This window comes from Onychomys torridus, chromosome 2 (genome assembly GCF_903995425.1).
Source record: "Onychomys torridus chromosome 2, mOncTor1.1, whole genome shotgun sequence".
Classification (NCBI taxonomy): Eukaryota; Metazoa; Chordata; class Mammalia; order Rodentia; family Cricetidae; genus Onychomys; species Onychomys torridus.
Genome location: NC_050444.1, coordinates 1197625 through 1341803, shown reverse-complemented (window position 1 = coordinate 1341803; position 144179 = coordinate 1197625). Strand labels below are relative to the sequence as shown.

The 144179-nt window shown below is 38.7% G+C and overlaps 1 protein-coding gene across 7 annotated transcripts; it reads left to right on the top strand.

The window, feature by feature from the left end:
* The first annotated feature begins 28413 nt into the window (after window positions 1-28413).
* Window positions 28414-123486, top strand: Pcmtd1 (protein-L-isoaspartate (D-aspartate) O-methyltransferase domain containing 1). 7 transcript variants are annotated; one of them, XM_036177500.1, is made up of 5 exons: window positions 28470-28692; window positions 80037-80139; window positions 93378-93549; window positions 96044-96167; window positions 103158-106314. In XM_036177500.1, the coding sequence occupies exons 3-5, from the start codon at window positions 93496-93498 to the stop codon at window positions 103523-103525; spliced, it is 546 nt and encodes a 181-aa protein (XP_036033393.1). In that variant the 5' UTR covers window positions 28470-28692; window positions 80037-80139; window positions 93378-93495; the 3' UTR covers window positions 103526-106314. The 7 variants fall into 7 exon arrangements, 5 of the variants coding, with proteins under 5 accessions (XP_036033390.1, XP_036033393.1, XP_036033391.1 ...); XM_036177498.1 differs by lacking the exons at window positions 28470-28692; window positions 103158-106314 and adding exons at window positions 59330-59759; window positions 123446-123486; XM_036177496.1 differs by lacking the exon at window positions 28470-28692 and adding an exon at window positions 59330-59759.
* Window positions 123487-144179: the final 20693 nt, after the last annotated feature.

Here is a 144179-nt window from a genome sequence, read left to right as displayed (position 1 = left end):
GCAGAGCCAGCAGCCACAGTGGCATTTCAGTCTTACAAAGATAAATATTACACAGAGAATCTGGTTTGTGTTGTCTTTGGAGTTTTTAACTGAAGAGAGATATTTGATTGTAAAGGCAACAGAGTTAAGCCAATAAGTATATTTTAAAAACACCTTGACTTCAAAATTTGGAGCTAAGGATATGTTGCTTTGGAAAGGAGGCTCTGCTTTTGTTTCCACAGAAAGCAAGAGGCTATGGATTTGTTCCAGATTAAGATACATCAGGTTTGATCAGCCAAGACCACCTGAAAGGTCTCTGATGACACCATGGCCCAGATGGTCCAACATCCAAAATGGTTTCAAGGCAACTGGCTCAGAGGTTTACCCTCACAGACTACTCCATAATCCTAAAATTTTCTTTGTGTCCCCATAAGATACAGCGCCCCCTCCAGCAGGAAATAGTAAGAGAAGCTATGCCCAAATTTCCAAATATACCAAGCTGGCTTTCGAGATGGAATTGGCTCATTCTTTCTCTAAACGCAGACATATTGCTAAAAGAAAAGGTTAAGAGATTTTTATGTCCCAAATCAAAAGCCCCTCTGGTGTGGGACAGAGAAAAAATAATATTTTTATTTAAATTGGGTTGATTATAAATGCGATATCTTTCTAAAGAAGAAAAGGAGATATGATACAGATATAATAGGATAAAGGGGTAGATTAATGAACTTACTTTTAAAGAACAACTTGTTTAAAATGTTTTACATTGGTATAGATTTTAGTCTATTGATACAAACTTAAAATTAATTTTGTTATACTGTATATATGTTTCTACTATCATTTGAGGTATTATGTTTATGCAACTCATTTAGATTGTAATAGATAATTAAGAAATACAGATCAATTAGTCATCTAAGATAATCATACTTGTAGCCATGTTAGTTAAGTCTTCTAGGTATATACAGAGATATTTCAGATAGATAGGTAATCTTCAAATACTTCAAAGACCTATAGAATATGGCATTTAAAATAATTTTAAAATTTAGACTTTCTGGACAGTGAGACATGTCTGCTCCTGGCAGCACCGATTTACTTCAGAGAGGAGGATGGCACTGAAAACACTTCAAATGGATTTTATCTTCACCTTGGCAAAAATAGCCATTTAGACAAGAAACTGTTCCTGTCTGGACTGCTTGACTGACTGGACAAGCAGGACCCATAGAAAGGTGACTACCAAACTTTGCTTGACAAAATGGTCCTTTGGTTTCCTGCTTCACAGAGGAAACTGCCATACATTCTACAGGACACTGAAAAAAGTGACCAAAAGACTCTAGCCCTGTGGGCTGAAGACAAATGCCCCAATTTTACAAAGGAACATTAGGTGACTGTCCAGGCTGCCAGCTGTCTCTTTCTACCCTGCAAGACTCCCGAAAGTTGCTTGCATCCTTCTTCTGGTTCTCATGTAATATTATATCCTTCTGAGGTCTTTGATATGGTTGAAGACTAGATAGTTATAATTTCCTCAATTATGATAAAAGATAAGTTAGACATAAAACCTTAGACTCACAAATATAAGGTAGATAGGATATCTTCTTTAATATTGTAACTGTTATTCTTGCTTGATAATTGTTTTGTTATCTGAAATTTTACTATATAAAAGTTAAAACCTTGATTTTTGAAAAAAAAAAAAGAAAAGGGGAAGTGCTGTGGGATGTTCTGTATGTCAAATGTGTTGCTCTGATTGGTTAAAATAAATAAAGTGCTGAGTGGCCAGTAGCTAGGCAGGAAGGATAGGGTAGGTGGGACAAGGAGGAGGAGAATTGTGGGAAGTGGAAGGCTGGGTGGAGAGATACTGCCATGACAAGGAAGATGTAAGGTACTGGTAAGCCACAAGCCATGTGGCAAAGTATAGATTAATAGAAATGGGTTAATTTGAGATAAAAGAAGTAGATAACAAGAAGCCTGCTTCGGCCATACAATTTGTAAACAATGCAAGTCTCTGTGTGCTTACTTGCATGGGTCTGAGTGACTGTGGGACTGGTGAGTAAGAGAGATTTGTCTTGACTGTGGGCCAGGCAGGAAAACTCTACCTACATTCCTCTGCTTCAACTTCCCAGTAAGTGAGAATGCAGGCATGAAACATCAAGGTTGCTTGTGGTCTCTTAATACAATCTGTACTTGATCTTAACCAAAAAGCCACAACCTGCACAGTTGTTGCTCACCTTCCATAGCATGTTGCTCTGTAGTAAGTTCTTTCTATAAGTATATTCTAAGTTGATAATAAACTGGGGCTTATATTTATAATCCCATGACTGGTGAGGCTGAAGCAGGAGAATAGCTGCAAGTTCCAGGCCAGCCTTTGTTGCAGAGAAAAACCCTGCTAAAAAATTAATGGTAAACAGCATAATATAATGAAAGAGGAATAAACCTATCCCAGACTGAAAATGAAGAAATGGGGCTGCATGGTACTTAGTCTAAGCAGAAGAAAGACCTTTATGAGAGAAAGTGTTCAGATGTAGCAAACTAGTCACTGAATAATTCTAAGTATTTGCCGGGGTTGGGCACGAGCTTGCTTAGCATATAGGAGGCCCTAGGATCTCTGCCCATTTACATACATGTACATACACTCATACTCACACTTCACTTCCCATCTGTGATAATATAACACATAACTTTGCTTTGAAATGGCTCAGGTGTCTGGGGTTTGTTTTGCTTCTGCAGAGGGGGTATGAGGCCCAGATCCAATGTATGCCAGACAAGCACTCTGCCAATTAACTATAACTCCACTCCATTGCTACCATAGTATAGAAGGTGGAGAATAACGGTTCTTTGAGAAATAAGCAGTCTTCTATTTCTTGCAGAATATTTTTTCATATTGTGTGAAGATGTGTCTCTATGATTGGTTTAATAAAGAACTGAATGATCAGTACATAGACATCATGAGGAAAGGCAGGACTTCTGAGAACAGAGAGGTCTCAGGAAAGAAAAAAGGAAGAGTCCCCAGCCAGATACAGAGGGACCAAGATTGCAGGAGGACAGGTAAAAGCCATGAGCCACATGACTGCACATAGATGAATAGAATGGATTAATTTAAATTATAAGAGATAGTTAAAAACAAGCCTATGCTATAGGCAGGGCTTTCATAACTAATAAGTCTCCATGTCATTTTTGTGAGCTGGTGGCCCAAAGTAAAATCTGACTACAAATGGCTCTGAGGTCCAGCCACATATATCCACATAAGGTTTGAGAAAGCTTTAAAGAAAAAGTTCAGAACACAGAATTAAATGTGGCTTTCTGGTGACTGTGGTCTCATGTAGGCTTGGTGGCATACAGAGACACAACTAATGGCCATTGCCTATGGGCTAGAGCCAGCCACCAGTGCTGTGTGCTAAGCTAAGCTCCATAGAAGTTTAAGATTTGTCTCATGTGATCAGAGAATGCTGCAGATGCTCAATAGAGACAAATCTAGATAAGAAATAACAAACAAACAAAATCCTCTAACAGGTTACAGTGTGTAGGCTAAAAAATAAAAAAAAAAATGGGTGTAGACAGTCATGGAAAAAATAAGTTGTTTGTAAATAATAAGATAAAATCTTTAAGTAGAAAATAAAATAATATAAAAGGATAAGCTGTGTATAAATACAAAATACACAGAGTCTGGATCCTAGATGGTATCTTGCTAATTTTAAATTGTTTGATTGCTAGTGAGTGAACAATAAATGCTGAGAGATATTGGATTGTGGAAACTGCTAAATTAAACCAACCTGTATATTTGTAAAATGTCTTACTTCAAAATAAAATTTAAAAAAAAAATATTTCCTTGGGGAAGAGGTTATACTGTTGGTTCCAGAGAAAACAAACAGCTGTGGATTCATCCAAGTTGAGATAGATCAGATCTAATCAGGGGAAAAACCTCTGGAAGTCCTAGCTATAGATATAAAGAAATATAAACCTAAAAATAACTACAAGACAGGGGATGTATATTTTACCTACTCAAACATAAAATAAATAAAAAAAAACCTTTTGGCTGGTTTGTGTATAAAGTACAGTTTATACTTGCATTAATACTTATGTTACCTTTGAAAGTTTGTGTGTTTTTAGAGCAAGGGGATCAGATACCAATGAAAACACGTGACCCAGATGGTCCAGCCTCTCAGAGGGTCTCTGTTGCTGTTTCCTCAGAGTTCTGCATCCAGAACAGCTTCAAGGCTGTTGGCTGAGATGGTTCAGCCTCACAGACTATTCTAGCCAGGACGACAGATAAGCCTTGCATTTTCCCATGGCACAAAGACACAAATATTACAACTAACTCTCCCAGGACTTGACTATCATCCTAATTTTCTCAGGGACCCCAAAGATGCCATTGCCCCCAGACAGCAGGAAGCAGCCTAGAGAACATGATGCCCATTCACAAAAGGTCATTCAGTGGATTATGGATGTTTGTCATCATTTGGGGGGTTGGTTACAAACTGTTATTGGTCATGGTCAAGGAGAAAGCTAAACAAATGAGATGATACTGTAGAAATAATGGGATGAAAAGGTGGATTATTGAGTCTACTTTTGAACAACCACTGGTCTCTAATACTTGACATTGGTATGGAGTTTTATATTTTGATACATATTATTTAAGGTTCTTTTTGTTTTATTATATACATGTTTCTACTCTTATTTAAGGAATTGTACCTATGCAGCCCATTTAAAAATGTAAAGTTTTAGTCCTCAAAAGCTCTTTATGATAGTAAAGACATACAGGTCAATAGTTAGTCATCTATAACAATCAAGCTTATAGTCAGGTATGTTTTCAAGGTCATACAGAGATATATTTTAAATAGATTGGTCATCTTCAAATACTTCAAAGACATACAGAATATAACATTTAAAATTTTATAATAACCTAAGGCTTTTCATAACATTGAAACATATCTGCTTCTGACAGCATCAATTTACTTCAAAAAAGGATGATAGTCCTCAAAGAACCTCCATATGGAGTTTGCTTTCTTTGTGGCAAAAGCTAAACATTCAGTCAAGAAAATGTACTTGTCTTGACTGCTGACAGCATGCTGTCCAAACTGGACAAACAGGACAAAAAGAAAGTGACTGTTGAAATTTGCCAAGACAGGATAGGATAGTCCTTCAAAAATTCTTGCTTCACAGAAAAGTCTCTCAGATATTGTAGACCTGTAGGCCAAAGATAGATGCCCTAATGTTACAGAGGGACTTTAGGTGACTCTCCGGGCAGCCAGATGTCTCTATCATTTCTTAGTTTTGGAAGATGTTTGCTCTGCACCTCCTCTTTACTCAGGCAATATTATATCCTTCTCAGGTCTCTGATGGTTTTGAATATTAGATAGTTATAGTTACAGCTTCTCTTAGTCATGATAGAAAGTAAGGTACAAAATTATGGACTCATCAAGAGAGGATAGATAATGGAGTATTTTCTCTGAATTTGCCAAATACAAATTAACTAGACATTGTGAATGTACTTCTTACCTGATAATTGTTCTTATTGTTTATAGTTTTATTATGTTAGAGTTAAAACCTTTCCTTTTTGTCTAAACAAAAAGGCAGAAATGTTGTGGAATATTCCTTTTCACTGTGTGAAGATGTATCACTATGATGGATTTAATAAAGAGTAGAATGGTCAATAGCTAGGCAGGAAGAGGTTAGGCAGGACTTATGAGGACAGATAGGTCACAGGGAAGAGAAAAGCATAGAGTGCAAGACATGAAGGAGGAGAGATAAAAGTATGAGCCACATAGCAGCACATAGATGAATATAAATGGGTTAATTTAAATTATAAGGGCTTGTTACAAAAAAAACCCTAAGATATAGACAGAGCTTTCATAATTAATAATAAGTCTCTGTGTCATTTTTGTATGCTGGAAGCCCAAAGAAAAATCCAGCTACATCTATTCAAGTAATTATAGCTATCAATGATATTCCTTCTTCATCATTAGAAAACTGATATTATATAAGAGCCCATTTTCATTCTTTACAAGTCTCTGACTCTGTGTAATTGGAGCATTCAAAGAAAATTTTACTAGGTATATGAAAATTTGTGTACTTATATTTCTTATTTCAAAATATACTTATCAAATGTACCATCTCAACCATTTATAAATTCTATATTATACATATATTAAACATAGCCACATTGCTATGCAAGCCACTCTACCATCCATTTCCAGAATAGTTGTGTCACAAATTAAAATTCTGCACCCAGCTAGCCATGGTGCTCTTGCTTTTAATCTCAGAACTCAGGAGGAAAGGGCAGGAGGATTTCTGTGAGTTCAAGGCCAGCCTAGTATACATAGTAAATTTCAGGACAGCCATAGCTATATGGTGAGACTTTGTCTCAAAAAACAAAAACAAAAACAAAAACAAAAATCTGCACCCATTACACAACAAACCCTTAATCCTTTGTTTCCCAGCTCCTGAAAATAGTCACTTTGACATGGGAATAGTCCTAATGGCCAACTGTGAGCCATGGCTGTCTCTTTTGTTATGAGAGTGGTGCCCAATTAGAAGAAATCCTAGTGAATAAATTGTAACAAAAATGTATTTTCAGCAGACCTAATCTCGAATTATGAAAGAGGTGCAGATTTTTCCTTCTTATAGCTTCTATCAAATCTAGTTAGTATACATTACATACACATCCTTGAGATCTTTTAGCTAAATTCTGCTTTGTGTAGCTTAGTATTTCCTAAGCAAAAATATTGATCCATTGTAATATCAATTTAGTACTCCCAGTTTCACTACGTTACCAATTCCTCAACAATATCGCTGCTTAAGTGACAACCTGGACAATGATATCAATAGATAAGCTAACATGGAAGATGGTGCAGTGGCGAATGCGCCAATGCTTGGAGGATGGAGGTAGGAGAAACAGGAGTTCAAGGTCAATCTTGGCTTTTCCTAGCTCGTCACTTGGCAGGTATCCAAGTGTCAAGGCTCTCTTTCTTGTTTGAAGAAATGAGAAGACCAAGGGAAGATGTTGGGATCAAGGACTTGCTATGTTTATGTATTCTCCACACTGGAATTTGTTACCTACAACAGGAATTGTTGGAGTGCTAAGATCACAGACCTGTGCTACCATGTCTGGTTTTACATGGGCTCTGGAGATTCTAACTCTGATACTTGTGAAGCAAAAATGTCACCTATTGAACCAAATCCCCAGCCATGTATGGTTAAGTTAGTTGAAAAAAAAACTTTATTAGTTTTAAATGCAATGAATATAAATGATTTAGCAACTGTTACATTGGATTTTTGTCTATAAATATATGTATTTTAAATGGGAACAGGTTCCTTTATTCAATATTTCTGACCTAATCTTTAGTATTATATTGGAGTAATTCTTTATTTCACTCTTGAACATAAATTTTTACCACTCAAACTTTATTTTAAAAGTAGCTTATAATTACATAAAAGGGTCAGAATATCTACTGAAAGTATAAATTAATTCTCTTAATCTTTCAAACAATTCTTTGGTTTGTTCCTTTTCATGTAATATTTTATTAATTCTTTGAGAGTTTCATACAATTTATTTTGGTCATATTCACCCCCAACTTCTCTCTCAACTCCTCCCACATCTACCCTACTTATCCTTTAAAAAATATCCCATAAACTTCAATTTGTTTGAGGCACAGTACCACTGTGAAACCTAGACTGTCCTGATTAACTTTAACCTTAAGACATCTACCTGCTTCTACTTCATGAGTGTTGGGATTAAAGCTTAGAGTTTCTATTAACAGATGCCATCTGATACTTGAGGATGTTTTCCTTCCCCAGAAGCAAGATGGATAATAGAGTGAAGTGTGACTGGTCATAATGGTAAGTTCTTTTAATCCCAGAGCTCACAAGGCAGAAGCAGGTAAATCTCTATTGATTTGAGGTTAGTCTGATCTGTAGTAGAAATTATCAAAAGTTGACAGAACTATCACAGAAGGAAAGTCTACAAGGGATAAACCCAGCTGCCTAAAGTTTTCACCAGGTCTAAATGAAGGAGTAATAGCTAATTTTAAAAGATGATTTAAATACACTAATACATGTTATGCATAATTTGCTGCAAAATTTATGCATGCTTGTAATATAAACTACAGGATTCACATTTTACAATAAAACTTCTCATTAAATCTTTATTGTCAATATAGTCTCAGATTGAAAAACAATTCTAACTTAATTATAATTTTATCATAAATGATAAAGTAACATTGGCATTGAGAACTGCAGAGAGTCTAAGGTGGGAAGAGAGACCAGGAGAAGGTGGGAAAATGAATGCTGTCAACTTACAGAGTGGGAAGCAAGAGAGGTGATGCTTGGTAGAGCCAGAAAGGTTGCTTGTGTAGATTTTTATAAAGATAATACTGGTTTGTCAGGCAACGTGCACAAGCCTATAATCCCAACACTTGGGAGGTTAAGGCAGGGTTGCCATGAGCTCAAGGTCAGTCTGAGATACTTAGTTCTAGGCCAGCCATAGCTGCAGAATGAGAACAACTGAACAAATAAAGAAGAATATGATAGAAGCAGGAAATTCAAAGGAATAAAATTAGAGAGCAACAATATGAACTAAATGAACATTATCTACATCAGTTGTGGATGAGAATGCTAAATTTTGAAGATGATAATCAATATATGGCCTTTGTTCGTTTTCTGTTGCTATATCAGAACACTTTCCATTGGGTAACTTATACGTGAAAGAGGATTATTTAGCATTGAGAGTAAGCTATGTCAGAAAACAGACAGACACATTTGTGACTTTCTATAATGCCAGAATTTATTCAGTAACAACAAATTCCCAAACTATTTCTATTTTGATTTTGATTTTATTTTATTTGAAACAGTGTCTCACTGAGTAGCTTCATCTGTCCCAGAAGTCAGAGATCTGCCTGCTTTTGCTTCTCAAGTGCTAGGATTAAAGTATGTGCAATCATAACTGGCTATTTTGTTTTCTTTTAATTCACCACATGTTTCCAATTTCACTTTATGTCCATAGCTACTGGTAAGCACAAATGTTTTTATTCTAGTTTTAAATACTAATATTAACTCTCCAACATACTATAATTCCAACACCCTATAACACAATGATAACTATGTTACAGTATGAGTAAAAAAGAATTAAAGTGGCCTTGGGATTCCAAGGGGTCTTACTGGAGTTAGGAGGTAAGAACATGTTGTGGGATATTTGTACATTGTATAAAAAAGTATTTCTATGATTGGTGTAATAAAAAGCTGAACAGCCAATAGCTAGGCAGGAACTTAAAGGTGGGACTTAAAGGTACAGAGAGAGGAAATAGCAGGAAATAATATAGATGTTGAAAGACACCAATGAGACCTGGAGGGAGTTGGACATACAAAATGAAAGAAAGGTAAAAAGCCACAAGGCAAAATGTGGATTAAAATAAATGGGTTAATTTAAGTTGTAAGAACTAGTGGGATAAGCCTAAGCTAGGGCCAAGATTTCATAATAAGAAGTCTCTATGTCATTATTTAGGAGCTGGCAGCCCAAAGAAAAATCAGACTACAAGGACTGGTATAAATGTGAAGATAGTCTGGTCTACATGGTGATTTTTGAGGGGGTTTATGATATAACTCTGGCTGACCTGAAACTCACTATGTAGACCAGCCTGACCTTAAACTCATAAAGGCCTGCCTCTGCCCCCTGAGTGTTGGGATTGAACGCATGCACCACCACACCTGGCCTATATTTAAGTCTTGCATGATATATTTGTTAGTATGATTATAAAAGATGGGTACTCACAATTCCTTTGTATAGTTCTATATCTATTTTTAATTGCTGCAAACAAAATGTGTCCATGTTTGATGGCCATTAAAGGAACGAGCACTGTAACACACTGTTCAGAGATGAATGTACAAGCAGCTTGATGCAGGTTGGGATTCTAGGTTGCTAACATGTTGCTAGATTCACTATTTAAAGAGGTGTATGTGTCATACAACGTGTAGGTAAGACTCTCAGGATAGTAAGTACACTATTAGAAAGGAATATGTATAGTTGGAACTATCTCCAGTCCCACCCTGGCCGGCAGCCACTCAGACTCAAATGAACACACAGATGTTTATATTATTTAAACTGTTTGTCCTATTGGCTCAGGTTTCTTGCTATCTGGTTCTTATATCTTAAATTAACCCATTTCTATTAATCTATACATTGGCTTACCAGCACTTTACATCTCGCTTCTCATGGTGGTGGCTGGCAGTGTCTACTCACTCAGCCTTCCAATTCCCACATTCTCCTCTCTCCTTATCCTGCTTACACTATACCAAGCTGGCTTTGGATATGTAATTGACTCACTCCTCTTCTAAACCCAAGCATATTGCTAAAAAAAAAATGTTGAGAGATTTTTCTGTCCCATATCAGAAGAACCCTCTGGTGTAGGACAGAGCAAAACCAATATTTTTACTTAAAGCAAGTTGATTATAAATGTGATCTCTTTCAAAAGAAGAAAAGGGGCTAGTTTAGATATAGAAAGAATGAAAGGGTAGATTATTGAATCTACTTTTAAAGAGTAACAACTTGTTTAAAAATGTTTTACATTGCTATGGATTTTAGTTTATTGATACAAATTTAAACTTAATTTTGTTATATTGTATGCATATTTCCACTCTTGTTTGAGGTATTATGTTTATGTAACTCATTTAAAATTGTATTTAAAAATAATTAAGAAATAAAGATTAATAATTAGTCTTATATGATAATCAAACTTGTAGCCATGTTAGTTAAGTTTTCTAGGTATACATAGATATATTTCAGATAGATAGATAATCTTCAAACACTTCTAAGACCTACAGAATATGGCATTTAAAGTGTTTTAAAAACTTAGATTTTTCTGGACAGTGAGACACATCTGCTCCTGGCAGCACTGATTAACTTCAGAGAGGAGGATGGGCATTGAAATTACTCTATATGGAGTTTATCTTCTAGACAAAAATAAACATTTGGGCAAGAAACCGTTCTTGCCTGGACTGCTTGATCAACTATAGAAAGGTGACCACTGAACTTTGATTGGCAAAATGGTCCTTTGGGTTCCTGCTTTGCAAAAGAAACTACCAGACATTCTACAGGATAAAGAAAAGTGACTGAGAGACTCTAGGCCTGTGGGCTGAAGTCAGGTGCCCCAACTTTACAGAGGAACTTTGGATGACTGTCCAGGCTGCCAGGTGTCTCTGTCTACTTTAACAAGACTCCCAAAAGTTGCTTGTGTCCTTCTCCCATTTCTCAGGTAATATTATATCCTTCTGAGGTCTTTGATGTAGTTGAAGACTAGATAGTTATAGTTTCCTTAGTCATGATAAAAGATAAGTTAGATATGAAACCTTAGACTCACAAACATAGGATAGATAGGATATCTTCTTTAATTTAAATACAAATAGACTAGATATTATAAATTGACTAGATATTATAACTGTAATTATTGCTTGAGAACTGTTTTGTTATATGGAATTTTACTATGTGAAAGTTAAAACCTTCCTTTTCAGGGAAAAAAAAAAGAAAAGTAAAAGGGAAGTACTGTGGGATGTTCTTTATGCTGTGAATGTGTTGCTCTGATTGGTTAATAAATAAAGTGCTGATTGGCCAGTAGCCAGGCAGGAACTGTAGGCAGAACAAAGAGAGAGGAGAATGCTGGGAAGTGGAAGGCTGAGTGAAGAGACACTGCCAGCTGTTGCCATGAGAAGCAACATGTAAGATACCGGTAAGCCACAAGCCACATGGCAAGGTATAGATTTATAGAAATGAGTTCATTTAAGATGTATAATCTAGCTAGCAAGAAACCTGAGCCATAAGGCCAAACAGTTTAAGTAATATAAGTCTCTATGTGTTTACTTGGCTGTGGGACTGGAGGGTGAGAGAGATTTGTCCTGACTGTGGGCCAAGCAGGACCAGTAAAACTTCAGCTACAAGTATGTGTATAAGTCCAAACCAAGTGAAGTCTCAGGTTGTAAACTACTCTCCATACTTGGCTGCCTCAAATATACAAGCATATCTGAAGAGGCTTTAGTCATTCCAATGGGACTTAATGTTACATGCATTACTCTCATCAGTCAGCAAGTAGAGGTAAGAGGATCAAACAACCAAATGAAAGTATATAATTTTATAGCTGGGCATGTAGAATATGCCTGTAATCTCAGAATGTGGGAAATAAAGGCAAGACGATCAGGAGTTCAAGGAAATATTCAGCCACATAGCAAGTCCAAAGTCAGTTTGAGCCATGAGTTCACATCTCAACAAACAAACAACCCTTCTTCTCAGCACCCCATGGCACCTCCTCTAAAATCAACCACATACTTGGCCACAAAGCAAATCTCAACAGATACAAAACAATTGGAATAACCTCCTGCATTCTATCAGATCACCATGGTTTAAAGTTAGATTTCAACAACAGAAAAAACTACAGAAATCCTACAATCTCATGGAAACTGAATAATGCTCAATTTAACCAACAATGGGTTAAGAAAGAAATAAAGAAAAAAATTAAACACTTCCTAGAGATCAATGAAAATGAATATACCACATACCCAAACATATGGGACACTATGAAAGCAGTGCTAAGAGGGAAGTTCATAGCACTAAATGCCCACATAAAGAAGTTGGAGAAATCTCACACTAGTGACTTAACAGCACACCTGAAAGCTCTAGAACAAGAAGAAGCAAAGTCTCCCAGGAAGAATAGACACCAGGAAATAATCAAATTGAGAGCTGAAATCAATAAAATAGAAATAAAGAGAACAATACAAAAAATAATGAAACAAAGAGATCAAGACTGGAACTAAAGCAGGGGAGCTTATATAGCTTGTAGGCAATGGGTGATGTGTGACACAAGCTGGGGTTATGCCCATGTACAGTCAAAAGCAGAATGCTTTAGGCGGGGACTTGGGCTGCTGGCAACTTCTGGGACATTCAGACTTCAACTTAAGACAGCCAAGAATGTGGAACTGGCTTCCTTATTGTCTTCCCTTTGTTAGGAGATTCTCTGAGTGGGAGGGTTTGGAGAGACAGGACTGGGGCTTCCCAGACCGCGCAGGAGCTGCAGGTCTCAACCAAACAACTAGAATATCTTATTTATTTCTAGTTAATTATGACTCTAGTCTTAACATTCTATTGAGAATTTAACTTGTTTTATAGTGTCATATGATGTCTTATCAATGTTCTATTACAGTGAAGAGACACCATGACCATGGCAACTCTATAAAAGAAAGCATTTAATTGGGGCTTGTTTATAATTCAGAGGTTGAGTTCATTGTCAGATTGGCTACAAGCATGGTGGCATTCAGGAAGACATGGTATGGTGGTATTATGTTTCCCAAAATGTTGTGTACCCTAATAAACTTATCTGTGGTCAGAGAACAGAAAAGCCTCTAGATACTTAGGCTAGAAAATGGTGGTACCCACGCCTTTAATCCTAGCATTCCAAGAGGCAGAAATCCATCTGGGATCTCTGTAAATTCAAGGCCACATTGGAAACAGCCAGGCATGGTGACATATGCCTTTAATCCCAGGGAGTGATGGTAGATGGCAGAAAGATATATAAGGCATGAGGACCAGGAACTAGCAGCATTTGGCTGATTAAGCATTTGGCTGGTTAAGCTTTCAGGCTTTGAGCAGCACAGTTCAGCTGAGATTCATTCCAGATGAGGACACAGAGGTTTCCAGTCTGAGGAAACAAGACCAGCTGAGGAACTGGCAAGGTAAGGTAGCTGTGGCTTGTTCTGTCTCTCTGATCTTCCAGCATTCACCCCAGTAACTGGCCTCAGGTTTAATTTTATTAATAAGACAGTTTAAGATTCATGCTACAACATGGTGCTAGAGGGGCTGAGAGTTCTGCATCTGGATCTTGCAGGCAGCAGAAAAAGAGAGACATTGGGCCTGGCTTGAACATTTGAAACCCCAAAGCCTACTTTCTCCAACAAGGCCACACATCCTAATGGTGCCACTCCCTAATATCAAGCCACTCCCTAATGTCAAGCATTCAAATATATGAGCCTATTCTGATTCAAACCACCACAGATGATCCATTTCCAGTATGATTAAAATGTTCTGGACTTTTATATATGGCCAATGTACTAAAGGCTGTGAGATGCCCAATGTCCTGGGTGAATGGGCCTTCACTTCTAGACCTTCTGTGATTCATTCTAAACTTGGGACATGAGCAAATGTGTTAAGCTAGAAACCCAAACCTAAAACTCCTGTCTCACTGCACTCACCATGCTTTCAAACTCCCATCTTCCTAGACCAGTCATGCCCTCAAACTCCTGCCTATCCAACTCCACCATTTCCTAGAGGCCTGATCACCTGCTTGGGAGCAGTGCTTGGTGACAGGTGACTGCTTGTGTTGGAATCCTTCCTTCTATTCTTTTAATGTGTTAGGGGGTGGAAGGGTTACTATACAAAGTTTCCTTTCTTCCTTGATGAAAGTTTCATCACTTCACTAAGGCAAGAAAACAGAGAGCTAAAATAGATTAAGGAAACAGTATGGTGTGGGGGTATTGTGTTCCCCACAATATTGTGCACCCTAATACATTTATCTGGAGTCAGAGAACAGACAGCCAATAGAACAGAGCCAGAAATGGTGGCTAGAAAATGGATCAAAGCAAGCCATAGCAGAAGTTGGGTGGTGGTGGTACACAGCTTTAATCCCAGCACTTGGGAGGCAGAGCTAGCTGGATCTCTGAGTTCAGGCCATATTAGAAACAGCCTCAGCATGGTGACACACGCCTTTAACCCCAGAAATCCAGCCTTTAATCCCAGGGAGTGATAGCAAAAAGCAGAAAGGTATATAAGGTGTAAGGACCAGGAACTAAGTTAGTTAAGCATTTGGCTGGTTTAGCATTCAGGCTTCGGAGCAGCACAGTTCAGTTGAGATTCATGTGGATGAGGGCTCAGAAGCTTCCAGCCTGAGGAAACAGGATCACCTGAGGAACTAGCAAGGTGAGATAGCTGTGGCTTGTTCTGCTTCTCTGATCTTCCAGCATTCACTCAAATAACTGTCCTTGGGTTTTATTTTATTAATAAGACTTTTAAGATTCCTGTTATAGTATGGAATGAAAATATAGGCTAATGTTTCAGAGATATACCTTGTTATTCAGCCTTTAACTAGATATCAAAAGGAAGCCAAGGGGAAAAAAAAAAACCAAAAAACTCCTGCCTAGGTGTCTTAGTTGGGATTTCTATTGCTGTGACAAAACACCATGACAAAAAGCCAGTTGGAGAGGAAAGGGTTTATTCAGCTTATACTTCCACATCACTGTTCATTACTGAACAAAGTCAGGACAGGAATTCAAACAGGGCAGGATCCTGGAGGCAGGAGATGATGCAGAGACCATGGAGGGATGCTGCTTACTGGCTTGCTTCCCCTTCTTGCTTAGTATGCTTTCTTGTAGAATCAGGGACCACTAGCTCAGGGATGGCATCACTCACAATGGGCTGGGCCCTCCTCCATCAATCATTAATTAAGAAAATAGTCTACAGGTTGGCCCACAGCATGATCTTATGGAGGCAATTTCTTAGTTGAGGTTCTCTACTTTCAGATAACTCTAGTTTGTATGTCAAGCCGACAAAGCAGTCTTAACTAGCCAGCCCACAAGGACAATCATGATATTTTAAAGCCCCATCAGTAATATTGCCTCTCAGCATCATTATTGAAGAATTTTAGATTTGTGGTATAGAAAATTATAGATTGTAAAAACTAAAAAAAAAAAAAAAAAAAAAATCCAAGTGTGTGTGTGTGTGTGTGTGTGTGTGTGTGTGTGTGTGTGTGTTCATAGCCACATGTGTGTAGGTACATGTATGTGAGGGTTATTGTCATTTATTAAACAGTTGTGGTGATACATTTTTTTGAAAGTATCTTTTGACTCCAAAGAGTCAGGACTATTACTAGACCTTGTAGCCAAGTTGATAATAGGCCTTGTGATAATCCCAATGTCGAGAATAAGACTGAGAGAGCAAGACAGACTCCATTTTAAGAAAGAATTTCATTTTAAATAGGACTTGAACAGGGGCTGAATCTGGTTCCAGTAGAAACCACAAACAGTTCCAAGAAAAATCACAAACTGCCAGGCCCCGGTCAAGGCGACCCCACCAGGATGGGCTGTCGGTGAGGAACTTTGGTGAACAGCACCTGTGGGCTCCAAATGACCTGTGGCCTTCTGATAACCATTGTTGAAAATTCCTCCAGACCCCAACCAGTGAATTCAAAGGTTACACACCCTCACCCAATTATGAGACGCCAAGGCTTGTACCTCCCTGATTGCTGTTTTTCCCTTTAAAAACCCCTTACCCTGAGGGCTTGGGGCTGTTCTCCTTTACCCGCTGTGTTGGAGTGCTGGATTACCAACCCAAGCTCGAGCTTATAATCAATAAACCCCTGTGTATTTGCATCAGCTATTGGCTCTGTGGTGGTCTTGCTTGGGGGTCTCAGAACCCAGGCACAACAAGACCACTACCACAATTTGAGCCAAATTTGAAGCAAGCTTGATTTTTATTTTATTAGAATCTACTTTGGATTTCCTATGTAACTGACTTTTACAAACAAAACTAAATTTGTAGCTTTGATCTTAAATTATGTACTCTTCCATCCCCTCAACCTAGAATAATATATGTGTGTATGCATGTGTTGTGATAATCATTTGGTAAAAATCACTCAGCCAATGGACTGAAGAAATCTTAGTAACAAATATCCCATAAATGGTGCAAACAACATGCGGATGTAGGAAGATAGCATGTTTTCAGTTTTGAATATTGTCCTGGGACAGTGAAATAACTTCTTTCCTTGTAAAACTCTGTTGGAGAGTTCTGCAAAGAATCCCTCATTTCTTTCTCATATCAGGTTTTCTATGCTTCTCAGTAAATACAGAGCAGAGCCCTTTGTTAGGGACAGGCACAGATTCAGACATAAATAGCACAATAGTCAGGCAAAAGGAACAAACAAATCAGACACACACACACCAGATATGTTACAGACAGACCAATAACTACAGACTACAGACATTCAGAAGACATGGGGAAAGAAGTGGAGAATTCAAATTTAGGCTTGCTCTTGGTCAAATTAATACAAGAGAAAGTCAGTATTTTCATTTGTTAATGTGACATCTATTAATTTTGGTGCCTTTTCTAGGGTTTCTTTAATATGTTAAAGAATACATTAAACAGGGCAGGGATTTCTGAATTAGTCATAGAATAGGATCAATTGTATTTTTAAATTTACATGCAAGTCATTTAGATTTCACTCAATATAAAAAGTTAAAAAACAAAACAAAAAACAAGGGGTATGGGGTGCATGCCTTTAATCCCATCCCCTAGGAGGCACAGGCAGGCAAATCTCTTTAAATGTGAAGTCAGCCTGGTCTACACAGCAAGTTCCAGGACACAAATACCCTGTCTCAAACCTAACCAAATTAAACCAAACCTTTACAAGTTCAATTTGTTGTGAGTACTTTTGGTAACACAAAGTGGTAAGTCTCATACATACATTCATATATATATGTATACATATATATGTTTATGTTTATATTATTATTTATATTTTATTATATTGTTTAAATTTATATTGTTGTGTGGTGTCTTTGTTTTCCTTTTTTTTTTTAAATAAAGATAGTGCCTCATGCATACTTGAAATCTCAGCATTTGGGAGGTGTAGACAAGAGGATCAGAAGTTATGGTTATATTCAAAGCCAGTCTGGGTTATGTGAGACCCTGTTTCTAAAACAACAACAAAAAAAAAAAAAAAAAAACAAGTACACACACACATAAACAGATCTGGGGGATTGAAACACTGGCTACTTATTTCCCAGGTCTACTTCTGTCACCACCTGTTCCCCTAAGACAGAGTTTCTTTATGTATCCCTGGCAGACTGGTCTGGAACTCAGAGATCTGCCTGCCTCTGCTTTCTGAGTGCTAGGATTAAAGGCACGTGCTACCACCACCTGGCTCCCAGGTCTACTTCTACTGTAGAAAATATTAGTGTTCTGGGTTGAAAGTGTGAGCTCCTCAGAAATCACATGAACCTTAAATACCAGTGTTAGGGTATGTAAAGTGGATCCATAAGGAGCTCCATCAAGAAAGATGCTATGCCTCATGTGAGAAGGCACAGTAAGTAACTGCCATGGATGAACCAGAAGATGAGCCCTCACTAGACTCTGAATCTAATCATGTTACAATCTTGGACTCCCAACTTTAGCATGATGAAAAGTAAATTCCATATTTATAGGGTATAGTTTATGGTACTTTACTGTAGTAGCCCTACAGGACTAAGACAATTATTATTTTTTTAAGGATTTATTTGTTTATTATGTATACAGTGTTCTGCCTGCATGCCAGAAGAGCACCAGATCTCACTATAGAAGGTTGTGAGCCACCATATGGTTGCTGGGAATTGAACTCAGAACCTCTGGAAGAACAGCCAGTGCTCTTAACCTCTCAGCCATCTCTCCAGTCCCAGGACTAAGACAATTATTATCTTTCTAACAAACTAAACTTATACTTTTTAAAGTCAGTAAGAAAATTATTTGTTTTTTTATCAAACATTGAAAAATAAAACAGAGCAAAGGTAGTTAGGGAAGTGTCTGTTTCTCATTGGTTTGGAGTCAGGGTTAGGAGGGAAGGGCTAAAATATTGCAAGGAAATAAAATTACAAAACAAAGTCATTTCATATTTAGTAGGATTCTAGTTTGGGGCTTTCCCCAGACATCAACTGTGAAATCTAGTATGTATAAGAGAAAAATCTTCATGCCTCAGACTAGATTTGGCTCCATAGACCATTATCTAGGGCTATTGTGTGTGGTGGGTATTGTGTTCCCTGAAATATTGTGTGTTCCCTGAAATAAACATATCTGGGGTCAGAGAACAGACAGCCACTAGAACAAAGCCAAAAATGGTGGCTAGAAAATGGGAAGAGTAAGCCATAACAGAAGTTGGGTGGTGGTGGCACACGCCTTTAATCCCAACACTTGGGAGGCAGAGCCAGGTGGATCTCTGTGTGTTCAAGGCCACTTTAGAAACAGCTAAGCATGGTGACCCATGCCTTTAATCCCAGAAACCCAACCTTTAACCCCAGGGAGTGGGGACAGAAAGAGAAAGGTATATAAGGCATGAGGGCCAGGAACTAAGGGTTAAGCATTTAGTTAGTTAAGCATTTGGCTGAAGAAGTATTAGGGCTTTGGAGCAGCACAGTCTAGCTGAGAGCCATTGGAAGGAGGACTCAGAAGCTTCCAGTCTGACGAAACAAAACCAGCTGAGGGACTGGCGAGGTGAGGAAACTGTGGCTTGTTCTGTGTCTCTGATCTTCCAGCATTCACCCCAATAACTGGCCTCATGTTTGAGTTTTATTAATAAGACTCTTTAAGATTCCTATTACATCTGGCGCCCAACGTTAGTGGTATGAATTCATGAAATAGCCTCTTGCCTGTGGCCTTGTGGGCTCAGCTCAGGCCCGAGGTACACTCGGCCGGCTGTGGTGGCACATGCCGGTAAGATTTACTGAAGAAGGCAGAGGCAGGAGGATCCCAAGTTGAGGCCAGCCTAGGAGAAGCTACGGAGAAGCTTCAGCCGGGGCAGAGACAGAAACAGCGTCGGTAGGACCATGGAGGCAGTGGCTGCTGCTTTGAGTTACTGGCTGTTTCTCATCGTGTTGGTGACTTTGGTGATACTGCTACCTGGAACAAAGAATTTACTGCTGCTTGTTCAGAGAAGAATTGCCAGGACCAGCATATTAGAAGAAAGTATCGGCAAAGGTCAGTTTGGAAAAGGTTGGCAAGAGAAATGCTGGGGAGAAATTGCTGTGAAGATTTTCTCTTTTAGGGAAGAACGTTCATGGTTCCGAAAGACAGACAGACATGAGATTGTAATTGCTCCAAACCACAGAGGAAGCACCAAAAAAAAAAAAAGAAGAAGAAGAAATCTAAAGGGAACCATGATTCTAAAGGGAACCATGATCATGCCTAACAGTGACTTTGAAATCTTCAAAAGGATGATGGGACTCCACAATGGACTATGATGCCACATGGACTATGGTAAAGCCATTAACACCATGGAAAGATCGACTCTGGACTACAAACTGCTCAGGACAATTTCGAGATGATCCAGCCTAACAGACTACTTGAACAAGGACTTGAAACAAGCCCTGAACTTTCTCATTATGCAGCGGTGGGACAAATGATACGGGACTTGACAATTAACCCAAAAATTTTCTTTTCAGGATCCTCTAAAGATGGAAGTAATTTTAAGAAGATGACGCCCACATCCCCAAAAAGTGGGATGGGAGGTTTTCGGTTGTTTAATGAGTTTTGGATATTGTCATTGTTTATGATGCTTGGTTACAAGTTGTTAATTGTTAATGGTCAGGAAAAGAGCTGAACATGGAGATTAGATTCAGAGGTTTTGTTTAAAAAGAAAAAAGAAAAAAGAATATAGATATGAGGTAGATCACTGAATCTACCCTGAGAAAAAGATAAAGAAATAATAGGATAAATGGGTAGATCACTGAATCTACTCTAAAAAGGAAAAAGGAGAAGATATAAAAAATGACAAAAGGTAGACTACTGAATCTACTATGAAAAGAAAAAAGATAGGATAAGTAATGAAAAATTTTTGTCTGAGTTTATCAAATGTTACTGGACTGGACATTGTTATATATAATGGAGTTTTTCCCCTGAATCTGTCAAATGTTAATGGACTAGACATCATTAATGTAATCTTGACTATGTATATTATATATACTTATTGGATATGATTTTTCTTGTATTAGTTATAACCTTTTTTTAATTTTAGACAAAAACAGGGGAAATGTGGTGGGTATTGTGTTCCCTGAAATATTGTGTGTTCCCTGAAATAAACATATCTGGGGTCAGAGAACAGACAACCACTAGAACAAAGCCAAAAATGGTGGCTAGAAAATGGGAAGAGTAAGCCATAACAGAAGTTGGGTGGTGGTGGCACACGCCTTTAATCCCAACACTTGGGAGGCAGAGCCAGGTGGATCTCTGTGTGTTCAAGGCCACTTTAGAAACAGCTAAGCATGGTGACCCATGCCTTTAATCCCAGAAACCCAACCTTTAACCCCAGGGAGTGGGGACAGAAAGAGAAAGGTATATAAGGCATGAGGGCCAGGAACTAAGGGTTAAGCATTTAGTTAGTTAAGCATTTGGCTGGAGAAGTATTAGGGCTTTGGAGCAGCACAGTCTAGCTGAGAGCCATTGGAAGGAGGACTCAGAAGCTTCCAGTCTGACGAAACAAAACCAGCTGAGGGACTGGCGAGGTGAGGAAACTGTGGCTTGTTCTGTGTCTCTGATCTTCCAGCATTCACCCCAATAACTGGCCTCAGGTTTGAGTTTTATTAATAAGACTCTTTAAGATTCCTATTACAATTGTGTGACAATGGTGTTGGGATAAACTGGGCAGCACAAGGAAATCTCCAATTCTGAGGCTGGAGAAAATACATGACAATGTCAAGGTCATGCCTGTGTCAAATATGAGCCACCAGGAAGGTGAGAATAGTTTGTACTTCAAATGTAATATTTTTTTTCATTGCCTTATCAATTAAATGGCAGAACATTTCCTCTTTTTCTTTTTTGTGGGGTGCTTTAGGCTGAGTCTCAAGGAGCTCAGGCTGGCTTTGAATTCACTATGTATGTAGGGATGGCCTTGCATTCTTTCTAAAGATACTTTTTGAGATTTTATTGTAATATGTTTTTGAGTGTTTGCCTGAATGTATGTCTATATACCACATACCTTCTGTGCCTGTGGAAGTCAGAAGAGGGTGTCAGATTCCCTGGGACTGGAGTTATAGATGGCTGTGATAAGCCATGTGGGCGCTGGGAATTGAACCCAGGTCATGTCGAAAAGCAGCCAGTACTCTGAACCACTAAATTAAGTCATCTCTCTGTCTCCTGGCCTTGCACTATTTTTCTTTTATTCTTTTATCTTTTGAGATAGGATTTCTCTCTGTAGCCCCAGCTGTTCTGGAACTCTGTATAGATCAGGCTGTTCTTGAACTTCCAGATATCCTCCTGCCACTGCCTCCACATTGATCCTTTCGCTTCCCCCTTTTTAGTGCTGGAATTAGAGGCTTCAGTACCATACCAGGCTGAACATTGGTGATAGAACAAGGCTTCTACATGGTTTTGTAAACAGAGTGCCAAAAAAACACTGTGGTATTTTTTTTTAACACTTAGTAATAAAGTTGAAGCTACCTGGAATGAAAAATGAAGTGTAGATGTAATTCTGAATGGACTTATTAAATAAGAAACACAGAGCCAAATGCAGAGTTAAAAGCCCAGAGATCGAGCAGCAGCCAAGAGTGAAGACTGCCTTCTTACCCCTTGCTGTCACTGTTGTCCTTCCAGTTAGTAAGAGACCTACTTCCTGTGTGTCTGTATTTTTATTGACTTTCTGTTCTGCCTTCTCATTGTTTGTAAACCCAACCACATGACCTCCTTGTCACTGCCTGTCTATACTGACCTCCAGGTTTCTATGGTTGGTATTGAGATTAAAGGCATGGATCACCAAGCTGGCTGTGTCCTTGAACACACAAAAATTCTGCCTGTCATGTGGTCAGGATTAAGGGTGCATGTGTGTGTGCTACCACTGCCAGACTTCTGCTAAATGGCTTGCAATTAACTCTGACCCCCAGGCAACTTTATTTATTAACATACAAATAAAACCACATTTCAGCACAAATAAAATATCACCATGAAGTTATTACAGCCAGTGTTACTACTATTCTCAGGACTTACTCCCCAAATAGATCAAGAATGTCCAGAACAAATTGCCTGTAGGCTATGTAAAGTCTAAAATCCTCAAATAAATCTAGATGATGAAATAATTTAAAATATATAATAATAATTTAAGCAATATAAAAGATACACTAGTGTAGCACTTTATCAACATTTGGAGCAGCTTGGCAGTCACAGCACCCAGCCTTCCTGGATTAAAATTTAGTAGGAAGATACAATCATAAGAAATGATAAGGAAAAGAGCAAGATATGGGATATGATTAGAAATATGGGCCGGTGGTGAGTATCATGAGGTGTAGACATAGAAAATTTTCGCATAATTACTTGCAGTTCAACACAGAAGAGCAGTTCCTGGTCCTGTTTATAAACAAAGTACTTATTATTCCTCTTATTAAACATGACCACTGGTACACACCTGTAATCTCAGCACTTGGAAGGTAGAGAGAAAAATGATAAAGCTGTGTCCAACTCTAATTCAATAGAAAAAAAGGCCTACTTAAAAAAAAATTCCCACAAGGACTGAGATGAAAGGTAGAAAAATAAGAAAGCCAGAATGTATTCTAGCTTCATCGCTATTTTAAAAGAGGTAGAAGGGAACACTGATAGGAAATCACAACATGTCCACACGGTTGGGCTTTCCTGGCGGACCGCCTAGTTATTTCTGGTTCAAAATAGCCATTTCCAGGTCAGAACATCTCGCGTGGCTAGGACTCTGTGGCTTTACATGGTTGCATAAAGCGCGCACAGCCATGCAATCTACGCGCGTGCATGAAGTGGCCACTTGCGGTCCTGTACGCATGCGCGGCTCACTCTTTAAAAAGCCGGCGCCATGTTACACAGGTCTCTCTTCTCTCTTCTCTCTCTCCCCTCTCTGTCTCTTCCTATCCTATATTAATAAACAGCTCTTCTGTGGATTTGTCGTGTTCGAGACGTTGTGTTCCTTGTGGTGTAAGAGCGCCATAATAACTAACATTGGTGCTGTGAGGGAATGGGTGCTTCTGGGCGCTTTGCGCCTGGAAACCCAGGAACCAAGGAAGGAAACTCTGCGCTGCACAACCCGGGAACTCTGCTCCATTCATGACAGATCACTCTCCATTAGCCTGGTCGCACAAATTCGCATGCAACACCGCTACTGATTGGTTGAGTTTTCCCCTTTTCGGCTAGTGTAAATTGTTTCCTGAATCCATGAGAATGACCGTTGAGCATCCAGCGCCTCACTGGTTATTCTTGAGACAGGGGAACCCCCGGCCATGGTCCTCACTGGCTACGGCTGGCCCCCATCGCGGGCCCGGATTTCCAGCCACCTCCCATGTCTGCAGCTTGAGATATTTTTGGTAGGACCACCATGTCAGGTGCGTCCAAGGCTGTGTGAAGCCGGCACATTCTTCGTGCCTGACGGGGTGGCTGGGTGTTGAGGGCTCCTGGGGAGTCCTTGCCTCACACAGCAGTGGGCTCCCGCTTATTGGCTGACGAGCTGATAAGGTGGCTGTGCCCGAGATCTCTCCAGACCTCTGGGAGGTCTTAGCTCTGGATCATGTTTATTTTTCATTTTTGTCTCTTTGCTGAAGACATGGGAAATAAGGCTTCCAACTCGATCAGCCCTACTTAAAGATTCCTAAGCTTATCCATCTCTGTACTGAGAGATGGCCCAAGTATGCTTTCAAAAATAACAAAAAATCCCAATCTTTTACAGGAGTTATCTAATTCTGGCCAGCGAACAGGCAAATGGAAAGAGTTGCTCTTTATCTTAGCTTTCTCTCTCTCAATAAAGCTCTAGAAAGGTAACCATGGCTTGTGATTCTTCCGCCAACCAGCACCTACCTCCAGCTAGCCGCTGCGGGTGGTGGCCAGCCATGAGAAGTGCTGCTTTCCACTATTGATACCGCCATGATTTTTCACAGTGAGTCTGCTGTTCCAATGCCTGAAATCTGAGCTATATGTTTGCGACGGACAATCCCGGGGGGTTGTCCAGGCTGTGCTGGCAACGGCAGGCACATTTTTGCTCGGAGCAAAAATGTCATCTGGTGTCTACCGGGTAGACCACTGCAGAACAGTCTCAGCCCTTCCCATCCCTTGACGAAGAGGATGGCGAACTTGAGCTGATTCTTAGATCTCTCTCCATTTGGGGATGCCCAAGATTGGAGTCTGATTCCGGTTTGTCATTTTAATTTTTTACTTTTCTCTCAGCTACAGCCATGGGACAGAGGGTGGATACCACCCACTTACATTTGCCGATGGGGCAGGTACCGGTAAATCTGGCTGCTTAACAGCTTTGCAGTACCAGTAAACCTGACCGCATAACAGTGTGGCAGGTACTTCAGCCAGCGAATGGGAAAATAAGAGTTACTTCATCTCCAAGCTTTCTGCTAAAGCTCTAAACCCTTTCTTTCCTTTCCCACTAAGGCGTCTGCCACGTGTAACCTTTTCTGTCTGATTTCCGTGCCGGTGGTGGGCGGGCTCAAATGCTAGGGCTTGGGTGGTTTCTAAGACTCACCCTAACTCATCTTAACTCCACCCACTCATTCTCAAACTGCCTTGAGAAGCACAGGTCTAAAAGCAGCTGAGATCTAAACAATTAAGTTTACAATAATCAGGATGGCTCCTAAGCCAGAAAAATCAGCTTATAGCCTCAGGCAAGACTTCCAAAAGGATCAGTTTACAGTCTGCCTACTGGCAGATCTTCCAAAAGCTGTCCTTAAGCCACCAATCGTCAGGAAAAAATTCAGGACACAGAGTAAAATCTGTCTCTTGTTCCTGGCTAAAAGTTAAGTATCTGGAGAGCAAGGCTCCTGACCCCACGGGCAAAAGAGTCATCTGTGGCGGTTAAGGTGTGCCTGGAAAGAGAAGCCCGAAAACAAAATTGCCAAATGCTGGCACTCGCTGACTCCCAAAAGCTGTTGTGTCCCTGTTTTAAATGAAAAAGGCCACGGGCTAGGGAATGCCTGCCCAACAGCCTTGTCCTTGTGCTGCCTAGAAAGACAACCAGTCAGCTGACTGCCCCCAGGCGCCAAGACGCATAGGTACAGCAAGCTAAGACCTCCAATAAACCTAGGCTTGGCTACAGACACAGCAGGGAACCCAGAACTCAGCAGGGAAGCAATCAGTTTCATTCCTTCTGGACACCAGAGCCATTGACTCAGTTCTGGGAGTTTTAGGATGTCACTCCTCCTTTCTATTGTCGGGAGCAGAGGACAGCCTTACTTACCTCACCAGATTTAATTGTACTTTCAGAGTTACTTAATGAGAAAGATTTCCAACTAAGATAAGAGCTCATTGTCTCATTTCAAAGTTACCGTCTGTGTTTCTCATGTGCACACAGACAGGGCCATGATCTTTGCCTTGTCCCTAATTCAAAAAATAAGTTCTTTTCCACTCTCAAGCTCCAGAGGACACCAGGATCCACTGCCTTGTCACTAATTCCAGAGGAATAAGGTATCACCCCTTTCCCAACTAGGGCCACATAGAGCCGGAGGCAAAAGGGACCATCAATATATCCAGGCGGTAAGGATTTAACAATCTATTACTGTTCAATACTCATCACCTGTATATACCAAATGCTAAACTAACAAAACAAGCAGGTGCCTTAAATAAACCACCTCGAATAAGGCTTGTCTCAGGTAAAAAACCAAGCAGAGTACTAAAACATCACAGCCACTTTTAACATGTCTCCATCTGGACAGGCCAGATTTACCTCAGATAAATGTCAACTCCAAAAACAAAATAATAATGAGTCTTTTGTCTAAGCTTTTTATGTCACCAGTGTTTTGTCAGATAGAAGGTTCCCAGCCACGACAGCTGCAGGACTTCATCCTAGGACCAGCCACACCATGAAGGATGAACACAGCTACAGGACGTCATCCCAGGACTTCAGGCAGCTTCCCCATCTCCCCCCAAGAACCAATCAATGTCTACCATTCAGCCTGAAGCAGTCTTTGAGAGAAACGGTGTCCCATACCCATCTATCCACATTTTTTTTTCTTTTTTAAAACATGAGAGTCGGGAATGATAGAGAATTACAAGTCCACACGGTTGGGCTTGCCTGGCAGACCACCTATTTCTGGTTCAGAATAGCCATCTCCGGGTCAGACATCTCACGGGACCAGGACTCTGTGGCTTTACGTGGTTGCGTAAAGCGCGCGCAGCCATGTAATCTACGCACATGTGTGGAGTACCCACAGGAGTTCCTATACACATGCTCGGCCCAACCTTTAAAAAGCTGGTGCCATCTTGCATGAGCCCTCCTTATCTCCTCACCCACGTGTGTTTCACACAGGCCTGTCACCTCTATCCTCTTTAATAAAACTCTTCTGTGGTCTTGTCGTGTTCGGGACATGTTCCTAGCGCCGCTTAAAAACTAACAAACACATCTGTAAATTCTCCCAAGGCTGAGGCTTGACAAGTGGATTTCAAGTTTGAGGCCAGCCTGAACTCTGTTAATAGAACCCCTTCCTAATTTATATTATCATATGAATTTAATTTGTTTATGGTAAGATTCTTCTTCTGTTTTGTCTTTTTTTTTTTTTTTTTTTTTTTTGAGACAGTCTCATATTTACCTACCCAGGATGGCCTGAAATGAACTATATATTTGAGGATGACTTTGGACTCCTGACCTGTTTTCCTCTGCGGAGTTGCAGGTAATACTGGCATGAGCCATTACATCCACTTGGGAAGGTTTCACATGATAATTTCAGTCTGGAGTATTGGAAAGCTAATCCTGAAAGACGATGAAACACGATGAGAAGCGCTTTTATTACAGGCAAGAGATACAAAGATAGGACTAAGGAACTGACTCACAGCCTGGGTCTAAGGAACAGAGGAGTAAGTTCCACTGTCAGAGCTAAAAGCCCACTGAACATATGTGTTGTACCTTCAACCCAAATAAAGAGAAGTTGTGCTGAAAGTCAGGTCACTGCAGCTGCAACTTCATTTTTCAGGTGATCATTTCATCACTGATGCTGGCTTCACTAGCCTGTTCTTTCTAAACACTCTGCACGTGATTGTTAGGTGGCAGTAACCGAGGACTTTAGCTTTTTTGATAGGGATTTGACGTACGTATGCAGTCCAGACAAGCCTTGGCCATCCCAAGTGCTGGGATTACAAGCAGGTGCCATGACACCCAGCACCCAATGGTGTTCTAATTTTCCTTAATAAGTCTGTAAAGGTTTTGAATCATCGCAATGGTTTGAAGGGAAATACATTATGGAACAAAATTACAGCATTTGGGAGACAATGTCTTTTGTGTGCTGGAAACGAGAAAAAAAAACAACCACCACTTAGTCCTAAAGTATGAAGAAACGTGTTAACTGCGGAGGGGTTCCCCTGCTTGTTTCTGGCCGGCTCTCAACAATCGCTCCTTCACGCAACACGCCGCGCCTGCCGAAGGGAGTGCGCCAGGATGGCAGGCGTTGGCTCCACCACCCGCCACCGAAACACATCCAGACAGCAGGCACCCGACGCAAGCGGGAGGGGACGCAAACACCCGGTAGGTACACATCTACAAAGCAAAGAGACAGCACGCAATGTCGACCCAGCCGGAGCTCTCGCGGGATTTGCCGGAGCGGGGTGGGGGGGGGTGGCGGCTGGGCAAGTCTCGCGTCGTTTGGTCAAGGAGCGGGGCGATCAGCGAGGGGGCGGAGTCCAGCCGAGCTGAGGCTGGGGGGCGTTCCCAGGCCGTGTTGACTCCCGCGTGTTTCTTCCGGGGGCGCCTTGCGCATGCGTAGCTCTCCTTCGGTAGTGGAGGCCAGGGCAATCCTGCTGCCGCGGTCTGCGGGTCGCGGGGTCGGGCCCGCCCTTCCGCCGGGGTGCAAGCGGACGCTGTGCCCTGCCTACCGGCTCTCTCTGCGGCGCTCCGCCCGCCGTCGGCCTGCCGCTGGTTTGGCCTGGAGGGCTCCAGCCTACGCAGCTCGTGAAGCTGGGACCGGGGCTCCGCGGACAGAGCCGGCGTTCCTGCTGTCTGAGCGTCTTCTGCGTCTTCGGTAAGTTCCGTGAGCGTCTGCTGCTTTGGCATTTTAGACACCTGCAGGGAGAATCCATGAGAAGCAGAGCGAGCTGTTTTGCACAGCCGGGATGTTTTTCAGCTTATGTCGTTTATGCGTGTCTATTTTCTTTTTAATATCGTGAAACCACAGCTATGCTTTTACAGTTCTGAATTTGGGCATGGAGGAGGAGGAATACTCTTAGCAATGGAGTTTTTTTCATTACTAAAGTGCTATGTGCTTTGTAAGAAAAAAAAAAAGTTGCCAAACAATGAAAACCCATGACTCCTGCCCTCTCTTTGGCTCCTGGTCCCCAACCCCAATGTTTACTCTCCTACTATTCGAGTTAACCCAATTCCAAGTGTATGCAGTCAGCCAATCAGGATTTTGTCGGTGTATGTAAGGAGTGTGTTTATTGACGAAAACTGTAATTGTATATAGAATATCAATTTTGGGGCCAATAGTACGGATCCCTCCACTTTTTTTTTTTTTATTTGTCATACCTTATTTTTAAATGTTGCTATTGAACATGGGCTTCACGCTTTCAAATAGCAAGTCACTTAAAAACTGATGGTGTATTTTGTGACTTGAAACATTGTCTGTAGCCCAGGCTGACCTAGAACCTCCTGTGTAGGGGAAGCTGACCTTGAACTCCGGCTTCTGCCTCCACCTAGGTGCTGGGATCAAACATAAACTTGCAGTTCCTGGCCTACAAGCTTATAAGCCAGTATTTTGCAACTTAATATGTTGAGACTTTCACAGTATCTAAGGCCACATGTGATACTTTCATATGACGCAGGTCGAATAGTATTTACATAGAGCTCAGAGTTTACATGAGAGGGAATGACTGCCTAAAGAAGATTATGCAAAGTTTACCTTTTCTTTATTGCATGTTTTAAAGTTTTAATACCATATGGTAGCATTTAATTCTTTAAAATTGAGGTTACTTTTGATGAAGAAGTATGGTAGAAAAACAGTACCTAGAAGTTTGTACTCGAATAAGAAAAAAAATCACAGATTAAAAAATATTTTGCTGGGTGAACTCTAGGGAGAAGTCTGAAAGAGGAAGGATATTGATCGGTACTGCAGGACTTGCTAGTAAATAGGACTGAGAGGTAGCAGGTTCATATTGCAACTAACTTTAGTCATTACAAATGTATTATTGTGCTAATCTTGATAGCTGCGAAGGAAAACACTACTAAAGTAATCACAGGCAACCATCTTGTTCTAAACAGACCCCCCCCCCCGTTAAATCATAGACTTAATTATGAGCCTTTTTTTTTTTTTTTTAAGGAACTGGTCTTAAAAGACAGATCTATGATGTGTCTTAGCTATTTCTGGCAACAGTATGCTGGTACTGTTTTTTCATAAAGGCCTAAGTAGTGTCTTCCTGATTCTGTGCTTGTTCAGTGGATGTCCCAGTGCGCCTGTGGCTTCTCTGGAACTGCTCTGCTTTTGCAGTGTGCTGAGTAGTAGAACTGCATTTTTGGCTCTGCCTTGTCCTGCTGAAAGGAAACCACCTTATCAAAACTGTTTAAAGTATAGGAAACTATCATGGTGTTGTTTTAGATGAGGTTTCTGGTGTTGTTATATTAAACTAGCTGAACTTCTGTTAATTCAAAGGAATACAAAGAAATAAAATCTGCTTCTTTCTTGGTTAAAAATCTGTAATGGGTTGTGTCTTATGGTATATTAATCATTTCATTTACGGCAGGTGTGACCACTGTAGTTTAAGGAAATATGACCAATAGTAAGATATAAATAAAGTATTTGAGGAAAAACCCATGAATAGTAAAATAGTTGATCTGTTCTTGCCTGTTAAGGATGACAAGCTTGGAGTGAAGTATTTGCCGTCTGTCATCTCTTAGATAGTCTGTATTGGGTGTGTCTCATATTTGTGGGACACAGAACTGTTTCAGCCTAGGAAAATATTTTTAATAGAATATAAGAAGATCCGTTCACTTTTAGTTATTGAAGCAGGGAGGGTCAGGGAGTGTGCTTAGTGTGTTCAGAAATGAAGAGGAGTGGCTGGAGTTGGAGCTCAGTTACCTGTCCCGCCTGAGGCCCCCACAGTTCTATATCAAAACACAGCAGTCCTCTGGCTGATGGGAAAGCTTGCTTTTTAGTTTAGTGTGAAAATTCTTTTGGGGATATATTCCTGTGAGTAGTCAGAAATAAATCAACTCTGTTTTGGATCGTGTGTGTGTGTGTGTGTGTGTGTGTGTGTGTGTGTGTGTGTGTTTAATTTTGTTTTGTTTTGATCAAGGTACAGAAGACAAAGTTTATTACATACCAAAAAATGTGAGAGCACTAAAATCCTACTTTGGGATTTAAGTACAGCCATTTCAGATTTCATCAGGAGTTGTTCTTCTAGAGTTGGGATTTGAGGAAGAAGCCAAACTGCTGGCAGGAGGTATGAAATTGAGAACTATTAATAAACAAGGGAGAAAAAAGTGTTTTTAAAAAGATCCCTTAAGATGTGTGGATGCAGAAGGAGATGAAGTTACAGTTCTCTTAGTTTTGAGATACTGGAAAAATATCTAATTATAACTATTCTTTATTAGTTGTGTCCTGCTGGAAATTGAATTAGAATAATTAGTAACTTTCAGCACCTTGAAAGTTTTGTTAGACTGTACAGCAATCCCATGTGTGTTCAGTTCATAGTTGAGTTCATAGTTGGAAGGTACACTGCATTTGAAGAGATGTCCCGTGTGAAGTGTTGTGAAGGACTGTAAATTCTACCTGCTCTGAGCCAGCACCTGCAAATGCTCCTGCCTGTTTGGGTATCCTTGGCTTTGATTCTCACTTTATTAGCTGTGCCTGCTGTCACCATGCATTTTTTTTTTTTTCTTTTTTTGAGACAGGGTTTCTCCATGCAGTTTTGGAACCTGTCCTGGATCTCACTCTGTAGACCAGGCGGGCCTTGAACTCACAGAGACCTCCTGGCTCTGCCTCCTGAGTGCTGGGACTAAAGGTGCGTGCCACCACCACCCAGCTTGCAGGCATCATTCCTCTGTGTTGTCTATTAAATGGCCCCAGTGCTTTTTAAAAACTGAATTTACATAGTAACAGACTTTAGCATTGTCCCACAAAAGAATGTCAACTTAAGTTTTATCATGCTTTTTTTTTTCCTCATGCATTGTTCATTTCTTGAGATCTTTCTTTCTTTTTCTTTTTTTATCTTTATATTTAAAAGTAAGTCCTATGTAAAGACAAATTCTAATCATCTTCTTGGTGGGTATGGTGGTGGATTCTTCCTGTTCACACTTCAGGGTAGTGTGATGTCTCCTCCCAGCCCTCTAGCCACTATAATTGGATTATGAAGCTCTTGGAGGGAGCAGCCATGCCATCCCTATGTTATGTCAGAGTGAGTTCAGAATTGACCCAGTGGTGGAAAAACTCCTCTGCTTTGATATGTAAGAAGTATTTCATTCCAGCTGCCACAATAAATATATAAGTGAGACCCTATCTTAACCCCACCCCCTCAAAAAAAAAAAAAAAGCTGAAATAGACATGTAGGAATGAAACACCTTTGTTTACATGTAAGGAGGCAGGCCATCAGGAGAAAAGCATGGTGCATGTATGTATTTACTTAGTAGATATGTGATGCAGGAGGTGGTGCATATTCAGAGGCCAAGAAAACTAGTTTAATATTTGGGTTTAAAGAATGGATATCCCTATAGAAGTGTAATTAGACAAGAGGTGTGATCAGGTGCAGTGATGGAGGAAAAGCCAAGCAAACTTGTCTGCAAAGATTCTTCTTGGTGTCTTTGTGCCTTCTGCTTGGTACAGGTGTGTATGCTTGAATGAGGGTGATTGGATCTTTCATAAAAGATTGGTCAGAATTTCTTTATTGCCAGCTCTGAGTACAAGAGGGTAGGGGAGGGTTATGATAAAATGTCCTGATTTTATGACTCACTTTTGGGGGTAGGAACTAAATTTCCATAACCTGCTTTAGGGAAGAGGAATACTTAATTTCTTTGACCTGCTTTGGAGGGAAATAGAGCAGGAGAAATAAGGGTAGGCACTCAGAGGGCACTCAGAAAGATGTTTGTGCACCTTAAGGATACGAGAGGGGCTACAGAGACAACTCAGTTGGCAAAAGACTTGTTGCACAAGCACGAGGTGCATTTAGATCCTTAGGACCTGTGCGAAAACCTGGGGCAGTAGTAGCATGCCTGTAACTCAGCCCTGGGGAGGAAATGGAAACATCCCAGGGCCTTTTTAGCCAGCCAGTTTAGACTAATTGGTGAGTACCAGGTTTCAGTGAGAGACCCAGCCTCAGTAGGTGGATTGATGAAGACACTCTAAATTTACCTCTGGTCATCTTATTCATACATGTGCATGCACAACTCCACATACATGTTCATATATACATGCATATACACATGCACACCACACACTCTGAAACACACATAATGTCAGGATCCTCTTGTATGGCAAGGAAGTGAAGAACGGTGAATATCAGTATCTTACAAGCAAATGATAAAAGTGGAGTCTGTAATTCTAGCACTTGAAAGGTAGAGGTAGGAAGATTCAGAGTTTGAGTTTGAGACCAGCCTAGGCTCCATAAGATCCTGTTTCAATGTGTTAAACTCCTGGACAAGTGGCTGCAGTGGTGCTGTGGCAGAAGGTAAATAGTCTTTGATTCCATCAGACTTGGGGTGCTGTAAATGTAGAATATAATTAATGTAAATCACAGCAGCTTCTTAGATTCTGTGTCTGGCAGGAAATGCCAAGAGTTTTAAGGTTTCCCAGGCTATATATTTGTACATATTTATTCATACATATTTTTTATACATAATAGTTTGATTTCTTCAATAAAGATTATGGGATGTAGTTAGAAGTTTTATTGGGTCCCAGCCAACAGACAGTTGGGACAAATCTCTCCCACTCGTGTCTTCCCAGTAAGCACACAGAGGCTTCTATTAATTATAACTGCTCGGCCTTTAGCTCAGGCTTATTACTGACTAGCTCTTACACTTAAATTAACAAATTAACTCATAATTCTTATCTATTTTTCACCACATGACTTGGTACCTTTTCTCAGTTCTGCCTTGACATCTTGCTTCCTCTGTGTCTGGCTGGTGATGCCTGACTCTGCCCTTCCTCTTCCCAGAATTCTCCTTGCCTTCTCGCACTGCCTATAGTTCCTGCCTGGTTACTGGCCAGTCAGTGTTTTATTTATCAACCAATCAGAGCAACACATATTCATAGCATACAGAACGACATCCCACAGCAATGGGATATTTTCTATATTTTTTTCCTCAGGCTGGCTTCAAACTCCCCATGTAGTAGAGAACGACCTTGAACTTGTGATTGTCCCCCTCACCTCTGCTTCCTGGTGTATTGGGTACAGGTGTGCCCTTCCACCACTTAGGTAGTGTTTGGGATTGAGCTCAGGGTGTCATTGTGCCATTTGAGTACTTTACCAACTGGCTGTCTCCCAGCCCATAAAAATCAGTTTGTAAAAGTTTTTTAATTAGAGTGCTATGTATATGTGTCTTGATTTAGTTCATATGGTTTAGTTTGTTTGCTTAAGATATGGGTCATTTGTGCTTATATATTTTGAACCTCTATTCTTTCATTTTTCCTTTTGATATAGGGTCCCACTGAAGGTCTTGCTAGCCTGGAACTCCCTGTGTAGATCAGGCTGGCTTCAACCTCACAGATCACCTGTCTTGGTCTCTCCTGCTGGGATCAAAGGCAGATGCCACCATGCCTGGCTTCTTTGCTTTTCTTATAATCACTTATTCTGTAGTAGACATTGTAAATAACATAGTAAATCAAAGGGCATTTGTTTGGTTTTGCTTCCACATCATATGCTGGTTGGGAGTCTTTGAAGAAATATTGGAAAGTATAAAGAAGTCACAGATTGGAGCAGTATTACGGTCCAGGGGTAGAATGTCAGGTAATTGTGAGGAACCTCTACTAATGAAAAGCTCGGGCTGGCATTGACAGACTATGAAGCTGAGCATGATTTTCACCTTCCAATCTTGTTGATTCTATATCTTGAGTGCTGGGTTCAGGCATGCCACTAGAGATTTCCCCCAGGCCTTCAGGCTAGATAGGTGAGTACTCCACCAGCTGACAACATCCAAAACCACTAGAGTCAGTTTTCATATTCACACATAAGAGCGAATTTCGGAAAACAAAAGTAATCAGTAGGACTTAAGTGTCAAGAAAAGCATGCAGTAGTTTCTGATGGTTTAATATGCATTGTAAATCCTATCCTAAAAGAGTTACTTTTAAGTACTTCTAAGCCATTTTAATGGGATTGATTTTCTTTCCTATAAATACAGTGCTTTGAACTTATTCTTTTGTGAACCAGAGAAATTAAAAATGCAAAGACATTTCCACAGTGGTTGATGTAGGTATCTGTGTATCATAACTGGTTATGAAATTGTCTTGGCTCTTAAAAAGGGCCAGTGAAATCACTGCTTCAGTAGCTGAAATGCCTCTTCTTAAGATGAGGGAGAAGTTTGCTTTTTTTCTATTAGGAACTTGTGTTGCAAGTATTTAGTAACCACTGGTTTTATTGTATTGCAAAATCACTTAACGAAGTATATGTAGTTGGCACTAATTAAATGTGTGTACACATATGCATACACACACACACACACACACACACACACACACACACACACTGCATAGAGTACAGTGGAAATAGCCTCCCCACTCTGCTTCAGGAAAAAATGACAGTTTCTATGTGAGTGGCAGTTTCTGGAATTGAGGCCCTGATTCTTTTGGTATTGTTTCCCTGGTGACACTTTGATCTTACTGAGGGAGACCATTCAGACTTGTGACTTCCACAATTACAAAATAACAAACTTGGGATGTAAGCCATTAAGTTCTTTGTAGTTCATTAAGGCAGTCATAGAAAATTATTGTTACCAAGTATATTGTAAACATTTTATTCCTTAGGGAAGTGAATGGATGCTTTAAATTGGGAGAACTATAAGATTATCTTCAAGATTATCTTTGTTATAACCTAGCAAAAATTGTTATGGGTAGTGATGGAGACTTTTATCAAAGCCAGTGGGAATAATTACAGAGAATAGATGATGTGAAAGGTGAGGAGCTAGGTAGGACAGTTTGGTTTTCAATACACTACATATGAAGTGCATAGTGGGGATCCACATTAATCTGGAAATGTACTAATTACATTGGAATATTTGTCCAGTCAGTAAGCCAGAAGAAGTAGTTGTTCTGCCCTAAAACCTTCCAGACCAGTGGTTCTCAACCTCCCTAATGCTGTAACCCTTCAATACAGTAGTCCCCAGCTCCTTAATGTTGAGACCCTTTAACATAGTGGTCCTCAGCCCTCCCTAATGCTGTGGCCCTTTAACACAGTGGTTCTTGGCCTCCCTAATGCTGTGATCCTTCAATATGGTCAGTGGTTCTCAGCCTCTCTGATGCTGAGACACTTTAATGCAGTTCCTTGTGTTGTGATGAGTCCCAACCATAAAATCATTTGGTTGCTACTTCAAACTGTTATGAATTATAATGTAAATATTCTCAGAGGTAGAAGTTTCCCCATGGTATCTGGACCCAAGGTTGAGAACCATCACCCCAGACTGTTGGAGGTTAAAAAACAACAAAGAAACAACCAACTAACCAACTAAACCAACTAACCAACAAAAAACTCACAGCTGCTTAAATTACCTTTCTGGCCAGATGGAAGCCATAGTTCTTGTGAATTTCCTTTGACGGGTCATCCCAGTTTGGAGGAAAAAGTTTGTACTAGAAGAAATTGTGCATATTCACTGTTCTTAGAGAAAAACCTATCTTGTGAGCTGTAGGTATGTAAACAATACATTTCTACCCTGGACAGCCAGCTTGTAAAAATAGATAACTAATATGCAGCAATGTTACTACAAGGTTTGTTTCTTGTTAAGCTGCTGTCTTTAAGCATGTTATTTTTTAATCAGAGATGGTGGTTTCTGCCTGTAACCTCAGCACTGGGGGAGCAAAGAGAAAGATAGTCAGAAGTTTGAAAGTTTGAGACCAGCCTGGTTTACATAAGTGCTTTTAGGCAGCTAGGACTCTAAATCAAGACCTTGTTTCTGAAACAAAAAACAAAAAATACCCCAAACTCCATATTATTTTTGGTTCTCTGAAACACAATGCTTTCTCACCAATAACAAACAAATAGAATACACCCCAGTGTGTGATAATAGACTTTCTGGCACTTAGCACACCTCATTGGAGTTCGTTTTTTGTCTGTCAACATAGCATGTCACAAGAAACTTGTCACAGTAGATGTTACTGTTGTTCATGATTGGCATTTGTGTCAAGAGTTTAACATTGCCAAATTCCCTGTTCCTTTACTCCTTTGAGATTTCTATTTTTGGTCTGCCTTTTCATTGTTTTATTTGTTTTTATTCAGTTGTGTTAATGACTAGGGAGGTCTGTAGAGGAGACATAGGCAGCAGAAAAATCATGTGCTTTAGCTAATACTGTTCAAGCTAACTGTCACTTGATGAAAGCCCTAAGCTATCTTTCTGAAATCTGACATAATGTGCTTTCTGTTAGAGCTTGTGATTCAGTGGATGACTGCTGCTCCAGTACCCTTAGTAACTCTGGGCACCTCCCTTTCCAAGATCATAATAGACAGACAGCTTTTTTTAAAGATGGAAGCCGGTAACAGGTGTTTAGAACTCTGCCAGGATCTGAGGCAAACCCTTAGTTAAGTTTTAACAAGACAAAGGGAGTGCTTGTTTGTGGTAATTAAATCAAACAGGGTTGTGGATGCTTTGTCTGGCCAGGTATTAAGCCAGGTGTTAGTTGCATCTTCCTTTCTTAAAAAGCCTGATCACTGCCCCCCATAGTTATCATTCTGGTTTCAGAATTCTGTTTCTCTGGCCCCAGACAAGGAGGAGGAGAAACAGTAATTTGAACAAAGAATATTTGGAGAATTTCTTATTTTAAGGAGTTGGCTAATGTGAGAGTGCTGAGGGTTAAGGGGCATACACTTGAGATGGAGACAGGAGGATCAGGAGCATAAAACAACCCTCATCAGTGTAGAGTTGGAACTATCTTGGATTACGTGGAATTCAGTCAAGATGGGTGCAGCAGAAAGGAGCAAGAGAGAGATGTTCGGACAGGCAAAAGTACTTACTTTGTTTTTTGAGACATAGTGCTTTGTAGCCCAGGCTGGCCTCATACTCCTGGCTATCCTCTGGCTGACAAGCAGGTGGAGGCATATGTGGCTCAAATCTGCTGCAAGTTGGGGGTTGTGGTTGAGCACCCAAGTAAGAAGTTAACCCAGGGGTTGAGCTCTAGACCTTGCAGATGTTGTGTCTTGACTGAGTTCGGAGTAGAATTTGCCAGGAATTTACCTATGGTAGTAGCAGAAACAGTTGTTCATAGAGATAATTTGCTGAAGATTTCCTTCTGCATACTTCACAGGGATTGGTGTAGGGGACCCTTGTGACCTTTGGTGCATTGTGGGAGGCTGGTGTTTGAAAAGCCTGCCAAGTCTGCTTCCCTAACCAGGAAGCAAAGCCCTTTGCCTCCTGCAGTATCTTCAGTGCTATCTGCTAAACATTAACTACTAGTTAACATTAATGTTGGAAATAGTGTATTTTTCCTTTTGTCTAATGTACTGGTTCTCAACCTTCCCAATGCTGTGATCCTTTAATACAGTTCCTCATATTGTGGTGACGCTGAACCATACAATTATTTTCGTTGCTGCTTTGTAACTGTAATTTTGGTAGTTATGAATCATAATGTGACTGTTTTGGGAAATATAAGTTTGCCACAGGTGTTGTGACACACAAGTTGAGAACCACTTATTGAATTCCCAGTTATTTAGAATGAGGTAACATGTTCTTGCTCAAGGCTCTCTTTGGAACATAGCTTTTGTACCTTTTGCTTCTGGGTAGAGTTATGTATGATAAGGAAAAAAAAATCAATTTTTGAATCTAGTTTTAAAAAGAAACTACTTGTTTTAAATAAGATAAGTAATGAAAATTTTTGGTCTGAGTTTATCAAATGTTACTGGACTGGACATTGTTATATATAATGGAGTTTTTTGCCTGAATCTGTCAAATGTTAATGGACTAGACATCATTAATGTAATCTTGACTGTGTATATTGTATATACTTACTGGATATGATTTTTCTTGTATTAGTTATAACCTTTTTTAATTTTAGACAAAAAAGGGGAAGTGTGATGGTATTGTGTCCCCCAAAATATTGTGCACCCTAATAAATTTATCTGGGGTCAGAGGATAGACAGCAACTAGATACAGAGCCAAAAATGGTGGCTAGAAAATGGGACAGAGCAAGCCATAGCAGAAGCTGGGTGGTGGTCGTGCACGCCTTTAATCCCAGCACTTGGGAGGCAGAGCTAGGCAGATCTCTGGATCTCTGAGTGTTCAAGGATACAGCCAGCATGGAGACACACACCTTTAATCCCAGAAAGCAAGCCTTTAATCCTAGGGAGTAATGGCAGAAAGAGAAAGATATATAAGGCGTGAAGACCAGAAACCAGAAGCATTTTGGCTGGTTAAGCTTTTAGGCTTTGAGTTCATCTGAGACCCATTTGGATGAGGACTCAGAAGCTTCCAGTCTGAGGAAACAAGACCAGCTGAGGAACTGGCGAGGTGAGGAAGCTGTGGCTTGTTCTGTGTCTCTGATCTTCCAGCATTCACCCCAGTAACTGGCCTTGGGTTTTGATTTTATTAATAAGTACCTTTAAGATTCATGCTACATCTATGCTGGACTCCTTTTGATTTAGAGGCCAGTTTCTCCTTTGCATTAGGCTGTTCCCGTTCACCTTATCTACAGCTTATTTCTTGTTTGCCTCCTGTATACCCACACATAAAAATGTGAAAATAGTCATAGTCTTAGGGTATTACTTTTTTTTTTTAAACATTTATTATGTATACATACAATGTTCTGTCTGCATGTATGCCTGCAAGCCAGAAGAGGGCGCCAGATCTCATTATAGGTGGTTGTGAGCTACCATGTGGTTGCTGGGAATTGAACTCAGGACCTCTGGAAGAGCAACCAGTGCTCTTAGCCTCTGAGCCATCTCTCCAGTCAGGACATTAGTTTTTATCTTTTCCCCTTTATTTAATCAATAAGATTAAAGGTTCTCCCTGTATCACTGGAACGTACTACACCTATCCTTGAGTTATTTTTAACGAAAAGTGTTTGGTTGTTTTATAAACAACATACAAAAAGCATTTCATCTCTGAGTACCACTTTTTGTAGCTTTTATTTTACAGTGAATTGAAAAGATGCTGTAGCCAGTTGGTTCTGTCATTATGACCCTGAATGAGTAGTTTTACCCAAAGAGAGGGCAAACTGTTACAGTTAAAACATTTATTTCATTATTTTATTTTATGTGTGTATGGATGTTTCCTGTCTGTGCATGATATGTGTGCCTGGTGCCTGCAGAGGCCAGAATAGGTTGTCCATGCCCTAGAACTGGAATTACATATGGTTGTGAGCCATCATGTGGGTGCTGGAAATCCAGCCTGAGTCCTCTGGAAGAGCAGCAAGTGCTTGTACCTCTGAGCCCTCCCTTCAGTCCCAATTATATTTTCTCCCTTTGTTATTTTTCTTGATCTGCTTTTCAGAAATGTTAAAGTACTCTTTTTTTGGTTTATACACACAGAGAAGTAAATGGGTCATAGCTTTTCCTTTGTGGTGCAGTTGATTTCAAAGTTTCAGAGAGCAGTTTCAAATGTTAATAGTGACTGTTATTGACATAGTCTCATTTTATTGCTATTGTCACCGTATCTCCACAACAAAGAATTCATGAGCCATAAGAAGCTCTTGTAATCTTAAGAGTTAGGTGAAAGGAAGGACTCAGAAAGTAGAAATTGTACTTGTCTTTGTTGTTTTCTGAACACATTTTAAAACTGCACTTTCCTATAAGTTTTGTATATTCTTTATGCTTAATTTATAGAACTCCAATATTGTTCTTCTGTGAAATCTTTGGAATTTCTTTTCTCTTTGTATTTAAGTGTATGTCTATGTGTACCTTTTGCTGATGATAATGAACTTACGAGCTGGAGGATACAGAACTGCTAATTCTTCTGCTAGTTTTGGGAGCCCTTATATCTCCACAGCAGTCTTTCATTGCTCACATATAAACCCTGAAAACTACTTACAACTTTAGCTGTGTTAACATAATCACTGCAATTGCTTCCAAGGAATAGTAGCGAGTTTATTCTGAGCCAAATGTGAGTGATGTTGCCCCATAAATGTGAATTTGAACAATGTACTCCATTGTAAAATAGCGGTACAATTTTATACTAAATTCATTGGTGAGGGACATTGAACTCTAATTGATTAGGAGAATCTTACAACATTCTTAATTTTTTGGTGAAAACCAGTAGGCTGCTAAGTTTAATTGTTTGTTTAAAGTTTTTGTTTTTTGTTTTTTATCCAGAGCTGAGGACCGAACCCAGGGCCTTGGGCTTGCTAGGCAAGTGCTCTACCACTGAGCTAAATCCCCAACCCCTTGTTTAAAGTTTTACATAGTGTCAGAAGAATGTTAAGTCAGATACAGAGCTTGATAAACTGCCTTAGAGTTTCCATGGCTGTGATGAAACACTATGACCAGCAACTTTGGGGGGAAAGGGCTTATTTGTTTTATATTTATTTATTAAATTTTTTTTCATTTTACATACCAACCCCAGTTCCCCCTCCCTCCCCTTCTCCCGTCTCCTCACCTCCCTCCCTCTCTGCCCCATCCACTCCTCAGAGTGGGTAAGGCCTCCCATGGTAGTCAACAAAGTCTGGCAAACCAAGTTGAAGGAGAGCCTAGCCCCTCCCCATTGTATCAAAGCTGAGCAAGGTATCCCACCACAGGGAATGGGCCCCACTAAGCCAGTTCATGAAAGGCTTATTTTACTTAATCTTTCTTATAATAGTTCATCAAAAGCAGGAACTAAAGGCAGGTACTCAAGTAGAGTAGGAACTGAGAGGCTGAAGCTGAGGGATGCTGCTTACTGGCTTGTTCTTGAGGCTTGCTCAACCTGCTTTCTGAATGCAGAACCACCAGCCCAGAGATGGCACCATCCACGATGGCCTAGGCCCTCCTCAGCCAAGCACCAATTAAGAAAATGCTCCATGGCTTTGTTGCAGACAGTCTGAGAGAGGCATTTTCTCAGTTAAGATTTCCTCTTTCCAGGTGACTCCAGTTTGTATCATCTTGACAAAAAAGTAACCAGCATATGCTTGTAGACAAATTTCTGAACAATCTTATTAAATAAGAAACACAGAGCCAAATACAGGGGCAATAGCTGAAGAGAGCAGAGAAATAGCTTATAGCTATGACTAGTCTTAGCTTACCATCATACAGTAGCTTCCCCAGAGAGACCTTCTTCCTGTCTAACCTGCACTTTCATTGCCTTCCTGTTCTGCCTTCTAAGCCGAGCCACATGACTTCCTCATCACTTCTTGTCTATACAGACCTCCAGGTCTCTATGGTTGTTACTGGGATTAAAGGTGTGTATCACCACATTTGTGTCCTTGAACACACAGAGACTCTGCCTACCATGTGATCAGATTAAGGGCGTGTGCTACCACCACCTGACTTCTGTTTATGACTTGCTATAACCTCTGATCTCCAGGCAAACATCATTTATTAACATACAAATAAAGTATCACATTTCAGCACAAATAAAATATCACATTTCCCCTTTTTAGGCTAATAAAAAGAAAAAAGTTATAACTGATATAAGAAAAACTATAAACAATAAGTACAGTAACTATATACAATATATACAAGCAGTAAATACCTCAACAATGTCTAGTCCATTTGCATTTGACAAACTCAAGAGAAAATGTTCCACTATTTATCCTATTTTATTATAACTATAATCCTTGCTTGATAATTGTTTTGTTATATGTAGTTTTACTATGTTAAAGTTAACACCTTCCTTTTTGAAAAGAAAAAAAAGAAAAGGGAAAGTGCTGTGGATATCACTCTGTATGCTGTGAATGTGTTGCTCTGATTGATTAATAAATAAAATGCTTATTGGCCAGTAGCCAGGCAGGAAGTAAGGTATAGGCAGGATAAGCTGAGAAGAGCATTCTGGGAACAGGAAGCTGAGTCAGGAGTCACCAGTCAGACACAGAGAAAGCAAGATGTGAAGGCAGAACTGAGAAAAGGTACCAAGCCACATGTCTAAACATAAATAAGAATTATGGGATAGTTTAAATGTCAGATGTAGAGCTAGTCAGTAGTGGGTCTGAGCTAATGGCTCAGCAGTTTTAATTAATATTAGCCTCTGTGTGTTTACTTGGGTCCAAGTGGCTGCAGGACTGGCAGGTGAGAGAGATTCGTCCTGAACATGGGCCAGATGGGACACAGGAAAACTTCAGCTATATATACTAATATGTGTACACTGCTACAGTTTGCTCAATTGGAGTAACTGTTGTTATTAATTATTATTGTTTTATTAATACAATACTTTTCTTCTGTTTTCACATTCCAGCTGAGGCCTATGAGATATAAATTTTGTTTCCTAAATTTGGGCATCTAGCAAGTTGCGGAATAAGGGCTCTAAGCTAGATATGCATTGTATAATAATTGTTATTTTAATAACAATTTTTAATTGTGGTTTCTTTTTTATTTATGTAGAAATGAGTGCTTTCTGTTAGAAGATAACTCCTAATTAACAGAAAACTTGATAGGAAGTTATAATCTGATACACTTATATTTATTTAATACAGCAGTTCTCAACAGGTTGAGAATCCTTTGGGGGTCGAATGACCCTTTCACAGAGGTTGTCTAAGATCATCAGTAAACAGATACATACATTGTAATTCATAACAGTAGCAAAATTACAGTTATGAAGTAGCAACAAAAATAATTTTATGGTTAGATTCACCACAGCATGAGGAACTATTATTAAAGGGTGGCAGCCATAGGAAGGTTGAGAACCACTGGTCTAATAGGTCTAGCAAATTAGTAAAGATATATTCCTATTAACATAAATCTTGCCAAATTTTTGCCAAACTTACATTTGCTGAGTGTTGTGACTCTACCGTAATCTGTATGGATACAGTTGAGATATACTTAATAAATTTGAAGTAGATCATTTTTTTTGGAGCTTGATAATCCAGAAATTTTCTATACAATTTTATTTTATTTTATTTTTTAAAGATTTATTTATTTATTATGTATACAGCATGCATGACTGCAGGCCAGAAGAGGGCACCAGATCTCATTACAGATGGTTGTGAACCACTATGTGGTTGCTGGGAATTGAACTCAGGACATCTGGAAGAACAGTCGGTGCTCTGAGCCATCTCTCCAGCCCCCCTATACAATTTTAACAGAATTTTAAAAAAAAAGAAGTAAAAGAGTGGCTTCCTTCTGTGATCACACACACACACACACACACACACACACACACACACAGAGAGAGAGAGAGAGAGGGAGAGAGATTGATTTAAGAAATTAAAAGAGTAATTGGGACTTGTCACCTTACATTCCTATGTTCTACTCTTTGACTAGGCCTTCTCTTATGTTAGGATACCTTCCAATGACGTGCAAAGATTGGATTTTCTATTTTATACTTAATAAACTCTTGTTAGTTGTGATCTTGGACAAAGCAACTGCTAGTTAGCTCAGTTTGTTTCAAGGACTCTTGAAATTGAGCTTAGCTTTGGGTGTCTACTCTCTGAATCTTTACCGGGCATTGTTCCTGAAGCATAAATAGGAAGTCAGTTTTGTTTATTGGGTAAGAAAACTGGCAAAATATGTCTATGCAAAACACTTCAAATATCCACATTAAAAACAAGATCTAATATCTTTACTATTTGTTTATTTTAAAATTTTGCTTTCCTTTTTTCATTTTCAATATTATATCCTTTCAGAAACTGTTTTAAATAACTTTCATTGAAAACACACTCAGAATTTTAAAGTGCACCATTAAGAGTAGTTTTTGTCAAACAGTTTACTGTTGATTTGAAGACCAGTCAAATGAATACAAAATAATTCTTTTTATAGGGATAATAATTTTCTAGAACAAAGACAAAACCATCTGAAATTCTTCCCTTTGTGAGCCTGTGTTCTCAAATTACTGGACCAGTCTTGTAGAAGATACTAAACTCAGTAGACAGCTGCTGAGGTAGAAAGCTCATGTGGTGTCACATGCCCTTAATGATCTCAGCATTTTGGAGGCAGAGGCAGAGATGCAGAGAGACAAAGGCATCTCTGTGAGTCTTGAGGTCCATCTGATCTATATATTGAGTTCTAGGACAGCTGGGGCTACATAGTGAGATTCTACTTCAATAAATAAATAAATAAATAAATAAATAAATAAATATGACAAATGTTTTGATTGTTAAGTGAGAGTTTTCTAAATGAATATCATTTGAGCAGAGTCATTAAACTACTGATGATAAATTCATCTTTTAAGATGACATTTTTATCAGTTAGCTTTAAAGCCTGGATGAAGCATTATTACATTCTGATACCATGTTGGGCCCATTACTGTCTGTAATTCCAGCTCCACGAAATTTAGTGTCCTCTTCTGGTCTCTAGGTACCTGTACTCGTATGGCAGAACACAGATATATACATATGTACCTAAATAAAGATAAATCTTTAAAAAAACATGGTTTGTGTTTATCATTGAATATCAAGTTAATTTGATGTTTTTTGTAAGCCAGTAGTGAACAAGCTAGTCTTTGATTTCCTTCATAATTCTTTATAATTTGCCTATCAGTAAGAAAAATGTTTTCTCTGATGCAGTTGCCACCAAACTCAAAGCTGCCTTGGTCCATGATGCCAGGGACAGTAGCTCTCTGTGTTTTAGAGTCCTTTGTTTATCTCTGCAGACATTGTGTTCTCTTGGGTTACATTCTCCTTTGCACTAGGGACTGCTGAGCATTGCCCCTTTTTTGCAGAAAAGTAGCAGCTAGGAGCAGTAATTGGCTCCTTTCAGAGAGCAGGAAGAAGGAAAGTAAGTCAGCATCCATCTGTTCTCCTCCCACCCTGGAACATCTGTCTGCATCTGTCTACTTTCCACCTACTTTGACTTGTCAGCACTTAACCCTCCACAAGATATCCCCAAGCAACCCCAGAGATACCCTAATGATGTATGGACCCTCAGCAGTTCTTCTGTACACCAAATGGATTTAATCCATAGCTCTAAATTTGGGACGAATAGCAAGATTTCCCAAATCCTTTAAATGTAAATGTGTGAACAGGAGTTTTGTTTTCCATCCTCCCAACACCAGAAAGAAGATGCTGAAGAGAAACATCAGCATTTAGTGACTTGTAAATGATGACTTTCTTATCAGACATAACTGCTAACTGCTTGAAATATTGAGTCTTTTGTTCTGTCACTTCTTTCTCTTTGCAATTTCTTTGCTTTTATTGTTTAACAGGATTTAAACACTTGACAGAACTTTTTCTTCTTCATGGAAGAGAAAAATGGCAAGAGGGGACAGTGCAAGTTGTGACCAAAGTAATAGAATTACCAAGGTGTGGGCACCTATGCAGAGGAGACTCAACTGTTCTAGCTGGCAAGACAGTAGGGAAATTAGAGCCAGGAGGGTCCTGGGAAACAGTGCCCTGCTCACAGGTGTGGAAACGACACCCCAGAGACTTGCAGAGTTGACACTGCCCACAGACAGGTGTTGTTTTTGAGGTGTATTTGATACATTTTCCTTTGAGATGATTAGTATATAATTAACAAATGACACTTAATAGTACTGACTTTTTAATACTGTTCAAGTTAGAAGATTATTATTGAAACATCAAAATAGCTATTTTAATATAGGCAAAACAAGCTTTGGTGTAATCAGTTCATGATCCCGTTATGTAGCAGTTGTGATAGAGCATGCTGTCTTTGGATTTTGGAAGACTATTTGATGATATGAAAATATGTTTTATTAAATGAAAATCCTAAATGATATTATTAGTGGGGTGATCTGTGTGCCCTTTTGTTAATAAGATAACTTAAAAATAGACTTGGAAGCTTGAGGACCATTTTATTAGTATTTGAGGAAAAACAGCAATACAGATGAGCTGCAAATATTACAGCTGTGGAGAGGAGGGAGGTGGAGAAAAGGAGGAGAGAAAGTCATGGCTTTTGAGTTGGGGGTCCAAGAAAGCAGGCATGGCATGTCCTGTAAGTGCATAGCAAGAGGTGGGAAGAATGAGTAAGAAAGTCCAGAGTATCAGAAAAAGCATGCTTTGGCTTTTAGAAAAAGGCATGGAAATAAAGAGAAGGGAAAATTATGCTTTCTGGATTTAGAACTCAAAATGTGGGCCAACTTACCAGTGAAGATGGCATCCGAGGAGCTTTTGGGAAGTCCAGGTTCATTGTATTATGAGGATAGTCACCTCCCACTTTTCCCATCTCCTTAGCATGTCTCCCTTAAATCATCTTTTCTGTTGGTGTGGATGGGGGATTAACGCCAGCCAGGTGATTGACGGTTTAAAGTCAAGATTTAAATTTTTTTTTTTCCAAGATGGCATTTTCTCTCTTGTAGTCCTGGCTGTCCTGGAACTCGATCTATAGACCAGATTGGCCTGCCTGCCTCTGCCTTCAAGTGCTGGGATTAAAGGAATACACCACCATCACCAGTTCAAGATTAATTCTTTTTCTTGACTTTTTTGCTTGTTGGTTTTTTGTTTGTTTTGTGTCCTGCCCCCCACCCCAACAGGGTTTCTCTTTATCCCTTGCTGTCTTAGAACTCACTTTGTAGATCAGGCTGTCCTCATGCTTGCCTCTGTCTCTGGAGTGCTGGGATTAAAGGCCTTTATCACAATGCCTGGTTTACAAATTAATTCTTTTGGTTTTTTGAGACAGGGTTTCTCTGTGTAGTTTTGGTGCCTGGATCTCACTCTGTAGACCAGGCCTGGCCTGGAACTCTCAGAGATCCGCCTGGCTCTGCCTCCTAAGTGCTGGGATTAAAGGTGTGCGCCACCACCGCCTGGCCCCTGGATTAATTTTTTTGGGAGGGGGGGGGTTTCTCTGTGTAGCTTTGCGCCTTTCCTAGAACTCACTTTGGAGACTAAGCTGGCCTTGAACTCACAGAGATCTGCCAGGCTCTGCCTCCCGAGTGCTGGGATTAAAGGCATGTGCCACCACCACCCAGCTTCTGGATTAATTCTTAAGGAAGGACATCTATGGCCTCCAAGACTACTAATCCCTGTCCAGTTACCTGGCAGTATAAGCAGTATACTATTAATGCTATGTTTAAAAGGCTTATAGGACCAGCAGGATTGTGCAACAGAGAAAGTGTCTTGCCTTGAACACCTCACAGCCTGAGTTTGATCCCTGGATTCCATAGGTTGATGGAGAGAACCAACTCCCAAAAGTTGTCCTCTGATCTACCAAGCATATACTGTGGTACCCCCATCTCCCCCCACAATAATAACAATAAAGTAATTTTTTAAAACATGTAGGTGCTTAGAAGTTTAATAGAAATGCCTGTAGAACACTGGTGTTCACTTTTCTGTAGAAGTGCTGTTAGAATCAGGTCAGTCAATATTATGAAGATGTTTACAGTAGCTGTTTAAGGGAATGTATGATAATACACATTAATATAACTGTAAAAAGAACATTTTTGAAGTTCTAGTAATATTTTCATGTGATCTCTTTTTTTCTGCACTAGACTCTTGTTAAATATGCATTTATTCCTTAAGAAGTTATTCTCCACCTGACTTTATTATATCTCTTGTAGTTTCTCCATGTAACCTCTTCGACTTGCCAGTTTTCTTTCAACACTTCATGTAAACCCTTCAGGAGCTAAAGACATAAGCCTGGAGCTCTGGCTTCTTCCTGTTTGTACCTTTTGACTCACAAACTAGAGGGAACCTGGGTTTATCTATTTTATAGGTATTGAACATCGATAATGAGCATGCTTCTGGTTTTCTTCTAGTTGTTATTTTTGGATAGCATTTCCCATCTGTGGTCACTGATGAGGTTTCAGTTTCCAGTGGCCTTCCTTGCCTCTGCTCTCTCCTCCTGTCACTGCTGTGCCGAGGAGACTGTCCACATGAAATCAGCTGCCAAGTTTCCACTGTTTATACTACATAAGCAGTGCGACTGCTTGTCCCCCTCCTACAAGTGACACATTGAAATTATTTTCCTTGTCTTTGGTTCTGTTTTTTCTTAACATTTTTTTAAATTAAATATTCTTACTTTTAATGTCCCCACAGGTTCATGTGCTTAGACATTTGGTCGACAGCTGGTAATGCTGTTTTGAGGCTTTGGAACCTTTAGGAGGTGGGGCCTACATGAAGGAAGTGGGTTGTTGGGAGTGGGGTCAATTTTAGAGATAATAGCTTGACCTGCTTGTCTTCCTCTAGCTCCCATTTCCTGTCAGCCCTTGCAGTAGCCTCCTCACGCCCCTGCAGCCTTGACCTCCAGCTGCTCAGGTGCCGTGACTCCCTGGCCAGGGTGACCTCTACTTTCCTTAGACCATGTAGTTATTTGGTCACAGCACTAAGAAAAGAAATTTAATAACAGAGTTATAATATTCCATTTTGGTATTTGTAATATGGGGTGATAAATCCAGGCTACTTAATCTGTTGCTTCATATACTTAGTATAGGGTGCATGTTCATTATATTATGATTCACCCCCACCCCCCCCCCCCCCAGTGTGTGTGTGTGGAGGGGGTATGGGTGTGGAGGGGTATAGTCAGGATAATTTCTAGGAGTCAGTTCATTTCCTTCCATCCTGTCTTGGGACAGAGCCTTACTGTTTTTACGTGCTATGTACTGTGGGCTAGCTGGCCAGTGAATTTCCGGGCAGTTCTTCAGTGTCTGTCTCCTATCATGTAGTAGGAGTGTTGTGGTACAGATATGCGGCACCACATGTGATTTCTTTCCCATGGGTTCTGGAGATTGAACTCAAGTTATTAGGCTTGCATAGTAAGTTCTTTTACCTGCTGAGCCATCTTACTGGCCCACATACCATTTTATGCAATTGGGCATTGCCATTCTTTCTATCAAATCCTTTGGTCAACATTTTCCCTTTTCCTGTGGACTTCCTCCTTACCTTCTAGTAATAATCATTTAGCTGATTTCTAGAATTCTACATTTGTAGATTCCCTATAAGGTAAGACCTTGCAGCATTTCTTTTCCTGTGTCTGGCTTACTTGTATTATATAATACTCTCCAAGTTACATGTAATGACATGTTGCTGAACAGTATTTCATTATGTATTTACATGACCTTTTATTTATTTACTTATTTATTTTTTTGGGAGACAAGGTCTCATGTAGCCCAGCCTGCCCTCAGATTTGCTGTGTAGTTGAGGCTAGCTGTGAACTTCTGGTTATCCTGCTTCTATATCCCAAATGGTGACATTACAGGTACATACACCACACTCAGTTACCTGATGACACATACCATGGTGGCCCATTTGATTGTGCAGTAAAGACTGTGAGGGTGCAGATAACCATTCAGTGTATTGATTAAAGTTCTTTTGAATATCTATCTGTAAGTGGAATTACAGGATCATTTGATAATTCTATTTTCCATTTTCTAAGGAACCACTACACATTTTCTGTAATGCCTAATTACCATTCCTTCCAGCAATGCTAGGGCTCCTGTTTTTCCACCAGCACTTTTTTATCTTTTTGGAAAAATAGTCATTCTGACAGAGGTGAGGTGATCTCTTCCTGAATGTGTTTGTATAGGTTTCTGTACACACACACACACACTTGTATCTGTGTGTGTTTTGAATAGGGACTGGCCATGTAGCCCAGGTCGATCTTGAACTTGTGACCTTTCCAGATCAGCCTCCCTAGTGTTGAGAGTACAGGTAGTTTTGATTTGATTTGAGAGTGCAGTGGTTTTTTATTTGAGTTTTGAGAATAGTCATGGTGAACATTATTCATGTATCTGGTGGACATACTTGTGTGTTCTTCCAAGAAAGCTCAGTTCAGCTCCTGTTTCCTGGCTGGGTTCTTTCTTGCCCCTGAGTTACATTCCTGGCCATTAGCCTCTTATCAGATGGATGCTTTGAAATGTTCTCTCTTAGTGTGTCAGTTGCCCTTTCATTATCATTTCTTTGCTCCGTAAAACTTTTTAGTCTGATGTAGTCATTTTTTATGTGTGTTGTCTCTGCTTTTGGAGTCACATCCAGTAGATGTGTTCCTAGATGAATGTTGAGGTGTTGTTGATCATTTCTCCTGTTGCCTGCCAGCCCCTGTACTTAGCTCTTATCCTTTCTCCCTTCCTTCCATTAACTCTTACTGTTTAGCTCTTGGTAGCTGGGAACATTAGCTGTGTAGACCAAGCTGGATCAAACTTGCAGTAATCCTCCTGCCTCTGTCCCTTGAGTGTTGGGATTGTGGGTAGGATCTACTATGTTCTGTTCCTCCATTTTCTTCTAGTAGTTTTATGGTTTGTCAGTCTCATGTTTAAATCTTTTATTTTTAATTTTTATTGATGTGCATGTCCCTGTGTGAGTGTATCCCATGTGTATTCTAGTGCCTCTTCAGAAGCCACATGAGGGTGTTAGATCCCCTGGAGCTAGAGTAACATGCAGTTGAGAGTCACATAGGTTCTTGAATAGAACTCAGCCCCTCTGTGGAAGCAGCACACACTCTTAGTCCTTTCTGGTTAAATTTTTAATCAATTTTAAAGTGACCTTTGAATGTAGAGTGAAATAAGGACTTAATTTCAATTTTTGTGTGAATACTCACTTTCCTAACAGTTTCCTGAAGAGATTGTACTTCCTTCAGTGTGGAGGTGTTGACACATTCATTGTGTTTCTCTGCTTCTATGTCAGTGCCATCCTATTTTGCTTACTGAAGCTACTGGAGTACATTTTGAAATCAGGTCATGTGGTACTTTCTGGATTGCTCTTTTTGCTTATCATGCTTTGGCTGTTGGCAGTCTTGTGATTCCATATGTATTTTTGGATTGTTTTTCTTTTGTGTGTGAAATGGCATTGGAATTTGGTGGAAATTGTATTGAGGCTGGATATTTTACCAATCATCATCCAGGATCAGGATTCCATTCCCTTTATTTGTATGGTACAGTTTCTTTGGGTTTGTAGACTTCTCTACCTGGGTAGAAACTGTGTAGCAGGGAGAAGCTCTTCAAGTGCTAGTGATGCCATCTCTGATAGTTCTTGGCGTTTGACAGTAATGAGCAGTGGTGGTGGCAGGTGGGTGCTCTCTTGTACAGTGCTTGAGTTCTGGGACTCTCACATCTACACATGATAGCTCTGGCACAGGCCTAGGATGTTGGCATTCCTTGGATCCTAGCAGCTCCAGCAGTCAAGGCCTCTTCTCTTTAAGGCCTTCTGTCTTTCACCCTCAGCGTTGCATGTTGTTCCTCTTATAGCCCCTTCTGAAGTCTTCAGCTACCTCTTTTAGGCTGTCAGATTGCCTGCTGCTTGCTCATTGCACTGCTGCTGCTCTGCTGTCTGAGATGGCACTTTTCTTTATGCCAGCCCACGCTGCTAAGAAAGTAGGTAAGAGGCAGCCCCAAGAGAGATCTGTTATAGGGCCTAATGTTGCAACGGGAGGAAAGGCAGCACAAGAGGATGGTTCCTAGCCAATTCTCTTTGATCAGCCCGAGTGACCTGCTTCTGCAACCGGAGGAAGGGTGTTGGCACTAATTACAGCAGACCTCACATAAAATGAGGCTTTGTGTTCTTTTCTTCAACAACAGTAGTATTAACCTTTTTGATAGGTCATCAGGGAAGTGCTTTCTACCCAGGATAGGAATGGTTGTAGGATCATCTAGACCTCACCAAGGCTTGTGTTAGTGGAAAGTCTGGTGTAAGCTCTTTGAAACAGTGCTGGCTGAGGCTGCATATTCAAGAGTATTATGTTGGATGGTGTGGTGGTTTGAATGAGAATGGTTCATATGTTAGAATGCTTGGTCCTCAGTGAATGAAATTGTTTGGGAAGGGTTAGGAGGTGTGGCTGTGTTAGAGGCGGTGTGTCACTGGGGGTGGGCTTTAAATTTTCAAAAGCCTATGCCAGGCTCAGTCTGTCTTTGTCTCTGTCTCTCTCTCAGATGTGATCTCAGTTAGTGCTTCAGTGCTTTGCCTGCCTGCTGTTCTGCTCCACACCATGATGTTTATGGACTAACTTTCTGAAACTAAGCAAGCCCCCTTATTAAATGCTTTATTTTATAAATTGCCTTGGTCATGGTATCTCCTCACAACAATAGAACAGTAACTAAGACAAACACAATGTGCTCAGAACATCTTGTGTTGGCATACAGGTAGTAGTCTGGTAGACTGATTGATAGTCCTTTTGCTCATGCAGCCAGGGTGATTCTAATAGCTACTAATTAGGGAATCAGATTGTCCCATGCCCCAGAGTCTCTAATCTCTGCTTATTTACAGAAAAGATGAGTACCAGAAAGAGTACCTTTAGTAAGATTTTAGGGAACTTAATATTGACATGAATAGTGTTTTTACAGTGTTTACCACCTGTCCAGTGTTCTAGGGAGAGGTGGTTGCCCCTCACCTATCATCCTCTTACAGTGGTAAATTTACTCCTATGTGTTATTTGAGTTAAGTTTAGTGCATGTGTCCTCACAGCCCTAAGAGGCCAGGGTTGGCCACCCATCTACAATAAACCAATTAAAAATCAAGTTAATACTGAAAAGTAGGATAAGAGGATTTGTTTGATATGGCCACATTGGGGACATTGAGATCCAGTGACTTCCACTAGTCCATCTTCATGTTCTTACATATCATATTTAAGCAGTGTGGTCTATTTGCAGTGCTGGGATCATAGACTTGGACCATGAGATATTTCTTCCCTTATGGTGATCCTGAGCCACTGAGAACCACAGGGATTCAAAGCCACTGGAGATTGAACCAAGGGACTTGTGCATGCTGGGCAAGAACTCTATCCTTGAGCTTTATCTCAGCCTTTTCCACCCCTCTGCTTCCACTTTCAGTTTTGAAGGAAGATTTCACAATCCCTGGCTGGCCTCAAGCTTACTATATAGCCAAGGATGGCTGTAGCCTCTGATCCTCTTCTACTTTCCATATGTTGGGATTACAGGCATACACCACCATTCCTGGCTCCTTTTTGTGACAAGATATCTTTATTTCCCAGGTTGTCCTTGGATTTTACCAATAGTCCAGGCTAGCACAAGCTAATCCAAATTGTGGCCCTTGTGCTTCAGCCTCTTGAGTAACTTGGCTCTTGTCCTAACTTGGTACATCCCATAAACTTTGGTATGTTGATTTTTCAGTTTCAGTTTTTTGAAGTTATTAAAAAAATTTTTCCTTGAGTTCTTTGACTGTAGATTGTTAGGGAACATTTCATGTTTCATTTTCAAGTACTTGTGAATTTTCCAGAGTTTCTCCTGCCAACTGAGTTTGCTTTTACTCCATTATGCCTGATCCTCCTGAGTGCTGGCATTACAGGCATGAACCAACATTCCTGGCTGTTTGCTCTCTTTTGGTTACCATCTGCTTGGAGTATTTTTCTAACCTTTCATTCCCAGTTATGTGTGTCCTTAAGGCTAAAATGCGTGATGGATTTTCAAGATGAGATGAAGGAAAGTGAATGTTGGCATTAGTATGTAACCATCTTACTAATACATTAGGGTTACTCTAGTACAGGTGATTTTGGGGCCACAAGAGGGATGCCAGATGCAGGTATAGTAGTATCAGTAGCTGGGTAGAGGATGGACCACAGCAGTATTAGATTTCATCAGACTGTTTGAGAATTGCTTATATCTGGAGTTTTCCCCTAAATATTCAGACCATGGGAGATGATGAGTAACACCTCATTATGGGAAAAGAAAATACAGCAGTTAAAGGAAGAACACTGTATGGTCATTTCCTGGGTTTCCTTGTCGCCTTTTGTTCACATCTGATCTCCTACTAGATCATGAAGACTGGATCCTGACATGGATTCATGCACTGTCTTTTGTTTCTGTTAACACAATTTTCCATCCCCTGAAGTGCTTGGGGTCAGACCTATTACCATAGATCTGTAGGCAGATTGATCCATTGTAATTGTTTTGTTTGTTTTGTATTCTTTGGGTGCCCACCACCCAGCTCCCAAATAAATACACGGAGACTTATTCTTACTTATGAATGCCCTCCCTTAGCTTAGCTTATTTCTAGCCAGCTTCTCTTAAATTATCCCATCTACCTTTTGCCCCTGGGTTTTTACCTTTCTCTATTCTATGTTCTTCTCTTTACTTCTTACTCCATGGCTGGCTGTGTGGCTGGGTAGCTGGCTCCTGGTGTCCTTCTTCCCTTCTCCTTTTCTCACTCCTCCCTCCCTCTTCTCATATTTCTTCTCCTTATTTATCCTCTCTGCCTGGCATCTCTGCCTATTCTCTCTTCTGTGTAGCTATTGACCGTTCGGCTCTTTACTAGACCAATCAGATGTTTTAGGCAAGCAAAGTAACACAGCTTCACAGAGTTAAACAAATGCAATATAAAAGAATGCAACACATCTTTGCATCACTAAACAAATATTCCACAGCATAAATGAATGTAAAACATCTTAAGCTAATATTCTACAACAGCCCACCCAAAAAGTGTTTGCTTAATGGAGATAAAATTGTCTTGTTCTTGTTAAAAATCTCTTGAATAGCTCAATGTTGCTGATAATAGATTTTTAAAATTAGAAGTAGGTCTCCTGGGTTTTGAGGTGTTTGAGAGTCTTCTTAAGTTGTATGTAAAAATTCTAATTTGTTTGGTTTTTCAGTAGGAAAAGGTCCATAAATTTTGTGAGACCATGGAAAAGGGTCCATGCCACAAAAAGGAAGAGGAATCACTGCTGTACAGGGGAAAGTTGTTAAGACTCTAGAAAGTGTCAGCTGTAGGTAATTTCTCAAAAGTCTTATTCTTATGATTGAGTTTTTCAACCCACAAATCTCTTTCACCATGTGTGCCTTTAGGGAAGCTGTCTTTAGTTCCACTTTGGGTCCAGGTGTCATTTTGTGTTCTTCTAAACTCCTTTGAAGTACAGCACTCCATCTTTTTTTTTTTTTTTAAGATTTATTTATTTATTATGTATACAGTATTCTGCCTGCATGTGTCCCCTGCAGGCCAGAAGAGGGCACCAGATCTTATTACAAGTGGTTGTGAGCCACCATGTGGTTGCTGGGAATTGAACTCAGGACCTCTGGAAGAGCAGTCGGTGCACTTAACCACTGAGCCATCTCTCCAGCCTTCCATCCACTTTAATGTATGATTTCTCTCTTCAAGGTGAACGTGATGATAGTCCTCCCTTCTTTCTTGTTGGCTTATTGTGATGTTTAGTAATAAAACATTGTGAAAGATTTCTGCCAGCGAGTAGTGGTAGTTGTTTATTTATTGATATTTGCCTCTATCTCACCAAGAGATAGCACACCCACTAGATAACAGTACTGGCTGATCTAGCTGAGGATCCTAGGGATTTGGATTCCATGGAGGCTCACAGCTATCTGTAACTCCAGGTCCACACCCCTGGGTGTGTGCGCGCGTGCGCGCGCGCACACACACACACACACACACCACACTGTTGTGGAATGTTAGCTTAAGATATATTACATTTATTTATGCTGTGGAATATTTGTTTAGTGATGCAAAGATATGTTGCATTCTTTTTTGTTGCATTTGTTTAACTCTGTGAAGCTGTTACTTTGCCTGTCTAGTCTGATTAGTTTAATAAAGAGCTGAACATAGCCCAGCAGGAAAGAGAGGATAGGCAGGGCTGCCAGATAGGGAGGATAAATAGGAGAAGAAATATGAGAAGGTGGAGGGAGAAGTGAGGAAAGGAAAAAGAGGATTTAAATTAAGAGAAGCTGGCTAGAAATAAGCCAAGCTAAGGGAGGGCATTCATAAGTAAGAATACATCTCTGTGTATTTATTTAGGAGCTGGGTGGCAAGCCCCTCAAGCAATATACTTCTGTCTGCTTAAAGCTTTCTTGATTTCCTCAGTCACTTGTAACCCTTTATCTTCAAACCATGGATAATCCATATATACTGGCAATATTACAAATGAAGGTTGTTTTAACACTATTACACAAGTATGATTATCCATTTGGGAAATACAATTGGTTAAAATGCAATTAAGACATGATACATTAGACACAGAACCATTCATAGAAACAGGGCATTTTGACACAAGCTAAAACAGTTCCTTTCAAAGGACAAGCAGGTTTCAAGTGACTGGAATGTCCTGCCACTGTTCCCATGGCAGCAGCAAGTTTCCAAGCATAAGTTTGTGGAGATCCAGTACTGGAATACCAAATTCCAGCAGACAGTCTTTGGTCCCAAGATTCTGCTGTAGACACAAGAAAAGAGTCACTATAATAGTTCTGATTTCTGGACCAATCAAGAATATACTGCTGTGTCCCTGTGATGTTATTCTTTAAAGGAACAATGCCAGTACATTGTCTCCATAACAAAATTCTGTTAGACTCTTGCAGTTCTTTTGTGCATGGAAGAAATTGTTGAGAGGGTGAAATATTACTTATCTAATCTCCTTGAGGAAGCAATAACTGTATAAAGTGTACATTGTTTACCATTTCATGATAAACTAAGAAAGGTCAGTTTCTTTCTAAGCCTTGGAACTAATACTAAGGAGATAATTTTTCTATTTTTCATAGTCAAGCCATTTTGTTAAATATCTATTTGTAATCCAAACTACTCTTGTAAAATAGTTTGGTAAATGCCATATTAGATATCAACAGAGACTGCTTCTCTGCCTAATGTCATTTAAATTCCTGTTTTGAGAACTGATTTATTCTTGAATACAAGATGAAAAAGTTGACAGATGTCCTTAGAGGTTACATCACTTAAAAAGTAAAATAAACCTGGCTCAGTAGTTAAGAGCACTTTCTGTTCTTCCAGAGGACCCAAGTTTTGTTCACAGCACCCATGTCAGGTGGCTCACAACTACCTGCAATTTTAGCTTCAGGGGAATCTGATGCCCTCTTCTGGCCTCCCCAGGCAGTTAGGTATCTTTAGGGTTTCCATTGCCACAAAGAGATACCAAGGCCACAACAACTTTTATAAAGGAAAACACTTAATTGGGGCTGGCTTATAGTTCAGAAGTTTACTTCATTATCAGAATGTTGGAATGCAGGCAGATATGGTGTTGCACAGGTAGCTGAGAGTTCTACACCTGGATTGGCAGGGAGTAGGAAGAGAGAGACACTGGGCCTGGCTTGAGCTTCTGAAACCACAAAGCAAACTCCCAGAGAAACTTTCTCCAACTAGGTCATACCTACTTCAACAAGGCCACACCTCCCAATAGTTCCAGTCCCTATGAGCCTATGGGGGCTCAATTTCATTGAAACCACCACAGCATCTTTGAGTAGAAATCTGATTGATCTTGATAGAGAATTTTTAATACATCATAGTGGATATACTATATAAGTTGCATACAGTCATGAGTATATTGAATTCAGAGAAACTCATGGGTCAGTTTCTTAATTGTGAATGCAGGAAAGGAAGAAAGTAAAAAATAAAAAACTTGTGTCCCCAAAGAAGTGATGCTAGCCAACATTGTACTGTTGACCCATGTTCTTGTAAATGTAGAAGAGCAATTTGTGGCTTCTGTGTCTTCAGAGTCACTAAAGAACTCTCTTACAGAGGGCAGGGTCACCTTACATGATGTCCCCATTGTTTTCTCATGTTGAAGTATTTCATTCAGCTGTCATTTATTCAAACTCATTTATACAAAGATGGATGGTCCATACCCCATTTCCATCTGTCTCATGAAAAAAGTATTGTGAAGTGATAGCATCCTTTCTTTCCACCGAGATCATGTTTTGTAGTGTTACTGCCACAAAGAGATATTGGTCTGCTGTTAACTTCCAGTAGTCTCATTCTGGAAACCTTTTATTTGAAGTATCTAGACATGCCAGATGTAAATGAACATTCCAAGAGTTTTTAAGTATTTATTTTTAGTTTTAAGTGTATCTGTGCATGATGTTCCAGTGCTAAACGATTAGGCTTGTTAATAAAAGCTTGTAGTCTCATTATTTATTGTAACAAAATTTTTCAAACAAAGCAGTCATTGTGTTTGTACATGTGCATGTATTAAAACAGTGAATCTGGCTTTTTAAATTTGAAAGTTCAGGCTGGCCTTGAACTCATGAACCTCCAGCCTTTGCTTTCTTAGTGCTGGAATTACAGAAACGCTTTCTCACCATGCCTGGCTCCTTTTTGTTTATGTATTTTTTATCTAGTTTTTCAGTAATAAATATTATATGAAATATATTTAAAATGTATAACCATATAAAATTATTAGCTTCTAAGGTCAGGAATTTTAAGTCATTAAACCAGGATTACTCTTACTATAAATGTGGCTAAGTGATTTAGAGCCATGCTTTGAATCAGAAAGGTCTGGTACTAAGATGCAGCGGTCTCATTTTCTAGACCAGCACTGTCCAATGTGGCAGCCACCTGGTAGCTGCCTGTCAGCATGTGAAATCTGACTAAGTCAACTAATTGAATTTTAAACTGCATGCAGTTATGATCCGTTTATCTCTGGATATGTGATCATGATCACCATATAGGACCAGTACTAGTTAATTTAAATTCTGAGCCCTGGTTTTCTAACTTCCATGGTTATTAAAATAATTAAGTAAAATAGTATATTTAAGTCGTTTAGCACTGTGGCTAGAACAGTATGTATTCATGGAAAATGGTAGTTAAATATTAATGACACATTAATTTAAACTTGTTTGTTTTTACTCTTTTCCAGGTTTAATTTTTTTTTTGGAAATCAAGTTCAATATTAAAAAGAAAAAGCACACATTATTGGAAGCCATTTCTACTAATTCCGATATATTTTAACTTGTGATGATTTGATTTGAATACTGTCATGGGAGGAGCTGTGAGTGCTGGGGAAGATAATGATGACTTAATTGATAACCTTAAAGAAGCCCAGTACATCCGCACTGAAAGAGTAGAGCAAGCCTTCAGAGCCATTGACCGTGGAGATTACTATCTGGAAGGCTACAGAGACAATGCTTACAAAGACTTAGCCTGGAAGCACGGGAACATACACTTGTCAGCACCTTGCATTTATTCCGAAGTTATGGAAGCTTTGAAACTTCAACCAGGATTATCTTTTCTTAACCTGGGAAGTGGAACCGGATATTTAAGTACAATGGTGGGCTTAATTTTAGGTAATTTAATTTTGTAAATTTCTATTTATAAAGTGAGCTGAGTTTACGTGGCTCTTCATGACCTATAGTATTTGTAACCGAATCTAGTATGTCTGAATGTGTCTGTTTAAAGTGGTATAGTTTTTACTTAGGTATGGAAACACATGGTTGAAATTTCCTCTTTCCAGCCCTGAACCTAATAGTTGTTCAGCTCTTGCACTGTTCTGTCTAGTTAAAGTAGATATAGATATAGTATGTCAGTACTTGAAATCAGCTAGAGTTGGATACTTAACTAGCATGCACAAAGTCTTGGTTTTGACCCAATACTTCAATACTACGGTGGTAGAAGAATCAGAAATCAAAGTTATCCTTAGTAACATACTACATAGTGAGTTTGAGGCCAGTCTGGGAAACATGAGATTCCCACCCACCCTAGCCCTCACTCCAAGAAAGTAACTGGTGGGCAAGAAGCTCAGGAGTATTAGGAATATGTAAAGTGTTCTGTCTGCTGATAAACAATTTTTGACCATTTTATCAGTGTCCCATTTTAAGTGGAAAGGTAGTTGTGTCAGTTTTGGAGACAGGCTTGTGAGACTTAGACCATGTGACCTTGTGGGTCACAGCAAGAGACTAGGGGAAAATAACAGAAGGCATATTGCAGCTGTTTTGTGTCTGTTGTACCATGCATTGTTTCTGGTGTAGGCATAGAGCAGGGATCAAAAGGGACCAAGATTTTTGCCTTTGAAGAGCTTAGCTCAAAATGAGTGCTAGCATTGTACAAGGCTTTGCAACTCAGTGTTTGCAAGAGTCCTTTGAAGAATATGTTATTATTAATCTTGCTATATAGGTAAATGTACTGAAGTACAGAGAGTTTAAATCTGAAATCACTAGCTAGGAAGCTGGGAATTCAGATTACTAGTGGGAAATTTGTGACTAGAGGAACATTTGTTATATAAGACACGTTGAATAGAAAATGAGCATCCATGAAGTCACTAACCTATTGATTTCACTTTGTCACACAGACTGAGCTGTATGGGAACAGTTAAGGTATAGCATTAAGATGTATGGCTTAAACCTTTCATCCATGGCTGGGGACTGGTTTACAAGAAAGAAAATTAACAGTTCTCATCTACTGTGATGGGTGAAGTCGTTGACATATATGCAAAGTTAGAGTTCTAAGAGTCACATTACAGTCATCCTACAGTAGTGGGGAGTAGTTGAAGGTTGCAGAGTAGACAATGACACATTATCATAGGGTGGCTCTGTCCACTGTGGCCAGGTAAATACAGTCACAGTTTGTCACTGTCAGGTATTTTCAGGGCTGAAATCTCTTTACCTAAGCAGTGGCTTGTACCATGCTTTCCTAGTCATGTGATTTAGTCATGGAGCCTGTGAATTGTTTCATTAAAACACATGTGGTCTTTTCTACAGCTGAATTAGTCTTTGATTTCAGCTGGTCAAAAAATGGCATTAAATGACTACATTTTTTTTTTTTAACCACAAAAGAGAATCTAAGAACCTTACATTGGTTTTATGTTCTTTTCTGTCCTCTGATAAGAACAGCTTGTATCCATTACTTCTGTTTAGTAGAGGCTCATTGAGAAGAGGATCTCTAGGTTTTGAGACAGTTAATTTGTTTTTCCCCATCGTCTACCTTTCTGACACCTGCTAGGGAATCAGTCCAACCAAAGGCAATATGAGGTATGTTTCATAATTAGCAGACTTACTAGCCCCAGCCACCTGCAATAATTACATCCATGACCAATTACTTTTAAACAGACCTCGAACTATGTTATCTTGTTTTTTAGTTCATGGCCAGGGGCCAGCGTGGAGGAAACAGAACCTTGTTAGGTATCTCCTCTTGGTATCCAGCAAGCCATGGACTTGTAGCTTACTATATGAGTACAGCTACTGGATACTGTTTAAGATATATTTGCTATCCTGTGTAATTAAAACCAATATAATTATTTTTCTTTTTATTAGGACTGTACAATTGGTGAAAACGGTAGTACTTAAAAAGGAAGACATCAAGAGCATGTGTGAAGCAATGGTTATAGCTGAGTGTTAATCCATTAAGCTGCTCTGGAAGCTGAATCCCCACGCTACGCCCCCATACTTTGATTTGTGTTCTATGTACTAAGTCAGAGGGTTGGACCTTACACATATCCTGTAATTCTGAGGCTGTGAATTGTGTTTGGTCCTGCCCTGCACAGCAGCCACATTTACAGAAGCCCTCTCCTCAGCTTGTGCTTGCCATAGTTCTGTTACAGGGATCCAGGCAGAAGCTGGGAGAGCAGGGCATCTTTGATTTGGTAATACGCAGTCAAGGGAAATGTGCCCTTAGGGAATTCTGTTTGTTTGTTTTGTTTTTCGAGACAGGGTTTCTCTGTGTAGTTTTGGTGCCTGTCCTGGATCTCGCTCTGTAGACCAGGGTGGCCTCAAACTCACAGAGATCCACCTGCTCTGCCTCATGAGTGCTGGGATTAAAGGCGTGCAACACCACCACCCGGCTGGGAATTCTTGTCTCACTTCAGAAACTGGAATATATAGCTTCCTTGTTTAGCAAGGAGAAGTTAGAGTTTCGGTTTTTTTTGTTTTTTTTTTCCCCAGAATTTTTTTTTGAAGCATTTATCCATAAATTTAATTTTGCCCCAGACTTGGAAAGTAGATCACTTCAAATCCTAACATGTTGCATTGGAACATCATTTTCAATTTCAAATTAAAAGTAAGTTCTGTTCTGCTCACTTCTTAACTCTCTTCCTAGAGCTCAGGATTTTTACAAAGGACATCTCAGCACTTTCTTTGTTCCTGTGTAATTAAGTTGAAGATGGAGAGAAGAGAAAAAGAAGCCTCCCAAATCTTTTACCTTTTAAAATTGAATTACATACCAAATCATCATCATTATTGTTATTCTTATAGCTGCTGATTCAGGTAGGAGTGGTTCCTCCCTATTTTGCTTCTTTTTAGCTAGGGGATGTATTCCTAGAACCTATACTACAAAAGTTATAGTTCCTAGTAGAATCAGTAATGTATACATACGTTTATCCAACTTAAAGATTTTTCTTAGTCGCTTACTAATTCTCTAGTTAGCAGAAGTAACTGAGGAGATTCCCAGAATCATCCAGTGCTGTGGATACTGACATGGTGATGTTTGCTCCAGTATGCACTCCTAAGGTGAAGCAGGGAACTCAACTGCCAGCTTGTTTGGAGGGACTGGTGTGTGCACCATCCTATTTGGTCTACATGCCTCTTATCACAGAATGCTAAATGATCCTTATTCAGAATGCTTAGATTACCTTTGCCCTGTTCACACATGTTCTCTCTCTGCATTTATATTTGTGTATATTTGTGTATTCCTCTTGCTTTAATCAGGTATGGTTTATGTGCCTGAAAGCTTACCATTTTCTCCCCTTCATTTTTATTTTATGTGTATGAGTGTTTGGCCAGCATGTATGTCTGTGCACCACATGTGTGCCTCGTGTCTTTGGAGGCCAGAAGAGGGCATTGGATCCCCTGGGACTGGTGTTACAGAAGGTTATAAGCTGCTGTGTGCATGCTGGGAATGAATTGGAAGAGCAGCCAATACTCTTACCCAGGCAGCCTCAAGTTTACACATTTTTAAGTCATCAACTCGGGTTTTTAATAAAACTGTAGAATTGCGTAAACTTTGTCATGATCTAATCTTTAAAAACCTCTGTTGTATTCAGTAGTATCCACTTTTGGTTCCCACTGCAGCCTTGGCAGCCAGTTGCATCTACAGATTGCAGTGGGACCACACAGTGTTTTTTTGTATTTTGTTTCTGTCACCTAGCTGTAGCTTCACAATTCACATGCTGGAGTCTGTGACTAAGTAATCAATGTCATTGTACTTTTTTTTTTTTTTTTCTTTCTTTTTACCAATTCACAGTAGACTTGTGTTTGAGCTACTATTTTTGGCTTTTGGGGAGCACTACCATGGGAATCCTGTAGGAACTCTTGTGTGGACAATTTATTTCTCCCAAGTAGATCTTAGAACTGGAATTGTTGGACTGAAGGTAAAATTATATTTGCCTTTTTAAGAAATTGCCAGACTTAAAATGTGGTGTTTTACATTCCCACCAACATGGTATGAGATTTTGGTTTTTCAACATCCTCATTGACATTCAGTGTTATGTCTGTGTCAGTGGTTTGTGTATTTCCATCTCGGCTGGGTGTGGACCAAACTTAGGGCCTTGTGTATGCTACACATGCATTTACTCTACCACTGAGCTACACCTCCTTTCTAAGAATCTGAGCCTGGGTTGGAGAGATGGCTCAGAGGTTAAGAGCACTGACTGCTCTTCCAGAGGTTCAGAGTTCAATTCCCAGCAACCATGTGATGGCTCACACCATCTGTAGTGAGATCTGATACCTTCTTCTGGCATGGAGGCAAACACACAGACAGAACACTGAATACATAATAAAATAAATCTTAAAAATGAAATTAAGTCTTGGGTTTTGCTCTAGGCTAATTGCCATGCTTAGTTTTTTTGTTTTGTTTTGTTTTTAAAGCAAAATGGAGCTTCAGTTGGGCATGGTAGCACATGCCTACCCTCCCAATACTCAGTACTCAGGCTGAAGCAGAGGGATGTTAGAGATCAATGGTTGAAGTCAACCTGGGTTACACAGTGAAATACTGTCTCAAAGTGGGAGCAGAGGCCTATTGGTAGGATAGTTGCCTAGCATGCAGGAAGCCCTTGGTTCCATCTTGAGCATCCCATAATCTGGACATGGTGTTATAAGCCTAAAATTTAGCACTGGTGAGGTGGAGGCAAGAAGATCAGAAATTTGAGGTCATCATTGGCTACACAACAAGTTCCAAGCCAGCCTGGGATACAGGAGACACTGCCTTAAAAAAAATAAAAAATAAAAAATAAAAATAAAGGAGAGGGGAGAAGGCCTTTAGTAACTGTCTTAGTGGATGTGAATTGGAGTTTCAGTTTGGCACTTCCATAATTAATGAAGTGAGCATCTCGTCACTACTAGTTGGTCATTTGCATAGCATTGGTGCAATGTCTATGCAAAGATTTCCCCTGTTTGTTGCATGTTGTTGAGGATGGAAACTTTGCTCTAGTCTCACTCATTCCAAAGCCTGTTCCCTCTCAGAAAGCCTACCAAGTGCAGCTCCTCCCCCAGAGCTCCTCAAGATCACACCTACCAGGGTATTTAAGCTCCAGTCCATGGACCTGCCATGTGATTTCTTTCCTTTCTTCCCAATATCACCTGGAAATGCTTTTGCTCAGAAACCTGGTCTTAGTAATTTGGCTTGATTTGGCTTTACATCAGCAGAGAAACCCACTACCAGGAATACAAAATACTTATTAGTTGCTATTAATGTTTGTATTCCCTTATGCTTTGAATGTAAGCGTTTATTAACATAGAATTTTATGTTTCTTCAGGTTTTTGTAAGGACCTCTTTAAAGTGGTCTGGCCCCAGTTCCTGGTGAGATAGAACACATTCTGCAAATGTCATGCTTCGTGCTAAGGGAAAATATATTTTTTACATTAAGCATTGTTTTTAGTCTTGATTTTCTATCCCATGTTTTAAGGAAAGATTTCGGGGGAGGGGCCCCGCTTAAGAGATAGCTCAGTGGTTAAGAGCACTGACTGCTCTTCCAGAGTACCCAGGTTCAATTTGCAGCACCCACATGGCAGCTCACAACTGTCTGTAACTTCAAGACAGACATATATACTTTCAGGCAAAACACCAGTGCACATAAAATAAAAATAAAAATTTTAAAGAAAAGGTTTCTTTTAGTTATTGTGAATATCATTCTTGATAAGTGGTTTGCTTTTGGCTATGAACAAATCTTTTAAGAATGTTTTCTCTTAGACTTATCACACTTAAGTTGCCAAAGTGACTTCTTGTATACACTCTACTGTGTAGTCCTACATAGGCACCTGTGCATCTTGTCTCCCATCCTAACACCTAACATTGCATCATTAGCATTTTTTTTTTTAACTTTAAAAATTAGTTGTTGCCGGGCGTTGGTGGCGCACGCCTTTAATCCCAGCACTTGGGAGGCAGAGGCAGGTGGATCTTTGTGAATTCAAGGCCAGCCTGGGCTACAGAGTGAGTTCCAGGACAGGCTCCAAAAGCTACACAGAGAAACCCTGTCTTAAAAAACAAACAAACAAAAAAATTAGTTTTTAAAGTAACAGGCTTCTTTCTGGCATTTTCATCCTACTTCCTTTTGATTTCCAGCCCATGCTCCTTCCTGCCTTTTCTTTCCCCATTGTGTGCTTTTTTTTAAAGATTTATTTATTTATTTTACATATATATATATATGTATAATATATGTATATTTATTTTATATATATAGTGTTCTGCCTCCACGTATCCCTGCAGGCCAGAAGAGGGCACCAGATCTCATGAGAGATGGTTGTGAGCCACCATGTGGTTGCTGGGACTTGAACTCAGGACCTCTGGGAGAGCAGCTAGTGCTCTTAACCTCTAAGCCATCTGTCCCGGCCTCATTGTATGCTATTGCCATCAGCATCTCTCTTTATCTCATATGTTCTAGTGTCTTCTCTACTCTCCTCTTAACACCTCCTTTTTCTTGTCTCATGGACTTTGCTGGTTTTGGAGCCTTTATTCTCCTATCTAGATGCATATATGTAGCAATTAGAAACTAGGAACACCTATATGAGAGAGCACAGCATTTCTTTCTGGACCTGGGCTATCATGCTTTATATTTTCTCCAGTTTCATCCATTTTCCTGCTAATTTCATTTTTCTTTACAGCTGAATAGTAGTCCATTGTGAGTACCACACTTCTGTTATCTGCTCATCAGTTGATGGATGTCTAAGCTGGTTCCATTTGCCTGGTTTTGTGACTACAGCATCAATGAGCATGAATGCATACACTTATGTATGCTCAGGTAGCATATTGAGTCATCTGTTCCTGTTATTGCTGCTACCTCTAAAAGTTGATATGCTGGTGATTTTCTTTATGGCTATTACTATTATCCTTTACGGTAATAATAGCAGCAAAGAGTATGCAGATAACGTAGCACCAAATAGTTCATTTTCAGAATAATTGCTTCTCTAGTTTTATTACATTAAACATTGTTACAAAGTATGAGGAAATCTCAGTGATAGGAAAGTTTCCTAAATGGTTCACTTGACTATCTTTGGGATTAACATCCCCCTCCAACCTGGATCATCTGTATAGCAAATGGTCCTTTTTTGCTTTTTTCCAGTTTTGTGAGGATTTGCTTGTTTGATTAAATTTAGTCGTAAACCTGATTAGTGCACTGCTTTTGTGACATCCCTCCCAATGAGTGCAATGCTTTTGTAGCCCCATGAATATTATGCATTTTTCTTTCTTTTTCCTTTTTTTCTTCTTTTTTTTTTGAGACAGGGTTTCTCTGTATAACAGCTGGCTGTCTTGGAACTCATTTTGTAGACCAATCTCGCCTGCACAGTGATCTACCTGCCTCTGCCTCCTGAGTGCTAGGATTAAAGGCTCATGCCACCACCGTCTGGCAAATGCAGTGCTTTTATAGCTCCCATGAGTGCAGTGTTTTGGGAGCCCCATGAGTGCACTGCTTTTGTGACCCCATGAGTGCACTGCTTTTGTGACCCCCATGAGTGCACTGCTTTTGTGACCCCATGAGTGCACTGCTTTTGTGACCCCATGAGTGCACTGCTTTTGTGATTCCATGAGTGCACTGCTTTTGTGACCCCATGAGTGCACTGCTTTTGTGACCCCATGAGTGCACTGCTTTTGTGATTCTATGAGTGCACTGCTTTTGTGACCCCATGAGTGTCCTGCTTTTGTTACCTCATGAGTGCAATACTTGTGGTGTCATTTGCTGACCTTGTGCATAGGAGCAGAGATATTGTGTTCCTGTTGTATGTTCCCAGCAGAAGTGTTGCAGGGCTGACCTCTCTTCTTCTGCTTGTATTGGGCAAGAAATTGCATTGCACTGAGACCAATGAGGAGAACTTCAGTCTGAACTCTGGCACCAGTCCCTGGGGCTCTTAGGCAGGGCACATTCTGAGCTCATTTTAGATATAAAATTAAGTGAATTCTAGCAGGATGAGTTTTTAGTATGTAAAATTATAACTTATTTTATATATACACACACAGTGTATGCTATGAATATTTGTTACTCCTATTGGCTAATAAATAAAATTGCAATGACCTATAGCAGGGTAGGATGGAGCTAGGTGGGAAATTCCAAGCAAGATAGTGAGAGAAGAAATGAGAGTTGGGGGAGACCCCAAACCGTCCAAGGAGCACCATGTAATGGGATGCAGGTAAAGCCATGGAATATGTTGTGATAGTAGATTAATAGAAATGGGTTAAGTTATAAGAGCTAGCTAACAAGAAGGCTGAACCATAGGCCATATAATTTGCCATTAATATTAAGCCTTTGAGTAATTTTTTTTTTATAAGCGGTTGTGGAACTGTGGGGTCGGGCAGGACCATAGAAATGTGAGACCAAAGAAACGTACAGCTACACCCTAGTGATAGTAGTTCATTGTTTATCAATGCCTGCTGGACTTTACAGAAGATGATTACCAGAAGAATAGAATAGATATTTTCAGAAAATTATTACCTTTTTGCATTTGTTTCCCTATGTGTGAAAGAATTCATGAAACAGTCTAGTAGTATCAAAGCTCACAGCTATAAAATTATTTCTTTCTGTTGTGCAGTTGTTCTTAGGCTGGTTCGATGTTGATTGTAATGTACAGGCATGCTTGGTCTTCAGGGAGGTTTTTGTCTTCTCTGGAACTTGTCTTAACATTCTGTTTGAGTCTGCCTTCTGACAGAGTTAGCCTATTACATTCTTGTAATTTTATGTGTGTGTGTGTGAGAGAGAGAGAGAGAGAGATGGAGATGGAGATTGGTGCAGTCTGTTGTGAGCATATTCCTTCACTACCCTCTCTTCTGCTCCTGTTGAGTCCCTTCTTTCCATTAGTCTTCCTCTCTTCATCTGTCTTCTGTCTTTATTCCCCCCACACACTGATTTTAATTAGAGTTAAGTGTGTGAGCACAGTAGGATCTATTTACTGGTGCATGGGTAACTTCCCAGTGGCTATACCACTGAAGAAAATGACTGCTAATAGGTCATCAGGAAGGAAGGGTTGGGGCCTCAGGAACACCTCCTTCCCCTCATCCATAACACAATGGTGACAGAACAGTCATATGTAGATCTTGTGCAGATATCCACAGCTGCTGTGTGTAGCTGGAAGGTTTCTCTGGTCCCACCCAGCCCCTCGGTCCTGCAGCCGTTTATAGGTAATCACTCAGAGGCTTAGTATTATTTACAAACTGTATGGCCTATGGCAGGCCTCTTGCTGTTATATCTTAAATGAACCCATTTCTATTAATCAGTGTTTTGCTAGGTATTCTGTGGCTTTACCAGTCTGATGGCATGTTGCTCCAGGCTGGTGTTTCCCTGGATTCTGCCTTTCTCTTTTCTGTGTCTCTCCTTGGATTTCCTACCTGCCTCTAAGCTGCCTTGCTATAGCAGCTTTTTATTAACCAATAGGAACAACAAATATTCATATTATACAGAAAAACATTCCCCAACATGTGTGTTTTTGTGATTGTCAGGGCCAGGACATGTCATATCCTGAAGACAGTGTTTCCTAACACTCTTCCTCCCTGTCCTTGAAAGTCTAATTTTCAGATCTCTTTCTCTTGTTTTTATAAATGCTTTGTCCATTTTTTTTTTTTTTTAATTTCTTTGGCTTCAACCTGTAGTGAAGGATGAATTTCTCTTTTGTTTTGAGTATCTTTGAATGTTAAGGAACCATAAGTTTCCACAACTTCAGAGTATACCTACCTAGGTCTGGGCATGGACTTGGAGAGTACTCTCAGTCTTCATCTTTACACATGTGTCCACATTCTATTTCTTCTTCAGCGTACACAAGAAATTACCCTGTCCTCAACACAATTCTTCCCTCATTTCTTTTCCACATACTACAAAAGTCTCATTCTTTTCATCCCGTTTCCCTTGGTGAAAGGTGAAGTTTTCTTCTAAACTCCTGAAGGTAGAGGCTTGAGTATCAGCCTCTTTAATCTGAAGATGTTGAGGAAGCACTAAAGTCATTTCCAGAGCTCAAAACTCAAAAGTATTAAAAGACATGCTTTTAATAGCTTCCCCTTTTCTTCCTTTTACTTCAGTGATCTTCCCACTTCCACAGTAACAGAAAGCCCCAAAGACACCTTGATTTTTAAGTAATATTTATGTGATGGATGTCTATAGGGATGATAGTTGGCTTGAAGCAAGAAGAAAAATTGCCTTACAGGTAAAAAGAAAATATTTAATGAATTGTAAAGATTTTTCTATTAAATTAGTTTTGAGTCTGATATATTCATTTGTAAGATTTACTTACTCATTAGTTTTTGTTATAGATTGCAATTTCTTTCATTTATAATATTTTCATGAAATATTTACATTATATCCTATACCAGCTGCTAAGAATGCCCAATAGAGAACCATAGCAATGCTTTTATTAGCTCTTCTTCATTCTGCTCAATAAATCCACATTACAGTGTTTCAATCATTGCTGACCCTGGTTGCTTTCAGGTGTACTAAATGTGAGGTGGGCGTTGTGATGGTTCTCATAATCCTAGCACAAATCAGGGGGATTAAAGTTGAAGGCCAGCCTGAGCTACCTTACAATGTCCCATTTAAAAAAAAAAAAAAAGGAAGAAAAAGCCTATGAAAATGCATTCTTGGGAAATAGATTTTGTTAAGAATAATTTGTTTCAAGATATAAAGCTGCTTAAATTGTGTATGTGAGGAGGAGGCAGAAGAACCATGAATTTAAGAAAATCCTTAATTGCATAGCAAGATCAAGAGTTCAAAGCCAGCCTGAACTACAATGAGACCATGCCTCAAAGAGCCAGTAACAACAACAAAAAACTCATGAGCCACTGTCACTTAAAAAAAAAATTACTAAAATGAAGTAAGGATGAAGTAGTAGTTATATCCATAGACTTAGAAGAGTCTGGTGCCTTTCCAGATATTGTTGGAAAGTTCTAGGGCCTTTTCTTGAGGCTCTTTCCAAACCTAGAGAAGAGAGAATTAAGTTTCTTATCTGTAGAATCGCTAAACTATTACATGACAAAACTTAGAAAAGTTGGGCAGTAGTTGTCTTTAATCAGTGTTAGATAGAATGTGAGGAACTTTGAGAAACACACACATATACCTACCCACATGTCTACTTTTATTGGGGTGATATAGCCCATGTAGTTTAGGTTGGCATTGAGGTTAGCAAGCTCTCAGACTTTCTTTGGACCACCAACCTGAAAATAATGACATAGAGACTTATTATTAATTATGAAAGCTAAGCTATTAACTAGGCTTGTTCCCAGCTAGCTCGCATAACATAAATTAGTCTGTTTCTATTTACATTCTGCCATGTGGCTTTTTACCTCCTCCATTCTGTAGGACTGACTCCCTCAGTGTCTCACTGGTGTCTTCTTCATGTGCCTAGATTCATCTAAGTTCCTCTCTGTGCTTTACCTCTACTGCCTAACTATTGGCCATTCAGCTCTTTATTACAACAGCCAGGTGCCTGAGGCAGGCAGTGTAAAACAGTAACATATCTTTATGCAGTTTGCTCAAATATCCTGCAACATTTCCCCTTTTTGTCTGAATAAAAAGGAAAAGTTTTAACTCTTAACACAGTAAAATTATATACAGTAAGAACAATTATCATTCACAATGTCCTGTCCATTTGTATTTGGCAAGTTTGGATAAACTATCCCATCTTAATGAGTCCAGAGTTTTATACCTTTTATACACTTTCTATCATAACTTTTATTACCAGCATAAAAATATCCTTTTAGACCTTAAAACATGTTCTTAAACAACTTCAGCTTTTGTGTTTCTCAACCTTATAAACTTTACATCTCCTTTGTAAGTTTCTTTTCTAAATTTACTAATAAAGAAGATGGTATAACTATTTAAGTCTTCAATCCCATCAGAGATCCTGGAAGGATAAAATAGTACCTGACTAAACAGGAAATGCAGAGCAAGTAACTTCCCAAACTATAGAAATGACAGTCACCCAAGGTTCCTTTGCAATGTTGGGGCATCCATCTTTGGCTTATAGATCTAGAATATCTGACAGACTTTTCTGTGAGGCAGAAATCTTGAAGGACTGTCCTACCTTGTTTTGGCAAAGTTCAACAGTCACCTTCTTTTGTGTACTGCTTTTCCAGTTTGGACAGCATATTGTCAGTAGTGAGGCAAGGGCAGTTTCTTGTCCAATGTCTAGCTTTACCACATAGAAAGCAAACTCCATATGGAGGTTCTTTGATGCCCATCATCTTTGAAGTAGATTGGTGATGCTAGAAGCAGATGTATCTCATTGTCATGAAAAGCCATTATGTTATTAAAACATCTTAAATGTCATATTCTGTAGATCTTGGAAATGTTTGAAGACCACCTATCTATCTAAGTATATCTGTTTGACCTTAAAAACATACCTAACATGACTATAAGTGTAATTGTTATAGATAATTAACTACTAATCTGCATTTCTTAATTATCCTAAACAGTTTGCAATAATAGCTTTCAAGGACTAGAACTTTACATTAAATTTTTAAATGAGCTACATAGGTACAATATTTTAAACAAGAGTAGAAACATATATATATATATATATACCAAAAAAAAATCCCTTAAGAGTACTAAGATGTAAAATAAAAATAACCTTAAATTTGTGTCAATATACAAAAATCCATACCAGTGTAAAATATTTGAGATTAATAGTTGCTTTTTAGCTTAAAAGTAGATTAAATAATCTCCCTCTTTATCCTATCATTCCTGTATCCCTTTTAATCTCGAAAGAGATCCTTGAATCTAACCACCTTTGCTTATTTTTTCCCCCTTACCATGACCAATAACAACTCTCAACCAATCCCCCAAAAATGATAAACATCCATAACTCACTGAAAAACCCAAAATCAGCCACCCCACCTCTTGGGAATGTGGGTATTATGTTCTTAAAATGCTGATGTTGGGGGCAACAGCATCTTTAGGGGACCCTGAGAAAATTAAGATAATGGTCAAGTCATTGGAGAGCTAGTGGTTGTCCAGTCTCAGTGTGATGGGAATGTGCAGAACTTATCTGAAGTCATGACTGGAGTAGTCTATGAGGCTCTACCATCTCAGCTAACCACTTTGAAGTTATTCTGAATATAGAATTTTGAGGAAGCTGAAACAGAGACATTCTGAGAGGCTGGATATCCTGGGCTACTTGTCTGTATTACTGTCTGGTCCTTTTTTTCTGAAAAATTTTAAGGGTAATGTACATCTGCTTTACCACAGGTATGGAATGTATGTTGTGTACAAGGCAGCTAAAGATGTTTTTTGTTTCATGTTTGAGCAGGTAAAAGCTATCTGTCAACTCTAAGTCCCTTTGGACTGCATATGCAGACTGTAATATAATTGTCCACTCATGCTGTATGAAAAGATGGCATATAATAATGTCATGAGGACTTGCTGTGGGATGGTCTTTCTGTATGCTGTGAATATGTGTTGCTATGATTGGTTAATAAAGAAGCTGCTCTGGCCTATGGCAAGTTAGGTTATAGCTAGGTGGAGAATCAAAGAGAGACACAGGAAGAAGAAAGGCAGAGACAGAAATGCCAGCCTGCTGCCCAAAGAGCAACATGCCAGTAGACTGGTAATGCCACAGCCATGTGGCAAAACATAGGTTAATAGAAATGGGTTAATTTAAGATGATAGAGCTACCTAGCAGGAAACTTAAGCCATAGTTCATACCGTTTGTAATTAAGCTTCTGAGTGATTATCTTATAAGCAGCTGCGAGACCATAGGGCTGGGTGGGACTGGAGAAACTTCTGGTTATAAGGACTTTTCAGCTAACAAGATTTATCATGTCTCATCCAATCTCAGAGCTGTTCCCGTGCAGAGGGATCAACCTAATGTTTATGTTAATGTTTTCAGAAAGAGATCCTTGAATCTAACTACTTTTTACCTGTTGTGATCTATGATCTGCAATTTTAGTTTTATACTTCCTAAAGTCTTATCTTACATAACTAGAGTTACTGATAATGTAATTTACTAAATTTTTATATGTGTTTTTCTTTTGTTTTGTTTTGTTTGTTTTTCAAGACAGGTTGTTCTGTAGCTTTGGAGCCTGTCTTGGAACTTGCTTTGTAGACCAGGCTGGCCTCAAACTCACAGAGATCCATCTGCCTCTTCCTCCTAAGTGCTGGGATTAAAGGAGAGTGCTACCACTGCCTGGCTTTATATGTGTATTTTAATACCATTAACTTTATATTGGTTTCATAGAAACCAAATGACCAATTAATCTTAAGGTTTAGCCAAAAATGCTTTTATATTAATAGTTGTTAAGTCTTGGTATTTACAAATGAGCACAGAAATTTGAATGGTTCAAATCATCTTTAAGAATCACTCAGGCTGAGCTGGGCATGGTGATACATGCCTAAAATCCCATCTAGAAGCAAGATTACTGAGAATTCAAGACTAGCTTGAATTGCCATCAGTTTATTTAGAAAGCCAGATTGGACTTTGTATAATAATTAGAAGGGTATAGTTGTATGTTATTACTTGAGCCTGACCAGGCCACAACCCAGAGAGGGTTGTCTTTGGCCTGTCTGCAGTAGGATCCAGGCATGATGGCTTTTAACAGGTCAGTTTTTGCCTGCTTTTAAGTTATTCCTGTGCCATCATGGTTAGAACTCCATTTAGGTTATTGTTGCTTATGTCGCTGACCAGTCTGTATGTAGGGATGGGGCGCATCCTAGTTTCTGGTGGTTTGTTACCTGACCTACAGTTCACAACAAATGAGGCTCTTTTAAATAAGCAGTGGTAGATCCTCAGGATTCCTTTTTGGGTAAGAAATAGTCTTCAGGAAGTAATTGACTAGTCCTAGTTTGCTCCATGGGGAAGATCAACCATGCAGTGCTGTTTGGCCATAGTGTTTTTAGCTGAAATTGTAGATCTAGTCATTTCCTCCCAATCATTTCTTCCAAGTATGTGTTAGGGAGTCCTTTTTGTTTGGGCTGTGTTTTATGAATTAGCTTTCTAGAAAATGCTAACATCCAAGTGAGCCTCATTTGTGTAATGTAAAGTTTTTGGGTTTCCTTGAAGGCTGTCAAACAGGTGTCTGTAGTACCACATCTCATTGTCCAACTTTGGGATATCACATGAAGGTGACACAGCTATAAGTAGAAAATAGTTATTGCATTTTACCTAGTGTCATTGACCTTTACATGTATACTTTAATTATTGACTAACTAATAATATATAAATGAGCTGGTTAGGGCTAGGTACAGTTGTTAAAGGAAGATAATTGGTATCTAGAGTTTATTAGAATTTTGTTACTTGTTATTTATGATAAATGAGCTTCAATAAGTCTTAAAAACAATTTCTAATATTTAGAATACCTAAGTATTTTTTAGTAACTCTTGCTTGTTTTAATAAACTGACTCTTCCTATTTTCTCTTTAAAAGTTAATTGTTAAAAGTTGCATCAACTGTTAGTATTGTCTCTTTAAAACTGTATATTATAGAAATGAAGCCTTATTGTTTCATAAAACTTTTTCTTCCTTGGCTTATGTGAATAGTGACATCAAGATGTATTGAATACAAAGTCACATTTCATCTAGAGTACAGTTTCTTTTTTTCTTCATTGGCAACTTTTGCTGTTGTGTTGGATGTATATGGTAATACTTTTAAAAAATATAAACGTTTGTAGTCTTCCCCCGCCCCCCCCCATTTCTCTTAAAAAATATAAACGTTTGTAGTCTTCCCCCACCCCACCCCCCCATTTCTCTTATCCTCTCTTTCCTCTCTTTCCTCTCTTCCTGTGACAGGTTTTCATGTAAACCATGTTGGCCTTAGCGTATAACTGAAGATGACCTTGAAGCATGTGTGGCTTTGATATTTTGTGTGTGGGTAGGATGTGGGGTAGGATGTAGTGCGGTGCATGGATACCATGGCATGATTGTAGTGGTCAGAGGACAGCCTCAGGTCTTGGTCTTCACCGTTCCCATTGTTTGAGATAGGATCTCTGTTGTTCATTGCTGCATAGCTAGGCCAGTTGGCTGTGAGCTTCTGGGGTTCTTGCTCTGCCTTACAACTGCGGTAGGAACACTGGGATTGCAGACAATCTAAGGAGCTGGATTTACATGGGTTCTGGGGATTCAGAACTGGTTCCCCACACTTGCACAGCAAACCCTTTATCTAAACCATCTCCTCAGCACCAGCCTGTTGCTTTTGTTGATAGGTTATATACACATATGGGCCAAAACACATTTTAATGGTGTGTAATGATGAGATGGTCCTTCCTACCATAGACCTTTCAGTCCCTTTTCACAGCCACTGGCTGTGCCTTCATAGTTTCCTGTGTCTTATGTTCCTGTGCTTCTCTTTCTGAAGACATGAAGTGTGAGTTGTAACTATCAGCACCATCAAACATTCATGACAAGTTGATGTGTTCTGCTTGAGAGAACATACTGTGAATATAGTAACATTGCTTTTTCAGCTCTGCCTTTTATTTCTTTTTAATCATTGTTTTTAAGTGTGTGTGGGTGTGTCTGTGGGTCTGTGTCTGTGTCTTTGTGTCTGTTGGCCTCTGCATATGTATATGAAAGTGCAGGTGCCTGTGGAGGCCAAAGGTATCAGATCTCCTTGGAGCTTGAGTTACAGGGGTTGAGAGCTGCTCAGCAGAGGTGCTGGGAACTGAATCTGGGTCTTCTGCAAGAGCAGCACATGTACTTGGCTGTTCCTGAATTCTGCCTTTTATTAATGTATTTTATCTTTTAAATTTACTTCAGTGTTAATGATTTCTTGATTATTAATTGACAAAGCTATGCTTTCATGTTACCTTAAAATTAAACAATTCCATTTTAAAACAAACGTATTAGCTATTAGTAATGTGTTCTTTGTGTATATTTATATTGTTTTGTGAAAAAGTCCTTACTGGAAAAGCAAACAAATCTTTGTGTCTGGTTTGCTATGTAGTTGAGGGGTCAAACTCGATCTTGTTGTCCTAGTCTCCTGAGTGCTGTGGTTACAGCTGGACCACCCCACCCTCTACTCCTGAAATTATTAACTGTCTTTTATTAAGATAATATGAAAAACAAGCTAGGTGAGGAAACATTAAGGAATTTCCATAAGATGGGGCTGGAGAGATTGCGCAGTAGCCATGAGCACTGGCTGCACTTAAGAGGACCCGTGCTCAGTCCCCTTACCCACGTGGCAGCAATCTACTGTCTGTAACTCTAGTTCCACGGGATCTGACATCCTCACACAGAGGTACATGCAGACAAAACAGCAATGAACACAAAATAAAACTAAATAAATAAATAAAAGTTTTCCCTCAAGAATACTGAGAGTGGGAGAAATAGTCTTCTCCAAGAAAGATCACACCAATTCATTCTCCAATACAAAATAGCCCCAAATGAAAACATACATATAAGTAACATTACATAAACTGAGAAGGTTGTGTTATGTGTTTAAGAATATATATGTACTAGATTTGCTATGTGTAATGTATATATGTAACAACCATTAATGGGAAAAGGCCATGGACTTGTAAGAGTGTGGGAAGGTTTGGAAGAATAGAAAGGGAAGGGAGAAATAATGTAATTATATTATAACATCAAAAAAAAAAAAAAGAATTTCCTTATGTTTCAACCTTATTTCTTAAAGTTGATAACTTGTTTTGAGACAGTAATGGAAGCATCTTTAAGTGAGGAGCAGCCTGTCTTTGTCCTTTTGACCTAGTCTCAGGTCTAGACGCTTGTATAAATTAGGCAGCTAGAAATAAGAATGGGAACCCTCATTTTCAGATTTTTACCTTTGCACTTGGTCTTACAGGAACTATAGAATGCTGGCAATATTTTTGTTCATGTGTGCAGCCTTAATCTTTTCCATAAAATGTATGGAAAATATACCTAAAATCTTAATGGAAGTACAAGTTTCTTATAGATTTTACCTTAATGGATCATAGGTAGAAACAAAATGAGATTAATTTGGTAGAACAGTGTTTTCCTTACTATGTATTATTAAGTGATTGTAGTTTGATATTAATCTTTAAATTTTAATTTTTAATAATTATTATTTTAAGTTAAACATGAAGATGATACTTGAAAGAAACAAGTGGCTGATGTAAGTATTCTCCCATATCTATAGACAGATCAGGATAACAGGGTGAAGACTACTCTTAAACAATTTCAACTACTGATGGCTGCAGTTTTAAAAGTGCCATTTTCTGGAAGCACCAGCCAGAACTTTTCTACTCACCAGCTTCAATTATAGGTGACTGTCAAGGCAACTTTGACTTGAATAAGCTTTAAAGCAAATACTCATATTATTATTATTTTATTGTATAAATTACACAAGGCCATTTCCATGCATTATAATATACTTTAATCATAGTCCCTCCTTGACTTCCCTCTGAACTTTTAGGCTGAACTTTCTCCCACATATATTCACTCCTATGGAAACTGAAGTTCTCAAGATGCTCAGCTTGATTATGTGTTAAATAGTGACATTACCATGTAGGGGATTCTGTGTATAATTTTGGGAGGAGTTTTGTTTTGTATGAATCTTCAGTTTACTGTTTATAGTCTTAGGAAGTAGTAAATGATGTTAAACTGAAGTTCCACTTTTCAGATGAAGGCTTACCAGTTTATAAGTAAGGAAACAAAAAAGAAGTACTTATGATTGCTTTACTTTGTTCACTTTAAAAACATTTCAGAATAGTTGGCATGGTGATGTAATCCCATTACTTGAGAGGTAGTGACAGGACCAGCTCATGAGGTCACTCTCCATGGTGTAACAGTTCAGTGCCAGCTTTGGCTTTACATACAACCTTGTCTCAGCGCACCCCTCCCCCTAACCCTCAAAACAAAACTCCACCAAACTGGAAAAAAAGGAAATTAATCCTGTTATGTTTGCTGAGTCAGATTTTCTTTTGCTTTAACTTTTGTGTCTAAATACATTCTCTACGTAGAAATGAGTTGTCTGTTTTTTTAAAACAACTAAAAATAATGTTATAGCAGTCTAGCATGAGAAAGCATTTTATGCATTTGATAGTTGTGTTGAAGACTGCATGAGTATTTTGTTTCAGTTCTTTTGTACTTTTGGAACAACTAAATTTAATCATTTGTCGTTGACTTTTTCTTGTGACTTTAAAGTTTTTAGTGGTTAGTAGAGACAAGTCTGATATGCATTGTGTTGTGACAGACTGTAGAGGACACCCAGTTACAAATTCCTTAAGGAAAATTAATAATCTGGGCAAAGTAGCATACACCTTTAATTCCAGCACTGCAGAGGCAGGAGAATCTTTAAGTACAAGAATAGTTGGGTACTACATAGGGAGACTCTGTATCCAAAACAAGAAGTAGAAAACACAACCTTCATAGGGAACTTCTTAGATGAGAGTAAGAGAATGTAGAGCACAAAACCTGTTCAGCTCCATTTCCGACAATGAAGAGAACTTGCATCGTCCACTGCAACCAAGTATTACCTTTGTGAGGATAATGGGCACACAGGATGTGTAGTAGTAACTTTAGAAAATAACAAGTTCTATATCTCAGTATCACTTGCCAGTTATAGCAAGCACTGAAAAAGCGCTTGCCTCCAGCCCTTTTCTTAGGAGGTCTCTCCAGTCACCACCGTGTGTAAAAGAAGTGTGGTGTGAAAAGCATGAAGTTTGCCGGAACTTTTAACAGCACATTCGAGAACCATCAGATTTTGAGTCAATAAGTGAAGATTTGAATAAAGCTTCAAACTTTTGCTCCATGTGTATTTCCCCTCGCTTCTCAGGAAGTGGAAGCAGGAGAATCACAAGTTAGAGACTAGCCTGGACTACAGTGATTTGAATAAGCTAGTTAGCAAAACAGTGCACAGGAGGTACAGAGCATTCACTAGGGCAAGGTCTGGTTCTAGTTTCAGAACTGCAAAATAACACCACCACCCTTTAAACCTGGGGATATGTGGAGATGTGATTATTTTGACCATAGTGTCTTGCCAAAATAACTGTCTTTGGAGACCTGTAGGTTTCAGCCTTTTAATCTCTCTTCACTTCTGTACTCGAGCTCTCTTCCCATCACAAACAGGTGAATTCCACCCCTCCCCATTACTACATCAAAGCAATGTAAACAAGTTTCCATTCAACTTGAAAATCCAGCTGTACATGTTTGCATATTTCTTACACTCTTTTAATGCTACTTGATAGATAAGTACACAGAAATTAGAACTCTGGGGGCACATCATTAATATTGTTGTAAAAATGCTGCTACAATTACAGGACCTTTTGGAATAAATCATGGAATTGAACTTCATTCAGATGTGGTGGAATATGCCAAGGAAAAACTGGAGAGCTTCATCAAAAATAGCGATAGCTTTGATAAGTAAGTATTTATACCTATAGTTTTGATGTGAGAGAAATTAGTAAATATGTGTGTATAGTATGCCTGTTTTTCAATGGTATCAGCTTATTGATTCTGGTTAAGTGAATACGGCAGAAATCTGTGTGCTATGCAATGAGAAAAAAAAATAGGAAAGTTACCATGTAATTTTTTATTAAATTATAGATAGATAATATGTGGTTACTGACATTTTACTTATTAAATGTCACATGGGTATCCACTGGAGAGAAAACAAAATGTTTATGCTCACAGTACTTTGCTGTAACTGATTTTAAACCTTTTGGATAGTATAGTTTAACAGTCTGTCCTCTGAGCCTTAATTTGTATGTCAGTATTTAAGGGTCCTTCTTTACAGTATTCAGTTATATCATAATATATTTAGTAGAAATTACTGTAGAAATACATCTGTGTGTGTCACTGTGGCATCATGTTTGAGAAAGCCATTTTATTGAGTTGTTTACTTTGAACCCCGGCTTCCCCTCCCACAACATAGTACCTAGATGTTGATACTTGGCCAGCAGTGAAAGTGAATTTGGATTGTAATCATGTTGAAATTCTGCCTTGACAATTTTATGGAACTAGGGCTCTTTTGCTTGAATTAGAATAAAGCCCATGAATTGAAATATCCTATTACACGTAGGGCTTTGACATGCCATTTTTTTTCTGTATAACCATCTCACAGTTTCCAATAGAGAAAGCCTTACAAAGAATAAGAAGCACATGCTTAGAATATAGTTTCTGTACAACAAGATTTCAATGTAAAAACTGACCCAGAATTCAAACTTGGCTTGTTGGCAGGGGCCTCTCACCACTAGCCCTGGCTATAACTGCCAGTGTGAAAAACCATGTATGTGTGTGTGATGGGCAGCACTTCTGGGCCACCAAAAGAGGCGTTATCTCGAGAGAGCACACCTAGAGGACAGTTCTAGAAGCCAAGCACACCCTGAATGTCTCCAGGGAGTGTCTTTTCCATTTCTGCCCTTCTTTTGCCCCTCTTCCTTCTCTCCTTGCTCTTTCAATTTTGCCTTCTTTCTCCACTGTTTCTGTCTTGATGTGAATGATGCTTGAGTTGGTTGAAGAATACAAAACTGAGGCTCCATAGCAAAATCCTCAGCTCCTGGCGTCCGGGTGGGCGAGCTTTTGTGCAACACAGATGTGGCTGTAGCTGGATTATTCAGCTCTTGTGCAACAGGTGTGACTATAACCAGATTATTCAGTACTTCATGCAGGATTGTGGGTGTGCAGATGCTCAGGTTTTATTTTTTTCTGTAATAAACACAATAGATTTAAGTCAGCTAGTTAAATTAGCAGTTTACTGAACAATTTGTTTCTCTTTTAGATTTATTTTATGTGTATGAGTGGTTTGTCTACATATCTGTGTGTGCACTACATGCATGCCTGGTTCACGTAGAGTTCAGGAGAGGGTTTCAGATCCCTTGGCCCTGGAGTTACAGATAGTTGTGAGGTGCCATGTGGGTGCTGAGAACCTAACCACAAGAGCAGCCAGTGCACTAAATCACTGAGCTATCTCTCCAATTCCTGAACTACTTTTCTTATGAATAATTAATACTTAATTTATACTGTTCAACCATTTTCAATTGCCAAATGCATTTATTCCAAAAAAGAAACACATTTAACAGAAATCAAAGTTTTTAGCTCATTATTTACTAAGAAATTGCAATTAAACTGTAGAGTCTGTTTGTGTCTTCATTGTTTTCCTTCTGCATAATGACTAATGTGGTTGCTGAGTCTTGGGGATGTGGGCAAGATTAATTTTTATTTAGTTACAGGGATTTTTTTGTATTGTTTGATTGCCTGTAAAATATGTTTTAATATTGAAACTTGTCTTGCCATAACTTTTTGAATACATTTTAACTTAGAAAGTGTAAGGTAATATTAACAAAGGCTCAAAATCTACAGTAAGGTTTATCGCTTGTTATTAATACATGTCATCTATTGATACATGAAGGTTCAGTTTCTGGTCATTAATCAGAACAGGCTTAGGAAAAATGTGAGTCATCAAAAAAGTGGTTCTAGATAACAGTAAAATATACTATGATTTCAGTGTTTTTTATATAGTTTGTTAATTCATAACAAATAAGTTTGAAGGCTATTTAAATGTCTCACTTATTATTTTGTGGTGTGTGTGTATGTGCAGTACATGTACTTGTTCATGTGAGTGTGGGCATGGAGGTATGTATGCATGTGTGTATGTAGAGGCCAGAGGGATCTCTTTCTTCTATCACTTCTTATCTGTATGTTTTAGATAGGGCCTCTCATCACTCAAGTTGAGCTCATGCACTTAACTAAGTGCCTGTTGCCATGCCAGGCTTTTCATTTACATGGTTATGGGGTATAAACCCTGGTCCTCACTTGCATGGCAGGCATCTTATCCACTGGGATACCTCTTCAGCCCTTCTCTCTCAAAAATTTTTTGTTGTTACTGTTATACCTGTTTTTTAAATTCCTGAGATGATGATCCCTAACATTTCAGTGAAGAGTTACCTAAATGTTTAGCATAGTTAACTAGGTATTTATCATAGTTACCTAAGTGTTACAACTTATTTTGGAAACGTTTTTATGTTTACCCATGCAAAAGAAGACAGGAGGCAATTTAATTTTACTTCTGAGACATTGGTATATAGTCAGTTTTGTGTTGCTGTAGTAAACACCATGACCAAAACCAGCCTGGGGAGGGGTTTATTTCTGCTCACAGTTCATCACTGAAGGTAGTCAGGCAGGAACTGAAGGAGAGGCCATGGAGGAGGGCTGCTTCCTGACTTGTTCCCCGTGGCTTGTTCAGCCTGCTTTCTTATACAACCTAGGACCACCAGTTTAGGAGTGCCATTTCCCACAGTCATACAGTGGGCCCTCACACATCAATCATAAATCAAGAAATTACCCTACAGACTTGCCTACAGGCCAGTCTGCTGGAGACATTTTTTCATTTGAGGTTTCCTTTTCCCAGATGACTCTAACATATATCAAGTTGACAAACTGATCAGAACAGGTATGAAATATTACTAACTGTTTAGTATCTCACATCACAAATAGGTCTTGTATTCAAAGAATTGCTAATACTAGGAAACTGTTTCATTTTGCATACAGTAACAGCTGGTAGAAAAGTAATCAAAGTTGATTGGTTATTCATTGGGTAGTGCTTTATTCTTTTTGAATTATTGATTTTGGTAGCTAGTTATAATGTAACATAACATAACATAATATAATAATTTTCTTCCTGTCATTTGTATTTTGATGATCTTTTAGTTTGTTTTTTAAGTGTCTGGGATATTATTCCTACTTTCTTTGAATTAAAAAAAATTAAAACATGTTACTAAATGTACAGTTTCTCTTCTAAGCAGTTTCATATTTAATTGTGTATAGGGTTATGAAGCAATATATATTAATTAGTAACATGGAAAATGGGTCATTAATTTTGTATTGGTATCTCATCATCGCTAGAATTTAACATGAAGAGAACAAATGTTTAAAATTTAGTTCTGTTCTTCATCCAGGGAGTCCAGAGCTTTTTCATTAGTTCCTTCCTTCAAAAATATCTCCATGTTCTATTTGATTCATGCTACACTTTGAAGATTTTCTTACATATATCTGCTGGAGGTCAGAGTGAGCTCTCATATATGAGAGGGTGAGAGATCTATTAACTAACCAGTATTAGAATATGCAATGCAAGTTGTAGAAATACAAATATGTGTGTTTGTGTGCGTGGTGTCTACAAACTTGGGTCTCCTGTCTTAAATCATATTTGTTCTTTGAATAAAAGAGTTCTTAATGTATGTGTGTTGAACTATGCCAGCACTGCATGAACAGGTTCATGGTTCAAAGCAGCTTCTCAGAACTTATTTTGACATGGAAAGCTAGAGTGAAAGACTTATTCCTTAGTGATAGTGTTCACTGAACTTTCTTATGAACTGCTATGATTTCAAAGGTCTTCCTAAATGCAAATGACCAGATGATTTTTAAGGATTCCTGAGCTAAATTGTCTCTGATGGCAGCCAGTTATTTTGACCCCTTCAGGAAAAGGTGGCTCTACTATCAAGAAAACAAATGGACTTGTCATGGTCTAGTTTCTGTGCCCTGCTGTTGCTAGTTTATTAACCTGTAATAGTCTTCACACACTACAAAATGTCATTTTTATTTTATTAAACATTTTTATTACATCTACTTACAGGCGTTAATTCTTACCACCCACTACTTTGGTCCTGGGACTCAAACTCAAGTTGTCAGATTTAGCAGTGAGCAACTTTACTCATGGAGCCAGAAGTTCATTTGACAGTCCCAAAAGATCATTTTTAGAAGTTCACTCTGATCCAGTCTAGTGTTGGGGCTTTATTTACTGAGAAGATTGGGTGTTTAGTTGTGGAGGGTCTGTGCAGACACCAGGGCCAGCAGAGTAATGATCTGTGTGAGGCAAGAAAGAAATCAGGCTCAGCATGACTCAGTTAGCTGGCTGACACCAGGTGGCTTATTTTAGGCACATTTAAGCTCAGTACAACTTTGGGAAAAAAGTTACCTGATGATAATTAATTCAATCTCGTGTGCAACAAAGCTTAAGACATGTTTACATTGAAACTCTTTACAAAGTACAAGTGACCTTTTGACTGAGAAACGATGCTCAAAGTAAGCGTCTAGAGAGAATGACTGAAATAAATAGTAGTTTGGGGTAGCCAAGTAAGGCCAGGTCCTATAGATAGCACAGACCGCCAGGCTAATAACTATATCTACTCCCAGATTTCAGGGTTGAAAACACATATTCATCTCTTCTGTTGAAGAGACAACCTGTGTTTAACATTTGGGGTTTCCCTAGTGCTTGTATGTGAGCAAAAGGACCTCATGCTCTCTACATTTAGTCAACAAGAGAGGGAGGAAGTTAAGGGGATAAAATTACTTTAATTTAGTATTTAAGTAGTAAACAGAATACATCTCTCCAGCTGTGAGTACTTGGATGAATATCTTAAAGAAGCTTGAATTATAAACTTCACCTCATGGAAGATTTTGTCATTAATAAAATGTTTATTTTATAGCTGTGTATATGGATTTACTTAGTATATATGTGCATATTCAGTTGATTTGACTCTTGAGAATCATACTTTAGAACGTTCCTATAAGGTTAGTAGGTTGTGTTTCTCTCAGGATGACTAGAGAGAGGATTTTGGAAATGTACTTTTATCTGTACCCAAATGAGCATAGTCTGCATATTCTTCCTACAGAGAATAGTGGATCCTTATTTCTATGTAATTGGGCACATAAATGAGTCATAAGTGATGAAAACAGTAGTGGGTGTTCAGGTCAGTAAGTCTTTTGTATTAGACCAGTGATTCTCAATCTGTGGGTTGTGACCCCTGGGCATTTGAACAGCCCTTTCATAGGGGTCACATATCAGATATTCTGTATGTCAGATGTTTACATTACTATTCATCACAGTAGGAAAAAAAACAGTTATGAAGTAGCAATGAAAATAATTTTGTGGTTGGGGGTTACCACAACATGTGGAACTGTATTAAAGGGTCGAAACATTAGGGAGGTTGAGAATCACTGTCTTAGACTCTGGCCAGTTAAAATGCATTGCTTTTTTTGTTTGTTTGTTTCTTCCTAGAAATAAGATGCTACCAATAAACTATAGCCTAGCAACTTAGCCCTGGTTTCAAACTGTAAAACAGCACTGTAATATGTATCCTGTGTGTCCTTTAGATAAGAATCAGGCCATACTGCTGATGTGATTACACACACTGTACAGGACAGGACACTTGGCTTTATTGGAGGGGAGGATGAGTGAAAGGCAGTGCCTTCTTCATCTTTATAGTTTTCAAAAGTATACCTGATGCATGGCAACAATAATATCCTGGTTTTACATAAAATTAATTAAAAGGTTTACTTTCCACAAGGGATTTATATTTGAAAATTAAGTGCTTCAGTATACAGTTTAATCACTGGAGTAGTCTCATATCTTTCTTAAGAGAATTATATTGAAGTCATTTTGCTTTTGTAATTCATTATACTCAGTATTTCTCAATACTCTTTAGATGTTTGTATATCTTACTAATAGTGTTCAGAAATAGTCTTATGCAAATTATTGCAAGTTGTAAGCAGTATTTTTTCCCTTCTCTCTCTGTGGTTCTGAGGATTAAAGCCATGCTAGATCATTCTACCACTAAACTGCATTCTCGGCACCTTTAAAATGTGCTTTTGAGCTGGTCATGATGAGGCATACCTGTAATCCCAGCACTTGGGAAACTAAGGCAGGAGAGTCACTGAGTGTTCCAAGCTAGTCTACAGAGTCAAACCTTGTCTCAGAAACATTAATTTCTTTTTTAATTCTGTTCTCTCCCCTCCCCTCCTCCCTTCCTTTCCTTCAGGAGTGTGCATGTGTGTGTGCATGTGTGCGTGCATGACAGGAACTTCTTAAGTTGCTCAGGTAGGTTTCAAATGTGTGATCCTCCTGTCTCAGCTTTGTAGACATGAACCACCACACCTTGCTAGACAAAAAATTCTAACATGATAAACAATCAAATGCTAGTAAAGGGTTCTTGAAAATAGTAAAAGGGCCATCAATTATATATGTTAACATCTGTGTGGAGAAATGTAATGACTTTAAATGACTTGGCTGTCAGGTTTTCTAGAAAACATTTAGCAACTGTTTCAGTACTTTGGTTTCTACAATGCTTTTATTCAATGCAAGCAAACATACCACTGTGTTTACTTTCATGCTTTGCTTCAAATAATGCCTGAATTGTTCTAAGATAAAATTGGTGCAGTTGGAAGGGAAAACATTTGAAAAGGTAAAGTTTTTGTTTTCTAATTTTCATTCACCAATTTAGTTACTGATTATAAGGTATTTGAATGGTTCATTTGGAGGTCAAGAGCTTAATATTTTTGTTACTTTTATTCCAGTAGAAATGTTTAAAGTTTTATCTTATTTTTAATAAAATGGCCATAGCTCTTAAGACTCAAACTGCATTTTAATGAAATGTTTTAAGAAAAAGATTTTGTGATTTATTTGTCAGGTTGTTTTCAATGAGGTATGAGAATAAGGTAGGACTCTTTCCCAGGTCCTTGAAATTCCTTTCTTCCATTGGAATAATTGTCTACAATTTCAATGACAGTGTCCTCTGGAACCTAATAAACTAGGTGTGCAATTGCCAGCCCCCACTTGACAGTGTATTGAAGGGGAATGTTGTTTTTTCTGCTCTCAGTCAGCTCCTAGACCTAGACTATCCGTCTAAGAGGGAAGCTACAGGGCAAGGCTAGGTCACCCTGCTCTCCTAGCTGCTTTTCAAAAGAATTATATGGGCAAGTTGGCAAGGTCCGGGCTGTGAACGAAGTCATCTATCTGCCTGAGATGAAGATAGTCCAGCATGCACCCATAAAGAAAGCCACTGCTGAGGTAAGTGACTAGAATCCTGGCCTCAGCCAAAATGTATGTTCTACATTCTTCCATAAATGGTTTTCAGTGCATAGCTTAGTAAGAGTAAATGAAATGTGATCCAATGTGAGAGTCTCACAAGTCATTGTATTTTCAGGTTCATTGGTAATAAGCCTCATGTGAATGAACTTGTGGTATTTTACAGGTTTCAAGACTTTTTCCCCCCTATATGCAGATAACTGGTAGTATAACTTTTATTTGGTAATATGCCTCTGGAAAGTGACTTTGAGAGATTCTATTTTGAATTTTTTTAAAAATAAAAATGTCTGCTAATTTTAACCTAGATGCAACATTTTAAGAAATATCCAATTTTAATATAAGAACTAGAGAAAGAACACCTGAGCCATTCTTAAATATAATTACATATATTTGTCATTTTGGTAGATTGGTTAACATTTCTCAGGTCTCATTTGATGTGTGATTTGTATGAATAAATGGAATTTGGATTTCCTTTTTCATTATATTCTAACCTGAATTACACGTAATTTATTGGTATTCATAGTGCCATTTTGTACACAGAAGTTCCGGACAGTTTATCACTGCAGTCTTCTAGATTACACAGAAATTATTGTATAAGGTTTAAAGTGTGCTTTGTCTCTGTGTTTAAAGAAACAGTGTGGCACAGCTTTTGGAATAGTCAAGAACTAAGAATTGTTTTTCTTGTTTTCTACTCTCCTTGAAACAATCAATAGGAGTTACAATTTACTGGTCAGTAACAGATAACACTGTTAACATTCCCTATCTGTGTGTTGATTCAGTTATTTAGTTATTTCTTTGTGCATATTAGTGGGCATATCTATAAATATGTGCTACCATTTAACAAGGGTATTTTTAAATAACAAGATTTTTGGAAAAAATGTCAGCCATGGAATCTTACTCATTCTCCAGCAGACTAGTATGAATTTATTTCATGGATGCTATTGTAATGCATTTATTGTAAGGCATTTCCCGTTTTCAACTGCATGCTACTCAGAAGCACCTGTAGGTGCTTTGTTCAAAAATTAATCTCCATCTGTGTGTAAGGCTTTACAATTTTAACAATAAGCAATTTTAATTTTTTTCCTAACCAATTGTGAAAAATTTATGTATTATAGGTAGCAAAGATTAAGCCATAATTAATGATTGAATAGGGAATACTTTTGGGAGAAATTTTTAATTTTTTTTCTGGTTTTCTTTTTTATTTATTGGTGGTGACTTCTTGTTGTATATTTGGCTTACAAATTCTTTATAATGTTTTTATTGTCAACATTATCTCATAGTTTTAGATATATCTCTTTTATAATTTTTTTTTTGTTTTTGTCTTTGTTTTTTGTTTTTTGAGACAGAGTTTCTCTATGTAGCTTTGGTGCATGTCCTGGATCTCGCTCTGTAGACCAGGCTGGCCTCAAACATAGATCTGCCTGGTTCTGCCTCCCGAGTGTTGGGATTAAAAGTGTATGCTACCACTGCCCAGCTTTTCTTTCTTTCTTTCTTTCTTTCTTTTCTTTTCTTTTCTTTTCTTTTCTTCTTTTCTTTTCTTTTCTTTTCTTTTCTTTTCTTTTCTTTTCTTTTCTTTTCTTTTCTTTCTATTTAATTTAGCCAGAGCTGAGGAGTGCTCTACCACTGAGCTAAATCCCCAACCCCTATAATTTTTATTACTAGAAATAGTACAGTACTTTTGGGATTTAAATTTATTTTTCTTAATATGTTTTTATTTATTTTGTTGTGGGTGGGGCACAGACTTGGAGGTTAGAGAACAGCCTATGGGAGTCAGCCTGTCTTTCACCAGAACCCAGGTCGTCAGGCTTGTCAACAGGCGCCTTTACCCTCTGACCCATTTCACCAGCTCTGGAATATTTTCTGATTCTAGTAGGCTTTCAAATTTAAGTGTTCTATTTAAGGAAGTTAGTATGTTAAAGTATAGTAGTAAGTGAGTGAGTTAGGAGTCTATATTTCATTTGTATTAATGGACATTAGAGATTGACTCTTCTAAATAAATGCTTTTATCCACACTTTGAGGTAAATAGACTTCATATGCCATCAGAAGGGAAAACATTCAGGTTATTACTAGAATAGTGAGCATGGTTTTAGATACTCAGTTATATGACATTGCAGCCAAACGTTATCTTGATTTTTCATGTGTTGGCACAATATACATGGTGCTATTGTTACCACTAGAGTCATGATCTGTGAACCGTTATATCACTATGGATTCATTGGGCATTTACCAGCCAGTGTCATGGTCTGAACCATTACAGCACTATAGAGGGCAGTGGGCATTTACCAACCAGCATCATGATCTGAACCATTATATCGCTATAAAGTGCTGTGGGCATATACTTTTCCTGTAACTATTTCTAGGCAAATTTCAGATTTTGAGATTTTTGTGATCATCATATTTAGTTTGTAATTTGAGATCTTATTCAAAGTTGGTGGTTAGAAAAGGTATTATAAATGCATTTGGGGGGTTGTAATAAGTAATAGAGATACAGTTAAATTTAGACATATTGGGGATGACAAAAGCAAAACAAACCAAACAAACAAAAAACAACCAAAAACCAGGAAAATATTGCAAAGGGAAAACATTATGTTGAGGAGAAAGTTCTTGCACCACCTGTCTGCCTGAGACAAGCAAATGGCCAGTTCTGTATTTTGTCCTTTGGTGTTTGACTGTATAAACATTGTTTATTGGTATGCAATGTAAAAGAATTATTTGAATAGTTTACTTTTTTGTACAAAGTCTTTGAAAATTTATATGAATTTTATTCATGGAGTGCAACTAATATTGGGCTAACCACATTTGAAGGACACATGTCTGTGTGGTTAGTGACTACCATCTTGTATAGTGTGGCTCTAAACAGTCTAGTCTGGCCTTTCAGATCACAGCTTTCAGTTTTACAAGAAGCCTCTGATCTCCAGGTCTGTCTGTTGCCTTTCACCTTCATACTTAAGGAGTCATATTCCTCTCCTCTAAATGCTAACACACTTACCACAATGTAAATTATACCACAGTGAGTGGAATTATTTAGTGTTTGTCCATTCGCTTGTGTTTGCAGTGAACACCCAGAACTGAAGTTAGACTCTACTTAACTAGAAGAACAGGAACCATTTTCTTTGGGGGAACTTGTGCAGAGGTACACACTTAATTTTAAAAGAAGGCACAAAATTCTTGAATAATCTTCTGTGGTTTTAATTGTAAGCTGCTCACTTCTAGTGGTGTTTTTACTTAGGTATTAGTTCTGTAAGCTGCCCTGTATTTTAGTAGGAAGCTTTCAGAACTGTTAATATATTTTAGTTGATTTAATAGATTTGTAAAAGAAGTTTAATAATTCAAAATCTTCTGATTTTTTTGAAGATTCTGTGCATGTATAAATTGTAAGATTAATATAAATTACTATTTAAAAATATTTTTATAAGAATGATGTTTTTTAATATAAATTACTATTTAAAATGAGTTTTTATAAGAACGATGATTTTTCCAGATAGAACTTACTGAGAATAACTTTTTTTAAAGAGCACTTATTGTAAGTTTAATAAAAATAATTAAATCAGGTGATTAACAACATAATTACTTAAAATCGAAAACTTACATTTTGGGACTTAAGCATCACTGGTTAAGATCTTGTTGCTCTTGCAGAGGACCCGGACTTGATTCCTAGCACCCACATGGCTGATCACAGCTATCTGTAACTCCAGTTGCAGGGAATCCAGATGCCTTCTTTGGCCTCCATAGGCACCAGGCATACATGTGGTACATAGACATATATGTAGGCAAAACACATATACACATACAGTAATGAAATAAACAAATCTAAAAAGAAAATACATTTTGACCCTATCTTGAATAATCAGAGGTTGGGCTATATAGTCTTTTTTCTGGGAGAAACTAAATATTCATGACATAGGTAAGCTAATACTTTTAAAGATTAGGAATTCATTGTGAAGCTGATATTTTAAGTGTAACTTGAAAGTGTAGTAGACATTCACTAATAGAAGATGGCCAGTGAGGGGAACGTAGAGCAAAGGAACAGCATACACAAACAGGAATACGTTGTCATAGTTCTCACATGAAATTAGAGGCAAGTAATTCAGCATAGTGTGTACAGGTTGTGGCTGGACTAAAAGCCTGTTTGTGTTGTAAGAACACAAGCTGCTTTATGGGGCCTCCTGATGCATCAAGACATGGCAGACAACATCTCATGTTGAGCATTATTTGGGGATATTGTACAACATTTTTGGAGTGATCTTCCTTTGTAAAAACTGATTACTGTTATGAGTAAAAACCTACCCCTGTGACTTGACAATTAATCCCTTTGAGATGGTTTGTTTCCTCATGATCTAGTTACCTCCTACTAGGGATCCCTTCTTAAAAATTTTACTACCTCTCGACATTTCCATACTTGGCACAAGCTTATAGCATATAGGTTCTCTGAAGGAAACACTCATAGCAACCCCTTATTCTCCGCAGGAGGAAAAATTGATGGAAAGGAGTTCTAAAAATGCAAACAGTGAGGTGGTATTTACAGTAAAATAATGGATATGAGAGTACAGTGTGTATTGTTTTTAACTCCTACTTTCCAGCTCTTTCAACTCTTCCCTACTTTCAGGGCACAAGACTGGTGGACTCCTTTAAATGTATGTCCATTAATGTATCTGTGTTGTAATAAATTTTAATGAGGATTTAAGATGAAGGAAGTTCACAATTAATTATCAAAGGGCAGAATATATTCTATAAAGTAAAATTAGTTCTGGTTGAAATCATTTGGTTATCCTCTAGTGTATGCCATGCTCCTACTGTAAATTATTTCATTTGTAAACAAGGGCTTAATCTTATGATATGATTTTATTACTATCAACTTAAAAGGTTAAGAATTAGTTTGAAAATATTGGAAGTGGTTGGAAATGGGGACTTACACCTATAGTTAAAGCATTTAAGATATTGAAGCAAGATTTCATGGTGTTTGAGCTCACCTTGGGTTATAGAGTAAGTTGAGGGTCTGAGGAGAAAAAAGATTGCATTTACATTGAAGTTTTAATTTTATGTTGTGTGATAGTGTATTTTTCACTTTGTTGGCAGAATGTAAGAAGCAAAGTTAAAGCCTATATAAGGTAGTTTATTGATATATGAAATTACCATATTGTAGCCAGGAGTACTTGGTTGGATGAACCTTGAAACCACATCTCCTCTTGGGTTGCTTAAGAAAACCATAGGGGCCAAAGCTACAGTTAAGAAAGCACTACTCATTTGATTCTGTCCCAGTCTTGTAAGTTGCCTGGCCACAGTTTTTATTAAAGGTACCCTAATCTTAGTGGTTGCAAGGACCGTGGTCAGTTGATTGGTATCTCTTGGCCAAAGCTGTGCTACTGTTTCTGTCAGCAATGGTGTCAAGCAGAGAGGAGTCCTTGAAGAGCTGTCCTCCTTACTGCTGGCCCTAAATATCTGGAAAGAGTAGAAAGTGAAGCCTTTTCCTATTGACAACTTTCATCTTCAAACATCATTATGGGGGCTTCTCAAGATTATCATTTGATGAGCTTTTTTATTATATTCATTTCTGTGCCCTAATTAAGGTTTCAGTGTCACCCAGAATAGGTTAATGCTTTGTGTGCTGTATCACAGAGAACAAAACAATATACTTGATCAGTGTTAAATTCTATACATATTTTATATCCAATTTTCTAATTGTATTTTATCCTTAAAATTAATTTTGGTAGCCTTGTTGTTTCGAGGACAGTGTTATGGTGATTTGTCAGAGAGCTAACTTTTGTTTAAACAAATTAAAATGTTTGTTTTCTCACACAGATTTGAATTCTGTGAACCTGCATTTGTGGTGGGTAATTGCCTTCAGATAGCTTCTGACAGTCATCAGTATGATCGAATTTACTGTGGAGCTGGAGTCCAGAAAGATCATGAAAACTACATGAAGATCTTGCTCAAAGTTGGGGGAATACTGGTCATGCCTATAGAGGATCAGGTACCTTCTCTGTCCCCCATTTGTTACAAGAGAGCCCACATAGTTGTAGGATTGGGATTACTGTTCTGTGATAGGGAAGGTCACATTGTAACTTTTGAAGCAGAAATAAGTCTTTATAGATCTACATGTGTATGTAGAAAGAAGTGTGAAGGAGATCCTTAAGTATTTCAAAGTGAAGCAGAGCTGGAGAAGAAGTGTGGTTGAGAGACTAGAGCCCACTTGACCAGTCAGCTCACCCAGGTAGTCAGGTAGCTGCCCCTGAGTTCCTCAACTGGAAGGAATTCAGTTGAATGCATAGACTCTACCCATCGCATGTTAAGAAGTCTTATTTGTGACTGATTTCAAGTGCTTCATAAATAAAACAAGATTAAAAAAAATCTTCATTGAGGGGCTGGAAAGATGGCTCAGTAGATAAGAATGCTAAAATATTTTTAGAAATGTTTCTAGAAAGACCAGGGATGTGATTAAGTGGTAGAGGGCTTGCTAGCAACACACACACACACACACACACACATACACACTAGCAACACACATGCATACGCATGTGGCATTTATAGTAAAATAAAAAAATGGACCTACCTGGCCCAGTGTGAAGGTGAGGCAGTGAGAGTACAGTGTGCAGGGTTTTTAATACACATGCACACATACAGTTTCCTTGATTTACTTGAATACTGAGGTTTACACTTAAAATTACTCACTTGTTTGATTTTCTTTAATAATGTGTTTGAAGGTCTGTTTTTCCTGAGTCAGAATTTTGTTCTATATCTCAAGCTAGCCTGTAATTTAGGACTTTGCTGCCTTAGAACATGTGTGCTGGGATTATAGGCATTCTAAGACTATAGATGTTTGTTGAATTGAGACAATTCCTTTTTGTGATTACTTAAAAACATTATTTATTATGTACATGTTTGGAGGTCAAAGGACAATTTGTAGGAGTTGGTTTCTCCTTCTGACATGTGGGTCTCAGGGATGAAACCCAGGTGTCAGATTTGGCAGCAATCATATTTATCAGCTGAACCATCTCTCTGGTCCTGACTTTATTTGTTTGTGGTATCAAATTAGAATAGAATTAGAATCTGTTTTATCACTGTTAGAGAAGAGAGTAAAGTGAGTTCACTGGTATAGTAATGAAAATACATTCTTGTTAACAGTGCTCTAAACAAATGACTGGACCTATTTCAGTTTTTTATTCAGGAGGCAGTGTTGTATACAGCTCTCTAGTGGTACCTGTAGAAGCTCAGAGACTCAACTTGGTTGTATTTGGGTATTCCTTTTGCGCTCAGGTTTTCACTTTGGGACTAGAGACTTGGCTCGCTTGTTAAGAATGATTGTGCAATCATGAGGATCCTGGTACTCAAGTACAGGGTGGTTGTCTTTCAAATGCTTGTAACTACAGCTTTCTCCTTTGGCTGCCACATATGTGCATATGCACATATGCTCATGCAGATTCCCCTTCCTTCCCAGGCCACACATATATAAATCCTTTTTAAAAATTCATCTTAGGTGGCATATGTACATAAATTTATTCTTTGTGAATTTCAAACATACAACCTATATTTTGATCATATTCACCATCCACTACTCCCTCTATAATTTCTAGATTCTCGTCCCATGTCTCCCTCCTAACTTCATGTCCTTAAAAAAAAAAAATGAAGCGTTCAGTTAGTATTGCTTATATAAACATGGGTATATATGCTCATATACAGTGGGCCATCCATTCAAGGACTCCATCCCTAAAGAAAACTGACTATCCCTTTTTTAGCAGTCATCACCTGTCAATAGTTACCTCAGCTATGAGTGGGTCCCATGAGGACCTCTCACCAATGCTGGAATGTTGACCTGCAGCCTACTGCTGTGAATCCATAGGTGCCATGGTCCTGTCATGTTCTGAAAACACTATTTTGTAGCAATATCCCATGATCTCTGAGTCTTACAATTCTTCTGCCCTGTTTTTTTTTTTTTTTAAGATTTATTTATTTATTATGTACACAGAAGAGGGTGCCAGATCTAATTACAAATGGTTATGAGCCACCATATGGGTGCTGGGAATTGAACTCAGGACCTCTGGAAGAACAGCCAGTGCTCTTAACCTCTGAGCCAGCTCTGCAGCCCTCTTCTGCCCTCTTATCTGTGATGATCCCTGAGCCTTGGGGGTGTGGGAAAGTGTAATATAAATGTCCATTTATGTATGAGTACTCTCCAGCCACTTACTCTCTGGAGTTTGATAAATTGTGAGTCTCTGATAAGAACTGAGAGTTTTATTTATGATGGACAGTTCAATACTATGTCCATTTAGTTCAATAGTTAATAGTAGGTTCAGATGAAAGTACCAGGCATGCATTTCCTGTGGAGGAGGTAGTAGATGCCTTGTATTATAATACATACATAAATAGAACTAACTCCATTGCATATAAATGTTAACTTCTCATTGGCAATTGTTCCTGTTTGACATTAAGGTAATGGCATTGCTTCTTTCTTGTTTTACTCCAAATAGTTGACACAGATTATGCGGACTGGACAAAACACTTGGGAAAGTAAAAATATCCTTGCTGTTTCCTTTGCACCACTTGTACAACCTAGTAAGAATGATAATGGCACACCGGATTCTGTAGGGCTCCGTAAGTAGATCCTTGAACGCAAGGAATGAATTGTCTCTGATAGTATCTCACTCATGTTTTGGATTTAGTGGGTCATATAACTATAATGAGTTAAATACAGCAGTAATACAGTGAGTGGATTGAATCTTCCGGTTTAAAAAAAAAAAGTTTTTATATTGTATGAGACACTGTGACCTCCTTTATGGAAATAAGAAATGGATCATGCCAACTGTGAACTTAACTAGTTTGTAATGTGATAGAAAGTAGCTGGTAACTGGTTGTGAAACAGCTAAGGGTGGTAGGAAGGAAGGTTTGTCTGCTGGGGCAAAATTATGATTTGAATGTAATCAAGGAACCTACTTGATCAAAATTTTGTTGCAAGATTTTGCTTGTTTTTTGAGTCAGGGTCTCCTGTTTACTGTAAAGCTTCCACTTTCCAAGTGCTGGGACTGTAGACAAGTTCACTACACTGAGTGACAGCATTTTTCATAGATGGTGACTATAAAGGTGTTAGGCTAATGAAGAACCTGATAGGTTCAATATCAGGAGCATGTTTGAGGGCTGTGGAGGATAGATTATCACCAGGAAACGGGGAAGTAGACTAGTTAATGTGAAGGTGGTGTGAATAGATTTATTTAAAGGTAGGGAAAAAAAATACCAAACTGTGGAGAGTGTGGATGAAGGAAAAGAATTGATTTCCCCTTTAAGGAATAGTTGAATGTGTCTATGTTACATTGTTTGGAAGGAGGTAGAGAGAGAGCAGATATTTTCTTTAGGCTCTGTTTGAGTGGCTTATGAGTATGCAAGTGTCAGGAAACCATTTAGGTACAAAACTACTATACAGCCAAAGTATCAGTTGAGAATCTTCAATGTAAAGATAATGTCTTAAGCTGTGCTTGGACAAGAAATAGATTAAATCACCTAAGAAGAGTGGTGGAGATAGACGGGTTTGAGTTGGACCTGTGGCCCACCAATTTAGAGATAAAGCATGAAGACTTAATGGTTAAGAAGAAATCTAGGTGTATGGGATGTTGGATACCAAGAAAATAGTCTTAAGGAAAGTATGGTGAGCATGTGACCTGGACACAGAAGGCTTTGAGATAGAAAGGGAGACTGTTGCTAACAAGCTTGAATGTCATGACTTTGTTAAACCCTTAAGTAGGATTCTTCACTACAGATGAAGCTTTGATTTAATTTGCTTTTATTTCATAGAAATGTGGCTTTATACAGAAAGTACATTTTATTGTCAGTATTTATTTGATTATCTTATTAGCCACCTGATATTTGAACTTCTTGAAATGGTTTAAAAAATTATGGAAAATATATATACACACACACACACACACACACACACACACACACACACATATATATATTGTTTTTTGTTTTGTTTTTTGAGACAGGGTTTCTCTGTGTAGCTTTGTGCCTTTCCTGGAACTCACTTTAGAGACCAGGCTGGCCTCGAACTCACAGTGATCCGCCTGCCTCTGCCTCCTGAGTGCTGGGTTTAAAGGCGTGCACCATCAACGCCCGGCATGGAGTATATTTCTAAAGTGCTTGACTTAGGGTGTAGCTGTAAAAATGGTTAGTAAAAAACAGTGTTGGGAATCTTGGGAAATTCATTAAGTCATACCATTTCCAGTTTTTATCATTTGAGTGATAGACTCCTGAGGTCAGATAGCTTAATGGTTGCTGTGTCAGATTGATTACCAAGCAGGGTCAATGAGAGGGAGAAGCTTAGATTTGCATAGTTCTGTTAGACATCCACCCAATTTCAGGAGGTGTGGAGTGAGCAGAGACTAGCTATTGTGTATGAGTTTTGTGGCAGCATCAGAGACATAGGTAGCCAGCAGTTTGGTTTTTTTTTTTTTTTTTTTTTTTTTTTTTTTTTTTTTTTGTTGTTGTTGTTGTTGAACACACTCAAACCTTAAACTCTTCTCTGCCTGGGAAAATTGAGAGAGAAGATACAGAGACCTATGGGGCCTGTGGTGTCACTCTCTGGGGATGTCAGTGGCTTGAAGGTTTCTTTACCTGGACCCTGGAGAGTGCTAGAGAGACATGGTGATTACTTTTAAGGATTTATAAAGTCCATCCGTTTTGACTCCTGTGTTTTATTTTCATCTGATTTAGAAAGAGATTAAGCTCTCAGTTCTGAAAATTTTTGAAATTTTCATAATTTAGAAACTGTTCTTAACCAGCTTTTAAAAAGTTTTGTTTATTGACTGTATACTTATGGTAATAACAAAGTACAAGAGACAAAGCACATTAAAAATATCCACACACAACAGGAAAACTAGGGCTGGAGAGATGGCTCAGTGGTTAAGAGCACCGACCGCTCTTCCAGAGGTCCTGAGTTCAATTCCCAGCAACCACATGGTGGCTCACAACCATCTATAATGAGATCTGCGCCCTCTTCTGGCTTGCAGGCATACATGCAGATAGAACATTGTATGTAAACATAATAGATCTTAAAAACAAAACAACAACAAAAAAAAACCCAGGAAAACTAAAAATAAGAATGGTTAAAGCAAAAAGGAGACTCATTCTGTTAGAAATTTGAAGTTACTAGGCTGCAGCATTCACATCCTTCCAGACTACTTAAAGCAAGAATATGTGCTGGTTATCCAGCACCACAATCAAATCAGTGTAGAGTCCTTGTACCTGTTTTATGATTGTTTGATAAAGTCTGCATACACATGCCATTCTGTACTAACTGAACTTACTTAAATTACTAGGTAACAAAATAAATAACAACATAAAGCTGTTTTCCCTCCCTTTTTTTTTTTTTTTTTTAAATAGAATTGTCGTTATCTTTGACACTTTAGTCTATCATATCCCAATGGAAAGTAATAGAAACCTCTGTGGTATATGGTGCCTGTGGTATTAGTTCTTATGCATGCACAGCAAGTACTTTGTGTGTAAGCACATTTCTTTCTATTAGGCTCTGCAGTTTTGTGCAGTAGCCAAGGGAAGTGCTTCATTCTTGAAAGCTTCACAGTTGTAGCAATAGGTATTTTCTTTTTTATGCGACACTTCCTTTAGTTTAGCTTTTATGAGTTTTAGCTGTTAATATGATTGCATGCTAATGTAACTGATGATTGGCATGGACAGTGTGCAAGGTATCTGTTTCCATTCCCCTACACAAGAAATAGACATGGCAAATAAGACTGTTGGCTATTGAATATTTGGTTGAGTCTATATGAATGTAAACTCAGCAGGGGCCAGCAAAAAAGCTCAGTGGCTACAGATATTTTCAGAACAAGGCTAATGACCTGAATTTCATCCCAGGAACCCACAGAGGAGGTGAAAACCAACTCCTGAAAGCTGTTCTCCATACATGTGCTGTGGCATGTGTATGTCCAGATGCAAACACACACACATTATCATCCTACATACAAGAAGACAGACAGACAGACACTTAGTGAAATAGGATCAGTTGGAATGTAGAGGCCCAAATTAAAGCAATCTATCTTCCCCCTGAAATACATTTTCAATAGAAATCATTTTGGTGGGAAAACGGGGAGGATTTATGAAATTGGATTGGTGTGAAAAGATAGATGTTAATCTTAGGCCCAGGGCACTTTTTTGGTATTAATTATTTCTGTATGTAAACAGCAGTCTCCAAAAGCAGGTTGAGAATTCTGAGAGTTGCTGTCCCCAAACCAAAATTTGTATAATAATCAATGGTAAAAAAACGTTTTAAAAATTGCTATTGGCTAAAATTCCTTGAAAGAATGGGGAATAAGGGCAAGTTTCCATTTCTACTAAAATAAATCACAGTATCTCTTTGTTCATAGAATATTATCCTGATAATTACAGAGAATTAGAATAGACTAGAACACTGGTCCCCAAAACCCCTAAAAGCAGTATGTATATAAACCATGTCCCAAATGGCTCTTTTAACGGTAAAACTGCTAATATTCAGTAGCTTATTAAAATGAAGTTATAATTTTTCCTTTGATTTATCACAATTTTTATTTGACTTAAAATCATTCTTTCCATGGTTTTATGTGTATGTTGTTTATATTGCATATAAGACCATAGAAGTATGCTTTAAAATTTCAAAAAGAAGGGTATATTTAAGTTCAGACAGGAGCAGAGAATACATAATAAATTATGAAATTTTATCACATTGGTTTCTATGGAATTAATATTTTAAACATATTTTTATTTAACATTTGAAGTTAGGGGTTTTTTGTTTGTTTGTTTCTTTTCTTAGGGAAACCACAATGTTTTTGTATGGTTCAACCTAAATAAATCAATTTTCTCAATCTTTCACTTTTTGTTTAATTAATTTTTTGAAACAGGGTGTCACCCTCTAGGTCTGGCTGTAAAGAAATAGATTTCTTAAGCCGCCTGAGAACGTAATGGAATTGAACTACTGTCACAAATGCTACTACTTGGAAAAGTCAAGGACTTCTCCAAAGGTCAAGCCATGGCTTAAGAAGTCTTGGTGATAATTTAGCTTTTGTGCTAGTTTCTACAATGATTTTCTTGTAATGCTATGCATGCTTCCAAGAACTCCTAATAATGTATTTATCTAAACTACCTATCAAATGAAACAACACCTGTCTCCTAGGTCAGGAGGATAGCTTTATTTTTTGTGCAATTTAGGGTGAGACCCTCCTTCCTTACATCCTCACTAATAGACTCCTAATTTCTTATATAACTACTCTCAGGAATGTAGACTGAGCAGCACATAGATCCCCTTCTTGATATACTAACCGATTATTATGTTGACCTCCTCCTTTACCACTCCATTTTCAGGTTGTAAATGAAGAGGGGGAGGAAGGTCACTGCCTGAGGAAAATTCTTGCCTGCCTTTATGACCCTGTAGGAATTCAGCCTGGGGACCTGGCTGGAGGGGGGGGTTGCTATGGTTGGTTTGTAACTGAACACCTCCGAGATTTGAGAGGATTTAGAGGTCTAAGGAGGCAAAGAGGAAGAAAGGAGAGGAGTGGAGAACTTGAGGACGGAGAACGGAGAGGGATAAGGAGGAGTTTGACCAGAGAGAACATGTGGACGAGATGGAAGATGAGGAAAAGCCAGATGGGGAAGTACTAGCTGGGTAAGAACAAGATGAGAAGGACCTAGATGAGGCAAAATTAAGATGAGAGAATTAAGATAGAACTTAGAGGGAGGGGACAGTAGATAAATATAGAGAGAAATCAGGCAAGAAAGAAGCTAGGCATGAGTACAGAACTGAAGCTGTGTAGTTAGAATTTATCCCAGATGAATAAAGTAGGTGGACAAAAAGCTTGGTGTACTTAGATTCATTTCCTGAAGATAGTTCTCACTGTTCATAGTTTCTCTTCTGAGCCCCTGGGAAGTATGTTATTAATGCTTTTAATAATATACAAGAAAATGTTTATTTTTTATGTATGTTATGCAGTACACATGTGTGGGGATGCATATACCTATGCACACATGCAGAGGCCAGAGGAAGTCCCAGCAACCCTCCTGTGTCCTGTACTTTCTGATATTGCTCCTGAAATGACTTTTGATAGTGATAGCTATCTAAGATTCAGTACAGGCAAACATACTTGAGTTTCCTATTGTCACGTTCTCTCTGTCTTTCCTGTTTGTATCTGATACTGGCACCTGCCCAAAAAGCCAGGCTAGACACTGGATGCTTTGGTCGATACTTTTGCTTTTAACCACCATAGCCAATTTGTTTCTCTGCTCTCTTTTATATCAATATTTTGTCTTTCTCTCATCTTCTGTCTTTTCCCTTCCTGTCATTGTGGCCATAGCTGATGTGATCAAGTGTTCAACTGATCTGCTATTCCAAACATCACAACCTACACAGTAAATGATCCTTGAGCCCATGAAGCCCATTCACCTATTAGGGCTTTGCTGTTCTCTCTGCCCCAGATCATTTTCATGGCTGCTAAGTGATTCAGCTCCCTTAGACTCTGGCTGACAGTCTCCTCAGGGAGGCCTTTACCCCTAGCTAGTAGAAAGCTATTGCACAGTTAGGCAAGAACTGCCTGTTACATGATTGCTGTTTTGTTTTCTTCACATCCTGTTTCTTTCTTTCTTTTTTTTCTTTCCCCTTTTCATCCCTTCTCCATCTTTTTAACCTATTTCTTCCACAAATGTATGCTACTTGTATTAAGGAATGTTTCTAGTTTAAACCAGTTATGTATCTAAATGAGTTCTTATGTGACTGGCCTATTGTTTAACAAGTAGTTTGTTAAGTAATTTGTTGAACTATTTTGGATCGAAGGCACACTTGGCATTTTGTACAGTTGAATGTATGGTCCTTCTTCCTCCATTTTGTGATACATTTGTAAACAGTGTCTATATTATAGGCCTGCCTCTTATAGTACGGGTTTGTGTTTATTCACAGCCTCTACCAGGTGGTCCTTTGCCATGAACCAGTGTCTGTGCTTACTTTCTCTCTGCCTCCCTCTACCTCTGTCACTCTCTCCTACCATACACACATTTTGTGAGCACCCCCTACAGCTTTCAGAGTTTAGGCAGCTATTGAAATGTTGTCTTGACTTTTTCCAGTTAAGTGTTTGTCTCTATGATTTCATTTTCTTAAGTAAAAAATTACATTTATGTTTAATTCATTTGTATGAGTATTTTGCCTTCGTGTATACATGTGCAATATGTGCATGCCTGGTCCCTCAGAGGCCAGAAGAGGGTGTCAGATTCTTTGGAATTGGAGTCATGAATGGGATTGTTATCAACTCCCCTCTAACAAACAAGCAAAAAAACAGTATAAAATAATATGCAAGGAAAAACCTCTAATGTACTTAACATTTTGTCCTTACTCTGTTTCTAAATTATTATTATTATTCTTGACATTCTGCATGCATATAGATAGCAACATGGATATTCACCTCATTTTTTGCACTGCCTGCCCTGCTCAGTGTGCATTAAGTCACTGTGTATTAAATGTTCTCAACATAGTTGTTTTTTTTTTTTTTTAAGTTTGTGAAGAAACAAACAGTGTATAATGTTTTTTTTTTGTTTTTTGTTTTTTTTTCTGTTTGTTTTTAGCCCCATGTGCTGTCAGGAATCTCCAAGACTTGGCTCGTATTTATATTCGACGCACACTTAGAAACTTCATAAATGATGAGATGCAGGCCAAGGGAATTCCGCAAAGGGCTCCACCCAAGAGGAAAAGAAAGAGAGTTAAACAAAGAATTAACACTTATGTATTTGTGGGTAATCAGCTTATTCCTCAGCCTCTAGACAGTGAAGAGGATGAAAAAATGGAAGAAGACAGCAAAGAAGAAGAAGAGAAAGATCATAGTGAAACCATAAAGCATGAGGAGCCACCTCAGAACTTACTGAGGGAAAAGATCATGAAGCTGCCACTCCCTGAGTCTTTAAAAGCTTACTTGACATATTTTAGAGACAAATAACTTAAAATGAGGAAGAATGCCTACTGATAATTCCCTTGCTCTTGTAAATGTAGTGTTTATTAGGAGTTAGAGAATTATTCCATTAGAATGAATTATTGCAGAAAAAACTTAAGTTATTTCTCTTAATGACAGAAATGATGTATTCAGTGATTTAAAAGAGTCTGTTTCCTAATCTATTTTTCTTAAATCTTGAGGAAATGCTGGTTTAGCTTAGTGATCTCAAAGTGAAATCCATCAGTAGTCAGGACTTTGTGTACAGTGATGCCCTTCTTGTTTTTCACGGATTTTTAGTGTTGAGTGTTGGGTTTCATTCTATAAGAGGTTGATAGAGTCTCACACATATATAGGCTTATTTAAATTGCAGTTTGCATTTCTTTTGTAAGTTCACTTATCTAATAAGGAAAGCAAATGCTTGTAGATCTGCTTACCTTACTTTTGTTGTAGACATATTCCAGGCAACATCTCAGTGCAATAATAATACAAGATATTCAGTAATTTAGCTTTAAAAACTTCAGACTTCATGAAATTTTACAGGCCTGAAACATTGCTTTTTGAATCTGTTGCCAAAAGATACAGGAAAAATTCCTGCTTCTCTCATAGAGATTTTAAGAGTACAGCAAGTAAATATTAAAGTAGGAAATGACTACTTAATACAGCTAGTTTGGGTGGGCCCCTTGTGTTCTCAGTATTTACTGATACTCTAGAATTCTAAAAGGTAGTATATTAGGGTTTGTTTTTTTTTTTTGTAATTATAAAGTATTAGATTTGAGAAGATTTCTATTGTCTCATTTGCCTCTGAATGCAGACATTAAGTCACATTAAGTGACTCACTTATTAGGTACCTTCAGTAACAGGGGGAATGATGTAGTCTGCTGAAGCACTTATGGGACTTAGTTATGTGGATATTTGTCTTTAACAAGGTAGACCATACTCACCTTTTCTGTTTTGAATCTTTCTAGTATAAATAGTCATGGAAGTTGTATGTAGATGCCTTTGTGTTTAAAATTTGGTTCAGAATCATAGTGGGATCTCTGACCCACACCAAGCTCATTTCCTCCCTTCTGTGTTTTGTTTCTCTGCTAAAAAGGTTAAAGGTTTTCATTTTTTGCTTACTGTTACATTCTTAACCTATGTAGGATATCAGTGCTAAAACAGGCAGTGCATGTTGTTACTACTTGTTCTTTCCTCATAAGGTTTGCACCCAGTTCTTCCTTGTTAAGATGTGAGATGTGACCTACTTACTACTTAATATCATACAGATTATGTGTTTTTAAAGGGAAGATTTCAAATGTCTCACTTATTCTCAACATTATCACTGTCAGAGCAGCCACTCAGATTTGCCAAAGGAAACACAATCATGGTGATTCAAATAGTTAAATAACTCAGCTCCAATAACTCTGCATACATGAATCAGTTAAAATATTTCAAACTCGAAATTGACCCAAATAATTGATTGTTTTAGTAATGTGAGAGACAGTGTTATAGAAGAAATTCATTTGGCTCTTGGCGGAATGGGTATGTCCAGTTTTTCTTAACACAATTAGCAAGCTATTACTAAGAAATAATCCTCTCTAATTTCTATCCAGAAAAGGAAAAAGACATCCCCCCTGAAGTGGTACCGGGAATTAACCCAGGACTAGGACCTAAGGCATGCTAGGCAAGCACTCTGTGACTGAGATTTATCCCCAGACCAACAAACTTTTATGTTTAAAATTTTGTTCTAAAAGTTTAATCTTGAATTTCTGATACACATGTAGTTTTATGTGGGAAAAATTTTTAATCTTCCCATCCTATCACCTACATCTCTTTTTTTTCCTTCGAGCTCATGTACAGATACCTGAAAATCCATGTTCTTCAATATTATTATTTAGGAAAGTGATGTTAAGGATATATTTGAAGATGGCTATTTTTATGCTGTCTTCTCTTGACTTTGATAAATTCTTCAGTAGATTGTCTTGACCATTGCATTTTTTGTTTTTGAAATGTATATTTTATCCTTTTAAATTCATTTATTTTTCAGGTGTGACTTTATGGTTGGCTTTTAAAGGTAGGAATACATGAATATTTAAGGAAAGCAGGCTTATCTATTGACTTAATCCATTAGATTAAGAATATTTGGGTTTGTGCTTATTTTTAATGAAATATTTATTTGAGTGTGGAAAGTTATGCTTTATAGGTAAAGAAGTAGCAAATACAGATGAAATAAAAGTAAATGAAAGAAAAAGCTAAAAAGAAAGAAACAAAAATTTGAGTGGAAGTAAGCCATACGTGAATGGTTCACACCTAGAATAGCACTTGAGGTCAAGGCAAGAGGAATACCTCAGACTTGAGGCCATCAGGGGTTACAGAGGAAAAACAAGTTTTTTCTTCAAAGAGCAAAAACAGAGTATATGAAAATGATGGGGAATAGTCTTATGGACTTACATACAGACACAAGTATGTTTATATTTATCTTTTGAAGACAACAAAGAGGCCTTGAGTGAAGGTGTATGCAGCTAAAGTCTTGCAGCAGGTTGAAGACAGGACCTGAAGGAGCAGCCACAATCACCAAAATCCCAAGAATCCAGCAAGGACACTGTAGCTACCAAGGGTCTAATTGAACTGTGTACTACTCACTGGTCAACATCCTGGACTCTGATATTAATAAATAGCATACATGGTTAAAATAAAATATAAAAATGTGTTGATTGAGGTGAAAGTAAAAGTGTGATAAATTGTTGGACAAATTGGGAAATCATTTTAAATAAACAAATCACATCATTACACAGTGTTATGCAGTGGCCTGCCTTTTCTTTTTCTCCTATTTTTGAGTTCAAATAATTACAGTTCATACAGATATTTAGCCACAGTTTTCAGGGCAGAAGTCCTATTGACCTCACTGACAACACTCAGTTCCTGTCTAAACACCCTAGTTAAAGAAGTGGGCCTTGAGGAAAGCAGAAAGTGATTTATTCAGTGTAGCTACATAGGTGACAACACAGTAATCTAGTGTCCATATATGTCCTGTCTCTAATATATCAACATGAGCTTTGGGTTGAGAAGAATTCAAACAAGGAGCATAGGTAGGCATAAATGAGCAGTCCTGGAAGGTGGCCCAAAGAAATCATTCAAAGGCAATTACTTCTCCAGTTGTGGACTTGCTCTCACCAGTGATTGCTACCCTGTGAGATTGGTGCCTCTCTCTTAAACTTTCATTGTTTTGCTATTCCAAGGGGGCTTGTGGGGCCAAGTAAGGAGGCAATGCTTTTCAACAAAAGGAGACATTTAAAATTATATGTGTATGCTGGGCTTGTAGTCAGGTGGTCAGGTATCTGCAGCGAGTCCCTACCCACTGAGCCATGTAGCCTGTTGCAAAGTAACTTCTAAGTGACATAGATGTATTGAAAACATGTAGGTGGGTATCCATCTTTGGATATCTAACTTGCTTTGACTCTTACTATCCTTGAAAGTATAGAATTTTTGTTAAGTGTAAAATACTGGAATATGAAATGTAAGCAGGGCTAGAGAGATGGCTCAGAGGTTTAAGAGGACTGGCTGTTCTTCCTGAGGTTCCTAGTTCAATTCTCAGCAACTACTTGGTAGCCCACAACCATCTATAATAAGATCTGATGCCTTCTCCTGGTATACAGGTAGAATACTGTATACATAGTAAATAAACCTTTAAAAAAAGAAAAGAAAGTGGCTAGACAGTGGTGGCCCCAGTACTCGGGAGGCAGAGGCAGGTGAATCTCTTGAGTTCGAGGCCAGCCTGGTCTACAGAGGGAATTCCAGGACATGCTCCAAAGCTGTGCTCCAAAGCTATACAGAGAAAGCCTGTCTCGAAAAAATAAATAAATAAAAATAAAGTGTAAGCAAATTATGAGAAATTGAATTCAGTGTATGTGTAGGTACATGTGTTAGTATTTAAGCAGCGGTAGGAACACGTCCCGAACACGACAAGACCACAAAAGAGTTTTATTAAAGAGGATAGAGGTGACAGGCCTGTGTGAAACACACGTGGGTGAGGAGATAAGGGGGGAGAGAGAGAGAGACTCATGCAAGATGGCACTGGCTTTTTAAAGGTTGGGCTGCTCATGCGTACAGGAACTCCTGTGGGTACTCCACACATGCGCATAGATTACAGGGATGCGCGTGCGCTTTATGCAACCACGTAAAGCCACATAGTCCTGGTCCCGCGAGATGTCTGACCCAGAGATGGCTATTCTGAACCGGAAATAGTTAGGCGGTCTGCCGGGCAAGCCTAACCGTGTGGACATGTAATTATCTATCAACATGTATGTATGATCAGTTCTGTCCTGCTGTAAGTTATACCGCCTTTCAGTTTTTTCATTCTCTGGGATGGCTCTTTCTGCTTATACAGCCTTTCCTCTGGTGTTCTTTCACCACGTACTTTTATTAGTATACTCATACATAATTTTTCTTCACATGTGCTGGAATCATACCCTACACATTACCTTTCTGAGATATGCTGTATATCCTTAAGTTCAGAGCTCATTTATTTTGCAATGACAGTTCTTCTTCATGAAATTCTGTTGTGCATATCTTCTGGCTGTATTTTTCTGAGGGATACAACTAAGAGCAGAATTGTTTTGTTTTTGAGTCAGCATCTTACTGTGTGTATCCCTGGCTGTCCTGGAGCTTGTATGTAAGCCAGGCTGGCCTAAAACTGTAAGCAATGTCTGATGAACTTGACATGACCATTACCATCCTGAAGCAGAGTTGTTCGGGTGGGAGGACTACAGAAGACCTTGGAGTCACAGTGATAAGATAAACAGGACATTTCAGCTAAGCAGCTTTCAGAAATTTTGAGGTCCAGCCTCTTTAATTTCCTTCTCAGGGGCCCTAAAGAGACACTACTAATGGCACAAATGATTTATGGAAAAAGAATAAATACATGGAGCTGTTTGGTCCAACTGGTTTATTCATCTGGCACCATAAATCTGCCTGTCCTCTTGGGAACCAGTCTGAATCTCCCCAAAACAGCAACACTCTGATTACAATACAATACAAGACTTGCAAGGTCCCCACTAGAAGCTTCCTGGCCAATTTCATTTGAAACCCATAGTGGGAGTGAATAGAGGTTGAATCAGGTAAGGGTTGGAATAAATCCGAAAAGGAATTTATGTGCTAGAAATATATTCTTATAAGTGGTTAGGTGAAAACATTACGAGTCTATTATAAATGTGCTCAAACTACAATCTTACAGGTGGTTGTGTAAAGAAATCTGTAAGTCACTAAAATAAAACTGCCTCTATTTTCCTATGGCACAGTTTTTCTGATAAGGTGAGGGAGGAGTACTAGCAAATTGATACCTAGTCAATTTGCATCACAGCTTTGCTCTTGGGCTGTAAGAGGAGGGGAGTTCTGAGCTTGATTTGCACAAGAAGCAAAGCTATGCACCTAGGAGCCAGGCTGTCTCCAAAAGGATGTTATTCAGGGGCTTCAGGCGCCTAGCAGGTGGTCTGGCCAGCTATTCTGTTCATGGCTTGTCCTTGGATGCTTTGTTTGGAACTGGTCATGCCTTTGGATGTTAGCTAAAGGGGATGTTTACAGAAGGCAGATATCCAATTCAAATACTATAAAGGGAGCAGGGAGCCTGGAGGCAGAAAGCCTCTTCTACATGACCTTATCCAAATACTTTGTGTGTATGCCCAAGGAATGGCCCATTCACGCTTGGCCCATAACAAGCAGCAGGACTACATGGCAGAAAAATGGGAAGAAAACCCTTACCTGAGTTACTGGACCCTCCTCCAATTGTGATTTTTGGGGCCAACAGAATATATAGCTGTGAGTGAGATTACTTCCCTAATAGATTTCTTTCTTAGTGTGTTTATTATCCAGCATATGGAGGGCTACTAATTTTTGCATGTTAATTTTAAAGATAAGCACTTTAATTTTAATGATAGGCACTGCTGAAAGTGTTTATCATTTCTATGAGTTTTCTGGTGGAGTCTTTAGGCTATCCTGTGTATATTCAGAAATATATGTATACTAATATCTGTAGGTAGGGATACGTTGACTTTTTACTTTGCTATTATATCTTTTATTCACTTCTCTTACTGCGCTACCTGAGACTTTCAGTGCTATATTGAGTAAGAGTTCAAAGAGTAGACATCCTTGAATTCATGATCTTAGTGGGAATGTAGAGCTCTCCCCATAAAGGTGATGTGGCTGGCTGTAGGTTTGCCATATAAGCCTTTGATATACAGAGATATGGTCCTCTTCTGAATTTCTTCAGGACTTTTAACATAAAGGTATGTTAAATTTTGTCAAAAGCCTTTTTACATGTATCAAGATCATGTAGTTTCTGTTGTTGAGCCCAATTATGTAATTTCTACCATTGATTTATGTTTATTGACCCATCCCTGTACCTCTAGAATAAAGCCAACTTGATTGTGGTGAGTTGTTTTTTTTTTGTTTTTGTTTTTATGTATTTTTTATTTTTTAAAGCAGTACACATTTTATTTATTTATTATGTATACAGCATGCATGACTGCAGCCAGAAGAGGGCACCAGATCTCATTACAGATGGTTGTGAGCCACCATGTGGTGCTGGAAATTGAACTCAGGACCTCTGGAAGAGCAGTCAGTGCTCTTAACCTCCGAGCCATCTCTCCAGCTCCCTTTTTATGTATTCTTGAATTTGATTTTTAAGTATTGTGTTGAGAATTTTTGTGTCAGTTAAGGAGACTAGTCTTTTGTTGTTGTTGTGTCTTTAATTTGGTTTTGTTATCAGGACATTTTAAAAGCTTAGTAATATTCCCCCCTTTTCTATTTTATGCAACAGTTTGAGATGCATTGGTGTGTTTGTTTTTCTTTGATGGTCTGGAAAAATTCATCAGTAAACCCATCAGAGACAGGTCTTTTTTTTTTTTTATTTGAGAGATTTTTTAATTACTACTTTAGTCTCACAGCCTGCTATAGACATATGTAAATTGTTTATCTCATCTTGGTTTAGTTTTGGTAGAGCATATGCATCTTAAAAATGCATCCATTTCTTTTAGATATCCTAGTTTAGTGAAATGAACTTTTTAGACAAGACCTAATGATTTTCTGAATGTCATTCATATCTGTTGTAATAGCATGTCATGTCCAGAAGATAGCTGTTCATAGCACTTGTTTTAATAACGTTCCAATTACTGTGACAAGACACCATGACGAATGCAACTTTTTATTGGAGCTTCTGTTGGTTAAATCGGCACTGCTAGTGGCTGGCCACCGCACATGATGGCCATGCCGGTGGAGGAGCATGCTGGAGGAAAGTCACGAGTCATAGTTACCTTTTTAGAGCTTTATTGAGAGAGAGAGGGAGGGGGGAGAGAAAGAGAGAGACAGAGAGGAAGAGAGACAGAGAGACCATGTGGAGGGCAGAAAGAGAGAAGTGGGGACACAGAGGGCCCACCCGCTTTTTAGGCTGGCCTGTGCCCCAGATGATGATGTAATTAAGGACAAAACCCTTACATCCCAGACTTTTACTTATTATATAAAAAAAAAAAAAAAAACAGGTAGATGGGAATAGGGGTGTCATTCCTCTCAAAAACTGCTTCCAGCTGATTTTTTTGGGCATCGGTTGGCTCTTGGGGGAATGAAGAAGGGGAATATTCTGAGGTAGACAGGTATTGTGGGGTACTGTCTGCCATCCGTTTGTTCTGGAGACATGTATCCCTCTTGGCTGTGGCTGGGAACCTTCTGTCTGACAAGATGCTGATGACATAGAAAAAAGCTTAGAGAGAAAACAATCATTTTATGTTGGTAGATCTAGCCTGTCCAGATGGATTTTTAAACATGTTAAGCTTTATCAGAGACAGATTATTTTAAAGCATCTCATAGTAATAGTTGTTTACATTAGCATCCTTTTGAAGCGCCTAGATACTTTTGGGTTTGGGGATGTAAATACCTTTTAGCTGTTACAATTTCTTACTTGATGATCTTTGGACTCTGGGTCTGTGGTGGTCCTGTATCATTGGCTGAACAGTGACTTAGAACAGGGACCTGGGAAGAGAAAAGCTTGTGGTACATGAGAATTTATTTTTTTGAATTAGGAACAAGGCAAAGATCATGTCCCTGTCTGTATGCACATGAGAAACACAAGCAGTAACTTTGAAGTGAGACAATGAGCTCTTATCTTAGTTGGAAATCTTTTTCATTAAGTAACTCTGAAAGTGCAATTAAATCTGGTGAGGTAAGTAAGGCTATCCTCTGTACCTGACAATAGAGAGGAGAAGTGACATCCTAAAACTCCCAGGACTGAGTCAGTGGCTCTGGTGTCCAGAAGGAAAGAAACGGATCACTTCCCTGCTGCGTTCGGGGTTCACTGCCATGTCTGTAGCTAAACTTAGGTTTGTTGGAGGTCTTAGCTTGGTGTACTCATGTGTCTTGGTGCCAGGGGGCAGTCACCTGACTGGTTGTCTTTCTAGGTGGCACTTTTAACAAGGCTATTGATGGCCTGGCAGGGCATTCGCTAGCCCGTGGCTTTTGTTTACTTAAAGCATGGACCTGACAGCTTTCAGGGGGCAGCGAGTGCCAGCACTTGGCAATTTTGTTTTCTGGCTTTTATCTCTTCCCTGGCACACCTTACATGCCACAGATGACTCTTTTGCCTGTGGGGTCAGGAGCCTTGCTCTCCAGGTGCTTAAGCCTTAGTTGGGAAGGTCTGGGGAGCAAGAGACGGATTTTACTCTGTGTTCTGAATTTCTTTTTCCTGATGATTGGTGGCTTAAGGATAGGTTTTGGAAGGTCTGCTGGTAGGCAGACTGTAAACTGATCTTTTTGGAAGACTTGTCTGAGGTTATAGGCTGATTTTTTTTGGCTTAGGAGCCATCCTGACTACTGTAAACTTATTTGTTTGGATCTCAGCCTCTTTCAGACCCATCTGTGTCTCTCAAGGCAGTTTGAGAATGAGTGGGTGGAGTTAAGGTGAGTTAGGGCAAGAGTCTTAGAAGCCGCCCAAGCCTGCCCATTTGAGCCTGCCCACTGCCGGCAGAAGTCAGACAGAAAAGTTTGCACATGGCAGACACAGAAGTGGAGAGGGCGAAGGGTTTAGAGCTTTAGCAGAAAGCCTGGAGATAAAGTAACTCTTATTTGCCCGTTCGCTGGCAGAAGTTCCCATGACTCTGTTATGCGGCCAGATTTACTGGTACCCGCCCCATCCTCCAATGTAAGTGGGTGGTATCTGCCCCTTTGTCCCATGGCTGTAGCCAAGAGAAAAATAAAAAATGAAAAATAAAAAATTAAAATAACAAACTGGGGTCAGACTTCAACTTGGGCATCCCTGAGAGTGGAGTAAGATCTAAGAATCAGCTCAAGTCTGCCATCCTCTTCATCAAGGATGGGAGAGCTGCAACTGTGCTGCCGTTGGTCCACCCGGTAAATACGAGACAACATTTTTCTCCTAACCAGGAGCAAAACTGCCTGCCATTGCCAGCACAGCCTGAGGACAACTCCTGGGGTGTCCAGCGCAAAGAATATAGCTCAGACTTGCGAAAACAACAGACTCACTGTGAAGGATCATGGTGGTAGTTGTATAGGGGTCCGGCGGAGGCGAGGTACGTGCTCAAAGTCTTGAGGTCTTGCTAGAGGGGGGAGAAGGCAGCAAGTGGCAGCAGTCAGCAGGTCCTCGGTGTATATCAGAGTTACAGCACCAAATGTTGGTTAAATCAGCGCTGCTGGTGGCTGGCCACCACACGCGATGGCCATGCCAGGGGAGGAGCATGCTGGAGGAAAGTAACAAGTCATTGTTACCTTTTTAGAGCTCTATTGAGAGAGATAAGGAGAGAGGGAGAGAGATAGAGAGACAGAGACAGAGACTGCATGAAGGGCAGAAAGAGAGAAGGGGGCACAGAGAGTTCACCTGCTTTTTAGGCTGTCCCATGTCCCATGATGATGATGTAATTAAGGACAAAACCCTTACAGCTTCACAGTTCCAGAGGGTGAGCCTGTGACCTCCATGGTGGGAAGCATGGCAGCATACAGACAGGCATGGCACACTAGCAGTAGATGAGAGCTTATATCTGATCTACAATCATGAGAGCTAACTGGGAATAATGTAGTTGATGGAAACCTCAAATCCTACCCCTAGTGACACTTGTAATCCTTCCTAAACAGTTCTGCCACCTGGGAACCAAGCATTTAAATATGGGAGCCATTCTCATCCAAACTACCACATTTCTTCCCACACTCCAGGTCTTAATTATTTCTGCCCCATTTTTATTGATGTTTCTTGTACCTTGGAGGAGATGATATAGATGACCAATTTAGGGCTGAGCAATTAACAGTCTCTTATTCTCAGCAATTTCCACTGCAAGCACAAGATCCTCTGACCAAGGCTAAGAATAGTACATACAGATTTAGGAGGCAGTTTGACAACATGTTGATTTACAAAGACAATAGTAGGTTGCCACCTAAGGCCTCTGATATCCCTAGCTTTGGGCTTTTGATTAGGTTTATAGTAGCAGAGATGAATTTTCTCCTGTGAAGCATGTCTCAAATACAACTAGAACACTTTATTTCTATTTAACAGCCATGTCACTATTACACCAATAGAAACACTTACCTGGGAGAATGAGCTTTTAGCTTGTAGGGCTCACAGCTGGTATGGAAGTATTGATTATTATTGTCTCCTATAGAACAACTTCTTGCTCTAGCCTTCAGAGAGGAAGTTTTCCAGTTAGTTCCAGCTTGATTTATCTATGGCCTGCATCCAAAGTGTGGGGTTTTCTTCAGCAATTGGGTCTTACCTGGTGAGTTTTAGGGGCTTGGCTAAGAGCAGTGGTAAGAGACTGTGTTTTTTGGAGGTTTCTGTGACCAAAAGTTCTTGTAGGGATAGCAACACCTGACTTTGGGATTTCCATTTAATCACATGTAGTAGATTTGCATATGGCTTTTACATGAATATTTAGTTTGGGTTAATTACCCCCTCAACTTCACTGTCCACCACAGCTCCATTTAAACACCTTTAATCCCAGTACCTTCAGTCCCCCAAGTTACCTATCAAATGTGTTCTACTGTTTGCCTTCCCTTGAAAGCACTTCCCCAAGGTTCCTTTCTAGCCCCCTATCCTTCAAGGCACTCCAAGTTAAACATTCATATATTAAAATTTGAAGTTAGGACCAGCATATGAGAAAGAGGCTTGTGGTGTCTTTATGGCTTCAAGTTACCTCACTAAGTATATTTTCCAGTTCCACTCATTTTTTTTTGAGAATGGCATAATTTATCTTTATTTTTTTTTCCCTCCATAACAGTATCTCACTAAGTAGTATCTCAGTATTCAACTCTGACTGGCTTGGAACTTGCTATGTAGTTTAGATTGGTCTTGAACTCATAGATATCCACCAGCCTCTGCCTCCTGAGTTCTGGGATTAAACTCATGTATCAGCACATCCAGCTGATATTTTAGAAATATTTTAAATCTTAAGTGTATGCATTCCTTCCTTAGAATTGCCTTAGAAGATCTTCAGGTGAATCTGCTTTCCTAATGTGTGTTCTGTCTAGGTGGCTGATGATCCAGTTGAATTTTTTTTTTTTTTACTTTATTATTTAAAAACAAAACTAAACAAGCAAAACCTTGGAAATAATTAAAAGCAGCACACACCAAAATTCACCAGACTCAAATACTATATATACAACTTAATAAATTTATATACAACTAGATTTGGCATTCAAAATGTAATCTGTGAATCTTCACATTAGATTTACTCACTTTATCTATTGTGAGGTCCAAAGGAAACTCCAGTTTCCCAAACTCCAAAAGGCAGTCTAAATATCCAGAAATGAGCTCCACTGGGACTATAGGAACATTTGTAGAGGTTAGGTAAAAGCCATTATTCCTCAGAAACTTGTGAAGCCAGCTTCCCTCTGCCTAAAGGATGCATTTTCCTAGCTGTACTAACCTGCTGGGTATTTAAGATAATGCAGATGGCCCCAAATTAACTATTTTCTTTTTTACTGTCAAGGACAATTGAGAGTCTGGTCCTGGTTTAATTTTAGAGACTTAGAAGGAGGAGACCCACAGCTCCTTTATTCTTTCCTTCAGCAGTTGTGCCAATAATTTCACCAATATTGGATATCTGAATGTTTATAGCAGAAAGAAAGAATCTATTGGTACCAATCTACACAGGGTAAAATCTCACTGTCAATCTCTCTATCAATCAAGAATAGTTGTGGTTTCAACTCAATTATAAACCAAGCTGTCTTTGGAGATGGAATTGGCTTACTCCTTCTCTAAACCCAAGCATATTGATAAAAGAAAAGGTTGAGGGATTCTTCAGTCCCATATCAGAAGAGCCCTCTGATGTGAGACAGAAGGAAACCAATAATAAGGGACCATTATCTTCAAGATTCTAATTCTCTCCATGCTTACTCTTGATTTCTTGGAGCCTTTCTTACATGTCATGTCATTTTTAAATCCAAACCTTCCATTCTGATAAAAAATAAGTTTTTCCAATAGCAATCTCTGAAGTCTCCAGAAGGAAGATGGGGCCCCAACAACAACAACTCTACCCAATCCAGAATGATGCCATGGTAATCTTCATCATACTACACTTCTTGCCAGAATTTCAGACAATCTTACCCATTACTCTGAGACTTGCTGCAGAATCTACAGTTAGTCTAACTGAGATTTATCTATCTGAGTTTTATCACAGTACCCAACAGAGATACCATTGCCCCTTAAACAGCAGGAAGCAATTCTAAGAAAACAACACCCCTTCTCCCTAAGGTTTCATATTTCTCAGGGTTATGGATGATGTATTATAGGGTTGGGGGTGGAAGAAACTATTAAACTCAGTATTCTCCTTAAGGAAAGAAAATATGTCTCAAAAAAAGGGAAAAGAAGGAATGAAATGGATAGGTATAAGATATTATGGTAGACTATTGTATACACTAGTAAAGAAATTTAGTAAAATAGCAGCCTTGGATAATTTGCACTGTTATGAATTCTTATATGTTGATACAAATATAAACTTTTTATATTCCTATTTAAGATAATTTGTATATTGTTACAAATACAGAACTATATTTGTTATAATGTACACATATTTTTACTCTTATTTGAAATATTTGTACATTGATACTAATGTAAATGTGTATCTGTCATACTGTATATATGTTCTACTTCTGTTTAAGATATTCAGTATACTGATATATATTTAGGATTATTATCATATTCCATATTGCACTATAAATTCCTACCTTTGTTAAAGATATTTTGTGTATTGTCACAATTTTAAAGTCATTGTCCTTTTACTGTACATTTGTTTACAGACTGTTTGCCTTGTTTACATGAAGCCTTAGTCCTTAGGTTGTTTAGGTAGATAAGACATAGATTTATAGTCACCTATGTGTGTCATCTCTATAGTTATGTTAGTTAGGTTATCCAGATTTATAGATACATAGGCCAGATGGACAGGTAATCTTCAAACACTTCATGGACCTAGAGAATATAGCATTTAAATAACTTAGAATTCTGTTGATGTGAGACATAATTGCTTCTGGCAGCACCAATTTGATCCCGAGAGAATGTTGGGCTTCTAAGACATTTCCATTTGGAATTTTGTCTGCTTGGCACAAAATGGCCTACTGGGCAAAGAACTGACCTTTCCTCAACTGCTGACAGTATGAATGCTGTCCTTTCTGGATAAGTGGGACACCAGGAAAATGACCACTATACTCTGCCAAGACAGAGTAAGATGGTCTTTCAGAATTCCTGCTTCTGAAAATGGTCTGTCAGATACTCTAGGCCTGTAGCCAATTTGAATGCACCAACGATGCTGAGAAACATTAGGTGACTGTCCAGGCTGCCAGCTGCTCTTGCAAGACTCCTGAAAGTTGCTTGCATCCTTCTCCCATTTCTCAGGTATTAGTATATTCCTTCTCAGGTATCTGATGAGGTTGAGCAATTATAGTTACAACTTAGTATATATATAATATCTTAGATAGAATATATTAAGTATTAGACTCAGGTTCTTTAGGATAGGACACCTTTTGGAATGATCTTTGTAACATGCCACCTACCCACACTCTAGACTTCCCTGGATTTTACTATGTGTTTTTTGCTTGATATTATTTGCATTGATTGTAGTTCCATCTTATCTAGGTCATTATCCCTCATTACTCCTGGACAATATTTGATAACCATTTCTTTGTATATAGTCTTGTATATAGTCTTATATAGTCTTGTATATAGTCTTTGTATATAGTCTTCTTTAGACAAAAGGGGGAGATGTAGCAGGTAGCCATTCCAGCTTTGACCTTGAAGTTCCAACCCCCATTGAGGCTTTGGTAATGGTCATGCCTACAAGGCAGGGCTGAGAGAGGACGTTGAAGACCCAAGTTCTGGAGGTTGGGGCTCTCTTGGTTCCAGGACCCTGGACGCTGTAGGTAGAATGAGCAGAGTTCTCCAGAGAACACCACAGACTGTGCCATACCTTTCCCAGACCCTGCAACCTATCCCTTCATTTGTAACTTTTCCCCTTTTAACTACGTGGAGTGGCCTTGGGACATATTGCTGTCTAGCTGACCATGAGGCTTCCATTTAAAGCAATGAGGACATTCCCTTTGTGCTGACCCTCCTCTAACAGATGACATTGGTTAGGTAGAGTCTAATCTCTGAGTCCCCATGGCCTCGATAATCAAAAAGAAAAGGAAGAAAAAAGCAGGTGATGTATCAGTTGCAGTACTCTTTTGAGAAGTATCTCATGTTTTCCTGGGACCTAGTGACTTCAGGCAGAGTCAAAATATTATTACCTGCATCTTCATTGGCTTGGGCATCTAAGTTCATTTATTGAACACCCAGAAGTTGAGTTATACCAGAATGGAAGAAAAACATGGGTATAGAGTACTCTTAATGCCTTTTGCCTTTTACAAAACATATTTCTGCTGGTTGCTTTTTGTCAGTTTACACAAACTAGTGCCACCTGGAGGAAACCTCAACTGAGAAATTGTTCTTCAGATTTTCCAGTGAGCAAGTTTATGGGATGTGTTCTTAATTAATGATTGATGTAGGAAGGTCCTGGCTATGTGGGGAGTGTCATTCCTGTGCTGGTGGGTGAGGTTATATTAAAAACGTAGTCATAGAAAGCACTGTTAATTCACAATCTGTTTCAGTTCTTGCTTCTAGGTTCTGTCTTGAGTTCCTGCCTTGGCTTCCTTCCATTATGGACTAAAACTTGTAAGCCAATAAACCTTTTTCTCCCCAAGTTGCTTTTGGTCAGAGTGTTTTATCACAGCAACAGAAAATCAAACCAAATCAAATAGGGATTCATACTAGAGAATGAGATCTTCCTATGAAGGACTTATGTGCCTTTTATGCCTTGGTTTTCTGGGCATAGGGTGGAGGATTTTGCTGCTTTGGGATGCAAAAGTTATTGAATCCTGAGAGCTCAATGGGATACTCTGTGAGAACGTAGAAGATAAGAATGTTGAAAGAAATGGCAGATGATAAAGGCCTGAACTGTAAAGTTTCAGAAGGAAGTAAATATTCTATCAGGGATGTTTGTGTGATATATTTGAATTAAGAATTTGTGGAAAGGAAGCCTTTGCTTTGCTCTTTAGCTGGACTGGAAGAGAGAACAGCTGTGATTAATGAGACTAGAGTCATTAAGGCATGTGAGCTAGGTTAGTAAGGATTTAGCAGAAGACAGAAGGACATGTTAGGTGACCTCTTATATGTAACTTCAAAGTAGCAAAGTAAGGAACAAGGACTTCCATTTCTTTTTCCAAGGGAAGTCCATGCCTTACTATGTTGAAGATAAAGGAATTCCAAATGGAATAGTAGACACCAAAAGATTTCACCAGTGAAAGGTTTCTGCACCCCAATAGTAAGTCTCACCACTGACACAGTAAGCCAAATGAAGCCAAATTAAAAATAAAAGACCAGTTTTATTGGGCAAAGTGTCCCCAGGTGATTTTCCTGGACCCCAGAGATGAGACAGTGAGAGGAGGCTAGAAAAAAAATGTGGCCACTCCCTAGAATGCAGTTTAAATATCCTGTAGGTACAATCTTGAGGAGCTCTTGGGGAGGAGCTGCCACTTGGCAGGCTCTCTGAGAGGGGTATGTTTGGAATGGGAGGAGTAAGGGAAAGCAGAGCTTCCATCTGAACATGCAGGATCTAATTTTTGTTCTCCCCTTAGCTCACCTATATCCTTGTTCTTTTTTTGTGTGTGTTTTGTTTTGTTTTTCGAGACAGGGTTTCTCTGTAGCTTTGGAGGCTATCCTGGAATTCGCTTTGTAGACCAGGCTGGCCTCAAACTCACAGAGCTCTACCTGCCTCTGCCTCCAGAGTGCTGGGATTACAGGCGTGCACCACCACCGCCTGGCAAGAGTAAGAAAGTTGTTTGTTTTTTTTTTTTTAATGATTTATTTATTTATTATGTATATAGTGTTCTGTCTGCATGTCTGCAGGCCAGAAGAGGGCACCAGATCTCATTACAGGTGGTTGTGAGCCACCATGTGGTTGCTGGGAATTGAACACAGGACCTCTGGAAGAGCAGTTGGTGCTCTTAACCACTGAGCCATCTCTCCAGCCCATCCTTGTTCTTAAAAACCTGCTTAAGTGAAAGAGAAGTCCATGAAAAAACTAGAAGGGATGGGAAAGTGTTCCCAGCATACATCTGTGCTGCTGCATTGGGAGCACATGGAGGAACTAAGAAGGAGGGATCACTTACTGGCATGGATCCCATATCCCCACCTAAAGATGGTGGCTGAGAAGAGAGAGATCTGTGACAATTGGGTTGGCTGGACATTCAAGTCTCAGAAACTAAGTTGCAATTCAATTTCTTAATTAAAACATGGATTTCAAGCCTGAACAGTCTTGCATAGTGTTTCCATGGGAAAATCTATTTCCCAAAAAATTTGGAACTGTGTACCCAGATGTGAACACAGTAAACACAATCTAAGACAGTGCTAGGGTGTCATGTAAATTGGAAAGGGGCTCAGTGAACTCAGTCATGCTGGATGCTTTATGTGTTCCCCTTCCTTCTAAATTTGAGTAGAGGACTTTCTATGGCTCCAGCACCCAGAAAGAGGAGAGGAGAGAGGAAGTGAAACTTCCCATTTACATCCTAGTGTATGGCCATTAACGACACCCTCACCCTAAACCCATCCCCACACCCCTCCCAAATGACAATTTAGGAAAGAAAGGCATTGCCTATGTACTCCATGTTTGGCCTTACTCCAGGAGAGAACCTGGGACAGAACTAAAGGCAACAAGGCAAACATACAAACAAACAAACAAACAAACCCTCAAAACAGATCCTGTCCTACTTCCAGCAAGGCAAAAATAGTAAAGCAAATGCTTAGACCTGAGCAAAAGAGAAAGGTGAATCCTGGAGATTAGATCTTCCAGGAGAGATTTTAGCAATCAGGGGCACACCTGAGTCATATGAGAGGAAAAACACACTCCAGAGAACTGCTTTTTTTTTTTTTTTTCAACATGCTATGGGAATTTAGGGTTCCTTTCATGGGCTGTTAGTATGGTTGATAAAAGAATTTAAAAATGAGTGAAGAAGGAAGCCCAGGGACCATTGTATTAGATAAAAACAAAAAGCAAGACAAACTGTAATCTTGACAGCTGATGGAGGGGAGGAAAACAGAAGAGAAAAGAGGTAGTCATGTCTTTTGAGTTTAAGAAAACAGGTGTGTTCAGCAATGATGGACAGTAGGTAACTGCATTGATGTGTATTTGAAGTTCTTCAGAGAAATAGAGAAAATGTGGCAAGTGTTAGCATTCATACATTTACACTGGCCTTCCCCTAGGGTCCAATGGACAGTAGGACACATCATCACCATCAGCCACCAAGATGTGACACTGTTGTGACCAATCACACACTCTCCTTGTGCACATGGACTTTATCCCCCTATAAAAACTAAGTGCCTCTCTCACTGCTCTCTTTTCCCTTCCACTCTCACTCAGAGGCAGCCTCTGCACACACACACACCCCAACCCAATAAACCTTTCAAGTGAGATCTGATGCATGCTGTAACTGTGGCAACCCTTGGCTCAAACCCACCAATGTACTTCCACTGCTAAATCATTATAACAAAGCATACTTACGATTGTGACTAGTGTCCAGAAGAAACAGAGGAAAAACAAAATCACACTTTTTTGAATTAGAACTCAGAAAATCAGGTAGGCTTAGCAAAATCTTAAGTAACTGCATGAGTTGGATTCCAAAGAATATAGAGTGGAAAAAGTAAAAGTTGTACTTTTGAGTTAGAACTGAGAGGAGTAGACATTTTATGGTGAAGAACTACAAATAACTGTCCCCTTATGGCTTTTATAGTTTCTGCTGAGAGGTCAGCTATTGTCATCAAGTCTTTTTTTTTTTTTTTTTTTTGTGTGTGTGTGTGTGTGTGGGGTGTGTGTGTGTGTGTGTGTGTGTGTGTGTGTGTGTGTGTGTATGTGTTTTCAAGACAGTGTTTCTCTGTGTGGTTTTGGTGTCTATCCTGGATCTCGCTCTGTAGACCAGGCTGGCCTCAAACTCATAGAGATCCTCCTGGCTCTGCCTTGTGAGTGCTGGGATTAAAGGCTTGAGCCACTGCTGCCCATCAAGTCTTTATATGTGACTTCGTCTTTCTTGCTTGCTGCTCTCAGTTTACTTTCTTTGTTCTGTATATTCAGTGTTTCATTTGTAATACAATGTTAGAAATTTCTTCTATGTTCTTGCCTATGTATTTGGTTTTCTGTTTTTGTCTTTTGCTTGGATGGGACTCTTTTTCCCTAGATTCAGGAATTTTTGTGCTATAATTATATTGGAAATATTTTCTATGGCTTTCTTCCTTCCAAGCCTATAATTTACAGCTTTAGTTGTTTCAATATGTTCCCAACATCTTGGCTATTCCTTTTTATTATTATTATTATTATTTTATTTTCCTTGACCAAATGTACTACTTCCTCTACCTTGACTTCATGCCCTAATAACCTTGACTTCTCATGTAGTTCTTGCTGAGCTTCCAGATGCCTGTCATATAGTGGGTGGTCGTCATTTGCAAGATTAGATCTTAGATGCTGACCTCCTCAATGTAAGGCCTTCATGGGTCAAGCCAACTGCTGGTCATAACTCTTTGTGGTCCTCTAGGACTTGATTTGTGAGTACTGAGTCCTGTGTCTGAACCATCTTCCTCATATTAGGCATTCAGCTTGGAACCCATGTTGATATGCTGTGCTGCAGAATCTGTTTCCAGCATCTGGTGGTTCTCTGATTCAAAATTCTTTCCCACTTTCTAGAGGCATGTGTTGGTCAGGTGTCAGTGTGTTGTCCATGTTGTGGCCACATCACGAAACCCCCGAGCAAGATCACCACAGATCTGATATCTGATGTAAAACACACATGGATTTATTGATAATAAGAAAGCCCAGGCTTGGTCTGTGTCCAACACTGGACACAGTGGGTAGAGGAGGATGGCCCTGAGCTCTCAGGGTGAGGGGTTTTTAAAGGGAAAAACCACAAGCAGGGTGGTACAAGCCTTGCCATCATATGATTGGGTGAGGGTGTGTAAACTTTAAATTTGATGGTTGGGAGTTACAGTTCTCATTTTGGGGGCAGGCCTGGACAAGTCCCAGGCTTTGTCCTTGAGGTGCCATGGGGGCTGACTGGCCTAGCACATTCACACTGACCCATGCACATAGCTCTAAGTTGGTGATGGGTCCCAGACAGTAAACAACTTGTACAGAAAGGGAGCTACTGCAAGGACTATGTCACAGCCCTACCAGAAACTGCTTGTTTATGTCTCAGGAAACTGAAATTAAGGCCTAATCTCTGAGAGAAGACTGACAGCCTGCTATGGCATCTGCTTGGTCCTTTCAGTCCACATGACACTTTCTGGGACTTTAGAATCAGGAGCATCTAACACACAAACTCAATAGAGATCACTTAAAAATGATTATTAACTTATACTCTTTTTTTTTTTTTTTTAAATTAAAGGTTTTCTCTAGCTACACTGGCTATGCAAGTCTGGGAAACAGGTAGGCAATCTTCATTCTCTCTCCTGTCCTCCAGTTACAATCCCCCAGTCTTATCCCCAGTCCTGTAGCAGCACATGTGCTGGAGCATCCCCTTCCTCTCTGCCCCCATTCCTAGGTCACTCTGCAAATCTTTTATGAATTCACCCTTCCTCCCTAACACATTTGTCTCAGGGACCAGTACCCCAAGGCAATCTCTACCTGGAGCCTTGCTGGCCTGGGAATCAGGGAGTCATCTTTATTCTTCTTCCTGTCCTCAAATTCCAATTCCCCAGTTTTATCCCTAGCTCTGTAGCAGACCATTTGCAGAGACCTATCCTTCCTCTTTGACTCTACTGCCTGAGCATTCCACCAAACCTCGTGGCAGACCCAGCTCACCTGCTCGTTGTGGACCTTTAGTTCCACCCACTTCTAACTCATCCCCATTCCGTTGTGTCACCTAGGAATACACTCTCCCTGGGAGCTTCAGTGGCCACAGGTGTCAGGTACCCAGGCAACCCACAGCCACCACATGTTCCTGAGATCCAGAAAGGACAATAGAAATCAAGGAACAGAACATCCACCCCAAAAGACCAGATATCAACACCTAGAATGCATAGACAGACACTAGCACAAAAGCATAGTGAATGACAGCTAAGACAATAATGCCTCTAATAGAACCTAACAAACCTGTACAGAATGCCATGAGAAATTCAATATAGCTGAAGCACAAGACAAGGACTTCAAAATAGATATTATGAATATGTTCAAGGACCTTAAAGAAGAAATGAACAAATCCACTAACATTTACAAACAGTGGAAGAAAATAAAAGAGTTCAAGACATGAAAGTGAAAATAGATTTACTAAATAAGGCCCCGACTGAGAGAAATCTGGAAATGAAAAATGTAGGAACTAGAACAGGAACTACTGGATACCTATGCCAAAGAAAATGCTAAATCTAAAAAAAAATTTAAAAAAATTCATGCACAAACCATCCAGGAAATCTAGGATACTATGAAAAGACAAAATCTATGAATAATAGGAAGAGAGGAAGGAGAAAACACCAAGGTCAAAGGCACAGAAAATATTTTCAACAAAATTATAGAAGAAAACTTCTCTAACCTAAAGAAAGAGATACGTGTACAAGAAGTATACAGAATACTAAATAGATTGGACCAGTAAAGAAACTCCCTATGACAAACAATAACCAAAACTCTAAACATACAGAAGAAAGAATACTAAAAGCTGCAATAGGAAAAGAGCAAGTAGCATATAAAGGAAGACCTATAAGGACACCTGAATTCTCAGTGGAGACTGTGAAAGCCAGAAGGGATGCTCTATAAACTCTAAAGAATCACAGATTGTGGGAGCCTGTTTTTGGGTTCCTCATGGCTTTACCCAGCAGATCCACATAGAGGATGATTAGGACCATGGGCCTGAGTGCAGGTGTCTCAAATGGTCTGCACTTGGCTGTGCTGGGAGAGGTCTTTGGCTCCACCCCTTGGCATCTCTATAAATACCCCGGGGCAGAGACAGTCAGGGCCTGTTGGAAAAGGTTCCAGGCTCTCTCAAGGCTATGCTTTATTTTCTATCTGTTTATCACTGCAATATAAATCCTCCTATCTAATATTTTCTGCTGCTCACACTCAAGAAGACTCTGGGGAACTGTGAGGTTGGTGGGTAAATGCCCCACAGAATGGCGCCATGAACAGGGACTAAAGAAAAAAAAGGGGGGAAAGAAAAAAAAGGGACTAAAGACAAATGAACAGGGACTAAAGACAAAGTAATAGGGACAAAAGATAAAGGAAACTAATAGTTTTGTTACAGAGTTTTTGGCGAAAGTGTGAGTCAGCCCTGCCAGTGGAAAGTGGCATGCCAGTGTTATGTAATACACACACACACACACACACACACACACACACACACACACATATATATATATATATATATATATATGGGGCAGGGTTTTTATCCTTTAGAGAAATAGAAAACGGACTGGAAGGATGCCCAATACTCCAGCACAAAATTCTCTTCTGTCAAAATGTCCTATCTTCTATCCCGTTCTCAATTTCTATCTGTGAAAAATAAGTATAAGGTATAGTGTAGTAATATAGTGTAGGAAAAACTTAGAAGTGTAAGATCTTGTAGAATGAAATAAGGAAACTAGACAGAAGAACTCCAATTATCTAACTTTGGGGGCTATGAACACAAACTGGGCAAAAAAAATCTTTCTTTGAACTTTATGAGTAGTAAAAAAGCTCTTCTTTGAGCTTATGTGAAAGAAAAAAGTTTCCTATGGAAGCTTTTGACATAGGGACAGCTGAAATGCTAAGTCCAAGTGGCAGGAGAAAGTGATTTCTCCCTGAGGCAAAAATGAGGGTGTAAAAAGCCAACTTTAAATTAAGTTGGGAAGTTTTGGGGAAAGTTGGTCTTTCTCTTCTGGGGAAAAAAATCTTTCTCTTAAACTAAAAAGCTTTTCTTGGAAAACTTTTTGGGGAAAACTCTTTAAAAAGCCTTAATCTTTCTCTTAAAAAACTTAAAAACTAAAGCCTTTATCTTTCTCAAAAGGACAAGTTAGAATCACCTGAAGATATTAGTATAGGGACCACCTGTGATTCGCTCTAAAGAAACAAACCTCTTAAGACAGCAAAACCTCTCTAAGTTCTCTTTCAAGCTTTAAAAATCCCCCCTGCAATGCAGGAGGCAGGGACAAGTTCTTAAAAACCTCTACTAAGTTCTGTCTCTTCAAGCTAGTAAAAGACAGTGGGTCGAAGTCCCCTGAAGAAAATTCTGGGTGAGTGTGGCTAAAGAGCTACACAGAGCCCAAAGGGCAGGAAACTTTACCTGAGAAAAGCAAAAAAGGCAAGCTTTTCAGTTACAGCTGAGCTGAGACATCAAGGGTTTTGTTTCTGAGTGAGCATTTCAAAATGAAAAGGTGCTCCTAATTGCCCTAACACAAAGATCCCCTGAAGTGATACAAACTGTTAGCATTGTATCCTTGCTTCTGTGGAAAAACCCAGAGGCAACTGGCTAGCATCTCTGAGTTGGAGTGCATTTCAGGGATACTAGGGTTCCTGCAATTGCAAACTTCCTGGAGCACAGAGCTGAGGCAGGAAGGTGCAGGACCCAGGGAAAGATTGCTAATGAACAAACAAAGCTAAAGAGGGTGGGAATGGCATAGTTGTCTGCTTTCCTACAAGTCCTGGGTTGATAGGTCCACAGCTGCAAAAGGAAATCTGAGAAAAGCTTTCCTATTAGAGAAAGGATCTTTCTGGCAAAGCAGTAAAGCTGAACTGTGTCTGAAGTAGTTGTGCTGCGGAGTCAGAACGCTGTCTGGGGAAAGAGCCCAGCCAGGGCAGAACAGAACTATGCAGGAGTAAAGCTTTCTTTTCTGTCAGAGAAAGCATCTCTTTGAGAAAAGCTTTGTTTCAACTGACTTACAGTGAGAAGAGGGAGTGTAGCCCTGATGGGTGATTGCCTCTGGCATAAGCTCTGTCCTTGAGCACCCAGACAAACATAACCCACTGGGGGACTGGACCATATGAAGGCCTGGTGAGGCAAAACGCCTGTCCTAATGGGAGTTTAAAAATGGCAAAAGCCTCCCTTGTTAGATTTTCAGTCTGTACACAAACCACACAGACACTGAAAACAGAAACGGACTAAAGCCCCTATCTTCAGAAGCAAAAAAAGCTGTCACTGTGGCATTGGGAAATGTTTTTGGGGTAGAAGGGATAAATTGAGACCAAACTGGGAACTGTCTGGGAGAAAGACTCTGAAGAAACAGAGAAGGGACATAATCCTCCCCAGAAAATGTATGACCTGAAAAAACTGCTAGAATTTTAGGCAGATTTGGGGGTAGGGGAGCCCCTACCTCCAAAGGCAGCTAGCAGAGGTACAGAGCCACAGAGCCACAGACAGATACCTGAAGCTCTGCTGGGGGTGGGGTGGGGTGGGAAGGAACAAGCAAAATATGATAAAGATCTATCAGTGGGAGAAAATGTCTCTGAAGGAGCTATTGAAAAGATCTGTTGTAAATGTTTTTGTTTTTCACTGACTGGCTAAGGCAAACACAAAGCCCAAGGAAAGGTGCTATCAGAAATTGCCTGCCTCAATGCCAGATAACTGAGGCAGTTTCGGTTCTGATCAGGGCCAGTGTCTAATGAAGGAGAGACGCCTGTTAAAGCCAGCAGAGGAGAGAATAGAAATCTCCCAATGTCCCATAGTTGAAAATGTAAAATGCTTGTTCAAATCTCCCATTGCAAAAGCAAAAAACTCAGTTCAAACCTCCCAGGCAAGAATTTGTAAGCAAGTCTGGTAAAAGAGAACTGGAAGTTGACTCCCAGACCCAAAAAGAAGTATGGGAAATGGAGTCCATAAGCTATCTCTTAACAGTGAGCTGATGAAGAGAAATGAATTCTGGGAAATGTAGTATTTCAGCTAAAGATGGCAATACTGTCCAAAAACTTTATAGCTCAGAATGCAGTTTCTTCTCAAATCAATGCTAGAAAGCTTAATCTTACCTCTTGAGAACTCAGATCAGACAAAAGGCTACCTATAAGAGCAACCAAGACACTTTAAAATCCTTAAAACAAGAGAAATCTGTTTATACACTGAACTTTATCTTAGATATGAAGAAATTTATGTTGAAATTAAAAGTTCTTTGCCCAGCTGGGCAGTAGTGGCACATGCCTTTAATCCCAATACTGGGGAGGCAGAGCCAGGCAGATCTCTGTGAGTTTGAGGCCAGCCTGGACTATCAAGTGAGTTCTAGGAAAAGGTGCAAAGCTACACAGAGAAACCTTGTCTCGAAAAACAAAACAAAAACAAAAACAAACAACAACAACAAAAACAAATTTAAAAAATTAAAAGTTCTTTGCCTTTTGAATAAACTGCCTGCAATGAGTAATTCCTTTGCAAATCTAATAAGGAGACAAGGAAACAGGCATTCAAAAAGAAATGACTGTTTTGTAGATGGGAAACAAACTTTAGAAAATGTAGCTGTCTTACAAAAGAGTTGCTTCACCTGAAATTTTCTTAGAAGAAATTGATGCTAAATATTATAGCTGCTAATAATAACATCAGGAGTTAAAGCAAATGGAGTGAAAATACTAAATCCTGAAAATGCTTTTTCTCAGGGTAAGCTAATGAAGGACACATTTCATGAAAGAACATCTATGTTCTTGACTCCTTTGAATAGTAACTGTTTTGGTGAAAATATTGGAACTAACAACAATCAAGTCAAAATGTTTCAACAAATTCAAGACACTATTCCACAAAAGAAAGCTTCCGTGCTTTGTGGGCCATATTAGAGCTCACTCCAATCTTCCTGGTCCTTTAGCTGAGGGTAATGCAATGGCTGATCATCCCAAGTGGAAATGGCTCAACTGTCATATGCTCTTCATCATCAAAATAGCAAAAGCTTAAGAAAGCAATTCAATCTTACCAAAGAAGAAGCTCATCATAGTTAAACGATGTGGGGTATGTCCAAAATATTTTCCTGTCCCTCACTTAGGGGTAAACCCTTGAGGTCTTCTATCTAGTCATCTATGGCAAATGGATGTTACTCATATTGCAGAATTTGGCAAATTAAGATATGTACATATGACCATTGACACTTATTCAGGATTTTTAATGGCTAGTGCACAATCTGGGGAAGCTACAAAACATGTAATTATGCACTGCTTGAAGTGTTTTTTGTATATGGGTTTACCAAAAATTATTAAAACTGATAATGGTTCTGGATATAGTAGTAAGGCATTTCAACAATTGTGTACCCAATGGGAAACTGTACATAAAACAGGTATTCCTTATAATCCTCAGGGACAAGGTATTGTGGAAAGGGCTCATAGCTGTCTTAAAATACAACTTCAAAAAATAAAAATAGAAAAGGATTAAATTTACCCTCAATCGCCAAATAATGCACTAAATCATGCTCTTTTTGTTTTGAACTTTTTGAATATGGATGTCTGTAAGCAGTCTGCCGCAGAGAGATTTTGGCACAGTGGCACCCAAGCGACTTTTGCTCAAGTGAAATGGAAAGATCCCTGCTCGGGATTATGGAAGGGTCCCGATCCTGTGTTAATATGGGGTCGAGAATATGTTTTGTTTTTTCACAAGAGGAGAATGTAGCTCGGTGGTTACCGGCATGTCTGGTAAGGAGCGTGGAACTAAGGAGGGTCAGCTCCAATGACGTTCCTATAAAGAACCAGAATGAAAGTGACTCCATCAGTGTTCCTGAGGTTTTGTCACTGGCTAATGCAAACAGGGAGGAAATAGAGTTTGGAGCTGTGCTGCTTTTGGCTTTACTAGCTCCTTTAGAAAAATACTTTATATCACCTAATAGCTGTGCAGCATTTTGTGAAGAGCTTTACAGCAGCTAAATACAGTAATTTCACCCTCAAGGTGAAGTGAAGTTTTTAAGTAGAACACAAACCAAAAGTACTGCTGCAATAGAAATGTTTGTCTGAATTGAAGCACTTAGGGGAGCTATTATGAATTTGAGTGAAGGGACAGCCTCTAGTTAAAAACCATATACCACTGACAGTGCATCTCTGCCAGTTCAGGAATGGCTGAGAGAACTGGGCAACTTTGGGGTGTGGCTTAGTCCTGAGAATGTTACAGTTCCCTAGCAACAAGTATCACAATACTGTATAATGACAACACTCACTAAATCCCAGTGTTGTTATAGCAAAGCTGACTCTAAACTTTAGAAATGATGTACATATTTCCTGTCTAGTTAGGAGAATATTTCTAATAGAGATCGTGATAATAATTAAGAGTAAGAAGTAGAAAGATGAAAATAAGATGTGAGTTTCTAGAAATTATTCTGTTGTTAGATCTGTGTTAAGAAATCTTTAGGTGTTTGCTAAGTTAAATGGTTGCCCTATATAAATTTGTAAAATAGATCTATAGTTCCTTTAAGAATATAAGTTTGCAAGAAGGATCTAAAGTAGTCTTAATAAGCTTGTAAGAAGTAAAGATGCTATTTGTAAGTTGAAATAAGAAATAAGATGGAATGAATATAACTATATAAGAAGTAATAAGAAATATATTTGCTAAAATATTTCTATAGTTTCCTTAAGGAATATAAATAAGTAGATGTTAATGTTATATGTGGAAAAAAATTGTAAATGGTGAATGTGAGTCTAAATGCTTTGCAAGGCAAAATGTTATGTGAGTTTGTGAAAAAAAGTGTAAATGTTAAGTGTGAATCTATTCTTAATGTACATGGTGAAAGAACCTGAGACACAGAAGGTAGTGTCCTAGTAGACTGCAAAGCAGGCAGTCTGAATGGTTTCAAATGCTCCAGAAGCCACTAAGAAGCTAAGAATGGCAGATGCCAGAACCAGCACAAGGCATCTGCAGCTGAGATCCATGGAAAATCAATGCAATACAGAAAAACCTGAGCTAACATAAAAAATGGTGTGGTTTAGAATACCACTGTAACTAAAAAGATCTCTGAGAACAAAAGTTGCAGAGATGCTTGTTTGAACTAAAATTGTTAACTGCAAAAATTTTGGTTGTAAAACATCTCTTCATATTTGGAAGTGAAAGCATGATACCAGAATTTACTTTTTTGAACTTTCTGAATTTAAAGATATAAAACTACAAAAAGATTTTGGTTATAGATATCTTCATATTTGGAAGGCTAGTACCAGAATTTATCATTTGAATTTTGGGACTTAAGAAATCAAATGAACAATAGTGATTTCATTGCAATGGCATAATTTTGAATTTTCTTATAGTAATGACCTGGGAACTGTTTTCTAGAGTTATTTGTGTTACAAATTGAACTGTTTAAATGACAAAATTTATTGTTTCTACCTAGAATCAAGATATAATTTTGTATATGCATATATGCTTTATTAACTGATGATTCATGAATTGTTTTATGGAACTGTTTATATAAAAATGGAACTGTTTAAATGGAAAAGTTTGGGTTTTCTAACTAGGCTTGAGACTTTGCTTAAAAAATTATAAAGAAAAAGGGAGAATTGATATTCCTCAGTCTATTTAAGTAAAAAATATTTTCTTGTTGTTTGAGTGGATTAATGTCATGTTTTATTAGTAAGAAATGCAAATGGGGTATATTAAGAGACTACTATTAAAAGTGTAAAGAGTTTTATTAAGAAACTGCTTTTGGATGTTTTGCTAAAAGTTTTCAAAGTGTTAATGGTTAAATTGAGAATATTGCTTTTCAATATGGGTTTGTAGGAATTGTATGAGTTTGGGTTTTTTCTAACTAGGTTTGAGATTTTGTTTTAAAAATTATAAAGAAAAGAAGGAGTTATGAGTAAATTAAGGTTGAATTACATTTGAAGAAATTATGTGTAACCCATTGGTATTAATGCACCCTGGTTTTGTGGAGTTAAGGAAATATTTAAGTTTGATGTGAATACATCAGAAGTTTTTCCTATGTTCTGTTAGCAAGAAAATTCAAATGATTAAGAATTAAAGTTGTAATACTGAGAAAACTGTTAACTATATATAGCACCATATATGCTAATTCTAATGGTTCTGTAAAGAGTTTGCTTTGAGTTGTAAGATTGGGAGAATTGTGACTATGTATAGCAATATTTATGTTAACCTGTTAATGGTAATGATGCAGCTAAGGGATTCTTTAAGTTTGTAGTTGCCTTAAGAGTTTTTGGTTTAAAGAGGACTTGATGCAGCTAAAGACTGCTGTAGTCATCTTGGACCAAATTCAAAAAAGAAATATTATCTTTATCATCCTCTAGTCCCATATGGGGAGGTATAACAGCTATGGAGATTGCTGTAAGCTATTAGTGTAATTATATATATATATATATATATAAAGGGGGACCTATGGGAGCCTGTTTTTGGGTTCCTCATGGCTTTACCCAGCAGGTCCACATAGAGGATGATTAGGACCATGGACCTGAGTGCAGGTGTCTCAAATGGTCTGCACTTGTCTGTGCTAGGGGAGGAGGTCTTTGGCTCCACCCCTTGGCATCTCTATAAATACCCTGGGGCAGAGACAGTCAGGGCCTGTTGGAAAAGGTTCCAGGCCCTCTCAAGGCTATGCTTTATTTTCTATCTGTTTATCACTGCAATATAAATCCTCCTATCTAATATTGCCTGCTGCTCACACTCAAGAAGACTCTGGGGCACTGTGGGGTTGGTGGGTAAATGCCCCACAACAGATACCAGCCCAGAGGACTATGCCTGGATTAAACTTTTAATCACAATAGATGGAGAAAGACATTTTATACTAAGGCTAAATTTAAGCAGTTTTCTTTAGAAATATAGCTCTAAAGAAGGCACTAGAAGAAAAATTCAATATGAAAATGTTAATTATACCCAAGAAAATAAGAACTAAATAATCTCAGACTGGAAAATGAAAGGAGGAAAAAACCTACACCACCACAGCAAAATAACAGGAGTCACCAAACACTGCTCACTAATAACTCTCAATATCAATTGTCTCAATTCCCAAATAAAAAGACACAGATTAAGAGAATGGATATGAAAACAAGGTCCATCCTGCTGTATCCAAGAAACAAACCTTAACATCAAGGATAGATATCACTTTAGGGTAAAAGAATGGAAAAAGAGATTCCAAACAACTGGACCTAAGGAGTAAGCTGGTGTAAGCCTCTTTAATATTGGACAAAATGGACTTTACAACAAAACTCATCAGAAGAGATAAGGAAAGACACTGCATACTGATTAAACGAAATAGTTCACCAAATGATATAATAATTCTGAACATCTATGCACCAAACACAAAGGTACCCAAATTCATAAAAGAAGCACTACTACAACTGAAATTACATATTGACCTTCACATGGTGATAATGGGTGGTTTCAATGCCCCACTTTTGACAATAGAGAAGTCCTACCAATAAAAAATAAATAGCAAGATGCTGGAACTAACTGAAATCATGAACCACATGAACCTAACAGATATTTAGAGAACATTTCACCCAAACACAAAAGATCATACCTCCTTCTCAGAAGCTCATGAGAACTGACCACATATGGGGACACAAAGCAAATTTTATTAGATATAAGAAAATTAAAATGTTGCCAGGCACCCTATCTGACCACTATGGATTAAAGCTGGATATCAACAACAGAAACAACAGAGAAACTCAAGGAAACTGAGCAAACCCAACTCTGAATGAATAATGGGCCAAGACAGAAATTAGGAAAGAAATCTGAAAATGGAACAATTACATGAGAAGATTAATGTTGATGGGATGTACATCAGTTATGCACGTTAGTACTTTCCTTATCCTTATTTTACTATTTAAAATATAGTCAATTTAAGCGACAGGATAAATGCTTTAGAAAAACCTGTTAAATGAATTATGGAGAAATTCAGACTCAGAAGAATTTAATGGGAAATTATTTAAGGATTGGATTATAAGGTTACAGAAAGAAAGCCTGTTTTCAAACAATCGAACATAATTTATCTGGTAATCATACAGCAGCTACCTGGTCAAGTGAATGCACAACATAATTGAACTCCAAATGAGATGTTAGATTTAGGAAGGTTTAAGGAGGCAATAGTATCTTATGTCATGCATTCCCCGTTTGTAAAGCAAATATTAAACTCCTGGTTAACTAGTAATAAGATTATTCCATAAGACTTTAAAGACCTATAAATGCTGTCCTGGAACTTGGAGCCCAAGTTTAATATCTGACATATGTAGTTTAGAGATGAGGCTAAAGACATAGAAAATCAATGGAGGTGTGCAAATCTCCCAGGATCAGCTTGTTGGAGAAGGCCAATATGCTGAAATAAATAGACAATGTTTATATGATAACCAAACCATAATTGTATGTCGAATGGCAGCCTTGAATGCATGGGACAGAATTGAGGAAGCTGGAAAGAAGACTGAATCATTTACTGTAGCAGGAATCTTAAAAGTTCTTATCAATAAAATCAAACCTGAGGCCAGTTATTGGAGTGAATGCTGGAAGAGAGAGAGACAGAACAAGCCACAGCTTCCTCACCTTGCCAGTTCCACAGCTGGTCATGTTTCCTCAGACTGGAAGCTTCTGAGTCCTCATCCCAATGGCTGTCAGCTGAACTGTGCTGCTCAAAGCCTAAAAGCTTAACCAACCAAATGCTTCTAGTTTCTGGTTTTCATTCCTTTAAATGCCTATTGGAATAAACCAGGCTGCTTGGGGTGATGGAAGAGCTGAGACAGAGAGAACAGAAAATTCAGGAGAAACCATAAAGAAAATGTTTTGGCAAATTCTATAAATGAACAAAGACCAAAATTAACAATAAGAATAAATGACGTTTTGTTGTCTGCTCTGGTAGACACAGGTGCTGATGTGACTATAATTGCACCAGAATTTTGGCATTTAACTTGGCCTCTTCAGGAGGTAAAGTTCAGCTGTTAGGAATTGGAATATTATCTCAAGTGAAACAGAGTGCAAGATGGCTCAAATGTATAGGTCCAGAAGGACAGAGAGGAAAATTAAAACCATATGTGGCTAACATAGCTATGAACCTATGGGTTCTAGAACTGTTACAACAATGGAATACTCAGATTAACATCCCTCCAACCTCAGAAACAAATCATAAACTAGCACATGTTTCTGAGAGAAATATTAGAAGGTATTATTCTAATGAGAGGTCACCAGCCATCCAGATTATACAAGAACAGGGTGAAACAACTGATGATCTTCCAAAGACACCAACAGCTCTAACTTTAAAATGGTTAACAGACAAGCCTGTATGGGTTCATCAATGGCCTTTAACAACAGAGAAACTTGAGGCTTTAAAAGAGCTGGTAGAAGAGCAATGAAATGATCAGCATATTTAAGAATCAAACAATAACTGATGGAAGTGGATGCAGAGATCCTCAGCCAGGCCCCAGGTGGAGCTCCAGGTATCCAATTGTCGAGAAAGAGGAGGGACTGTAAGAGTGTGAATTGTTGAGACCAAGATTGCAAAATCACAGGGACAAATAGCCAAACGAATGGAAGCACATGAATTATGAACCAACGGCTCTGGAGCCCCCAGCTAGATCAGGCCCTCTGAATAAGTGAGACAATTGAATAGCTTGAACTGTTTGGGAGGCATCCAGGCTGTGGGACCAGGACCTGTCCTTAGTGTATGAGCTGGCTGTTTGGAACCTTGGGCTTATACAGGGACACTTTGCTCAGCCTGGAAGGAGGGGACTGGACCTGCCTATACTGAATCCACCAGGTTTAAATGAATCCCCAGGGGAGTCTTGGCCGTGGAGGAGATGGAATGGAGGAGAGGGGATGGGGGGAAGGTGGGGGTAGGGGCGGGAGGGGGGAGGACAAAGGAACCCATGGCTGATGTGTAAAATTAAAACACAAATATAATAATAATAATAATAATAATAATAAGAAGAAGAAGAAGAAGAAGAAGAAAAAGAAAAAAACAAAAAAACAAACAAACAGAAAAAAAGAATAAGAACAAAGCAGAAAAAAAAAGGAATCAAACAGCCCTTGGAATTCTCATTTATTTGTTATTCAAAAAAAAATCTGGTAAATGGAGAATGTTAACAGACCTTGGAGCAATTAACAAAGTAATTCAGCCAATGGGTTCTCTACAGTCCAGAATGCCTTTGCCTACTCTGTTACCTAAAGGATGGCCTCTTATTGATTTAAAAGACTGTTTCTTTTCAATTCCATTACAAGAAAAAGACAGAGAAAGATTTGCCTTCACAGTGACTATTTATACTAATTCTCAATTGGTTAAGAGATATGAATGGAGGGTCCTCCAACAGTGAATGTTGAATAATCCAATTCTGTGCCCATATTTTATATAACAGCCATTGGAAGTGATATGTAAAAACTTTTCTAAATCCATAATTTATCATTATATGGATGATATTTTACTAGCTGACTCAAATGCAGATACTTGAGAAAGAATGTATGAAGAAATAAAGAAAATTTTGCCTTGCTGGGATTACAAACTGCTTCTGAAAAGATATGAAGAGGATATTCTATTAAATATTAAGAATATAAAATAGGTCTACAAAAATTAGACCCCAAAAGGTACAAATTAGGAGAGATTAGTTACAGACTATTAATGACATTCAAAGATTATTTGGAGACTTTTCTCATCTTCAAACTATTCTTGGGGTAAAAAATGATGAACTGAATAATTTGTCCAAACCTTAGAAGGTGACAAGGACTTAAATAGTCCAAGACAATTATGACCTCAAGCTGAGAAAGAATTGGCCTTGGTAGAAATGAAAGTAAATGAAGGATACGTGGATCATGAGTATCCAAAACTTGATTGTATTTTGGTCATTTTTACTCTCTAGGCATTCTTCTACAAGAATTATAAAGCAGATGGAAGACATTATGTTGGAATAGATATTTCTAGTAAAAAAATTAAAAACTTATGTGGAAAAAAATCTCTGAGTTGATTTTGAAAGAAAAATTGAGACTTCATCAATTAGCAGGAATAGATCCAGCAGAAATTGTTGTACCTTTAACTAAGGAGGACATTGAAAAATTATGGGCAGAAAGTGAACCTTGGCAAAGAGCTTGCAGTAATTATTTGGGAGAAATTAACAGCAAAAATTCCAAAAGCGATAGGATTGATCTTATAAGAGAGCTGATTGGATTTTGCCTCGAATTGTATGGGAAACACCCATATATGGAGTTTGTACATTTTATACAGATGCAAACAAACAAGGAAAGTTAGGTTACAAATCAGAAAATTTAAGTAAAGTGATTAAAAGTCCTTATAATTCAGTTCAAAACTCAGAATTGTATGCTATTATGTTGGTATTAATGGATTTTTCAGAACCTCTCAACATAGTTACTGACTCTCAGTATGCTGAAAGAGTTGTATTACATATTGAGACTGCAGAATTTATCCCTGATGCTTCAGAACTAACTTCACTATTTATTCAGTTACAAGATACAATCAGGAAAAGGAGTCATCCTTTATATATAATTCACATCTGATCCCATATGGTTCTGCCAGGCCCTCTAGCACAAGGTAATGATGAGATTGATAAATTGTTGATAGGAGATGTGCTGGAGGCCTCAGAATTTCATAAAAAAAAGTCATGTCAATAGTAAAGTTTTAAAAAAGAATTTTTCCATAACCTGGCAACAAGCCAAGGAAATTGTAAGGAAATGTCCTACTTGTTCCTTTTACAATCAGACACCTTTACCAACAGGGTATAACCCAAAGGATACTCAGAGTAATGAAATCTGGCAGATGGATGTGTTTCACTTTGAGTATTTGGATAATTGAAATATGTACACCATACCATTGATGCTTATTCAGGATTTCAATGGGCAACTGCTTTGAGTCCTGAAAAGGCTGATTCTGTAATCACTCATTTGCTAGAAAGGACAGCCGTCATGGGTATACCTGCACAAATTAAAATTAACAATGCTCAAGAACATATCTCTGTTAAAATGAAACAGTTTTTTGCTTATTATGATATAAAACATATTACAGGTATACCACATAATCCTATAGATCAAGCAGTTATAGAAAGATCAAATAGATCTCTGAAGGATATGCTAAATAAACAGGGGTAACAAAAATCCCCAGAAATAGACTGCATAATGTTCTATTAACTTTGATTTTTTTCAATGCTAATGAGAAAAAAAAAAAAAACAGCTGCAGAGACACATTGGATAAAAAGAAAAAAACTACAGAATTAAAGCAGCCTATATACTTTAAGGATGTACTGACCTCAGAATGGATACTAGGATATGTGTTACATTGGGGATAAGGATTTGCTTTTGTTTCTATAGGAGAAGATAAGCTGTGGATACCATCAAAATTGATAAAGGTTGGATTTGAACAAGAGAGACCTCTTAATTAGGAGAGGTGATAGTTCATCAACTAGTGTGACCATTCAATGGTCACTTATACTAACTTAGACCATTAACACATGCCTTTTCATTTAATCAGATATAACTTGCCAAAAGGGAACCTCCCCAAAATTAGTCTTGGTAAAAGGTTTTTGTTTTTGTCTTTTAGGAGAATGAAGGCTAAGGAATGTGAAGAACACTGGACAAATGAGACAACTGAAGAAAAAGGACAAATCATCTAAAAAAAAAATGTCCCAAGAAAAAGAGTAAAATTGTATGTCATCCATAAAATTTAATAAGTCTTCCTAAGTGTTTGCTTCTGATCTTCTTTAAAGACATTTAACACTATTGGTCTTCCTGTAGTCCCAGTTCAATTAAAATTTAAAGCTGTTTTTGGAGGTGGAGAATGGCTCTCTCCTTCTTTAAACCCAAACATGTTAAAAGGAAAATGCAAACTCCCTGTAGCATCCTAGAAGAAAGAGCTATCTTCTGATATGGGACAGGAGAAAAAACAAGAACAAAAAAAATAAAAATAAAAAAAAATAAAATTTTAGGGACTATTCTATTACTACTAATAATCTCAATTCTTTGACTCCATTCTGATTCTTTAAATTTTTCTTAAAGCATGAATTTTATATCAAAATTTATAAGATACACACACACATCTATTAAACTTTGTTAAGGTTTAATGGTCATATGGACTACTAACTAATTCTAGAAAAGGGGCTTCAATTAGCTGCCTATACATGTCTTTGTGTTTGTGTCTATATCAGTTTTTTGCAGGAAATCATGTCCAGGCCTAACAACAAATTTGAAGTCTCCAGGAAGAAAATGGGGCCCCACAACATCAACTACACCATGTGGACAATCGTAATTATCACTAAGCTGACAAACATCATCTACAGATCAGCTTTGGACTACTAACTGCTCAGAGCAATTTTGAGATGGCTAGCTGAGATGATCCAGTTTCACAGACTACTTGAATAAGGACTTGAAGTAACCCCTGAACTCTGACATTATGCACAGACTGGGCAACAAAGGTTATATCTACTTTTCCTAGAATTTGACAATTAACCCAAATTTTTTCTTTTCAGAATAAAGATACCTTCGCCCATATCTAGCAGGAAGCAATTTAAGAACACGATGCCCACATTCCCAAAGAGGTGATATGGGGTGGGTGATTTTTTTTTGTCTTTTAATGGGTTTTGCATCTGTGATAATTTTCATTGTTTAGGAGGGTTGGTTACAAGTTGTTGTTAAGGGTTAGGAAAAGGGCTAAGCAAAGAAAATTAGACTTAAGGTTATTATTTAAAAAAATAAATAAATAAATAAAAAATAAATTAGAAAAAGATATAGAAAGGATAGAATAGAGGGTAGATTATTGAATCTACTCAGAAAAATAAAGAGAAGATATAGATACAATATATATAAAAGGATAGATTATTGAATCTACTTTTAAATGACTAGTTTTAAATACTTTACATTGGATTGGATATTTGTATATTGTATACAAATTATATACATTGAAAGTGATATTGTTAGAAAATACGATACATATATTTTCTAATCTTGTTCAAGATATTGTACTTATACCATTCATTTAACAAGGTAATGCAATTTGCTTATCCTTGAATGTTATTATTACCAACTATTAGGATATAAAGAAATTAAAGTTAGTAGTTAGACATTATAATCAAACTTGTAGTCATATTAGGTATGCAAGATTGTGCAGATATATTTTAGATAGACAGGTCATCTTCAAACCCTTCAGAGATCTACAGAATATGGCATTTAAAATGTTTTAATAACTTAGAAATTTTTTCCTTTTTTTATGACTATGAGACATGTTGGCTCCTGGAAGTACCAATCTACTTCAGAGAAGATATGGGCATTGAAGCAACTGCATATGGAGTTAACTTTAATTGTGGCAAAAGAGAGCCACTGGGCAACAAAATATCCTCAAATCGACTGCTGACAAACAGGACAAATGGACAGACAGGACACAAAATAAAGGACTACCAATTCTTGCCAAGACAAGTGTGGTTGTGGCTTTAGCAATAGGCATCCTCTGAGGCCAGGACAATATGGCACCATCCCTGAAGTGGCCTTTGCAATCTGGAAAAGGTACAGTGCCCTTTTCTCCAAAGGCAGCTGAACAAGTAATGGACTGATGGCTTCTGATGTGCACTGGAACAGCAACTGAAACAGTTATTCTTGAAAGAGTAAATAAGCTGATAGAATCTAACCTCTCAATGGTAGACTGGCATTTAATAAAAGAGTTGAAGCCACCCACAAGCTGAGAAGAATAGGATGTGGAGAAGAACGGGATGCTGAAATGAAGCCACACACACGAGCTAAGGAGAATGGACAGCTAAATGACAGCTAAATTTAAAAAAAAAAAAATCAGCAACTTCCAGAATTTAAAATCCTGAATCATGACAGGACACTAATGGAATTCATATGTTTCTGGTATATGGACTACTCTCACCAAAAATGAGGTCGAACTGTTGTCCTACTTCACAAAAGAGTCTATCAGATATCCTAAGCCTATAAGTTGACTGTCCAGGTAGCTGGCTGTTTCTGTCAACTCACATTTTTTTGGAAGTCGCTTGTTTGCGCTTCCTGTTTTATTAGGTAATATTATTTCCTTCTTGGGTCTCTGAGGGAATTGAAGATTAGATAGTTATATTTATAGTTGAAGATTAGATAGTTATAGTTTTCTTCATTAAGAATTTTGGAAAAGAAACTCACTAAAGAGGTGTAAGTGCATAAATTTGAAAGATTATAAAATAGTTCTGTTAGTAATATAAATAGGATAGAAAGTGAATCGGGTATATTTTGGACTTACCAAAATAGGATAGATAATGGAATTATTTTCTTTGAGTTTGTCAAATGCAAATGGACTAGAAATTATTTAGGTATTTATTGCTTTTATATATTGTACACAGTTATTGTATTTATTATATATAGTTTTTCTTATATTAGTTATAACTTTTTTCTTTTTATTAGAATAGAAGTGGGAAATATGGTGATATTTTATTTGTGCTGAAATGTGATTTTATTTATATGTTAGTAATAAACTTGCCTGGGGGGCAGAGCTAATAGTAAGCCATTTAGCAGATGTCTGGCAGTGGTAGCACACACCCTTAATCTGATCACATGGCAGGCAGAGTCTTTGTGTTCAAGAACATAGCCAGCTTGGTGACACACACCTTTAATCCAAGAACCAACCATAGAGACCTGGAGGTCTGTATAGACAGGCAGTGATGAAGAAGTCATGTGGTTGGGTTTAGAACCAATGAGAAGGCAGAGAAGAAAGTCAATAAAAAATACAGACACACAGAAAGTAGGTCTTTTTTCTCAGAGGAAGGATGGCAGCGGCTGGTAAACTAAAGGCTATTTGCTAGTGCTCTGACCTCTTGGGCTTTTAACTATTTGGCTCTGTGTTTCTTATTTAATAAGACTGTTTAGAATTACATCTACAACTGTCCTTAATTCTGCTCAAGACCATGTTTTCCCAGTTCCTTCACATCCAGGGATCTCCAATTTGCAAAGGCCATTCAGGGGTAGTTGGGGGACTCACACCTAGGGACCCACACTAATGACAAATGACTGAGGAAGAAATCAGGAAAGCCTTTCACAATAACCTCAAAAAAAGTGAAACATTTTATGGTTAAAAAAAAAAAACATTAAGGCAATAAAGAAAGAAATAGAAGAAGGTATCAAAAGATGAAAACATCTCCCATGTTCATGGATTCATAGGGCTAAAGTAATAAAAATGGCCATGCCATCAAAAGCAATCCACAAATTCAATGCTATCCTCATCAAAATTTGAACAGTCTTCACAAAAATTGAAAGAACAATGTAGTGATATTTTATTTGTTCTGAAATGTGGAGATATTTTATTTGTGCATTAATAAATAAAGCTTGCCGGAAGACCAGGGGGGAAAGGCCAGCCATTTTAAGTAAACAGAGATGTCAGGCAGCATACACCCTTAATCACTTAGCAGGCAGGATTTCTGTGTGTTTGAGGCAACACTAGGGTACAGAGCCAAGTGTGGTAACACATTCCTCTAATCCCAGTACCAACTATAGAGGCCTGGAAGTCTGTAGAGACAGACAGAAAGTGACAGAGCTGTGTAGGAAGAGGAAGTGAGTGGCTGGGTTAAGAGGGCAGAACAGCAACACAATAAAGCATGGCTAGACAGGAAGTAATGAGCATTTAGAAGCTACAGAGTTGATGAAGTAAGGTTGGCTGGTGGCTTTCTCTATTTCCCTGATTGAAGGCTTTCACCCCGATATTTGGCTCCATGTTTTTTATTTAATAACACCATATAGAAATTCATCTACAGAACAATTTTCAGCTTTGTATGGAAACACACACACACACAAATTGAACAAACAAAAACCCATGATGTCAAAAACAATCATGAATAAAAATCATAATTGTAAATAATAATAAAACTAATCTTGATCTGTGAGAAGCTGTAATAATAAAAAACAGTAGGCTTTTGGCATAAAAATAGATACATTTCTAAATGGAATCAAATTGAAGCCCCAGACATTGAAGCCCCAGACATGAGTCCACATGTTGTACCCATGTCACAAAACACCCAGAGACTACCAAGGAGCCAGTTTCTGATGCAAGCACACAAGGGTCTCTTTATTGTCAGATTCGAACCTGGGCAGCCAACTTATGCTCTGATGCAGCTGATGGAGGGAAATGCTGCAGCCCAGGCCAAGGGGATTAGAGGGTTTTAAAGGAAAAAACCACAAGCAGAGAATTACATGCCTTGGTGGTTTTAGGGATTGGGTAGAAAGGATATGTGGCAAAGTGATTTTTTTTTTAAACTATTGGTCTAGACTTTTAGTGTGAAACCACATTTGAAACTGTTGGGTTAGACTTTTAGCGGGGAACCACACCTGCTGACATGATTATCTGGATATCTTCAAGGGCCATAAATCGCAGACAGAATGTCTGCATGAGCATCTGGATCTTGTTAAATTTTACTGCCCTTTATCTGTTTGAGTTGTCATGGCACATTCCTAAGATTCTTCCTGGAACTGATTACAGCAGGTGGTCTTTCCCTAACATGTAGTCTGTAAAGTCAAGTCTAGACCTTCACACACATGCCTATGGACACCTGATTTCTAATAAAGAAGCCAGAAACACACACACACACACACACACACACACACACACACACACACACAAGACAGCATCTTCAACAAATGTCATAGGTCAAACTGGATGACTTCATGTAGAAGAATGCAAATAGATCCATACTTAATTATCACCCTGTATAAAACTCAACTCAAATGGATCAAAGACCTCAACCTAAGGTAAGATATACTGAATCTGATAGAAGGGAAAATGGGGAGTAATTTTGAATTCATTGGCACAGGAAAACACTTTCTGAACAGAGCACCATTAGCACAGGCACTATGATCAACAATAAATGGGACCTCATGAAGCTGAGATGCTTTTGCATGGCAAAGGATACCATCATTTGGGTAAAGTGGCAGGATACAGAATGGGAAAAAATTTTCCACAGAAGGTAAGGTCTAATATCTAAAATCTATAAGGCACTGAAAAAAATGGACATCACATAAACAAATAACCCAATATAAATTTGGGTGTATATCTGAAGAATTCTCAAAACATGAAACATGAAAAGCATGTTTATCTTCAGAGGAATGCAAATCAAAACTACTTTGAGATTTCATCTTACACCAGTCAGAATGGCTAAGATCAATAAAACAAATGACAGAACATGCTGGCATGAATGGAGAGTAAGGGAGGCACTCATCCAATTGCTAGTGGGAGTGCAAAATTGTACAGCCACTAATAAAATCAGTGTGGTCATTCCTCAGAAAGATTGGAATTGATCTACCTTAAGATGCAGTGATATCA

Bases quoted from the DNA above. Each gene is read 5' to 3' on its own strand.
- Pcmtd1 (XM_036177496.1), top strand. From the start codon at position 59,453: ATGGGAGGAGCTGTGAGTGCTGGGGAAGATAATGATGACTTAATTGAT. The intron at 59,760-80,036 runs GTAATTTAATTT...CTACAATTACAG, and splicing joins AATGGTGGGCTTAATTTTAG to GACCTTTTGGAATAAATCAT. The intron at 80,140-93,377 runs GTAAGTATTTAT...TTTCTCACACAG, and splicing joins AATAGCGATAGCTTTGATAA to ATTTGAATTCTGTGAACCTG.